The 110934-nt window shown below is 37.6% G+C and overlaps 1 protein-coding gene across 1 annotated transcript; it reads right to left on the reverse strand.

Moving 5' to 3' along the window:
* Positions 1-2727: 2727 nt before the first annotated feature.
* LONP2 (lon peptidase 2, peroxisomal) lies at positions 2728-109599 on the reverse strand. The gene is made up of 15 exons (XM_082710998.1): positions 109252-109599; positions 102131-102365; positions 98854-98985; positions 97554-97676; positions 92868-93031; positions 91223-91317; positions 77197-77455; positions 68903-69044; positions 50566-50716; positions 48307-48433; positions 44753-44886; positions 15577-15719; positions 6940-7147; positions 6328-6518; positions 2728-3147 (listed from the first exon to the last, which is right to left on the reverse strand). Exons 1-15 carry the CDS (start codon positions 109482-109484, stop codon positions 2926-2928), a joined length of 2559 nt encoding a protein of 852 aa, XP_082567124.1. The 5' UTR covers positions 109485-109599; the 3' UTR covers positions 2728-2925.
* Between the last annotated feature and the right edge of the window lie 1335 nt (positions 109600-110934).

Below are 110934 nucleotides of genomic sequence, written 5' to 3' on the forward strand. Positions count from 1 at the left end.
TGCCAACCCCTACCCCTGGAATTTGTTATAGGAAAGTTTGCCTCCTTTCAGTGGTTCTAATTGGAAAATAGGAAGTCAGCCTGCTCTACTCTCAACACTTGATTACCTCACAATGTGAATGGCACTCACCTTGTATAGGGAGATCCTGGTGGTAGACGTCCTAGTCACTGGTCCAAAGATGGGAATCCAAATCCTCTGCATTTCAAGCAGCCACTGTCAGAGATGGCACTGGAAATGAAACCTATTTGCATTCCCACTCTTATGAAGAGAATCTGTGCTATGAGCAAAATGCAAGTCTTGACCAATGTCAAGAGGAGGAAAGAGGGAAATCGTTCTGTTCTGCTCAGTACATACACTTTTTTGCCCGCTCCATCCCCATTAAAAAAAACAATCAGGTCTGTTTAGTAGCCTTTAAATACCACTCATATAACCAGGAGACCATTTTTGTAATCACAGATTTATAAACTGATGTTAAATATTTTATGATCAATCACTAAGATGCCATTTTTCACTATAATCAAAAACACTAAAGACCTCTGCCCCTGACACGGTTATCGGTAAGGTTCAAACAAAAGAGGCGGAGTCCAGTAAAAAACATGTATGTTTTAAGCAGACAATATAGGATTTCTTAATTACCAAGACACTTAAAACTTTATTTAGTTTTAATGCGTGAGTTTTTAAAGCTCATTGATAAAAGGCATGTGGAGTACTGGTTAAATACATCCCAAGGCTTCACCTCTAGTCCTACTTAACAATTTCTGAATTAACATTTTTAATAAAAAACCCAGCTGGCTCTGATACAAAGGGTGTTTGGAAACACTTGAAACAATGCTGGGAAAAGATACACCACCAGTTATTAGGGAAATGCAAATCAGAATCAAGAGCTGCTACTTAACTTACCATGAGGATGGCTATTACCAAAAAGGAAAAGTGGTGGCAGAGTGGAGAAAGTGGGGTCTTTGTGAATTGCTGGTGGGAATGGCTAATGGTACAGCAAACACTGTGGAGGACAAGTTTGGTGGTTCCTCACAAAGTTAAGCACAAACTCATCCTACGAACAGCAGCTCTGCTTCTGGGTATATGCCCAGAAGAACTGAGAAGCAGGGACAGGGACCATCGTACATGCATGTTTACAGAACTCTTCCCAACAGCCAAGAGGCGGAGACAACCCAGATCCCCTCAGGTGAACGGAGGAGGTGGGGCATGGCGCACACGTGGACACAGGATTCTGATGCATGTGGTCGGCATGGCTAAACCCTGACAACATGCTAAGCTGAGGTAGGTCACACACAAAAACTTACATGAAGCAGCTGGAACAGGCCAATGGGAAGAGACTGAACAGTTCCAGGGAGATGGGTAGAAGAAAGGGGAGTTCCTGTTCAGTGGTAACAGTTAAGAAAGCTTTGGAGAGAGAGGTGATGGTCATACACCATCGTGAATGTGAATTAATATCCCTGATTTATACAGTTAATACTGGCCAATAACGGTAAATTCTGCTCTCCTATGCACGTTCCCCCACACACCCAGGGCTCCCTGTGGGCTTCTTCAGAAAGGGCTGCCGGCCGAAGCCTGAGGGCACAGAAGATGCTGTTGCTCCCAGGCAGGCTGGAGTCCCACCTTTTAGTGCATTCTGTTGCTGTTTCTGGGTGTTCAAGGAGGCATTGCAATTCCGGTATGATTCGCTTGCTGAAAATGAACATCATCGTTTCTTTTCCTTCCCTGTAAAGATGACAGAAGTGATAAAATCGTAACAGAGAGAGTCAATGAAATGTTTTTAAATGTCCTGATGTTTGTTCTCCCACTGGCCATAGCAAGCCCCTTATCTGGAGCCCTAGATCGGGATTTGTAATTCCAAAACATGTTCATATTTTACTAGCAGGTATTTGGGTAACTTGTGGATCCCATGCTCATCCAAGACATTCCAAAGTATTTCTGCCTCTTCTAACATTTTGTAATAAAAGATTGTGTAGTATTATTTTACTGTCATGTTTCACTGTTACTCATCTTCAGTGACACTGACTTCAGTACTCCTGTTCCATTTTATAGGTAAGGAAAACTAAGTAAGCAGAAGAGCCCGACTTTGTAGTTCTCCAGAGCCTGGATTAAGTCAGTCAGAGGAGAAGAGAGCAGGGAGTCTACCGGATCTGGGGACTGGCACAGGCGGACAGGGAATAAAGGGGAAGTGACAGGAGTCCGGTAACCAAGCATGGGGACCATCCCAGGACAGACCGCTGTCTCTGAGGAGCAGACTTTTTTTTTAAGTTAATGTGTGCTGACGTGAGCCGCTCTGCCCGATACAAATCCTCACGTTCTGCTTGCTACTTCAGCATAAGCAGCAGCCCGTATTGGGGGTGTGCAGACCTCATCCCAGGTTTCACCTCACTTGAATACCTTATTTTCCACAAACACTAATGGTTGGTGTTATTTTCATCTTCATCCCGTGCCCCTGCTATATTACTGTTGTCAGGATCCAGTAACGTCTCCAGGTGACTCTGCTAAGGTAATGGTCTACCCCAAGGGTTCCTGACGCCGACCACATGTCAGAATCATCCAGAGGGCTGACTAAAGCAGATTTCCCGGCTCTCCTCGCAGTCTGCTTCAGGTGTGCTGGTGGGTCTTGAGAATTCACATTTCTAACAAGCTCACAGCTAATACTGATGCTTCTGTTCTGGGCACTGATGGGCACTACATCTATTGAGACAGTAATGATTCCACTGAAGACAGGAATTCAATTTTTATCAATTACTTTATTAAATTAGCATTTCTGTAATCGACACCAGCCACCACTTGAGTGAGATTTGTTACTGCTGTGATCATGTTCACAAATTAGGGACACTTTGCTTACCTCTACCGGCATGAACAAAAAACTTTTCAGTACCTTTTGGCACTTCATAACTTGAAATTCTGAAAAGCTGGGATTTGGGCCTACAATTTGCTATTTAAGAGACCAGGTCTGGTGTTGACAGTAAAGCCCCCATCAAAAGCTGCATTAAGAACTTCATCCAGGCAGCTTGCTGTGACAAAACTTAGATCCTGTCGTACATTGCCCGGGATTTCTTCAAGATCTTTTTCGTTCCTCTGAGGAATAATGACTCGCTTCAGTCCTGCTCTGTGTGCTGCCAGCACTTTGTCTTTAATCCCACCCACCTATAAGGAGAGAAGAAAGTTATTCAGATTTCTGGTCATCCTCAGACTGTGAAAGACTCCTAACTCAACTTTCTTTCACGGCTATTCTGAAACATCGAAATCTCCCATTCTGTTATAGCATGAGCTAGGAAAGCCACTAAAAAGGTTAATAAGCTGAATTCTTTATATTTGTGTTCTATTTAATCCTTTTAGTGGGGGAAAATTCTAAACTTTCTGTAGATATGAGCATCTCTTATGTCCATGATTCCTTTTTATACTGTCAGGTTAATATTTATATTCCATTCTGTAAGCAAAACAATCTTATCTATAGGTTGATTCTGGAAAATCACTACATTATTTTGACCACAAATGCCATTCCTACAGAGCTTAGTCATGTGCCAGAATTCTCTCCTTCTGTACAGGTTTAAAGCCATAACCTTTGTGCCACTTGATGAAGGAAAACATATCCCAAATGATATAGGTTCATATGGTGGTTTTAAAGTATGTCCACAAGGTCCCCTCACAAAAAGGGGAGCCTAATTCTCCCTTGAATGTGGGCCAGACTTAGTGACTCCTAAGAAACAGTGTGGGGGAAGTGATGCTGTATGACTTTCACACTTGACCCATAAAAAATGAGAGCTGCTGCTGCTGCAAGGTCTGTCTCTGGATCTCTTGCCCTGGAGGTAGCCAGCTGCCATACTTGAGATCACCCAACCACCTCTGGAGGAGCCCTTTGGTGAGGACCTGGGGAATCCTGCCAACAATGGCCTATTTGCTAGTCAGATGACTGAACAATCTTGGGAGCAGATCCCCAGCTCCAGTCAACCTACAGATGACTGGGACCAGGCCGGTGTCTGGACTGTATGATGGATCCTGAGGCAGATGAGCTCAGCTAAGCCTCTCCTGAATTCCTGACCCACAGAAAAAGAGAATAATAAATATTGTTTTGGGTGGTATGTTCTGAAGCAAGACTCTAAATGCAGCTCTCAGTCACACCCCTCAGAACATGTAAGCCCTGGAGACAGCCCCTCAGAGCGTCCAACCACCTGCAGCGACACTGGCTGTTCCAGGCGCTCCTACACAGCTGTCCTCTGTCAAGGCTCTAACATGTGCAGCTGAGGTACACTTTCAGAGACAAACTGACCCCTCACGTGTATGAAGATGCTGGTCTTTCACATGTGGTTGATGGTAAGGCTGTGCATACAAGATTGGATTTAAAATCCTTCTCCATCAGAGTTCTGAAGGTATTGTACATCTGGTGTCACTGATGAGACTTAAGACAGCTTTTTCCTCAGTCATCTGACCAGTCATAGGGATGAAATTTTCTTCTAGTTGGCATAGGCCCTTTCAATCTGAAGATAACTGTCAATTCGAGGAAATGTTCCATTATTTCTTTGACAATTTGTTCTTTTCCGTTTTCTCTGTTTGCTAGAATGCCTGATAGATGATCTGTTTGTTTGCTTTTTCTATTTTTTTTTCTAAGCAGTTCTCTATAATTTTAAAACATATGTTTTAAATCCAAGTTTTGTCCTCATTCTCTGTTCTTGAACTGTTCTCTCTGAACAGCCAGCTTTAGCAAATCTTTCCCTTAAACATCGTGGCTTTTCACCTGTCTCGTGGAATATTTTTAAAACTAGAGGCTTCCTCAAAGCTGCTGGAGCTCTCCCCTGTGGAGGTGGGAAAGCCTTTACCTGTGTGCTTATCTGCCCTGAAAGCAAGGGATCAAGAAGACCATTTACTCTACAGAGATTGCCATGAATCCCCTGGTTTTGTTTCCCATCTCTGTCCTGCTCTCCTGTTCTGTGCCTTGTGGCCCTGAGCCCATGCTTTTCCCAGATACCTTCTGGGAAGATCGTTTCTACCTCCAATTCTGTTTCTCCAGCCAGGAAACTATCTTCCAGAAGTTGACTGAATTCTCAGCAGCTGTCTCCCCACTTTTTTTTTTTTTTTTAAATTTTACTTATTTATTTGACATAGAGAGAGAGAGAGAGAGAGAGAGCACAAGTAGGCAGAGAGGCAGGCAGAGAGAGAAGAGGAAGCAGGCTCCCTGTTGAGCAGAGAGCTCGACTCGGGGCTGGATCCCAGGACCCTGAGATCATGACCTGAGCCGAAGGCAGAGGCTTAACCCACTGTCCACCCAGGTGCCCCTCCCCATTCATTTTTGAGTGTCTGTATTATTCCTTTCACTCTTTGCTTAGTCTACCATCTTGAACTAGGAAGCTGAACAGTTCATGTCAGTAAAGCATTTACATTTCCTTTTAATAGCACAGATAATATTAATCACTATTAACCACGGTATGGTGTCTTGAGATGTAGAGATTCCTGGTAAGGTGAAGAAAAGGGATCAGCCATTCCTTTCAAGTACACAACTACAAATGTATCATAATAGGATTTAGAACATGGTTAAATTCTTTACTGAATTTTAAAAATTGGGGAAATGAGAGCAGTTTTAGTGATCTTGACTCGTGATTCTATGATCTACTTTCACAATTACCTCATAAAATAAAGGTGTTCTCAGAATAAAGAACATTTCTTTCTTTTCTCACTTTGCTATAAACCCACCAAAATTCTGTTGTAGACTAGTACTGGTAATCAGTGACTTAAGGCTCAAATCTCTGTATTTTTTGTCAGTGTTTTTGTAAGTAGTTCAGAGTATGGAGGGGAGTCCCCAAACCCCATGTATATAGAACTTTTTATAAATTTAGCAATTAGACATGGTTGGTCTTCATTATAGTTTCCATTTTATACTTAATTTTTCCATAAATCTATCAACTACAGTAATCTAAGTTATCTACAGAAGGTTTCACAGGGACTTCAAAAGTTGAGAAGTTAGCCTAAAATTTAAAAAAAAAAATCAGCTGCTATCCTGTTTTACACAGACGTTAACTGGTTAACAATTTACTAACTGGAACAAAATCTCCACTCTTCACCTTAACGGCTGACATTTCTGATGACCAGACTGATCTTTCTTTCCCTCATAGGTCTTCTTTCTTAGTAGAAGGGAAAACATGGGGAAAATTGTCAGTTTTTCTTTTATTTGATCAATATTGAAAACTATAAATTAGTTACAAGTATAAAACTTTAATGTGTTTAAAACTAAGGCATATATATATATATATGTATATATATGGAAACTACTATTAATTTAGACTTAAAATTAAAAAAATTTAAAACCATATAAATCACTTTCTTCAGACTTACTGGAAGAACAAGACCTCTCAGTGTGATTTCTCCAGTCATGGCTACATCTGAACGCACCAGCCGCCCACTAAAAAGCGAGGCGAGACAGGTTACTATGGTAACTCCAGCAGATGGTCCATCTTTTGTGACAGCACCAGCTGGGAAGTGCAGATGGATGTCTGTGTTGTCAAGAAGATCAAAACTTCCAGAAGCTTAAAAAAGGAAATAAGGGTTTTAATGTAGAAAAATTAAACCTGTTTTCTTTTTGTCCTAAAAAAGAGAATCAAAATGATAAAAATGTTTTGGGTAAATGAATCCCTCAAAATATTAATGGGTGGTACAATTAGAGTGGGGTCTGGATGAACAGTTTGATTCCACTCTAAGCAGAACTGAAAACTTCAAAACCCCTGAAAATCGGTTTCTAGTTCAGGCACTAGCCACACATTCCTAACACGGGAACTAGAATTTCTATGAGCGTTCAGAATCAAAGGTTTGCTACTTTCCTAAAGCTGTAATTCTTCATTTAGAGCCCATCTTAATCGCTGACACAGAACTGGGAGATGGCTCCCAGAGCACGATCCCAAAACTCCTCCCCGCTGAACAGCTGCTCTTCGGCCGGCCAAGGCCACTCACCATTAGTCAGATGGTATTTCTTCGCATTGCTGCGGAGCCAGCTGATCGCAAGATGGGCAGACTCCTTCATGACATCCCCTAGCTGGCCGGTCAGAGTTAGCTGACCTTCGCCATCCATTCGGCTTGCTTCCACGAACATGATTTCCCCACCTAAGGGGGTCCAAGCCAAACCTATTGCCACTCCTGGTTGACTCAACCGCTCGGACACCTTGAGAGAAGAAAAATGATCAGTTCAGTCAACAAGAACCAAATTGCTTTCTGGCTGGCTTTCTGGCCCCACAATGTGCCGCCAGAGCCTATTTCTTCAGTTGAAGCTTCGATTCAAAGTATTTACTACCTCACATGATTTGGAGTCACCACTTACTATGTATGGCTTTCTGCCAGAAGAAAAACCAAACTTCCTGTTTGGCACTGATTTTTACCTTAAAATATGTGTGAATAACTTGGATTAAAGAGCCACATTTAGCTACACATGCCCTAATTTTCAAAGAACAAACCCAACTGTTTTATCTACTTAAATATTTTTATTAGGCTGCGTATTTACACACACTCCAGAACCTAACTTCATTTTAGGTAATCACGCATTTGTTTCAGAAAGCAGAGACCCTTTTCCAAACATACATTTCTTAAATGGCCAAGTGTGAGAAGGCATGTGTTAAAACCCCTAGATTTTACTTCTCTGCCACTTCATTTTCTATGTCACTGCTGTGGAAACACTATAAAACACGACCCTCACGATGCTCTGGCTCTTTTCCCGTGGGCTCGGAGGCCCACTGTGTGCCCCCACTTGCCGCTGTCAACCGAACGTGTCACTTGCCTGACACCGCCCTCCAGGTGAGGAGCCAGTTCATGCAAGTTAGGAAAACACATAAAAAGGAACAGTACAGTTGAAACACAATCACATTAACTTTCATTGTATCCTCTGAGCCTCCAAATTTCTTTTCCTATAGAAGCAGCTATCCAGGTCAGAGGAACTGAGCACAGTGTGTCAACCCATCACTAATCCAAGTATGAGACTTTTCCACCAGAGGTAACTTTCTCACGAAGGAGCAAAAGAACCAACAGTCTGAGTTTCTGGCTAAAGGGCTGTGTGGCTGATGCTTCTTCCTTTTCCATGAGGCTAAGATGGTGAAAATCCCGACTTTTAAAACACTCAAAAATCATGGGTGGCATCCACGAAAGCAAGTGGGCACTTATTTTTAGTGGTAAATCTACTAGCATGTTTTGGAAGTTTGTTTCATATTCAAAAAATTTAATTCTAATTAATTTCATCTAGTAAGTGAGAAGTCCCAGTCATGGTGTTCACAGTTGCTGGGTGTGTACTGGATCCTACCTCCTTGGCTTTGTCACTTGCCCTGTTTCCCTAGGTACTTGAGAAACAAAGATCAATATGCAGAAGATCAGTACTATTTAAGGAAAACAAAGACACTACTTGTTTGTTTCTAATAAAACAATCAATTTTCTATACCTTAATGACATATGCTTTGGGTGGGAATTTGCCAGGGGGTCCTGTTCCATATGGCTCTTTTCTAGAACTGAGTGAAATAATCCTAAAGAATTATCCTCAGTACACTGAATCATATGTAAATGTAACAGAAAAAGCCATTTGGCAGAATTCTGTTAGCTATAACAAGAATCATCCTTTTTTTTACAGCTGAATCCTCAAAACTCATTTGTCAGAATAATATCAAAAATGTCTCTCAAGAATCAGGAGTAAGGTGCTTGTTGACTGCTGTGTCGCTTCAAGAAACCAAGCCAGTTTTCCAACTCTCCATCTGCTGGGGAGGCTTGGTACTCTGGGTAGAGCTAAGTGGTACACTGTTCACTGAAACGATGGAGGGCAGAAGCATCCACGCCCGCCAGCACTTTATTCTGACTTGATGGCTAAGTGTTTTCATATTAACCTGAAGATGGGAAAATTGCAAATCCATGATTTAACATACAGGAGGGAGAACTGAGGGGCCTGATTACCAGCGACCCAAGAATCTCTGTGATTAAGGCTAACAGCTGTTACCTAAAAAGGTAAGGGATCTTTAATTCTTAGATTCTTAGACTTGGAAACATAGTGTTTTGTTTTGTTTTTTAAAGATTTTATTGATTTGGGAGAGAATGTGCTCCCATATGAGTGTGTGTAGGGGTGGGGAGGGCAGGCAGAGGGCACAAAGGGGAGGGACAAGCAGACTTCCTGCTGCACAGAGAGCCCAACATGGGGCTAGATCCCAGAACCCTGATCATGACCTGAGCCAAAGGCAGATACTTAACTTGACTGTGCCACCTAGGCATCCCATCATACTTTTTCTTTTTTTAGAGTTTCCTTTACATATAACACTCTAATAAGTTACATACACAAGCATTCATGGTAGCCGTTAAAGACAAGGCTGCAAAAACTGAAAGCCATGCATTTCTACTTTCTACTGAAAGGCATGCATTTCTCTTCCTTCTAACTTGCTTAAAAATGTATCTTTTGTTTAAAGGTTCTATGTTTCAGCTAGACCCAAAGGAGAAGTATTTTCTCCCATTTGGAAGGCTGCTTTAAATCATTTAGACTTTTTTGAGTTACAGGAACTAGTCTAGAATTGTAGAAAAGTAAGGCTGTTATCTCCCCCTCCCGCTGCCCAATCATTATAAAGTGAACTGTAGTAACAATGATTAACACTTGAAAATTTCCAGTTTTGGGGTGCTTGGGTGGCTCAGTCGGTTAACCATCTACCTTCAGTTCAGGTCAGGATCCCAGGACCCTGGGGTGGAGCCCCACATTGGGTTCCCTGCTCAGTGGGGAGCCTGCTTCGCCCTCTGCCTCTCTCCCTGGCTCGTGCTTCCTCTTGCTTATTCTCTCAAATAAATAAATAAAATATTAAAGAAAGGAAGGAAGGAAGGAAGGAAGGAAGGAAGGAAGGAAGAAAATGTCCAGTTTCAGAAAGGGTATATTCCTGACAATACAGACCACTGAAAACTGTCTACACACCAAGTTTTCTAGACTCTCAAAGGGCAATAAGTGAAGCTGTATGTATAATGCTTTGTGACGTAGAGCTAAACATACCAAGATGGTGGGGCCTATGAGCTAGCCATTAGGAACAGGCCAAAGAACTCATCTCATTCTGCTTCCTGTCTTCAAGCAGGAGAGTTTCATTCTTATCACTCAATTAAAAACCTCCATGAACTATCAATATCAATACACATAATACTTTCTCCATATTCCTTTATTTATCTACTTGAATATTTATGCTACTATGTAGGACCCTTCATTTCCAAGTGGAAATGTAAGCTTTAGTTTACATTTAGTTTAGGAGATGCCTTGTTCTTCTTTTTCAAACTAAGTAACCCAGTGGAATTATAGTTTCCTCGTACAGTTCATCTTCCGGCTCTCACAAATTTTGTGTTTGTCATCTCGCTTCTTCAGACTCCTCAGGGGAGTGCTCGTTTCCTGTTCTGTGTGCAGCTTCCAGCCATCTTAGCCCCTTCACACAGAACAATTTGTATCTCAGAGCACTCCTTAGAAAGGGATTCAACACAGTAATATCAAAACTGTGTTTATCAGTACTTTGCCGTCAGTTTCTAACTACACTACAGGTCTGCTGTATTAGCCAAGACAGGCCTTGGCTCGAAGCTGAGAATGCTTTCCCCGCTAGATGTCAAAGTGGAACACAAGCATCCTAACTCATTTGGTCATTCTATTTCCCACAGGGACAGCCTTGTACCTCAATTTCCTTATCTGCTAAATCTTGTTTAAAGAAATGGTTACTTTCTGCTGTAATAATTACATCAGTCATGGAAATCAATCGCATAAATATGCAGATTGAATGAGTGTTGAAAATATTTAATGAAAGACCTAATGAATAATAGAATCTCCTGGGGCGCCTCGGTGGTTCAGTTGGTTAAGCATCTACCTTCAGCTCAGGTCATGATCCCAGGGTCCTAGGATCAAGCTCCATGCTGGGCTCTCGGCTCAGCAGAGAGCCTGCTTCTCCCTCTCCCTGTTGCTCCCCCTGCTTGTGCTCTCTCTGTCAAACAAATAAATAAAATCTTGAAAAAAAAAACCCATGTCTTCTAAAGTCTAGTTCATTCTTAACAGTTCAATGGAGCTGCGCTGAAGGAGCATTTGTATACTAATCATTGCAACTTCCCACCGTTCATCCTCCTTGATTAACTGGAAGGAGCGGTAACTGACTGAAACAATACGTACGTTCAGCTCCGTGACCGTCCCAAGCCTCGGTCAATGCTCACAGGTTTAGTACCTTGTTATTTACTACCGTGGCCTCATGAGAGGGATCAAGGGTTTTATATCCATTCGACAGTGCTTTGCCGAGCATCCTGGGCTGGGTTCCATTATAGCTCACAGGGACATAAAAGCGAATACCTCTTGGGACTGACAGACTACTTAAGAACATTAGATAAAGGCACGATTCTACTCCAGCATGGGGAGACAGCAGGGTCTGTACCGAGTGCTTTCATCTACAGAGCCCTGAAGAGGCATGGATCCTGTCTGGGGAGCAGGGACAAGTGTCACAGAAGAGGCTGAGCAGAGTCTTAAAATATGAGTAAGAGTTGGCTGGGCAGAAAAGGTCCAGGAAGCCATTCTGAGATAGAGGGCAGCAGGTGCCAAGGACTACAGACACAAGTGGCCTTCTTTCCAGGGGCAAACAGGTACCGCACCGAATGTGCAATCTGAACCATCAGGTGGCCGCGGGACGCGCACAGGCTCATCAGCAGTGACGCTTACACTGTGAACTGGTTTCTTTTCATTCTCCTACCAGGCTGTCACGAGCAGTTATCCACCTGCCAACTTCTTTCAAGTCTTTGTACTAAGATCCTAAGCCTTGAGTTCATGACTATTCGATTTTTCTAGCTGTAAATTTATTTCCACAGCGTTTAGAAAAGAGCAGGTCACATCCCCTTCGCCTGGCAGGTGCTGGGGTCGACCACTGTCCTCTCTCAAAGCCATGTTAAAGAGCTGCAGTCTGGCCTGCCACTGCACCACAGAGAGCCAGCTGCTTTCAGCCCCTTTCAGTAGAGCCTTTTCTTGGCAAAATCAGTTCATGGTGGGGCACCGGGCCAAGCCGAGTGTGCAGTGTGGGTGCCGGATAACATGGGCACGTGTGGCCCAGCAGGTTTAAATGGAGCGGATGGGGGAATTTACCACCATAATTTCTGTGGGCATTTCACTAGTGTTTATACTCTGCCCATTTCCAGCACTTAATTTTATCTGTTTGAGAGGCAAGCACGCTGATGGAATCTCCTGGAATTCACCTTTGGATGCGTTTTATTCAAGATGCATTTATTTTTTATTTTTAAAAAGACATTTATTTATTTATTTGGGCAGAGAGTGAAAAAGTGCAAGTAGGGGAGAGGGGCAGAGAGGAAATGAGAGGGAAAAGCAGACTTCTCACTGAGCGTGGAGTCCAACACAGGGCTCAATCTCCCATTCCTGAGATCAGGACTTGAGCCGCAATCAGGAGTCAGCATGTAACGGACTGAGCCATCCAGGCGCCCCTATTCAAGATGCTTTTAAAAATATGCAGGTCTATCTTTTTCCCCTTAATATTACTATTTTTTAAGGGCAGTGACCTCTGGATAAGGACTTTTCATACACCACCACAGGAGGCCAATGCTAAGATGTTAATACAAAATGTGCATGGGATCAGGACTACTTAGAAAACAGGATCTCAGGTCTGGTGGGCCGAACAGCACACAGACTTCTGGGTCACAGGCCTATGTGTCCATGTCTCCTTTCCCGTGCCTCAGATGTTTCAAACTTAGTATGTTCACCATCCCACTCTTTCCCAACGCAGTAAATGGTACTGCCACATGAAAATCCTGTTGCTCCCTCCAGAAACGCAGAAGTTCCTAATCCTTTGTTCCCCGTATGTACACTGTCAGCAAGCCCAAGTCTACCTCTAAACAATGTCTCAGATGGCGCCGGGGCAGTGATTCCCCCCAATCTCAGTGCCACGGGCTTGTCTTCCTTACAGCAACCATCTCAACTTACAGTTATGGGCTAAAATTATCTTCTCTATGAAAGTGAGCATCATGAAGGGAGAGATCATACCTTGCCTGTTTACTACTGTGTTGGCCTGCAGATCCCTAATACGTATCTATTGAGTGAATGAAACTCTTTCTAGAAGAAATGACAGACCCTAGACTTTTACCTTTATGGACAATATAGGCATTTAAACCAAAAAAGGGGCCTTACAACCTCAATCACTTCAACACGTACTCCAACATTCCTAGTACAATTTCTCTCCAGACTTTTTTACCCAGGAGCACAGAAGAAGAGTGATGAAGGTTGGCCATGGAGCATTCTTTGTGAGAATGGAGTCCCAGGTGTGCCAGCGCTTTATCTGCCTCACATGAGAAACAGATTACAGCTGTGGAGTCAGTCAGGCTTGAACCATATCTCCATTCTGGCAAAAGCTGTGTCTTCTTGCAAGTTATTTAAATGTTCTAAGCCTGTTTCCTCATCTGTTCTTGTAAAGCTGCCATGACTGAAGATTCAAGGATGTGTCACTTGTTAGGGGGTCTTCCATGGTGCCTGATACCTAACAGATAACACACAAAAAGTGGCCAAGAATCCCAGGCCAACTTCTCCCATTCCAAAGAACAGAACTATGCTGGTAAGAGTACAAATATGAATCTGATGTGGAGCAGATGTCTTTTTTTTTTAAACTGCCATCCTTTAAGCCACTCTGTTTTTTGCAGGGAAGGGAAGGAATTAGCTTGGTTGAACAGGGTATTGGAGAAGAGGAGAAAGAATAGTGGACTTGCCATCACCTGGTCTGAGCCTGAATACTGGCTTCACTATTTGCACCTTGTATGAATTTGCAGGACTCATTTAATCTCTTCAAGCTTCTTCTTGGATATAAAATGGAAGACTCCAGCACAGTGATGGCCCTCAGGGACAGTCAGGCGATACCAAAATGTTTCTCAGAGATGCCAAAGCTCAGGTGAAGGTGATCAAGCAGCTCGGGGCCAATGGTTCATCAGACCACTGGAGATAGAGACCGAAACCCCAGGCTACAGGGTGAATTCTCTCAAGTGTGGAAAAGATGAACAAAATGTTCCAAACTCCCAAACATGTCTTGAGACCTTCTATTCTAAGATGTTATTTATAAAAGGCAAAAGGCTACTAGACTCTACCTTTCAGATTCATGTTGGCAAAAAGTGCTCAGATGCCCATAGGAAAATGAGTTTCTCCAATGATATCAAACAGAGCTGTTAAGCAGTGTTTACAAAATTCCTCGTTTCTCATTCTTTTGGTTCCTTTTTTGCCAAAGCTCTAAGAATGTCAACAACGCTTTCAAATCTAAAAGCGGCAGAAATGACTGGGAGAGAAGGGGTATATGCAACAGAAACATGCATCAGTCTTTGGTTGTTATCTGTTGCTCTAATTTGAATTCCCAAAGAACTGCTGGAACGTACTGTTCCAGAAAGCTTAGCAAAATAGCCCATTGGAAATGCAGGAGTCAGAACCTGTTTTTAGTTCTTCACTCTCAAAACCACTGCATTCTTACAGAACAGAAAAGCAAGTTTTGCTCACTTTCTCAAGCAAGGAAAAGTTTTGCCCCATTTCTTACAACACTTCAAAATTTAAATCCATGACATCTTAAGAATTCAAATCACCAATTTGTCTGATTCTACTGTTCAGGACCAGATTCACTGTTGGGAGTAAACAAGTTCTATTCTTGTAACAGAGTTTTGTAGAGAGGCTCATTAGCTTTAATGACCAGCTCAGAGTATAAACAGATAAACAAGATTGGTTTGGGACCATTTTTCCTCTCCACAATTTTAAAACTTGAGGAAAACCACATCTACTGGTAGTGATTTTGAATGTCAGAGGGAGAGATTATCTTCTGTATAATTTATCAGACTTACTCTTCTGAAAATCATTTTTTTCTTACACTGATAGGAGGGGATGGTAAAGCTTCTGAAGGAAGATGCTATGTTCAGTAGTGTAACAAAAATTTTTTCTAGTCACTGACCCTTGCTAGCTCATAGAAGAATCCTATGGAATGTATCAAAATGCCTCAGCAGACACAGACTCAATACCTTTTCCCATCCAGCTGCCTCAACTAAGTCCTGGGGCTTAGGCCTTTCTGACTGGACATTCTGTTGTGAGGGACGGGGAGAAAAAAGGAAATAGGGCTGCATGGCTTTAACCCAAGGAACTATTAGCAATGAAATGACAGATTTCCAAAGATGCAGTCTCTGTCTACAACAGGGCAGTCAGAAGTTAAAGCTAGGCTCACGTTTGCAGATTATTTTATACTTAGGTTGCTTTCTTGCCTCTGTCCCCCAAGACTCTGACAGCACACACAAAAAATCTGTAATTAGGAATTAATGGGAATATAGAATTTCTAAGGAGGAAAGTCAGAGACCCTGTTCTTAGAATGGAACTGGAGAACAAGAGAATAAGATCAGACTGAGTTTCCAGAAGAGGATGAGGCCAGGTTTCTGGCTCTCTGCAAAAGCCTTACTTACTATCACACTGGGCACTAAAATTCAATACCTTGCAGAAAACAAGTTTCCAATCTCCCGACAAAATTCAGCCTCCCAAACCACCCAGTTCTGACTCTCCTCCAATCTGTGAAGCAGCGATCAGAGTAAATTGGAGGCCATAAACAAAGAAATGAGAATAGTCACCTCCATTTCATACATCGGGGGCCCAAGGATGTCTTTCAGAGCATGGAAATCAATCAAAATCGGCATTTCAGGTGGCAGGGCTAAGTCCGGAGTATCGCTGATAGATTCAGGTTTTGCATCTTCTAAAATGTGTTCTCTGCAACCTAAGAGAGAAAAATGTGTTTAGAATTCTCAAAGATTGGCAGGTTTGAAAATTCCTTAGTAATATACATCAAACAGAAGCACAGAGGGCTTGAACAGATTAGTCACCTTTGTATGTTTATTCAGGCACAAAAATTTACCTTGTGATCTGTGGAACTCAGGAGAGATTCTATCTTTCAAGAGCCCCCAAAGGGTGATATAATGCACCATCTTGTTCATTTTTTCTTGTTTGTTGTCTCCCCCTCCCACTGCACATAAGCTCCAGCAAGACACGATCTTGCCTTATATTCTTAAGCTGTGAACAATGCCTGGCCCTGCTCAACCTATGAGGGCAGATACTGAAGGGTCACCTGAAATAGATTACCTTGTATAATTCTGTCAGAGCAATGGAACACAAAGCTTTCAACTCTCTTTCAGAGGGGTCCCATCAGGTGTCCCACTTCCTGACAGGCAGCAAGAACTTGGATACAACAGATACCCACATAAGCAATGCTTATATGGTTATCATTTTCCAATAAATAAGCATAACTGGCAGTGCCAGGGTAAAAGCATATGAAGCCTGGTCTGAGACCCCCTTTAATAATACACTATTTCCCTGACCTGCCTAAGAGCCCTGGCTGCTAACAACCTGTCAGAGCCTACACATAAGAGGTTTGAGCCTCCACATACAAGGAGAGGAGCTGGCTCACCTATCAGACCACCTTTCTGCTGGTCTCTGTACTTTCAGTTTGAGGAAAGAAAAATGTTACTTAGGCCTCGTAGCCAGAAACCTAAAATGAATAGAGGTTTAAAGTATATATGAAGTATTTGTCTCTATTCATCTTCATTCCTAGTTTTGCTTTTCTTTTAGCTTTGTCATAACTCTTCCAGTTCTTCTATCTCATGAGATGTTGTAAGATATCTTTATTACCTTTTTTAAAAAACATATATCCTTCTTTCTAGAAATGATTAATATATACCATATAATAATGAAAAACTTGCAATGTTTTATTTTTGGTACAATTCTCTCATGCTGGTATCTCAACAAGTTTTAAAAGAACTGTTTTTCACTAACTCCTTTCCTTCCAAAATGATTCCTGAACATGTTTTATAATATTAGGCCCTCATTTTAGACTCCAAAGATAACTGGAAACATCCGTGGGGGGGGTGTCCCTAAATGACCCCTGCCTAGAACAGCCTTGCTATGACCTTCTGGGTGAATGGCTCTCTTAGTCTCCTGGGCTCTGTGGGGCTCCTCTTCAAGACTGAGTCATGAAAGATATGTGATGGAAACCAGGCAAGAGCTCAGATTTTCTGCCACTTGCTGCCTGTCAGACTCTCTGCCCAGCATTGAATTTTGCACTATCTCTCCAGAGTTCCTGTGAGACTTAGAGAATTAAAGAGAAAACCCTTTGCGGATTGCAAAATGATGTTGTGCCTTACGTGTTAAGTCTTGAATTATAGGTCTTCTCACTGTCATTCCTTTGTAATGTCACTTCATCTTTCAAAGTCTGGATTCTAGGAAGTCTTCCCTGATCTTTCCAACTTCTAACAGCACTTACCTGCTTCTCTAAATCTAGCTCTCACTGGGTTACTTAGTAGCTTGTGGAAATGGGGGTTTTCTGCCTGCTGCCCTTTTTGCAGTCTATCTAAGCAGTAACAATGAGCAAAGGTGGAAAGGCACCCAAATGGCCAGGTTAGCTCCCTGTGGATCCCAAAGCAGAACAGAAAGCAGGTGTCATTGCTTCATTAAAATTAATGCACAGAAAAAAAAAAGTGCTACCTGTCTAAGGTTACTACCATACCCTGAAAATGAATGGCTCTGAAACTTCAGCTGATGCACAGAAGAGGCTGTGAGGCTCTCTGGCCTGGTGCCTTTGGATAGGCCTTTCTGAGATCTAATTACTGTTGCTAGCCTGGAATTCATGATCACAGGAGGAAGTCAGGCTGGATGGGTGAAAGCCAATCCACAATTATGTAACTAATGCTTCAGGACACCCAATCCCTTTCCAAGTGGAGTAGTGAACTCAGTGCTTTAAGCACTGAGGAAGTGGCAGTGGGGACAGCATTTTTCTTCTTCTTCTTTTTTTTTTTTTTTAAAGATTTTATTTATTTATTTGAGAGAGTGAAAGAACACAAGCAGGGGTAGTGGCAGACAGAAAGGGAGAGTGAGAAGCAGGGAGCCCAATGCAGAAGTGGGACTAGATCCCAGGACCCTGAGATCATGACATGAGCAGAATGCAAATGCTTCACCAGGGAGAGTTATTTCTAATGCAACTAGACCTCAAAAGATAAAAGATGGCCATTTCCATCAGGCTTTAGGCACAGCAACAGTGTTATAAAGAATTCAATCAACTCAGAACTAATCTGTGTTTTAAAATGTTCCATCATTACAACATGAGCCTAGAGAATGAAAAGCTCAAGCCAAAAAAAAATGGTGCCAGCTAATTGGGAAAGACAGGCTAGCACTGGATTTTAAGTACCATCCACAAGGACCTATATGTACTGCAAAGTGACAGTAAGGAAATAGAATTCAGAGAATTCACAGTTCGATTCCTCATTCAAACAAACAACCAGAACGACATCATTTCACAAAGATGCCACTGAAGGCATGAAACCTCAGCTATAGGTGAACCCTGTGTGTCCTATGCATGAGCTTTCAAGCCCTCAGCTCTAGTGCCACACTCCCCCCTCCGCTAGAGGGATCAGCACCCACAGAAGCCAGTGGCAGGGTCCCAAGGACTCACTACTGGCTCTGCCCCAGACTGTAGTCTTCAAGTGTAGCATTCAAGTAAGGTGGACTTTTCAAGGCGAGGCAAACAACAACAATAAAGCAAGTTCAACTTCTCCCAACATAACACAAGCTCTGTCCCGCAAATGCTTCTCTCTGGAACCACAGTCTTCCTCATCTGTGCCCTTTTCTTGGGCAGAAACAGTGGTTCTTCAGATGGCTAAAGGACACATGAAAAGGGCTGTTTCACCAAGTAGAAAAGTTGCTTACAGTAAGAGCAAGATACCATTTGCTGGTTACCAAATGAATCTCTAGCAAACTAGTTTAAGAAATGACAAAGATCACTGTTAAAGAAAGTGAAGAAATCTTCCCAAAGGCCGAGCTTATGGAAATATAAAGTGATTCAATCTTCCAGAAAATCCTCCCAAACAGTCAAACTCAGACCCAGTGGTCCTAGTCTGCAGGAATCTACCCTTAAGGACATAATCAGAAGTGCAGATGACTGTTGTGTAGGCAACAGTTCAGACAACAAAGCTACTTGCTGCAGACTGACTATAAGAGCAAAAATGAGACCCAATATAAACACTCAAGGTTAGGAACACAGTTAAATAACTGTGGTACAGCCATCAAAGAAAATACGATGCAGTCACTAAAATTGTTTCCCAAGTGTTTTTAAGTAATGTGAGAAAATTCTTGTGAAATGACATCAATTTGAGGAAAGAGGAGGGTATACACTTTCACATGGCATGATTTTTATTAATAATAACATAATAAAAATACACGTGAGAAATGAATGAAATAATATAGCCCAAAATGTTAAAGTTATTTCCTGAGTTATGAGATTAAGATTACATGGTGAAATAGTCAATGAGTAACAGTCTCCAATCCTGGCTCTGGCTTCCCAGTTGGCCCTGAAGAAAGTTACTTTACCCCTTTGTATCTGCTTTTCTAATCTGTGAAACCATAATAATTATAGTAACCTTCAGAGAGTCACTGGGAGGATTTAACAATGTTTAAAGCCAAAATATGTATAAATGGGAGGAAGTGAATTATAGAGTTGGAGAAATATTTCGCACAGACCTCTAAGACTCCCAGATCTTACTCCATAGCTCTTTTTGCTGAAGAAAACAAAGTACCCTCTGCAACCTAATTCCAGTCAGGGCCCCAGAGAGAGGGCTTCAACCACAATCACAGGACTGCTGGGAGCCACATAAATTTAACAATTCTAAGAAAAAAGAGAAAGATAACAAAATTCAAGATTCTTCCCTAGGTTATAATATACATTACTATTCAATGCACCCCAATTTCCTTTACAAATAATCTAGAAGCATAGTCTTAAAAGTAATAAAGTACTATTAAACAGAGTTTGAGGGGCACCTGGGTGGCTCAGTTGGTTAAGCGTCTGCCTTCGGCTCAGGTTATGATCCCAGGGTCCTTGGATTGAGACCCACATCTGGCTCCCTGCTCAGCGAAGATGCTGCTTCTTCTTCTCCCTCTGCCTACCATCCCCCTGCTTGTGCTCGCTCTTTGTCAAATAAATAAATAAAATCTTAAAAAAAACAACACCACAACAGAGGTTGAAAAGAAAGGCCACGGAAAAATAAAATGAGAAACTAGCTCAAATCTCACTCCACTTCAACTGTTTTTTCACTTCAAAGGTAACACTTGTCGAAAAGTGGGAGGGAGCTGAAGTTCTTTTTGGTGATGCACTCTGCTCAGAGAGGTCTCCCAGGTCTTCTTTCATCTGTGTTATCTGTCAGCCTGTGTAACAGAGCCGAATTCAGGATGCAGCCAGGATGGTCAGGGTAGAACCAAGGAGTTTCACAGAATGAAGGCAGCAGATAAGCAAGCAGCACCTGGGGCAGAAGCTACACTGCTCTCGCTATGCTCACTGGGCAGCCCCCAGGCAGCACAAGAACATGTGTGTGTGTGTGCTGCGGTGCCTTCCCTCAGGGGGCTAAGCCCGACTCTGGAGCTGATATCACCCGGGCCATTAGGAAAGGACTCTCTACAGCTAGGAACTCCTCATAAGAAAGGATTAGGCTTTCCAGAGCAGTGTCACACGATCAAGTGTTCTTTCCCACCCACTCTTTCTCTCTCAAAGGAGCATGACTTAAATGAATGCAGGCCCAAGAGCCCAAGAATCACTGTGGGAAGGAGGGAGAAAGGAAGATATTAAGAGAAAAGGTAAGGAGGTAGAAGAGAGGGGTATAATATCTCCGGAAACACCCAGGAACTTTGTGTTAAAGGAAAAAAAAGTTTCTTGCCTTTTGAATAAATCTCATGGAAAACAGCATCTCTTGGTAGGTGAGCCAACCAATGGAAAGCAGCAGAGGCCAGGAACACAAAAAAGGCTACTAACATCAACAATTACCCAGAATGCAGAGGAAATGAAAATCTACCAAACCACAGATGCCCTAGGTTATTATAATCATCTTTACTCCAGACAGAACATTTTAGTTGTCACTTACTATTCTCCATATTATGCTTAACCTCAAGTAGGCACTACACTCTCGAGTGCCAGCTTATGAGTTCAAAAGCTACACTCTGAGGCACAGCGATAATAGGATCACTTTCATCTTGATAATGGAAAAAGTGTTCATTTTTCACAAAGAGCTGGTTTCTAATGCTCTCGGGGTAGGGATAGAGGAGGGAAGGATGGAGGGTACCAGAATACTGTTAACTGCAGCCAGCAATTGCCAAGGCCCAAAACATAGGGTTAGTTCTCCAAAGAAATGAAAACTACCTGTTTCTGTCATATTAATACCGTGTCCCTGAAATAGCTCCCTGAGAATGTTTGGGTCTCAGGGCTGAGACCTGAGGCTTAGCAGAATTCAGGAAAAATCAGGAATTCAAGAAGGATAGGATAAAACCATGATATATAAAACTTTGAAAAGCCAGGAAGAAAGTCAAAGATCTGGCCCAACCCTCCATTTTTCACTCAATGAAACGGAGACCCAGAGAGGTTAAACCAATTGCCTTAAGTACACAGTAAATTACAGATAGTACCAGGATTAGTGGCTCCTGACCAAGGACACACTTTGTCCCAACTCTGCCTGTAGCTCAAGAGTTCCTCGACAAAACAAGGCAACTCAGTGGTAAATTTAAAGATTAGATTATTTTTTCCTAATTGAAAATAATCAATTGGTACTACAGACATAGATTCCCTTCTATGACTTTTGTCAAAACAACATCAATAACACCACAAAAACACAACAACCCCAAAATTGTGACAGACTTGGGGATGAGTGAAAACAGACAACTAGGTGTCCAGTGTATCCTTTTAGCTGGTCTGTGTCTTACTGCTTTTCAGCTATTTTTCAATTCTGTAAGCTGTAGAAACTGAGAGTAATGCAAATGATGCTCGTCTATAGAAATGAAAGTGAACTTTGTCTGAGAGAGGTGCAAATGACCCTCTCTCATTGTCTGATGAAGCTGGTTTTGCCAATGTCAGCATTCCTCATTGCCTACATACGGGTGTACTCCTGGATTCCCTGCTGAACCAACTGTAATATTTCACTGGTTGTCTCATTAACTAATGAATTAATCAAAATCTTTGACATATGGTCATTTTATACTTGTTTGATGGCAATGATTCTACAGTTAAGAAATTATTATCCTGAGGTGCCCAGGTAGCTCAGTCAGTTAAGCATTCAACTTGTGATTTGGGCTCAGGTCATGATCTCACTTACTGTGAGATGGAGATTTGTGCTGGGGGGGTGTGGTCCACAGTCAGCAGGGAGTCTACTTGAGATTCTCTTCTCCCTTTACCCCTCCCCCTGCTCATGTTCTCTCTCTAGAATATTAAAAAAAAAGAAATTATTATCCTTTAACACTGTACAAAAACACTTTTTTCTAAGCAGTGACAGAGATGCCCAACAGTCAACTCTTAACCACTATGAGTAGCTGAGATAGATATATATATATACATATATATATATATATTTCAAAAAATATTTTTAAAGGTTTTATTTATTTGTCAGAGAGACAGAGTACACGCATAAGCAGGGGGATTGGCAGGCAGAGGGAGAAGCAGGCTCCCTGCTGAGCAACAAACCCAATGCAGGACTCGATCACCGGACCCTGGGATCATGACCTGAGTCAAAGGCAGATGCTTAAACCAACAAAGCCACGCAGGCATCCGCTAATATGTTTAGATTAAGAAGATCTTAGGGCCTCAGACACACACACAGATACATCAACTTGCTTTAGGTACAAAAATATGAAACTTCCTGGGGCTCCTGAGAGGCTCAGTGGGTTAAGCCTCTGCCTTCGGCTCAGGTCATGATCTCAGAGTCCTGGGATCGAGCCCCATGTCAGGCTTTCTGCTCAGCAGGGAGCCTGCTTCCTCCTCTCTCTCTGCCTGCCTCTCTGCCTACTTGGGGTCTCTGTCTGTCAAATAAATAAATAAAATCTTTTAAAAAAATATGAAACTTCCCACTTTTATTATTACTTCCTTTGGGTAGATCCTCAGAAATATCCAGTAGAAGTACAACTGACCCACCTCACTTCCAAGAGGTCTTGGCATCAGAGAACTTGGGTTTGTGGTCCAGCTCTTTCCACCTGTAAGCTCTGTGACTTCGGGAAATTTCCTTATTTTTTTAAAAAGTGTTTTTATTATGGTAAAATATGTATCACATAATATGGGTCATTTTAACGATCTGCGAGTACACAATTCAGTGGAATTAAATACATTTGCAACACTGATATAACCACCACCATCCATACCCAAAACTTTTCCATTATCTCAGCATAAACTTGGCAGCCATTAAATACTAACTGCCCATCCTCCTCTCCCCTCTGTTCTACTTTTCCGTCGATATGAATGTACCTATTCTAGGTAGCTCACATTACATTGAGCCATATAATATTTGTCCTTCTGTGTCAGGCTTATTTCACTTGGCACGATGTTTTCTAGGTCTAGCCATTCTGCAGCAGCTATCAGATTTTCACTCCTTTCTATGGCTGAATAATGGCATGTGTTTACCACAGCTTGTTTATCCACTCTTCATGGCCACCTGAGTTGATTCCATCTTCTGGCTCTTGTTAAGAATGCTGTCATGAACACTGGTTATCTGTCTGGGTTCCTGCTTTCCACTCTTGGATATATACCTGAAGTCAAATTGCTGGGTTATATGGTGGTTCTCTGTGTAACTTTCTGAAGTACTGATGAATGGGTTTCCACAGGAGGTGCACCATTTTATGTTCCCATCAGTTTCTCCACATCTGTACTGCTTTTTATTTTCCATTTTTTAAATTACAGATATGAAGTAGTATCTCACTGTGGTTCTCATGTTAGGCATCTTTCTGTGTGCTTAGTAGCCAGTTGTCTGTCTTCTTTGAAATGTCTATTCATGTCCTTTATTCATTTTTGAGTTGGGTTGCTTCTGCTGGTTAAGTTGTAGAGTTCATTATATATTTCTGGATATCAATCCCTAATCAGATAAATGATTTGCATGTATTTTCTTCCATTCTGTCAGGTTTTTTCTTTCTTAATAGTGTCTTCTGATGCACCATGCTCTAACCAACTGAGCTAACCGACTACTGCACAAGAGTTTTTAATTTTGATGAAGTCCAATTAATTTCTTCTTCTGTTGCCTGTGCTTTTGGTGTCATACGCATAACATCATTGCCAAATCTAATGCTGTAAGGATTTCCCCCAATGTTTTATTTTTAAGCTCTTAAATTTTAGGTCACTGATCAAAGTTCAGTTAATTCCTGGGACACCTGGGTGCTCAGTGGGTTGGGCCTCTGCCTTCGGCTTAGGTCATGATCTCAGGGTCCTGGGATCAAGCCCCACATCGGGCTCTCTGCTCAGCGGGGACCTTGTTTCCCCTTCTCTCTCTGCTGCCTCTCTGCCTGCTTGTGATTCTCTCTGTGTCAAATAAATAAAATATTAAAAAAAAAAGTTTAGTTAATTCCTGTATTTATTTTAATTTTGTATTTATGTATTTAATTTTGTAAGGGCCCAACTTCATTCTTTTGCATGTGGATATCCAGTCTTTCCAGCACCATTTTTTAAAGGCTTTCCTTTCCTTACTGAATGGCATCCCTAATAAAAATTAATTGACCATATATGCGAGCCTTTAATTCTGTGCTCTCTATTCTATTCACTGGTCTATATATCTGTTCTTATGTAAGTACCATGCTGTCTTAATTAATGTAGCTTTATAAAAGATTCAAAGTTAGGAGGTATGAATCCTCCACTTTGTTCTTTTTCTTTTTCTTTTTTTTTTTAAGATTTTATTATTTGTTTGACACAGACAGAGAAGTCACAAGTAGGCAGAGCAGCAGGCAGAGATAGAGGGGGAAGCAGGCCCCCTGCTAAGCAGGGAGCCTGATTTGGGGCTCAATCCCAGGAACCTGAGATCATGACCCGAGCTGAAGGCAGAGGCTTAACCCACTGAGCCACCCAGGTGCCCTCACTTTGTTCTTTTTCAAGACTGTTCTGGGTATCTGGGGCCCACTTTAATTCCACATGAATTTGAAGATCAACTTATCCATATCTCTGAAAGAGACTATGGAACTTTCAGAAGAGACTGCATTAAAATTGTAGATCTTGAAAAGTGAAGCAAGACGGCAGAAGAGTAGGAAACTGAAATAGCATTAGGTCCTGGGACTTCAGCTAGATAGTTATCAAATCATTCTGAAGACCTACCAAATCAAATGAAGATAGAAGAGAGGACAGCAATTCTAGAACAGAAAATCAACCACTTTGGGGAGAGTAGGACGTTTGGAGAATGTCTGAAGCAACGGAAAATAAACCGCAGGAAGAGGGGCTGGCTCCTGGCAAGCAGTGGAGCAGCAAAGCATAAAAACAGAACTTTTAGAAGTCTGCTCCACCGAGGGATGTCACTTCCGAGGCTAAGTGGGGGTGGAGCCCTTGTAGGGAGAGTATGGTCTCAGGACCTGTAGGGTCACAGAAAGACTGGGGGTGTCTGAGTGTGGCAGAGCTTCCAGGTATTGGAGCAGGGAAGCTGGCTGTAGAGATGGAGCCGAGGTGGGGGCTCTCAGCTCAGGCTTACTTTAAACCATGATCCAAGGCACAGTCAGGCCACTACTCTTCAAGCAGGGACCCCCACAAGTGGCAGATCCAAATAGACTCCCTCCTTCCTCCTCCAGGAAGAGCGGCATCGAATCCGCACGGGATCCCAGAATTTGCTGGGTTTGGAGACTCCAAACAGGGCAATGCGCCAGAGACAGAAATGCTCAGTCACAGGCTGGGTGAGCACAGAGCCTGGCCCGAGACCAGGGAGATGGAAGGGATTGACTGCTTTTCTCTGAGGGCACACTGAAGAGTGAGGGTCCGAGTTCTTGGCTCCTCCGGGCTGGAGATTGGGAGGCCATCATCGTCATTCCCATCCTCCAAAGCTCTATGGAAAGTGTTCAGGGGACAAAAACTACTGAGAGCGAACCGGATCAGATTACTTAGTCTGGCCCCTGGCAAGGGTGGTGCAATTCCACTTCCGGCAAAGACATGTTCAAATCACTGCAACAGACCCCTCCCCAGAAGATCAGCAAGAACATCCAACCAAGACCAAGTTCACCCACCAACAAGAACTGCAGAACTCCAGAGCTATGGGGAAGCAACAAATAGAATTCATGGCTTTTTTCCCATGATCCTTCAGTCTTGCAAAGTTATATTTTTTTAATTTTATTTTTTTCTTATTCTATTTTTTTAACTTTTCCTCTTTCCTCTTCTAACATTTTTGAACTATTTTATCTTACTAATATCTTTTTTTAAAAACTCTGTTTAAGTTTTCATTGTTATAGTCATAGTTTATCCCTTCATTGTATTTAACCTTATTTTTTGTATACATACAGGGTTTTTTTCTTTAAAATTTTGGGATATAATTTCTTTTCTTTCTTTTTTTTTTTAAAAGATTTTATTTATTTATTTGATAGAGATCACAAGTAGGCAGAGAGGCAGGCAGAGAGAGAGGAGGAAGCAGGCTCCCCGCTGTGCAGAAAGCCCAATGTGGGGCTTGATCCCAGGACTCTGAGATCATGATCTGAGCCGAAGGCAGAGGCTTTAACCCACTGAGCCACTTAGGCGCCCCTATAATTTCTTCTAATAGATCAAAATATATCCTAACTCTAGCTCCAGCCTGATCACATTCTCTCCTCTTTTCTTTTCATTTTCCAACAAACTTATCAATTCCTTTTTTAGAATCTTTTTAAATTTTCATCTTTACAGTCATATTCTATCCCTTCATTGTGTTGCCCTTATTTTTTTGTGTATATATATATATATATATATACATATACATATATATGTATATATATATATATGGTTTTCTTTCATTAAAATTTTGGGAGGTAGTTTCTTCTAAGAGTCCAGAATACACTGAAAATCAAATGGGTGGCCCTGTTCTAGTCACAGTCTAATATATATACATACATACATACATACATATATATATTCCCCCCCCTTTTCTTCTCCTCCCAATTTTGGTCTTTTTTGATTTGGTTAGTGATTTGGTTAGTTTCTGGGGTCTTTGCTACCCTTTTAGTATTTTACTGTCTCATTCATATAGTCTTATTTGGATAAAATGACAATGTAGAAAAACTCACTACAAAAAAGGAACAAAAGGCCATACTGATGGCTAGGGTCCTAATCAATAAGGACATTGGTAATATGTCAGAATTAGAGTTCAGAATTATGATTACCAAGGTGCTAGCTGGGCTTGAAAAAGGCATGGAAGATATTAGAGAATCCCTTTCTAGAGAAATAAAATCCCTTTCTGGAGAAATAAAAGAACTACAATCTAACCAAGTTGAAATTAAAAAGCTATTAATGAGATGCAATAAAAAATGGAGGCCCTTAGTGCTAGGATAAATGAGACAGAAGAAAGAATTAGTGATATAGAAGATCAAATGATGGAGAATAAAGCAGATGAGCAAAACAGAGACAAATAACTACTGGACCACGAGGGGAGAATTTGAGAGATAAGTGATACCAGAAGATGAAAAAGTATTAGAATAATTGGGATCCTAGAAGAAGAAGAAAGAGAGAGGGGGCAGAAGGTATATTGGAGCAAATTATAATAGAGAATCTCCCTAAAACAGCAAAGGGAACAAGCATCAAAATCAAAGAAGGCACAGAGAACCCCCCTCAAAATCAGTAAAAATAGGTCCACACCCCGTCATCTAATAGTAAAACTTAAAAGTCTTAGTGACAAAGAGAAAAGCTGAAAGCAGCTCAGGACAAGAAGTCTGTAACATACAATGGTAGAAATATTAGATTGACAGCAGACTTATCCACAGAGACCTTGCAGGCCAAAAAGAACTGGCATGATATATTCAGAGCACTAAATGAGAAAAATATGCAGCGAAGAATACTATATCAACCTAGGCTGTCATTAAAAATAGGAGAGAGAAAAAGCTTCCAGGACAAACAAAAACTAAGAATTTGCAAACACGAAACCAGTCCTAGAGGAAATATTGAAAGTGGTCATCTAAGCAAAGAGAGAGTCTAAAATTAACATGGAGCAGAAAGGAACAGAGAATATACAGTAATAGTCACCTTACAGGCACTAAATTAATATCTTTCAATAGTTACCCTGAATGTAAATGGCATAACTGCACCAATCAAAAAACACAGGGTATCAGAATGGATAAAAAAACAAGACCCATTGACATGCTATCTACAAGGAACTCATTTTATACCCAAAGACACCTCCAGATTTAAAATGAGGGGTGGAAAACAATTTACCATGCTAATGGACATCAAAAGAAAGCTGGAGTGGCAAATCTTATATCAGATAAATTAGATTTTCAGCCAAAGACTATAATAAGAGTTGGGGAACACTACATCATACTCAAGAAGATCTAACAATTTTAAATATCTATACCCCTAACATGGGAGCTGCAAATTATATAAACCAATTAATAACAAAAACAAAGAAACACATCGACAATAGTACAATAATAGTAGGGGACTTTAATACCCCCCTCACTGAAATGGACAGATCATCTAAGCAAAATATTAGCAAGGAAATAAAGGCTTTAAATGACACAATAGACCAGATGGACATCACAGATAAATTCAGAACATTCCATTCCATTCCATGTAGAGAAGAATATATATTCTTCTCTAGTGCACATGGAACATTCTCCAGAATAGATCACATCCTAGGTCATAAATCAGGTCTCAACCGGTTACCAAAAGATTGGGATCATTCCCTGCATATTTTCAGACCTAATGCTCTGAAGCTAGAACTCAACTGCAAGAGGAAAGTAGGAAATAACTCTAATACATGGAGGCTAAAGAGCATTCTACTAAAGAATGAATGGGTCAACCAGGAAATTAAAGAAGAATTGAAAAACTTCATGGAAACAAATGAGAATGAAAACATAACTGTTCAAAAACTTTGGGACACAGCAAAAGCAGTCTTGAGAGGAAAGTATATAGTAATACAAGCCTTTCTCAAGAAACAAGAAAGGTCTCAAGTACACAACCTAACCCTACACCTAAAGGAGCAAAGAACAGCAAAGAAAGCCTGAACCCAGCAGGAGAAGAGAAATCATAAAGATCAGAGCAGAAATCAATGAAACAGAAACCAAAGGAATAGCAAAACAGATCAACAAAACTAGGAGTTGGTTCTCTGAAAGACTTATTAATAAAATTGATAAACCCCTGGCCAGACTTATCAAAAAGAAAAGAAAAAGGACCCAAATTAATAAAATCATGAATGAAAGAGAAGAGACCACAACCAACACCAAAGAAATACAATTTTAAGAACATATTATGAGCAAGTTTATGCCAGCAAATTTGACAATCTGGAAGAAATGGATGCATTCCTAGAAACATAGGATCTACCAAAACTGAACCAGGAAGAAAAAGAAAACCTGAACAGACCCATAACCACTAAAGAGATTGAAGCAGTCATCAAAAGTCTCCCAACAAACAAGAGCCCAGGGCCATACAGCTTCCCAGGAAAATTCTACCAAACATTTAAAGAAGAAATAATACCCGTTTTCTGGAAACTGTTCCAAAAAGTAAAAATGGAAGGAAAACTTCCAAACTCTTTTTATAAGGCCAGCATTACCTTGATCTCAAAACCAGACGAAGACCCCCATCAAAAAGAATTACAGACCAATATCCTTGATGAACATGGATGCAAACATGCTCACCAAAATACTAGCTAATAGGATCCAACAGTACATTAAAAGGATTATTCACCATGACCAAGTGGGATTTATTCCTGGGCTGCAAGGCTGACTTAACATCCACAAATCAATCACTGTGATACAATACATTAATAAAAGAAAGAACAAGAACCACATAATACTCTCAATAGATGCAGAAAGAGCATCTGACAAAGTACAGCATACTTTCTTGATTAAAACTCTTCACAGTTTAGGTAGGGGTAGAGGGTACATACCTCAATACCATCAAAGCCATCTATGAAAAACCCACAGCGAATATCATTCTCAATAGGAAAAAAACTGAGAACTTCTCCCCTAAGGTCAGGAACATGGCAGGGATGTCCACTATCACCACTGCTATTCAACACAGTACTAGAAGTCCCAGCCTTGGCAATCAGACAACAAAAAGAAATAAAAGGCATCTGAATCAGCAAAAAAGGTGTCAAACTCTCACTTTCTGCAGATGATATTTTATATGGAAAACCCAAAAGAATCCACTCCAAAACAGCCAGAACTCATAGAGAAATTCAGTAAAGTGTCGGGATATAAAATCAATGCTCAGAAATCAGTTGCATTTCTATATATTTAACAGCAAGTCAGAAGAAAGAGAAATTAAGGAATCGACCCCATTTACAATCACATCCAAAACCATAAGATACCTAAGAATAAACATAACCAAAGAGGCAAAGAACCTGTACTTAGAAAACTATAAAGTACTCATGAAAGAAATTGAGGAAGGCACAAATGGAGAAACGTTCCATGCTCATGGATTGGAAGAACAAATATTGTGAAAATGTCTATGTTAACTAAAGCAATCTACACATTTAATAAAATCCCTATAAAAATACCATCAATATTTTTCAACAAAATGGAATAAATAATCCTAAAATTTCTAAGGAACCAGAAAAGACCCTGAATAGCCAGAGGAATGTTGAAAAAGAAAGCCAAAGTTGGTGGCATCACAAATCCAGACTTCAAGCTCTTATTACAAAGCTGTAATCACTAAGACAGTATGGTACTGGTACAAAAACAGACACATAGATCAATGGAACAGAACAGAGAGCCCAGAAATGGACCCTCAACTCTGTGGTTAACTAATCTTTGACAAAGCAGGAAAGAATGTCCAGTGGAAAAAAGATAGTCTCTTCAACAAAAGGTGTTGGGAAATTGGACAGCCACATGCAGAAAAATGAAACTGGGCCATTTCCTTACACAACACACAAAAATATATTCCAAATGGATGAAAGACCTCAGTGTGAGAAAGGAATCCATCTAAATCCTTGAGGAGAACACAGGCAGAAACCTCTTTGACCTCAGGTGCAGCAACTTCTTCCTAGAAATATCGCCAAACACGAGGGAAGCAAGGGCAAAAATGAACTATTGGGACTTCATCAAGATCAAAAGCTTCTGCACAGCAAAGGAGATAGTCAACAAAACCAAAAGATAAGGGAAAGAATGGGAGAAGATATTTGCAAATGACATATCAGATAAAGGGCTAGTACCCAAAATCTATAAAGAACTTATCAAACTCAACACCCAAGAAACAAATAATCCAGTCAAGAAATGGGCGGAAGACATGAACAGACACTTCTGCAAAGAAGACATCCAAATGGCCAACACACACATGAAAAAGTGCTCAGTATCACTCTGAATCAGGGAAATACAAATCAAAACCACAGTGAGATACCCTCACACCAGTCAGAATGGCTAAAATTAACAAGTCAGGAAATGACAGATGTTGGCGATGATGTGGAGAAAGGGGAACCCTTCTACAATGTTGGTGGGAATGCAAGCTGGGGCAGCCACTCTGGAAAACAGCATGGAGGTTCCTCAAAAAGTTGAAAACAGAGCTACCCTATGACCCAGGAATCACACTGCTGGGTATTTACCCTAAAGATATAAATCACAATAGCCAAATAGCCAAACTATGGAAGGAACCTAGATGTCCAACAACAGATGAATGGATAAAGAAGATGTGAGATAGATAGATAGATATAGATATCTATATCTATCTATATATATATATATCAGAATACTACACAGCCATCAAAAGAAATGAAATCTTGCCATTTGCAATGATGTGAATGGAAATAGAGGATATCATGCTGAGCAAAATAAGTTAGTCAGAGAAAGACAATTATATGATCTCTCTGATATGAGGAATTTGGGAGGCAGGGTGGGGGATTGTGGGGGATAGGGAAGGAAAAATGAAACAAGATGGGATTGGGAGGGAGACAAACCATAAACGACTCTTAATCTCACAAAACCGAGGACTGCTTGCAGTGGGTGGTCGGGATAGGGTGGTTGGGTTATGGACACTGGGGAGGGTAAGGGCTGTGGTGAGTGCTGTGAAATGTGTAAGCCTGATGATTTACAGACCTGTACCCCTGGGGCAAATAATACATTATATGTTAATAAAAATAATTAAAAAAAATAAAATTGTAGATCTTAACAATGTTAAGTCTTCCTACCCATGAACATAAGATATCCTTCCCTTTACTTAGGTCTTCTAAAATATTTCCAGCAATGTTTGGTGGTCTTTCACCTCCTTAATGAGATTTATTTGTAAGTATTTTAGAATTGCTTTTTCTTTTTCTTTTTTCTCATCATGATAAGTGTAATTTTTAATACCCATCCACCCACCCGCCTTCCCTCCAACAGCCATCAGTTTGGTTCTCTACAGTTAAGAGTCTGTTTCTTGGTTTGTCTCTCTCTGTTTTTTTTCCCCTTTGCTTGTTTTGTTTCTTAAATTCCACATAGGTGTGAAATCATACGGTATTTTGTCTTTCTCTGATAGACTCCTTTTGTTTAGCATTACATTCTCTAGCTCTATCTATCTTGTTGTAAATGGCAAGATTTCACTCTTTTTTGTGGCTGAATAATATCCCATCACATACATACATATCTTTATATATATCTTCTTTATCAAATCATCTTCTTGATCCAATCATCAGTTGGTGAACACTTGGGCTGCTTCCATAGTTTGGCTACTGTAAATAATGCTGCAAAAACACCAGGGTGGTACCCCTTTGAGTTCATGTTTTTGTATTCTTTGGGTAAATACCCAGTAGTGCAATTACTATTTTAATTTTTTGATGACATGTCATAGTGCTTTCCACAGTGCGCCAGTTTGCATTCCCATGAGTAGTTCCTTTTTCTCCAGATCCTCGCCAACGCTTGTTGTTTCTTAAGTTTTTGATTTTGGCCATTCTGACAGGTGTGCGGTGACAGCTCACTATAGCTTTGATTTGCATTTGCTATCGTATATGGAATTTCAGATTGTTCATTTCCCTTATTGTCTTAAAACTTGCACTTCCTCATCTGAAATGAGAGAAAGAGTATCTACACTTCGAACAGTTGTTATAGGGACAATGAACATAGGGTATATAGGAATAATGAAAGCACAGTGTAGACACTAAGTTTAGATTTCCTTAAATCTCAAAGTTTAGATTTCCTAGTCTGCCTAGGTTAGAATTTTGACGATGACATTTATTAGCTGTGAACCCTGTAAACCCTGCCTAAAACAAGTATGCTGGCACCATTTTTCCAATTGCATTTGCTCACTTTGTCTCTGTGCCACATTTTGGTCATTCTCACAACATTTCAAACTTTTTCATCATTATTACATGGTGATCTGTAATCAGTGATTTTTTAAAATATATATATTTTTTTTAATTAATTTTTTATTTTCAGCATAACAGTATTCATTATTTTTGCACCATACCCAGTGCTCCATGCTTTTTGATGTTACTACTGTGATTGTTTTGAAGTACCATGAACTAGGCCCATGTAAGACGGTGAATTTAATCAATAAATGTTGTATGTGTTCTCACTGCTGTACCAACTGGCCATTCCCATCTGTCTCCCTCTCCTTGAGCCTCCGTATTCCCAGAGACTCAGCAATACTGAAATTAGGTGAGTCAATAACTCTACAATGGCCCCTAAGTGTTTAAGTGAAAGGAAGAGTCACATATCTCTCACTTTAAAGTCAAAAGGTAAAAATAATTAAGCTTAGTGAGGGAGGCATGTCTAAAGCCAAGGCAGGCTGAAAGCTGGGCCTCTTGGCCAGCCTAGTTGTAAATGCCAAGAACTGTTCCTAAAGGAAATTTAAAGTGCTACTCCAGTGAACACATGAATGATAAGAAAGTTAAACAGCCTTATAGCTGATATGCAAAAGGTTCGAGTAGTCTGGAGAGAAGATCAAACCAGCCACACATTCCCTTAAGCCAAAGCCAAAGCCCAAACCAGAACAAGGCCTCGCCTCTCTTCAATTCTGTGAAGGCTGAGAGAAGTGAGGAAGCTGCAGAAGAAAAGTCTGAAGCTAGCAGAGCTTGGTTCATGAAGTTTAAGAAAAGAAGCTGTCTCTGTAAGGTAAGAGTGCAAAGTAAAGCAGCAAGTGCTGATGGAGAAGCTGCAGCAAGTGATTTAGAAGATCTAGTTAAGAGAATTAAATGAAGGTGGTTACAGTACACAACAGATTTTCAAGTAGAGAGAGACAGCCTTCTATTTGAAGGAGATGCCATGTAGGATTTTCACAGCTAGAGAAGAAAAATCCATGCCTTCATAACTTCAAAAGACATATGACTCTCTTATTAGGGGCTAATGCAGTTGGTGACTTAAAATTGAAGCCAATGCTCAGTTACCATTCCAAAAATCCCAGGGACCTTAAGAATTATACTCAATCTACTCTACCAGTGCTCTACAAATGGAACTACAATGCCTGCATGGCAGCACATCTGTTTACAACATACTTTACTGAATATTTTAAGCCTTTTGTTAAGACCCACTGCTCAGAAAAAAGATCCCTATCAAAATATTACGGCTCACTGATAATACACCTGGTCATCAAAGAGCTCTGATGGAAATGTACAAGATCAATGTTGTTTTCAAGCTTGCTGACTCCAATTTTGGAAGAAGTTCTACTGTGGGTAAATGCTACCAACCAGCATCTCATGCTGCTTATGAAAGGAACACTGTGGCAAACTTTGTTACTGTTTTTAAGGATGTGCCTTCATGACTTTCAGCTGAACTTTGAGAAACATGATCAGTCAGCAGCCATCAACACCAAGGCAAGATCTTCCACCAGCAAGAAGACTGATTTGCTGAAAGCTGACAACGGATAACATTTTTAGCACTAAAATATTTTTTAAATTAAGGAATATACTTTTTTTTTAGACATAATGCTACTGCACACTTAACAGACTACAGGACAGTGTATATATAACTTTTATAGGTACTGGGAAACCACAAAATTCATTTGATTCACTTTACTGTGGTGGTTTGTACCTAAACCCTCAGTATCTCCAAGGTAGGCCTGTATCCATTTTCTTCACTATTTGTCAATCAATCTTTACATCACTTCCACAGTTATGTATCACTATGGGTCTGCATCACAAACTAAGCAAACTCCTAACTTCTAAGAATTGCATTCAAGATCCACTACAATATATGCCAAATTACCTTTCTAATCATAGCTCCCACTATTCTGGAACACGTTTTAGGCTGAAGAAGTGAATAGTACCCATACCATAACTCAACCAACATTTATGGAGCAAACTGTTGGGTAAGAAACTGGATCTGAAGTTTCTTATCTGTAGAATAAGAATCAAACTAGATGAAGTCGAGTCTTGCCATACCGACTCATCACGGTGCCTTAAGCAACATAGTCAGGCAGTTATGCCTGCTGGAATCAATCTTTGTAACATCTCTGGACAAATGACAAATCACCAAAACAATCATTATTTTGATTTGTCAAAAGATTAGTCGTCTTAATATGCTGATTTTGTAAGGTAAACATAAATATTTTAAAAAATTAATTATGTAATAATATTATTACTGAATGATTAAAAATCTTTTTAATCGGTGAATCCAATTACACTGGGCTCCTGAATGAAACACACAGATTTATTTGAATTGTTATTTGTGTGCATGCATGTAGGAGGTGTGTTACTAGGTATCTTATTAACAGCTAGTTGGCAGAGGGGTCATCCATGAACCAATAAAGGGGGATAGTGTTTATGTCTCATCTCTTTAGTGTGGGTTCATACACATGGATCTAGACTGCATTCAGACATGAAGAAAAATATTTGCATGGCTGCAGTTATTAAAACAATTTTCTTTTTAAACTGAGTCTACTTTAAAAAGTGAGATGAGATGTTGAGATTATAAGCAGCTCTGTCATTTCTTACAAGACAGTACAAGCATGTGCCTCAGGCTAAACTGACCATGGATACAATGCTTCTGAGAGCTTTCTCTTGGGAAGGCAGAAAGGGGAAAACAAAGTATCTTAAAAACAAATCAGAAAAACCTGAATATTTCCAACTCTATAATTCGTGCTGTCAGTTTCAGGTTAATCTTTTCCAGAAAAGCATGCTCCTAGCCAAAGGAAGTGTGCTGCTAAGTGCGACTGAGATTCAAGTTACTGACCAGGGCTGCCAAGGCATTTGTGCCTGCATATTTTCAATCCCCCCCCCCCCGCTTTTTTTTTAAAGGAACTAGCTCTAATGGAGAAATCTGTGGTTCAAATGCCCAGAAAACCCTCACGCTAGCAATAAAATCTTTTAGGCGCCTTTTGCCAATAGTTAATTCATTATTTTGTGGGTGAATTTTAACATTACCAAATATTTGTTTTTTCAAATTTACCTACTAAATATTTCTACATAGTAACTATTAAGATACAGATGGAAATTACAATTTTAAAACATTTCTCAATTTTAGTAGTAGATATCTACTCATGAAAATAAAGAATACTAAAATAGAATACCTGGAAAATATGTTTTTCATCTATTTATCCATTCTAATTAATTCTGAGATGTAAGCAAATGACATCTTGTCTCAATTTGCTAAAAGCAATTTTAAAATGCTACAGTATCTATAGTAAGTAAAATGACCAATTCAGTGCCTCACAGCACTTTAAACACAAGCACACTTGAAATATCACACATCTAAAAAGTATTTTATATATCAACTTCACCCAGTGGAGTATATGTATTTGTCAGAGAAGTCTTCTTTCTTCTGCCTCCCAGGATTTACTCTAGAACCAGGCATACAGTAAATGCTAGCTGATTCACTGACTGAATGAGTTAAAATTACAAAGGGTACGGGACACAGGGTCTTTGTACAAGACAAAGGAGCATGGACCACTGTGTCTAAGCAGGTTTTGCGCACTAACACATCTCATTTCCTGTATTAGAGATTCAGAAAACAGTCCTGGGAAACTTTTCGGATTATCAGTTAAAATGCAGAGACTATTTGTAAGATTAAAAGTAAGTAATGTTTTAATATCTTGTAACTTAAAAGGCTGGTTTTACTCATATATGACAGTAACACTCAAAGGCCATGACATCTTCCTATATGATTCATTAAATGAAACAATGGCTTTTTAATTCTTTGACAATATTTGATTTTCCTATCCCAAAATAGGGTTTAAATAACAAATGTTTGGCTCCTGTCATACGTAAGTAGGGTTTTTTCCTTCACTGCCACTTCCTTCTGGTCTATGTAGACAAACAAATCTTTCTTAAACCAGGCTAATATTGATGAGGGAACTATGAATAAACTAGTGTAAATGTCAGAAAAGAATATTTAGTATATCTTCAAGATATTGGTGGTATATACCAACATGATATTTTCATTTCAGCATTAAAGCACCACTTCATTTTAGATGTTTGTACATAACATACTGCCTAATAGGCCTCCAAATGCAAAGTATTTGCCACAGAAAGTCTTAATCTCTAGACTTTTGGGTGGGGGGTAATCTTGGTTTGTAAAATCCAATTAGCTGTAATAGAATCCTACAAACCCCACAGCTTTAGAAACCAGCAAATCAGGTGTCTTACAAATAAAACTCTCTCTTTAGTCCATACTCTACAATGATTAACCTTAGTTCCTTTGACTATTGGAAAATTCTATTTGTCCTGAGCCACTAATACAATCAAAGGAAAGATAAGCATGAACAGGTAAAGCAAGACTTTAAATATTGAAAATGCGAAACGAAATTAAAACTTCTAAGCCTTGTCTGTGTGACCTAGATGTTTGATAAGAACTCAGCTCAAGTATGATGCATGGATATTCAACAGCACAAACTTCAATGCTGAGTTAGAAAAAGCCTTCTTACAAAGTTCCTTAGATTGTGATGGCTGTTGAATTGCCATATCCTTTTAGATTGGTAAATTCTATAAGAATAAGTAGAAATTTTCAAAGTTGTGGTGCTTAAAAGGTTAGGAAAATGTAGGCCAATTTATTTGTTTATTTTAAAGATTTTATTTATTTGACACATAGAGACAGACAGCCAGTGCACAAGCAGGCAGAGCAGCAGAGGCAGAGGGAGAAGCAGAGTTCCCACTGAGCAAGCAGCCCAATGCAGGGCTTGATCCCAGGATCCTAGAATCAGGACCCGAGCTGAAGGCAGACACTTAACCCACTAAGCCACCCAAGTGCTCCAATGTATGCCAATTTAAATCCAGCTTCCATGAATACTAAAGTTGGGACTCCTCACATAGTGTTCAAAGACCTCTTAACCACCAGACATAGGCTCCTCTTCAGAAACTAAAAATCTGACTTCTCGGTATTATAACAATCTAAAATAAACAGCCAAAGCATCTGGTATGTGGTTTTCGGGTTCAGAGGCACACAACCAAATTACTCTCTCTTTTTTGTTCTAACGCTAGCTAGAAAGGAAGATAAGGGATTCTGATTCAAGCATTTGAGGACGTTTACATGCAATTGAAACCAAGTAATAGGAAACTACTCCATTATCTCTGCCTCACTAAAGAGCCAACAAAGTTTTTATGTTCCTAAAGAAAACAAATAAGACACAACAAAATCCACATTAAATGCTGACAAATGAAGGTTGTTTCAATGGTTGCTAGAACTATTCATTTGCTTATGGGTCTTACTAAGCTTTTCTCCCCTGAAGGCCCACCCAACAGAATAATGTAGCTACTCTTAACTATTTCCACAGCACAGAAATTTCCACTCTCTATTAACAACCAAACCACAGGCTGACTTCTTAATTAGAGTTCTAAGGAACTCTAAACAAACTATTTCAACTCTCAGAAATGAGGGTTGTATTAATAGAGATGAGATGTATAAAAGTCTTCTTTAAGTGAGAAAAAGACTCTGTGAGAGCCATCTTCAAGATTACCCCCGATAATCCCCACCTTCTAGAATTCACATGCCTGTGTAGTGCCATCTCTCATGGTACCAGGGTTTGTCTGTGCAACCAACAGAATGGGGGAAGAGTGATGATTAGAACAGACTATAGCTTCTGTCTTAGACTCTGTTTTTCCCTTTTCATGTATCTTACTCTAGGCGGTGCGGGGCAGGGAGGGGGCGGGGACAGAAGCCAGTGGCCATGTTGTGAGCCTGTGTAGTGAGAGACTGAAGACCAGGCCAAAAGTCAACAAGGAACTGAAGTCAGCTAACCACCATGCAACTGACCTTGGAAGATCTTCCCTGAGTTGAGCCTGCAGTTGGCAGACTGCTTGACTATAACCTCAAGGGAGGTCTTGAGCCAGAACGCCCCAGCTAAGTTTAAGCTGCTCCTCAATTCCTGACCCACAGACACTGTAAGATGATAAATGTTTGTAAAATGCTTTAATCTACTAAATTTGGGGGGTAATTCATTATATAGCCTTAGATAACTAATGTAAAATACAAAAGATAAAGACAGTTCTGCAACAAGTAGAAGACTGCTCCAAGAAGTCAAACATAAAAGAATTTAGCAAAAAGTTATGTGAAGCTTCAAGGTCACTTCCTAATAGCATTATATACAGTATTCTTCATTAATAGAAGAAATGCATTCATGACAGTTGACAAGAGAATGGGTATGACTGAGATTGACAAAAGACTGATTAAAAAAAAAAACAACTAAAAGGTTCAAAACACTTGATTCTCCTGCAGGAATAGCTTCCTGTTTTGGTTACAAAGGAGGCACACTTAAAATAACTATCATAAAGGACATGTAAGGCCTGAGAAATCAATGGCAGGAAGCCACAACAAAGAACCCTGAAGGTGGCCTGACGAAAGAGGATTCCTCCCGGAAATGGATCCAAGAAAGGCTAAGAGAAGTGCTAGCCTCGGAAATGAGTGGGATGTAAAGTGACAAAAGCACAAGCAAGGAGTAGGCATCCAAACCCCTTAGCACACAGTTCTTCCCACGGCACCTGACCCCTAACAGGACTAAGCCGACTTAGTGGCCGTGGCAGGAAACCTTTCCTCCCCAGGTCAGTAGTGCGGTGCACTGGGAGAATTAAAGTTAATGAATGAGGAGAACCGGTGCTATAAAATTCAAATATTTTATCTTGGTGCATTTTTAACTGTAAAGTTGTCTAAAAGGGACAAACCAAAAAAATTAAGGATACTGTATCCACCTTCTTCCACTTAATATTAGGTTGATTTTACTGCCATATATAAGGCAAACATATCAGAGAAACAATACATGTCAAAATGCAACCCAGTCAAACTGAGATCCAGACCAAAGTACAGAAATTGCCAGAGTTAGATCTGTGGTCTAGCCAGCATTTTTTGGTCAGCAGGGTCCCCAGGGAATCTATCATGCGAGGACAGGCATGTTTTTACTGACATCAAATCCTACTGCCTATGACTCAAACCACCCAACCACTCAGCTTTTGTTTCTGACTTAGAGCTTCTATTTTCCTAGAGACTGGGAGACAGATAGCCAAGTTTATAAATATGTATCTGTTAATGGAATCAAACAGGCAAGGCATACTGTTTATTGAGGAATGCTGTGAAGGGATATGAACTTAATGGAGGCAAACTAGCCAGCTACTGAGAATCCTGTACAAATGAGATTTTATCATAGTCGATTAGGTGAGTAGTGGTGGCCCAAGGGCACAAAACAAAGGCTTATACAGGCTGGTAATTTCTTCACAGGTTTTATTTTCTGGCTACTTTGGTTATCATGACTATTTCTATTCAACCTCTTCTTGGAGGTCCTAACTAATGCATTAGGGAAGACATGAAATAAAAGGAAAAATGACTGCAAAAGAAGGATAGAATCTGACATTATTTGCATTTGTGATGACTGATGGTGTACACAGAATATCCAAAAGAATCTACACTCAGAATTAACGAGTCAATTTGGCAAGTTTGTTGGATATGGGTTAATACAGTATCCCCATAGAGTTAACAACAATAACAAAATCAGAAAATAAAAAAATTAAACATATCATTTACAGTAATATACATTCACAAAGATCACATAACTAGGAATATATTTAAAGAAAAAGTATGCAAAAGCTCATCACTGAAACTATTAAAACGTTTACTAAGACTTAAATAAATGAAGCTGGTCAAAAATAAGGATATATGATAATATCAAATTGTCAATTCTCCCCAAACTGATGAACAGGTTCAATGCAGAGTCAAAGTATCAGGAGATTTTATTTACTTACTTACTTAGTAGTGGAAACTGACAAGCTGTTTCTAAAATTTAAATGGCTATTTGAAGGCCTACAATAGTCAAGGCAATCTTGAAGAACGAGCTGCAGGACACATTAAACTCGCTATCCAGACTGTCTTGGACAGTCGTTCTTGAAACTACGTATGACGCCACCACTTGAAATTTCATCCCAATTTCAGAGAACCAATTCATTTTTCCTATAAGTAAGTACCTGTGATCTTCATACCATAAACACTTAAACAGTACTGCTTTAAGTGATTTTTAAAAGCTAATTTATAATGGAACCTTACCTACCTCAGGAATAACCATTAAATCTGTGTTAACTCTTTCTTTTTCTAGCTAACTTTTCGATCCTTTCCATGAAATAAGAAATTAACAGCTTGAGGTTAAGTTTAATGTAGTTTCTCTAATAAAAACTGTATTTTTCAAAAACAGTAGACTGCTCCATATTCTGAAAAACTATAAAAATTGGTTACGACATAAATCCTTTCGTGAAGATAATTTTTGAGGAGAAAATCTTACTAGATGTTAAATGGACACATATAATACAGAAGTACTTCAACAAATGGACATTTGCCTCTTTACAGAGAGACATCCAAAGACACAAAATTAAATAAATCAGACATTTGTTTATGTAGCTAAAGGCAGGCAAAAGGGAGTATAAAATTTTAGCCACGTGTACTTTTTTTAAATCTCCCAATCCAACTAATATCCCAGAAAGGAAAAGGGCAATTCAAAATACACTAGTAAACATGAAGAAAACATAAGGAGCACTGCTTTTAGGAAGTAATCCCATACTTTATGGGTAAGTGACCAAAAACCGTAAATATTCCTCCCCTAACATGGATCAACTATAAATCTCAGTAGGCTTTTAAAAGTCCATTATTATTTGTTCTGTTTTAACTGCCAGTTCAGACCCCACAAATACAAAGACAACTGTTCACAGACCAGTGTTTCTGGGCCTACTCCAGAAAGTATGTTCGATACACTGGAGGTTTCTGCCTGTTTTGAAGCTTGTGGCCTAAAATTACTTTTCTTCCTGGCAGTAACTAAATCCAGCAATATTTTCAACATTAAAAATAACTCCCTCACTACATTCCTTGAAATTTCTAAAACAACTATTCTATTTTATACTCTAATTTTAAATAATTCATTTCTTAATGAAAAACTTTCAGTTATTAAGCCATTTGAACTTTGTGGCATAAAAACTGCTATTGACCCTTTTGCAGGAATTTTCCTTTTGGATTGGTTGAACTGATAAACACTAATTTCAAGACACCTTATAATTATCTTACTAAAGTCTGGAGGAGGGTCATTTATAGTAAACTCAAGGGCATCTTACAATATTAGAAGTAGCTTAGAGTCCACAGGCTCTCATGAGATCCACAACCAAAATCACCATCAAGAGACAAGTATTTATTCTAATATTTATTTATCGTGGATACCTAGGTAATTATCTTAGTTACTCAAATCTTCATGGGTATGTCATCATTTGGGATTTGTTCTGTGGATCATGGATTAAGAAAAAATAATCAGGGGAGCCTGGCTGGCTCAGTCAGAAGAACATGCAACTCTTGATCTTGGGATCCTGAGTTCAAGCCTCACACTGGGTGTAGAGAGTACTTAAATAAATAAAAACTTCAAGTAAATAAACAAACAAACAAACAAACAAATAGATATTGCCATGAAAAACTGCATGTTTCCACATAGCTCACAAGTTGCTGAACGAGTTCTTGAGTATTTCAGGGTTATCTTTAAATAACTAATATGATCACAGATATTATTGGAAATATGCTAATAGACATATGTATAAACATTAAGCATTGCATAACTATGGGAAGTTTCCTTTGGCATCAAATCCCTCTGAATATATGGTATAAATCCCCAAATATACCATCTCAATCCTAAACTCAATTTTCTCAAAATAAGCTAACTAGATAAACTCATTTCATTGTCTGCCTAGAACAAAAAATCCAGGCGCTTCAACCCGCAGCACAAAGCGAGTATTCTAAGAATAAAAAAGGGGAAATTCAGGAGGATCTAGGCCTTATATTTAGAAAGAGAAAAAGAAGAAAAATACTTCAGTTCTCCACTGTCACTGTCAGCTATACCAGTGATTCTATTCTTTACAGGCTATCATTCACCTAGGGAACTTTTTAAAAATTCAGATTTTTAAAAATGATATGTGTTTATCTTTAAACTTCCTCTCCAAATCCTATAAAATGACAATTGAGAAATTTAAAAAGTATAAACCCTTAAGAATAAAAAGAGTAAGAAAAAAGACAATAGTTAATATGAGATGCTGACAATATTGTGGAAAACAGAAAGTGGGTGGATAGGAAGTAACAGACATTTAGGCTAGAGAAAGAAGAAACCTTAATGTTATCCATAAAATGCTACGAAGGCTCAGGAATTTGAAGCACCCTGAAAATATCAATGAGGAATGGTACTAAATAGAAAAATGTTAAAGTCTGTGTTAGAAACAATTAGCGCTTAAGATCCCTACCCCTACTCCGTCGGTATAGGAAGGACAACATCCTTCTCCAGCTTAACAGCAGACAGGAAGCTTACTCCCTGGAGAAAATGAACCATGAAGGTTCTTGGCACAGTGGGAGGGGGTAAAGCATCATACTGGAAACAGGAGGATTTTTTGAAAGTCCACACTTTTAATGATAAAGTGTTAAATGCACTGTGCTTGACAACAGAAGGAAAAACAGGGAAGATGTTTACCTCTATTCCACTAAGTATATCACAAATTATGGTTCTTCAACTGCATTCATCAAACTGTTCTAGAAAGAGCTATGGAAATGGTAGAATATCTAATAAACCTCCTTACTATTAGAAAATTTCAATTCCCCACTACTCAAATCATGTTTGTTAAAGCAAGTTTTGGCAAGTTGTGTAGCAGCATGGTATGATAAACAGAGACCCCTTACGGGTCTAGGGCAAGAAGTTAAAACATTCTAACTGGGTACCAGTGGAAATGGTCACATTTGATTAATTTTAGGAATAGAAATCTTCCCTTTCTTTCCCTATCACCCCCTACACAATTTTTTTTTTAAAGATTTTTATTGATTTGACAGACAGAGATCACAAGTAGGCAGAGAGACAGGCAGTGAGAGAGGGAGAAGCAGGCTTCCTGCTGAGCAGAGAGCCCGATGCGGGGCTCGATTTCAGGAACCTGGGATCATGACCCGAGCCAAAGGCAGAGGCTTTAACCCACTGAGCCACCCAGGCGCCCCACCCCCTCCACAATTATTTAATAAAAAATAATTTAATTTTAATTGTATACCATCAAAGAAAATGTGTGAGAAAAATCATGACATATAAAGCTCTTCCAGAGTACAAAGATCTACCCTTGCAATATTTGGACAGCGTGGATTTTTAAATTGGTGTAATAACTTTCTATGCTATAAATACTGAAAGACTTTGTAACAGTCTGGATCAGAAAGAAAAAATGGAACACCAGAACCCATATGTAAAGCACACCATCATAAATCTGGAGAAATGTGATACCTTTAAAGCATTAATATGGAGTATCATTCCAGCTGAAACTCTGTACTATTGTAAAAGAGAATCCTCTTGATAAAATACATCAGTGTTATTACTTACTTGTTGCATGGATCTACTGGTGTAGTAGTATGTACTACTGCTCCAAGGCCAAGCCAACACCATCTCTCCATGTTGAACTTTTTTATGCCTCTGACTCCTACCACCGAGCCCAAGAGCCCCAGATCAACATCACAGACCTTCTCCCTCAGCCACATCAGAATGGTCCAACTTGGCTTCTTTATGTTGTCCTTCTGCTACCTTCACAGCAACAGCTCGGCAAATGGCCCCAAACTTCCTGTCCAGAGAGCGAACCCCTGCCTCTCTGGTATACCTGTCATCAAAGGAAAATATTTTATTTTTGGCTAAACATCACCTGTAAAAACAGAAATAATATGATTAACATTTGTACTAAAGAAACAGTGTACATCTAAAAGTTCATTACATTTTCTTAAGTACTAACTTCCTCATATTTTAAAATTCCTCATTAAAGTACTATTATTTCTTTCTTTTTCCTGTTTTTTTAAAAAAAATACTATTATTTCTTAAATATTCAGATGTATTTTCAGCTATAACTTTCCCCTTTATAGGGATTTTTATCTTCAACTATTATCCTGTATTAAAAAAAAAAAATCTTTGGTTCTTCAATGTAAATCTGGCAGCACATAAGACATCATTTACTTGATGATATGTGTAAGAGCTTTCTTAAGTAAAATTTATCAAATTAAGAAAATTCTACATGAACTTATTATACTTGAAATATTGCTGAAAGAATCAGAAAAATAAAATTTTCCCATCTAAAGCAAAAATTAACCTTAGATATCTAGTTTTTAGTGGGAACTGTGCTAGTCACCCCTATTCAGTGTATTTTCTTAGAGACTTCTAAAGAAGGAAAATATGCTGATACATGCATAGTGAATTTGTGAAGAAGATTCTGAATGTGGTTAGAAATGTCTAAATGTCTTAAAAAAAAGTTATGTTAGACTCTATAAATCCTATATGCCACTTCATAAACCATTATGTAACACAACCATTCTTGGCCACCCAGCTTTGGATGGATCTGAATGGGAAGCATCAGGTAGAGAATATAGGTTTATCTGAAAAACTGGACTTAATTAGGCAGTCAGACACCTATTCTAGATTTTAGGGAATCAGATTTCAAAAGTTCTGAGAAAAGACAAAAACTTCGCAAAAACCCTCTAAAGTAAAACTCATTTCAATCAAAGGGATTTGAGGAGGCAAGCGTAAAGTCCATTATTACACAACTGCATATAATTTCAGTAAGGAAGAAAACAGAGAGGCTTGTTAAAAATAAACAAACCAACATGTAAAAAAAAAAAAAAAACCCCAATGTAACTTTCAAGACAACTTGCTGATGAGCTCAAATTAAGGGTCTGGACAAAAGATGAAAGAACAGGGATTGAAGAAGCTTACAGGGGAATGACATGAACATGCAGAAATGGTACCAGGATGTTCAGAATAAACTTTCAGAAATAATGACATCCACAACAACACAAATGAGATACTGTTTTTTTTCTTTTTTTTCTTTCTTTTAAGGTACCCAGAAATTAATGCAGACAGTATAAGATTAACAGCTGACTGAAAGAAACTAGACACAACAACCCCTATTCAGTATTTTTAAACCCAAAGAGTCACCAGTATTCTACAAGAAGTGGCTGATGTTTTCCTATGACATGAGCATGAAGACGCTCTATATGCCAATTTCCAGAGGACCTAAAACTAATGATAATCAAGATAAAAAAAAAATCCATTTGTTGCAGGTAGCTGAGACAAACAACAATATACACATAACTGCAAACTTCTCCATTTGGGTTTTGTAAAATTCAACCCTACCCTAAGAGTACAGAATGAGACAGACCAAATTTAGCAGAAATTCATATGAAAAACAACTAAAGATGTTTGGTAACTATAAGTTCAATAGGCAAGAGAATAACCTAAAACAGTTAAGAGTCTTGAGATATAGTCATAAAATAATATAATCCAAATAGGAAAGCAAGTGGTCTTACACCATGAACTGCTCAGGCTACATGTGAAATACTGAGTTCCACTCCAGATATTTCATTTTAAAGGGGACACCGGTTTCACAGGCAGCATTCAGAAGATAACTAATCAGAAAGGTGAGGTGTTGAGAGTGGGTCAAGAGGAATGGTAAAGAGAACAGGAATGTTCGGCTTGAAAAAGAGAACATTCATGGGAAGTGGACCTGACATTTTTTTTAATGCCAGAAGAGCTGTACAAGGGAGGAATTTACCCTTAGATTCTAGGTGCTCGTAGAGGGCAGAACTAGAAAATTACAGCAGTGAGTCCTCTAGCACAGGCAGAACTCAAGTAGGCTAGTTACATAGGGAGGGTGTGGGACTAGATGAGATCTAAACCCCTTCCCCTCCTCCTGAACATTATAGGTCCAGGACTATGACACACAAAAAGATGAAAAACACATCAAAAGATGAAGAACTATATCCTAATCTTGGTAACTCACTAAACAGCCAAACTGCTTAGAGTAGCAAATACCTGTGCTGTTTTCAAAAATATTAAAACTTCTCAGGGACATTTCCTAATGTCCATAGCGTTTAGTATTTGATATGTTTTGAGCTAACACACATATAAAAAAGGGACAGTTCTCCAAGCAACTGGGAAATATAAATAATGATTACTTTTCGAAGTCATTATTATTTTGATCCAGATATTTTTGTTCTCTCACTCATATTTTATAGATGGGGAAACTATCAAAAAGGTTAAGTGACTTGTTGAAAGTTACCCAAAGGCATCAGGGGTGTTATCTGGAATAATATTATTGTTGGAAGACTTCAGCATATAAATCACCTAATTCATTTCTCCTGGCATTATCCACACAATGAATCACAAGTTAAGAAAAGGAACTCCCAGGTCAGATCTGGTCTTACTGTTTTGTGTATAAATTGAAATAGACTTCCAAATAGACTTCCATAAGAAGGCTGGCTTAGATCAAAAAGCAGTCTGACTGGCCAAATCAAAGTCAAAGTTCAAAATAGAAAGATACTTTGCTTCTCCTGAAAAACAGCAGTTACTGTGAGAGGACCACGTGATGAGTGTTTGGCAGCCTGACACAATTTGCCAGATGATGCAATGGAGCTGTAACGCTGAGCCAGGAAAACTGTAAGAGGCTGTTACAGATATAAATTCTCAACAGGGTGTATTTTCCATTCAAACATGCAATGTATAAATCAGACAAAGCAATACTCTACTTAGATTTTACATACTGCTTGCCACTGGCTTAAGCACTTGGTAGCTAAGAAAGTACCCTTTCAATCCTTCTGGTGTTAATTCCAAAGATGAAAATTTTAAGGATGTTTAAAATCTCTCAAGGGGAAGAAAAGAAAATCTGAAGAACCTAAAACAGGTGTTTCAAAGTAGCAATGCAATTCTTGAAAGAATGTCACTTTTAAGATCCTGGGGTATATAAGGTATCTCAATATTTTCCTTGTTTTTGATTCTTAAATTTATCTGATGAATCCCTTACACTGCTCTTGTGAAAAAGCTGAAATTGTGGCTTAGCTAAAGTCCTCAGCTATGAAGATACTCTAAGTACTTTCCCTATAAACTTCTGCCTAAAATGGAGCCCCGAGTACATCAAGTTATGGGAATGTTTGCTGGGAATCAAAAGGAGAGAAAGAAATGGATGCTGTGAGTTGCCAGCAAAACTGTCTCCTTTTTAGACTCAAACATTACTGAGGCCTCAGGATGGCTGACTAACCTGGTGATGATGTCAAGAGTAGTAACCTGTGGGATCTGAATCTGCTGAGGAGTCAACCCATGCTGTTCCAGTTGCTTTGGGATCAAGTGCCTGTGGGCAATCTCGATCTTCTCCTCTTGTGTATACCCTAGGAAAAAAGTGATCTTATGCTGTAATTATTCACACAGCTTCCACAGTGCTATGTTTTTTTTTAAATGAATCAAATGCAGATTTAATGTATCTTGGATTTATAATGAATTTAAGTGTTAACTTCCAATAAGATTATAATTAGAATAAAGAAATTCAAGCTCCAGTTAGTAACTGTTAAAATTTCCAACTTTGTCCACAAACAAAAAGAGCATTTACTAATAAGCACAGGTTTGAAAGTCTCTTGATTAAATAATGTATTTCTCAAGGAAGAGGAAAACTCTCATCAAATCTCTAAGATAATTATCTCCTTAACTTAAATGTGAAATTTTATTATTTAACATGCAAATAACTTATCTCTTATCTTTAGCACAATTTGATACATAACTGAAACAACTGACAACAACAACAAGGGATTGAGGTAAAGTCAGTGGTGGGTTCCAAGGCAAGAGCTGCAAAGGAGCTATTTTCAGAACCCTGGCTATAAATTTAAGCAACAAAACAGAAACTAAGACATCCCCATAGAAGTTTTTCCCCTATACATACTGGAATTATATATATAATTTATATAGTTAAAAGACTTTATGTTCTTATTTAAGAGCCTCAAAAGAATAGATTTACTTTGTCTTTAAATCCTGTAAGAAAAAAGGTCCCTAATTAATTGTCCCCTTCTCATTTAACAAACAAACAAACAAACAAACAAAAAGATGAACTGATAAGACAGCTCATTTGAGTAGAAAAAGGAAATTAAACATGCCCAAACAGTAGAAGACGGGATAATCAAACCTGCAAGGAAGATACTGGATCATATGTATACCTATGCAACAGCTGTCCTGGTTATTTCACTTCATGTCAGTTTATCTTATGGATTCTCTGTCTTAATTGGGAGATTCCAGGCAACTGGGTCTCTTTATTTATTTTAGTCTTTTTTTTCTTTTATTTTAAAGATTTTATTTATTTGACAGAGACAGAGAGAGAAAGTGCACACAACCAGGAGGGGATCCCTGGGATCATGACCTGGGCTGAAGGCAGATGCTTAACTGACTAAGCCACCCAGTTGCCCCTATTTTAGTCTTATTCATATGCAAAAAGCAATTTTTTACTCCACCATATTTTAAAAATAAGTATTGGAACTTGCAAGGCTCACAGATAACTAAGAAATGCAATTATCATTCGCTTGGTAGTAAAAATTTATTTCAAATTAATATGAAATACATACTTAGATTATTCTTAGAATCAAAATATATTTTGATTCTTCTCTATTTTCATTTTAACAAATACCCACTTATGTTTCATCTCTTCTAGGGAAAAGTAATTCTAAGTAATTCTAAGCAATGAAAAGAAAGTGAAAACACTGGGGTTTTTTAGTGTTTGTAATTACAGGACTCTACCTTACAACCTACAGTGAAAGAGAAGACACAGTAAAAAGAAAAAAGGCGGAACTACCTGACAAAAAATTAAAAAGAAGAGGAATTTAAAAGCATCCTGCACTTTTATGTAAAAGTGAGACCAAATGTAATAAAATTCAGCAACTCTTTAGGACCCAACTCTTAACGAGAATAAATGATTACACTTTCTCAGTAAAGTAAAAACTGCAAAACTGAAAAAACTGCAAAACACACATGAAATGCACATGATGTATTAGCAGCGTTGATATTTCTGTTCAATATAGTTAGAGAAACATGGGGATACCACTTACAAACTGCAAAATCTTATACATAAGCTAAATTGACCATGTAAAGATCTATTTTTGGTTTTTAGACACTCATTTGGAAAATAAAAATTTTTAAGTTTAGAAATTATTTCAAAGAGGAATGTGTTATTTTCTAAGACACTGGAAAACATTTTTTAATGCTAAGAATTTTTTAATGCTAAGTTGTCTGAAATTGTTATGCAAGCTTTATTCTTGATGTCTTACAGAACATACAATAATCTTATATGTCATCATTAAAACAAAGTTTTGTTGTTCCAGACTTTGAATTTACATAAAAGCTATTTTATACTATACTTAGAACTTTGAAGATCATACACTGGCAAATCAACTTTTACTCAAAACTCCACAGCACAACTTAAAGGGTTTTACTCAGGAAGGCAAAAGCTATCACGTAACGATTTTATTTATGAATCAGGTACCTGGAACCTGAATGATTTCCATTCTGTCCAACAAGGCAGGTGGAATAGTTGCAGTGGTGTTGGCAGTAGCTATAAAAAGAACTTGGGAAAGGTCAAAGGCCACATTTAGATAATGATCTGTGAAGTTATGGTTTTGTTCGGGATCCAACACCTGTGAGGGAACAATAAACATTTAAACAAATTCAGTTATTCCAACAGAAAGCTAAAACACACATGAAATGCACATGATGTATTAGCAGCGTTGATATTTCTGTTCGATACAGTTAGAGAAACAGGGGGATACCACTAAAACCTGAGCACCATTCTTTATATTACTCACATTCTACATACTTAAAAAAAAGTGTTCGATGTCAAAATTTTTGAACATACATAAAAGTACAAAGAAGCAAAAATTATCCCTTCAAGTTCTGTTCTTAAATCTATTCACTAATGACTGACTGTGTAGTCATAAATAATTAACCAATCCTACAGAAACAGTTTCCCTCTTGGTAACACATCTTCTCTTAACTGCTTTGGGAACATAAAGAAAATGTGTAGAGTATTTTGATTCTTAGGTAAGACATAAAATAATTAGTAAAACTTCTCAAACATTATCAGTAAGTCTGGCTATGAAGTTTTTAACTGAAAGGAGAATTCCAAACAAAAGTAAACTAGTAAAAATTACTATGCTACTATATCCTGATATAACACAAGGAGAAATTTACTTTTAAAAAAATGCATTAGAACAAAACTTTTGTTTTTAATGAGCAAAATATCTGTATCTCTTAAAAATTTTTTAATTGGGAAATTATAATAATTTATCAATTAGATTCTTAAAACGTTGAATAACTAGGTATGAAAGAATATATCTTCTTTAGGTTATTGCTCAAATGCTCCAACTCACAGGCACTCACTGTGGAGAAATCTACATAGGACTCAGCGCCTTCTGCATGTTCTAAACCTTTAACATATTATCACTTTCATTTACACTAGATTAGTATAAATATAAACAGGGTTGATATACATATTCAAAAAGGAAGTAAATGGACTAAAATACTTACCAGTGACAATTTTACCACCAGCTTTTCCTCACTTCTGATTCCCTTTCTAAGCTTTACTTATTGTTAAACGTATCTACAATTTAGTCTTAATTCAAAGCCCTTTACAGAGAATCTTGAATTTGGTGAACACTATTACAGGAAACTCAGTGTTTATCTAGAATACAATTCCCAGAAAGTTCTACTATTTATATTTTCACAAGACTTAATAATGTTTATAAAAAATATAATATATAATATTAAAAAAGGTACTTTTGAGATATCAAAAACCATACTAATTATGTCCAGTACAGCACTGGTTAAGAGTAATCTTACTGTCTACCAATTATCTGAAAACCATTAATCAATGTGTTTGGAAAATAGGGCAATCTTAGTTAAATCCATTATCTAGTTGAATAAAAACCTGTTCTTTAATGGCTTTAATTAAATCTAACACATGTTGGATAAGTCTTAGAACTGGCTGTGAGACCTGTCCAAGTGAAGTCATTTTTTTCTCTTAAAATTAAAAGACAGTGGGGTTTAGAGAAAGTTGGGAAATTAATAAATGAATGATTCTGAACTATGAATGAGGTCTTTTAAAAAAATGCATTACAAAACCTCTGGGTTATAAGAAAAGAAAACCAGTGATGCCCAATTTGCTTGCCTCTGTCTTTTACTTAGGAAAACACAAAAGAGTATGTAGAGTTTAAAAAACATCAGAAACACTGATCAATTGCTTCTTGGCCTTTTAGCTAGAATCAAGTGCAGAAACACTGATCAATAGCCAGATAAAAAGAATTTCTAGTAATCCATATTCAGATGACACATTAAGGTAAACTGGTGAGTCCTTGGAGAGATAAAAATCACAGTAAGAATTCCTTCCCTTAAAGATTTTATTTATTTATTTTAGAGAAAGAGAGCGTGCACACAGTGCTTTGGGGTAGGGGGAGCAGCATGGGAGAGGGAAGAGCAGACCACCTGCTAGGCCAGGAGCCCGACATGGGGCTCAATCCCAGGACTCCAAGATCATGACCTGTGCCGAAGGCAGATACTCAACCAACGAAGCTATCCAGATGCCCCACAGTGAGAATTTTATAGCCATCAAACCTCTGCTTTTCCCCTGAACTTCTGTGGACCAATTCAACCACATATAGGAGCTGTTTTCAAGAACAGCTACAACTGTTTTTTCTCTCTCCTCATTCAAAAGCTTTTCTACATCCATCCTAAGGTTATAATTCCTACCTACACAGTCTGACAGGAAATGGAAATAGCCATGATGGGACACTTTATTCTTAGGATCATGAAATCAGAGGTGGGATGAACTATGGGGAGGGGTGTATGCTGAAAATTGTTCTTCAATAATAATTTCTGTCAAGAGAACTACAGATGTTTGTAGGCAATCCAGCACTACACTCCACTTATCAGAGATGACTAGGTAACTAACTATCATCTTTAGGTATGATGATGTGGTTATATTTTTTAAAAATCTGTTATCTTTTAGAGATAAATATTAAGTATTTATGAAATGATATAATGTCTGAAATTTGATTTAGAATAATGGGAAGGAACAGATGAAATAAGAATGGCCATGAGATGGTAACTGTTAAGGATGAATGATGAGTTTACATAGTTCATTACACTATTTTCTCTACCTTTATTATGGTTAAAATTTCCCAGAACAGAAAGTAAAAAATAAATAAAGTAAAATAACTAAAATTAAGTCTGAAAGTCATACATAATTAATACTATAGAAATTAAGTATTTAGATAAGGACAAATTTGAAAAAAAAAATGTCCAGAACATTGGAGAAAAGGCAGTAAAGCTATATAGGGGATAGATACATAAAAAATAAAGATATCTAATCTATAGCTAATTGACATAACTACAGAAAAGGTTTCAACAAATGTAAAATACAGTATAATTAAAGAAATAACCAAGAATATATTCTGGAAAATCTAGCACTTTGGACTGAAAAGACTTATTAAACTCTTCCGTGCAATAATGAATGACTGACTGACTATTATTGGAACAGAATTTTCAGGTGCCTGGGTGGCACAGTCGGTTAAGGGTCTGCCTTTGGCTAAGGTCATCATCCCAGGATCCTGGGTTGGTTCCTACATAGGGCTCCCTGCTCAGCAGGGAGTTTGTTCATCCTTCTCCCTCTGCCCTTCCCCTCTGCTCAGGATCTGTCACGTCTCTCTTTCAAATAAAATCCTTAAAAAAAAAAAAAAAGAAATACAGAATTTTCAATCAAAATTATGACTAGTTTAAAATATCTTTAAAATCCTTAAAACGCAGAATATATGTAATACACATAAGACATGAAGCATAACAGATGAACACCAATGAACCCACTATCCAATTGGGTGGACGTTTTACTTTGTGTTTAGGCCATACGTCGTGAAAGTGGAACATTTAAAATCATCAACCATAGTGCCAGCAGACAATTGTTTAACATTGCAGCTACCTCAGGGAGTGATACCAGTTGGGGCTAACAAGTGGCTGATCAGAAAATCTAAAAGGGAAAAACTGGGGAATAAGATAATCATGGGAGCCTTTAAAAAAACTCCAAAAATACCCTGAAGAAGCCCAGATATTTGGACTTCTTACACAGAGATTTAAAATCAGGTATTGTGCATATGTTCAAAAAACTAATGCAACAGTATGGATGAATCTTGAAGACATTATGCAAAGCAAAATAAACCAGCTGCAAAGAGACAATTCTCTATGATTCCACTTAATAAGGTATACAGATTACTCAAAGTTACAGAAACAGAAAGAATGGTAGCGGCTAGTGGCTTAGTGAGAAATGTGGAATTGCTGTTTAATGAGTACTGAGTTTTGTTTTTTCAAGATGATAAAGTTCTAGAGATTGGGTGCACAAGTAATGTGAATATACCTAACACTACTGAACTGTTCATTTAAAAATGGTGAAGATGGCACTGTGTATTTTGCTGGAACTAAAAAGCACAAATCAGGTCTCAACCGGTAACAGAAGACTGCAATCACTCCCTGCATATTTTTCAGACCACAAAGCTTTGAAACTCGAACTCAATCACAAGAGGAAAGTTGGAAAGAATGCAAACACTTCAAGGCTAAAGAGCATCCTACCAAAGAATGAATGGGTCGACCAGAAAATTAAAGAAGAACTGAAAAGAATTCATGGAAACAAATGAAAATGAAAACACAACTGTTCAAAAACTTTGGGAAAGAGCAAAAGTGGTCTTGAGAGGAAAGTATATAGTGATACAAGCCTTTCTCAAGAAACAAGAAAGGTCTCAAGTACACAACCTAACCCTATACCTAAAGGAGCTGGAGACAGAACAGCAAAGAAAGCTTAAACCTAGCAGAAGAAGAGAAATCATAAAGATCAGAGCAGAAATCAATGAAACAGAAACCAAAGGAATAGCAGAACAGATCAACAAAACTAGGAGTTGGTTCTTTGAAAGACTTATTAATAAAATTGATAAACCCCTGGCCAGATTTATCAACAAAAAAAGAAAAAGGACCCAAATTAATAAAATCATGAATGAAAGAGAAGAGACCACAACCAACACCAAAGAAATACAAGCAATTAAAAGAACACATTATGAGCAAGTATACGCCAGCAAATTTGACAATCTGGAAGAAGTGGATGCATTCCTAGAGACATAGACTCTACCAAAACTGAACCAGGAAGAAACAGAAAACCTGAACAGACCCATAACCACTAAAGAGATTGAAAATCTCACAACAAACAAGAGCCCAGGAACAGACAGCTTCCCAGGGGAATTCTACCAAACATTTAAAAAAGAATTCATACCTATTCTTCAGAAACTGTTCCAAAAAGTAAAAATGGAAGGAAAACTTCCAAACTCATTTTACGAGGCCAGCATTACCTTAATCCCAAAACCAGACAAAGACCTCCATCAAAAAGGAGGATTACAGACCAATGTCCTTGATGAACACAGATGCAAACATGCTCACCAAAATACTAGCCAATGGGATTCAACAGTACATTAAAAGGATTATTCACCACAACCAAGTGGGATTTATTCCTGGGCTGCAAGGCTGGCTCAACATCCACAAATCAATCAGTGTGATGCAAAACCTTAATAAAAGAAAGAACAAGAACCATATGATACTCTCAATAGATGCAGAAAAAACATCTGACAAAGTACAGCATACTTTCTTGATTAAAACTCTTCACAGTGTAGGAGTAGAGGGTACATACCTCAATACCATCAAAGCCATCTAAGAAAAACCAACAGTGAATATCATTCTCAATGGGGAAAGCCTGAGAGCTTTTCCCCTAAGGTCAGGAACACAGCAGAGATGTCCACTATTACCACTACTATTCAACACAGTACTAGAAGTCCCAGCCTTGGCAATTGGACAACAACAAAAGGCCTCTGAATCAGCAAAGAATAAGTCAAACTGTCACTTTCTGCAGATGATATGATATTTTGTATGGAAAACCTAAGAGACTCTACTCCAAAACAGCCAGAACTCATAGAGGAATTCAGTAAAGTGTCAGGATATAAAATCAATGCTCAGAAATCAGTTGCATTTCTATATATTAACAGCAAGACAGAAGAAAGAGAAATTAAGGAGCTGGTCCTATTTACAACTGCATCCAAAACCATAAGATACCTAGGAATAAATCTAACCAAAGAGGCAAAGAATCTGTATTCAGAGAAGTATAGAATACTCATGAAAGAAATTGAGTAAGACATAAAGAAATGGAAAAACGTTCCATGCTCATGGATTGGAAGAATAAATACTGTGAAAATGTCTATGCTACCTAGAGCAAACTACACATTTAATGCAATGCCTATCAAAATACCATTAACATTTTTCAAATAAATGGAACAAATAATACTAAAATTTTTAAGGAACCAGAAAAGACCCCGAATAGCCAGAGGAATGCTGAAAAAGAAAACCAAAGTCGGTGGCATCACAATGCTGAACTTAACGTTCTACTACAAAGATGTAATCATCAAGACAGTATGGTACTTGCACAAAAATAGACATATAGATCAATGGAACAAAACAGAGAGCCCAGAAATGGACCCTCAACTCTATGGTCAACTACACTTCAACAAAGCAGGGAAGAATGTCTAGTGGAAAAAAGACAGTCTCTTCAACAAATGGTGTTGGGAAAACTGGACAGCCACATGCAGAAGAATGAAACTGGACCATTTCCTGACACCACACACAAAAACAGACTCAAAATAGATGAAAGACCTCAGTGTGAGACAGGAATCCATCAAAATCCTTGAGGAGAATATAGGCCTCTTCAACCTCAGCTGCAGCAACTTCTTAGAAACATCGCCAAAGGCAAGCGAAGTAGAGCAAAATGAAGTACTGGGACTTCATCAAGATAAAAAAGCTTTTGCACAGTAAGGGAAACAGTCAACAAAACCAAAAGACAAGGGAAAGAATGGGAGAAGATATTTGCAAATGACATATCATATAAAGGGCTAGTATCCAAAATCTGTAAAGAACTTACCAAACTCAACACCCAAAGAACAAATAATCCAGTCAAGAAATGGGCATAAGACATGAACAGGCATTTCTGCAAAGACAACATCCAAATGGCCAGCGGACACATGAAAAAGTACATAACATCACTAGGCATTAGGGAAATACAAATCAAAACCACGATGAGATACCACCTCACACCAGTCAGAATGGCTAAAATTAACAAGTCAGGAAATGACAGATATCAGCGAGGACGTAGAGAAAGGGGAACCCTTCTACACTGTTGGTGGGAATGCAAACTGGTGCAGCCATTCTGGAAAACAGTATGGAGTTCCTCAAAAAGTTGAAAATGAGCTACCCTATGACCCAGCAAATGGATTTGGGGTATTTACCCCAAAAATATAAATTTAGTGACTGGAAGGGGCACATGCATCCCAATGTTTTTGGCAGCAATGTTCACAATAGCAAAACTATGGAAAGTGCCTAGATGTCCATCAACAGATGAATGGATAAAGAATATATGGTATTTATGTACAATGGAATAATAGGCAGCCATCAAAAAAATGAAATCTTGCCATTAGCAATGATGTGGATGGAACTAGAAGGTATTATGCTAAGTGAAATAAGTCCATCAGAGAAAGACAACTATCATATGATCTCACTGATACGAAGTATTTGAGAAACAAGACAGAGGATTAAAGGTGAAGGGAGGGAAAAATGAAACAAGATGAAAGCAGAGAGGGAGACAAACCATAAGATACTCAATCTCAGGAAACAAACTGAGGGTTACTGGAGTGGAGGGGGCTGGGAGGGATAGGGTGGCTGGGTGACAGGACACTGGGGGAGGGTGTGTGCTATGGTGAGTGATGTGAACTGTGTAAGACTGATGAACCATAGACTTCTACCCCTGAAACAAATAATACATTATATGTTAATTAAAAAATTTAAAAAGAAAAACAACTTGGTTCTTTGAAGAGTTCAATAAAACAAAATTGACAAACATTTAGCCACACTGACTAAGGAAAGCAGGAAGGGCATACAAATTGCTAAAATCAGGAGTGACTCAGGCAACATTACTATCAACTCTATAGAAATAATAAATACATGAGTATACTATGAACAACTGTATGCAAAGAAATGCAGTAACCTAAATGAAATGGAAAAATTCCTAGAAAGATTCAAACTATTGAAAGTAATTTCTATCAAGAAGTAATAGAAAATCTGAACAGATCTTGCCATTTCTATTCAACATCATACTGGAGGTGCTAGCCAGGGCAAGTAGGGAAAAAAGAAAAAAGTATCCAAGTGTTAAAACTGGAAAGAAGTAAACATATCTCTATTTGGATATTACGTGATCTTGTACATGGGAAAGACTAAGGAATCCACTAAAAAAACTAATAAACAAGTTCTGAAAGTTTACAGGATATAAGACCAATATACAAAAAGCAATTTTATTTCTTTATACAAGCTATGAACAATTCAAAAAAGAAATGAAAAAAAAAATCACAACAATTTCCAGTAGTATAAAAAAGAATAAAACATTTAAGAATAAGTTAGCAAAAGGACTGTAAGACTTATATATTCAAAAACCACTTTAAAAAACAAAACAGAGGAGCATAGGGGAAATGAGGGAAAAATAAAACAAGATGAAATCAGGGAGGGAAACTAACCATAAAAGACTCTCAATCACAGGAAACAAACTGGGGGTTGCTGGAGGGGGGGGGTGGGAGGATGGGCTAACTGGGTGAGGAGGGCACATGATGTAATGAGCAATGGGTGTTAAATACAACTGATGAATCACTGAATTCTACTTCTGAAATTAGTAATACCCTATATGTTAATTCACTGAATTCAAACAAAAAATAAAATGAAAAAAACACCACAAAACATTGTTGAAATAAATTAATGAAGACCTAAATAAACAGAAAGGCTCCTATGTTCATGGATAGGAAGAATTACTATTATAACTATAGCAATAGTCCTTAAAATGATCCTTAAAAAGAGATTCAAAATAATCCCTACCCAAATCCTGCTTGCCTTTTTTGGCAGAAAGTGACAAGCTGATTCTAAAATTCATATAAAAATAGGAAGGTCCCAGAATGGCTAACAATTTTGAAAAAGAATAATCAATCTGGAGGATTCAGACTTCCTGATTTCAAAACCTTCTACAAAGCTAAAAATTACAGGGTACTGGTGTTAGGTCAGAAATACAGATCAATGAAACGGAGCTGGGAATCCAGAAATAAACCCCTGCATTTACAGTCAATTGAATTTTCAACAGTGGTGACAATACCATTCCATATAATAAGAAAAGTCTTTAATAAGTGGTACATGGGACAACTAGATATCCACAAGCAAAAGAAAGAAGTTGTAGCTCTGTATCTTATACCTCATATAAACATTAGGTCAAAATAAACTGCAGACCTAAATATAAGAACTAAACTGTAAAACTCTTAGAAGAAAATGTAAAAATAAATTCTCATGACCTTGATGGTTTCTTAGATATAATACCTAAATTACAAGTGATACAAGAAAAATGCAGATAAATTAGACTTTATCAAAATTAAAAATTTTTGTGCTTTAAAGAACACCATCAAAAAAGTGAAAAGAAAGTGTACAAAACTGATGCAAATATTTGCAAATCATGTACATGAGAAGGAACTTGTATCGAGAATATGTAAAGAACTTAACAAAAAAAAGACAAATAACCCAGTTAAAGATGGGCAAAGGATTTGAAAATATAGTTCTATACAGAAGATATACAGATGGTCAATAAACACATGAAAAGATGCTCAATGTTATTAGTAATTAGTGAAGTAATCAAAACCACAAGAAAGTATGGCTTTGCACCTACTAAAACAAAAGGATGGCCAAAATAAAAACAAGAGATAGTAACAAGTGTTGATATGGATGTAGAGAAATTACAACTCTCTTACACTGTTAGTGAAATACTAAAATGGTGTAGCCACTTTGGAAAATAGTTTGTTAAGTTTCTCAAAATGTTAAATACAGAATTTCCATATGGTCCAGAAAATCTACTCCTGGAGAACTGAAAACACAAGAGAACTGAAAACCTATGCCTATGCACGAACTTGTAGATGAAGGATTGTAGAAGCATTATACATAATAACCAAAGGTGGGAACAACCCAGACGTCCATCAGCTGCTGAATATGTAACAAATGTGCCACACAAATACAAGTGGTTAATAAAAGGGAAAGCAGAGGGAGGGAAAGTAAGAAATTAGTGGTTGCCAGGTGCTTGTGGGAGGGGGGATGGTTATTAATGGGTTTTAATTAATGGGTGAATGAACGATGAATATATTAAAAAAAACCACAGAACTGTATACTTCTTTAAAGGGGTGAATCTTATGGTATGTGAATTATGTCTCAATAAATATGTTATTAAAAAAACAAAGGTGGCCAACACATTTATAAAAGAGAGTACAAAAACAAGGTGATACTACTGCATACCTATTAATATAGACAAAATCCAAAACACCGCATACACAAAATGTTGGTGAGGGTGTGAAGCAACAGAAACTGTCATTCACTGCTGGTGGGAATGCAAATGGTGTAGCCACTCTGGAAGACAGTTTGATAGTTTCTTACAAAATTAAACATGCTCTTGTGGTCCAGCAACTGTACTCCCTGGTATTTACTCAAATGAGCTGAAAACTTATGTCCACACAAACACCTGCACAAAAATGTTTATAGTGGCTTTATTCATAATCGACAAAACCTAGAATTAACTAAGCTGTCCTTCAATACATAAATGGATAAATAAACCATGGCACATCTGTACAATGGAATGTTATTCAGTGATAAGAAATGAACTACTAAGCCACACACACACACAATAGGAAAAATCTTAAATGCATATTACTAAGTCAAAAAACTACAGCCTGTAGAATTCCAACTACATAACATTCTGGAAAAGGCAAAACTATGGAGACAGTAAAAGAGCAGTGATTGCTGGGGGTTTGGGATTTTTAGGGCAATGAAACTATTCTATATCATCCTGTAATAGTAGATACATATCATTATACATTTATCAAAACCCACAGAATGTACAACACAAAGTGAACCTGATATAAGCTATGAACTCCAGTTTAAACAACATATTACTACTGGTTCATTAACTGTGACAAATGTACCACACTAAGGCAACATGTTAATTAAAGGGAAAACTGGGGGAAGGAGGGTAAGAAGTTGCATGGACTCTTGGTACTTTTCACTCAATTGTGCTGTAAACCTAAAACTGCTAAAAATAAGAAGCAGGGTGAAGGGTGGCGGGTAGGGAAGGCTGTTAATTTAAAAAAAGTTGAAAATGGGTTTTGGTAAAGAGAATGTAAAATCAAAAGTTGAAAATGGTTTTGATAAAGAGAATGTAAAAAAATGAAATCACTTAAAGTAACCAGGTAGTGAGATGACGATGTGGTAGATTACTGTGCATTACTTCATTTTGATTTAATAAAGGGAGGGAAAATATATCCTATTTCATGTATGATATTATCAGAGAAATTGAGATGTGTGATTTTTAACTTATAAGTATCACAAGTAGTATAAAACACAGGATATATGCCTTTTGACCTAACAAAGTATCCACACAGTTAATGACACAATTCAAAGGAACTAACTAGGACTCCTCGAAAAGGGGGACAGAAAAGTAGCTAAACAGTAAGATGACAAAAGGCCCAACACAAGTTAGACAAAAATTCAAAAAAGCCTACTGAATATTAAAGACTTCCAGGTGGTATCAAAAAGTAATCTAAAAGTTGATTATATAAAATACTAATACAACACCTACCTTTTCACCAAGCCATCCACTCCTATTTATCAAAGAAAAACAGAAGTACAGGTCCATACAAGACTTGTACATGAGTATTCACAGTAGCTTTATTTGTAATAGCCAAACACTTGAAAAATCCAAATGTTGAGCAAAATGTTAATTGATACTCTACTTGTTTTTCTCTTGTTGTTTTCAGTTTTCTCTTTTATCTTTTAGGATTTTTATTACCTTATCTACCTAAGGCTTTCTCTGTGCTTATCCTACATGGGAATTCACTGTGCTCCACAAATGTGTAGATTTATGTTTTTCATCAAAATTTGGTAAGTTTTCATCCATTATTCCCTCAAAAATTTTTTCTGCTCCTACCTCCCTGTCCTTTTCAATTACACACAGATTGTTTTGCTTACATTTCCCTATTAATTTTAGTCATTTTGTTTTTCTGTTCTTCAGACTGCATAATCTCTATCAACTGATCTTCATATTCGCCGATTTTTCCATCAGTTCTAATTTGCCGAAGCCCTATAGTGAATTTTTTGTTTCACAACTGAAGCTTCTGTTTAATACCTTGATTAAAATTATGGTTTCAGGGCGCCTGGGTGGCTCAGTGGGTTAAGCCGCTGCCTTCGGCTCAGGTCATGATCTCAGGGTCCTGGGATCGAGTCCCGCATCGGGCTCTCTGCTCAGCAGGGAGCCTGCTTCCTCCTCTCTCTGCCTGCCTCTCTGCCTACTTGTAATCTCTCTGTGTCAAATAAATAAATAAATCTTTAAAAAAAATAAAAAAAATAAAAAATAAATAAAATTATGGTTTCATGTTTTACACACATATCAAAATTAATCAAACTGTAAATTTTAAATATACCCACTTTCTATATGTAATTATACCTCACTACTTTTAAAAAGTAAATAAAATATATTTAAACTATAATTTTTAAATAGAATCTGCTGTTTTGATTTAATTGGTAGCAATCAGTTTACATCTCACTTTGAATGCCTATTTTTACTTGTAACTTAAATTGCCCAAAGCTTATCATACATTTTGTAGAACAAAGTTTTTCACTTATGTCTGGCAAAAGAGAATCACCAGTATAAAAGAGAGTCCTCTAAATTTTATAAATATTGCCTATTTTTCATATAAAAATAAGAAAATATAATCTATTAAATACTGATAATTATTCCCTCAAATGAACAGGATATTTTGTAAAGTGCTCGTTCCTGAACACCTGGGATATTAAGACTAAACCTAACTCACCATTAGTTCCTAATTTATTAGTCAAATAACTATTTCTCAACAATTTACTGTCTCTACTTCTCTCACTTGTTTTTTTCTTTCCTTTTCTTTTTTAACTACTGAATCTAGTGGTGGGTGCTCGTCAAGACATACAGCCAGGATTTGGGTCACAGGTTTGTCTAATGGTCCCCTCACAGAGCATCCCTGAGGATGGCAAGAGAGAAAAAGAAAGTCATGAAGATTATCTAGTCACAAGTTCATAACAATAATTCCCCCAGCCCACTCCAAAATTAATTTTCATGTAAATTTAGCCACACAATCTAATCACTACCAAACTCTAATAATGGGAGTGCTAAACAAAGTAGAAATGAGAAACAGCAATTTTGATTGACAATATAGATAGCTAAGGGCTGGAGGCCAGTGGATGGTCAGGTGGCAGCTTGTGCATGGGTGTGCTAGGAAGAAGTAGGTAGGTAACAGGGAAAGAAGACAAAATATGGGAACAGGGTATAGAAAGAAAAGTGGTAACAAGACATAAAGACATTTTTGTATGACTTGCAAGTATGTCTTGGGCACTGGTGACAGGGTTTGCTAGCATTGAAAAGCAATGATTAGAGGTCCTACTTTCCCTTAATGTAGCTTAGTTTGATCATTCAATTGCAGTATTCCTCTTAATTAGAGATAGTAGAGAAGAAATGAAAGGGGACAATGTGTCCTCACTATACCTCTCTCTTAAGATTAGTATTTAAGGCATTTTTTTACTCTGCTGGTTCTTAGAATTTATATCGAAAATACAGACTATGAGGAGATAAAAAATTAAGGTAATATCCAGAACCTTAAATTTTTCATTAATAAAAGGACAGAGCTGGATTAGATGATTCCCAAATCCCTCTCCTTTGACATTCTTTGACAATAGTTGTAGAGCTTAGATTAGATACTATATCTATTGTATCCAAGTGGTAAATACACACAACTGGATCTAATTACTAAAAGGACGTAATTCTAATTAAATAAGAACTTCAGTTAAAGAGAGTTTACTATGTCTAGATTAGTGACTTTTCTATTTTGGGGACACCATATTATTCGGAACTGTAAATACTGCTTATATAGGAAATTGGTAAAGTATGCATTTTGCTAGCCCATTCACACAAACATGTATTTCAGAAATGCTCTTATGTTTTTAACAAAGTCTGAATCCTACATCAATTATAAATATGACTGCATCTACCTGATAAGAATTCTGTAATTTTCTTAAGTTTAATAATTATATAAAAACACTTTCCTTGTATCTGACATTTTACTTTCAACAACAGACTTAGTCAAGTTCTACTGTCTATCAACATTTCTTTTATCAATCAGCTGAATCTGTTTTTATATCCTTCCAATAAATTTTCAAAAGAGGCTCTCTAAATTTGAGTAAATAGTCCTTTGTTGAGAATAGTAACTGGAAATAGGCATCTCCTTCGTGAATAAATATGAAGGTAAGGAGAATCTATAGACAGAACAAGTATATTCTTTAGTTTACTTTGAGGAACCACTCTATACTTACTATTACATTCTTTATATCTAATATATTGTTCTAATATAAATCAGCTATAAAATAATCTTACATAAGTGATTTTATAAATGATATCTAAAATCCTTACATTAAAAAGTAGGCTTTCATTTATTCTTTTCCTCATATCAGGGAGATCATATGATAGTTGTCTTTCTCCGATTGACTTATTTCGCTAAGCATGATACCCTCTAGTTCCATCCACGTTGTCGCAAATGGCAAGATTTCATTTCTTTTGATGGCTGCATAGTATTCCATTGTGTATATATATACCACATCTTCTTTATCCATTCATCTGTTGATGGACATCTAGGTTCTTTCCATGGGAGGGGGGTTGAGAGAAGTGGGGTGGGGTTATGGACATTGGGGTACTCTTGGATATTCCAGACTCTCTATGATATTCTACTTTAAATATAAGGTGTTGAGTAATTTTTTCTTTTTTTCATTTAGGTGGGTCTAAAAAGTGACAGAAACAGCAAGTTGTTTTCAAAAAGGACACAGAAGAAATGTCAGTGGATATTAAATTAAAATAACATCTATAGAGTATCTACAGTTTACAGAGCACTTTTACATAAATATCATTTAATTGTTTCAACAACCCATGAGGTATTAGAGATTTTTTACCAAGGACTGGGGCAGGTGGGAGGGAGAAGCAAGTCAGGTATCAAGATACTCTGTATATGTATTTTGCTTTACTCTCTAGAACCCTAGTCTATAAGGAACTGATGCTACTTACAGCTAAACTACAGTGGTATGTGGCCCTAGGTAGCATTTACTTTAAGGCATCATTTTGAGGCTTTAATACTTTTATTTGGAATATTAATAAGTCAATTGCCAAAAAAAAAGTGAATGCCAACTTCTATCAGACAAGAAAATATCCCTATGCCAGCTGCTTGTTATCAGAGATCAACTCAATTCAACAAATGTTACTGAATCACTACATAGCACTAGGAGAAGACCTAAAATATACTGTGTAACAAACAGAGGAATTAGTCATCTCCTACCACTTGTCAAGTTGTCTCTGGTAGATTTGTTTCAGTATGTTGCTGAAACTGTATGTTTCTCTTCTCTTTCTGTATGTATTATTCTTTTGAGAATAATCCCTGATACTTCAGTTTCTCAACATACTGTTGAGAAGTATCAGGGATTATTCTCAAATTCTTTTCAACAGGGTAACTATAACTGCCTAATGAGAGAATCTGTCACATCATCTGAAAAATGCCCCAATGTAAATTAAACTGAAAGTCTAAAGTTTTCATTTACAAAACCACTAAACTCTTCAATAATGTTCACTATTTTATTGTTCGTAGTACTGACGAGTAAACCAGTTACTGAGTCAGAACTGTCTTACAATAAAAACAGGCACAACCAAATGAAACTCTAATCTCCAAGTTCTGTGGCTTTTAAGTATGGCAACTATACTTTTTATTGTCCAAACAGGACCCACTTCTGAGGCTAAAAGACAGCACAATTGATAATTAGGCATAAAATGGGATTGTCCCAGGCAAACCAAAATGTGTAGTCTCCCTGCTTACAAACACATGTCCTAGGGTCATTCTGTTCTAAGATTACAAAAACAGAAAAGGAAAGAGGAAGTCAGAGAGAACTCAAAGCAAGGAAATAAACAAGAAAAAAAAAACTTTCACAAAGCAAGTTTTCCCTTAATTTCCTTTAATTTTAACAAATCACTCTGAATATTAATATTTCATTTAAGCCACAGTAAGAGTTGGGGGGGGCAGAGGTAGTAAAATGAGGGCTGATTAAAGGAAGTTTATGAAGCCATCAGGTCCCAGATCCCTTCCCCCATCCCAGGAAAATACTGGAGGCTTATTTTCCTAAGAACATAAAATAAAATAGTCATTCCCTGCCCAAGTGACCCTCAGCACAGTTGAGTATGTACTCTACTGAAAACAACTGTTCAGGTGGATGCATACATCTGGGATGCTGAATGCAATTGACAGGGCACTTCCTCCCCTTCTCCCCACTTGCTTAGTTCCCAGGAAGGTGGCAGCCCATCCTTCCTTCTAAAGGCAAGGGACTTAAGGAGTCCTCTCTGAGAAATTTGACAAGCCTCAAAAGACCTGAAGTTACTGATGTAAGAGAGGTTCCTCAAATAGCCCAGCCAACCATGCCATTGAAACTCAGTCAATAAACCCTCTTCCTGATGCACAGAGCTGCCAATTAGCATTTCTGTTCCTCACCATTAAATACGAACAAACAAAAATTACCAGATATCTAACAGACCACTTTAATATAAAAGAGAAAAAATATATAACAAATAGATTAAAGCAGCTTAAAGAAAAGGAAAAAATACCTATTAGTATCTTTCTCATAAAAACGACATATTACATTTATGTAACGAGCAAGATAGCATAAAAAGAATAAGCAGTTCCTGGGACGCCTGGGTGGCTCAGTTGATTAAGCGGCTGCCTTCGGCTCGGGTCATGATCCCAGCGTCCTGGGATCGAGTCCCGCATCGGGCTCCTTGCTCAGCAGGGAGCCTGCTTCTCCCTCTGCCTCTGCCTGCCTCTCTGTCTGCCTGTGCTTGCTCACTCTCTCTCCCTCTATCACTGGCAAATAAATAAATAAAAAATCTTAAAAAAAAAAAAAAGAATAAGCAGTTCCTTTTATGAAAGAGAAATTAAGAGAAATTAAGTTCTTTGAAAAAATAAACTCACAGGGGATTAATAGAGCTAAGGAAGCCTTCATAAAAACCATAGTAAAAGAAAAAAAAAGATAAGAAAGTTAAAGATCTCACATCCAATAGGAGTTCCCAAAAAATGAAGAAAAAAAAATCATCATTAAAATTCAAGAAAATCCAGAGAAGATTTTGAGTTTTCAAAGAATAAAAAAGGTCACAGAAGAGAGGACCTCAAGGCCTCAATCTAATCAACAATATCACGGGAAACTGGAAAACAATGGAGCAATGTCTTCAATGTCTTCAGTTTGAACATTAATATTTTACGTAAACCACAGTAAGTGTTGCGGGGGCAGAGGTAGTAAAATGAAGACTGGTGAAAGTAGGTATATGAAGGAAAATTATGTCCAAACAGAATGCAAATTACCAATCAAGTACCAGGGAAACATAAAGACATTTTCAGATATGCAAACACTAAACCACCCATGCAAGCTTTCTCAGGAAGCTACTGGCAGATCAATACCAGGAAAATAAGAGAATGAGAATGAGAAAGACATGGAATGCAGGAAACAGGAAATTTAACATGGTGGGAGGTGAAGAGAGATCCTAGCAAGACAGCTAGGCACCAGATGTGGAGAACTAACTCAGGCTGGAGGTGTGAAGGAGATCAAGCTGATGAATACAAGTTTTTTATCTTTTTTTAAGATTTTATTTATTTGAGAGAGGGTGTACACATGGGAGCAGGGGGGAGGGGCAGAGGGAAGAGAGAGAAACTCAAGCAGACTCTGCACTGAGCATGGAGCCTGATGCAGGGCTTGATTTCATCCCTCTGACATCAAGACCTGAGCTGCAATCAAGAGCTGGACACTTAAACAACTGTGTCATCCTGGTGCCCCACAGTGTCTACATGTCTTGAAAGAAGACTTACACAACTACTGGAAGTAAGCAGAAGAAACAAGGCAACTATTAGCTCTATAAAGATTTTTTTTAATTTTTACAAAACAAAAGGAGGACAGGAAAAGAAAAGTGATTATGGTTTATCACATGGCTCAGCCGTGAAAAGCACTTACATACTTAAAATAATTTAGGTATTTGACAATGACTTAACAAAATCAGGATATAATTTAGACTGGGAGACTGGGGGTATAAAAAAACAACATAGTGGGGGTGGAGGGAAGAAAGCAAGTAAAATCCTCATCTCTTATAGAGAAGAATCAACAGATGATGCCAGAAATTGTATAATCAAGAAGCAGCAATATACTCATGTTATTCTGAGGACAGCTAAAAGTTAAAGAGCTTAACATGTAGAAGCAGACATGGGGGACCCCAGGGAGAAGAAGACTTGCTTCCTGTTTTTTTGTAATAACCTTATAGAACTACTGTTGTCTAAACAAAAAGCATGTATAAAATTTAAAGTATTTGATAAAAACAAAAAAAGAAAAAAGAAATGAGGGTATTATTGGAGAAAGAAAAGAAGAAATCTCTAAGACATTTTAACTTAAATATTAATTTGCTTCAGGTTTTAGTCTGTATCATACTTTTTCCCATGATTAAACCCACACCAATATATATGCTACTGACTACAATAATTTGCTCCCATCCATACTCTTCAGGTGTGTTCAAAGACAGGGAAGTTTCTAAATCTTACCTCAAGCAGAGCTGCTGCAGGATCACCTTGCAGACTTTTTCCTAGTTTGTCAACCTCATCTAACAGGAACACTGGATTGTTAACTCCAACAGTCTTCAAGCCATTGATTATACGACCAGGCATACTGCCTACATAGGTGCGCCTACAGAAAGCAAGCAAGCAAGTTATCAAGAAGATGTCAGGGGGCAAGAGTGGTATCACTTAGAAATCAATATTTAGGATTGGGAAAAAGTCATTTAGTTATCACAATAATATAGCAAAGAGGTACCATATATTTAAAAAGCTCTATGATACAACCAAGAGTTACCAGATCCAATTTTTATTTTCTATTTAATTTTAGCTGTAAGTTTCCCATAATATTTAAACAATATAGTTTTTGCCGTTTAGTGAAATCGTGAAACATTATACTTAAATAATTATAACTCTTACTTCTCAGGATTCCAAATATCCAAAGAACCCTAATAAATCTTGTTTATTTAATTCTCATGCTTTTCACAGTTTCTCAGAGTACCCTCCCTACTCCCCCCAAAACAAGCACTTTTTTACACACTGAAATGGTTGTCCCAGGGCAAGTTAAAACATCATCATCATCATTTCCTTTATGAAGGAAATCAGAATTGTTTCAAAGGGCCATTCAAAATGCACACTCCCTTCCCCCCCAAAAACCCAAATTCTTTTATTTATTTATTTAAAGATCTTATTTATTTGACAGAAAGAGACATAGCAAGAGGGAACATAAGCAGGGGGGTGAGAGAGGGAGAAGCAGGTTTCCCACAGAGCAGGGAGCCTGATGTGGGACTTGGCTCAGGATCAAAACCTGAGCCAAAGGCAGACGCTCAATGACTGAGTCACCCAGGCACCCCCAAATTATTTTATTTTAGAGGCAATAGATATTTATTACTTATAGTAAGATCTGGGGTCAAAAGTATATATATCAAAATTCCATTAATTCTGGCCTTTTGAATAAAACTGTGTTCATCCCACATGTATTAACTAGTATAACCAAGTTCAGCCAGATATTTTGTTGTGCATTAAAATGAGGCTCCTTTATCATCATATCTGAACAAGAATTATCTACATAATTATAACAGATCTAGAGGGTGGCATAAATAAAAACAAATGTGTTTGTCAAACTGAGAAGTGACACTTTTTTTAAACAAAGCCAGCAAAACTTTAAGCAGTAATTTACTAATTTTAATTACAACCTTATTGCCTAAGCCATGTGTAAAGCAGATGCTGTTTGTGAAAAGACATAAAAGCCTGTCTGCCTACAAGAAACTGATCAAATGGGGTGTTACAGCAACAGCTTTCTTAGGATAGGCACAAAGCCTATCCAAGAGCAGGCCTCAGTTTCACCACATGACTGTGTAAAGTAGGACAGAGTAAATAGAGCGACCTTTGAAAAGACAAGAAAGCCTTACAAATATCGTGGGAATGCCTTACATCCAGAGAGGGTGACCAAGGCACTGAAACCAAATACAATAAACACTGTGCTATTACAATAAGGCGTCAGCACATTCAAGATTTCAGAATGGAATACAAGAAGGATGAGACTCAAAATTAATAAAAGTCTCTCAAATTATTTTTCTAGAGAACATACAGTATTTCTGTGAGTAAGTAGGGAAGGGAAATTAAAAACAAAACGAAACACTGCAAAGCCTCTAAGGGTCATTTCTTACTGCATCAACTTCTCTCTTTTCCTTACTGTTTATGACAGGTAGATTTCAAAAACAGGTAATGATAATTCTAGACCTAAAGTCATGGAGAGGAAAATAATATTTTAGGCAGATCTCCTTTCTAAAGAAGCAAAAATCTAGATCCTAGTCTAATTCCTCTAAACCTTTCATTGCTTCCCGGAGCTTAGTGAATAAATCCAAACTCCTGTGAATTCAAAGCTCTTCACAAAGCAGTCTGCATGCCCCACCCCCGCCCCGCAGCCTTCCAAACCTGCTGTCCCCTAAGCTCTTGCCTTATCTAAATCACAATCCTATTATGCCCCTTGTGCTTTTTTAACCTCTGTTAATATGGTACCTTCCTGCCCTTAATACTTTCCCTGCCTATGTAGATCCAGAAATTCTAAACTTCTCCTGACCAACTCTCACAATGTGATCTTCCCCAAAATGCAATGTCTATAGCATTTACAGGCCCTGCAATTCATCTGATGCAGTTACAACTTAGTTTTTATTTATGGGTACCAAGTATATAGCCTTTTCTAAAGAGCCAGTGAGCACACTGATGATAGAGAGTGAGTCTTATTACACAGTAGATCCTGGATACAGAACGGTCAGACCGTTCTCCAAACAAAGGCTTGTTTTCCCAATTTATTTAAGGACAACAGATCAACCATGCCAGCACCCAAAGTATTTTTCTTTCACCATTGTGAAGGACAAACAAGCCTTTGAATACTGCTTTGAACAAACTACTTGACCTAAGTCTCAGTTAGTTTCCCTATCTGTAAAATGGACGTAATGAGAGCGTATTCAGCCTCATGAAATATATAATTATAATAAATAGGTAAAGGACACAGTATAGTGCCTGGCACAAAGTAAGCTTTCAAAAGATGTTCACCGATGTTAATGTCTTTCCAGAGCACCAAGCACACTCAATGCCCTGAGTGTTCTTCAATCACAGGTGACATTCCCCAAATGTGTACCACTAGTCTAGAGGTCAAAGAAGAGAACCATTAAATAGAGCCAAAAGCTGTGGAAAATATCTATAATGTGCTATCTTGGCCAGGAGGTATGGTAACAGGTAATCCACTGACTGAAGAAACAGAATAAATCTTTGGAATAGGAATCAGATGGTTAAAAATGTAGTAATACACAAAATAAAAATGTTCTCTTTCAATATCACCCAAAATAACCACTTTTAAAAAGTAAATTAGCATATCAAAATATCCTCCTGAGAAACTACATAGGTAGAAAATTAATGAAATTAATACTCTTACAAACTACAACTTTTTTGAGGGCAAAAAAATTTTTCCATGTCCTTTTATCATGTCCTTCCTCATAATATAACATCTAGAAACCAGCACAGCACAATACAGGGCTGTCTTCAAAGAATGTATTTCTTCAATTACTTACTATTTAGTCCATATACATGATTACCTAGAAGTTTTTCTTAAAACTGAAGTACACAAGTTAATTTAAAAACTATATGAATTTCTATTTTTCTTGTACAGGTACTGGTACAGGCAGTTCATAAGTTTATCAGGACTATTCAACTAGTATATGACATAAACAAAACTGTAAGTGTCTACATGGCTCAAAATGTTAAGTTACAAGATCACCATTTTTCATTTTCCAAAATATAGTCTGGTTTATGCTTCAAAAAACAACCACAGACAATTACAATATCATGTATTTACATCTCCATGGTGACTGACGACTTTATTACTCTGTGTCTGGGTATCTTCAAATCCAATGTAAGCCAAAAGGCTGGTCAGCCTGTCACTGTCACTGACATCTAAGTATCAGGAACAATTATGTATTTACTCATCTCTCTCCCAATGTTTAAAGAAGGGAGGAAAACGGGCATTTCACCATCACCTTTTCATGCCTGCTCAATTAAGGAGCTTTCATGGGATACAGTGCAAACTACTGAAGCGATACTTAGGAAGAATCTGTAATATAAAAATGTATGTTATAAGGTTAAGTGGAAAGAGGATTACAGTTGCTTAAAGAAAAGGGTAAAAGGTGCCCAGTGAAAAGTCTGGCAGGAAATAAAATGTTAATAGTGATTATCTTTGTGTATGGTAGAAAACATGAGAATTTTTTTTTCCTTTTTAAAAAAACTTCCAAATTTAAAAAAAAAAAAAAAAATTCCAAATTTTCTACCACGGGTGTATACATCTCTCTTCAACTGGGAAAAGTAATAAGCCTTAAAAGAGATCCTAATGATCTCAAAAGAAAAACAGTCTTTTTTTTTTTTTTTTTTTTTTTTATTTATTTGACAGAGAGAGATCACAAGTGGGCAGAGAGGCAGGCAGAGAGAGAGAGGAAGGGAAGCAGGCCCCCTGCTGAGCAGAGAACCCGATGCGGGACTCGATCCCAGGACCCCGAGATCATGACCTGAGCTGAAGGCAGCGGCTTAACCCACTGAGCCACCCAGGCGCCCGAAAAACAGTCTTTAAGGAACTAAAAATAGTCCTTAATATGGCATGCCTAAACAAATCAAATTGTTATTCTTATAGCAGTCATTCCTAAATCTTTTTATGTACTCATTTGCACAGATGCACTCATTTAAAGGACCATAAGACCTCCAAAATATAAATATGTTTTAATCTTACTTGAATTCACAAAGCACTCAGAGAGAACTTACCATGTCTGGCACTCTGCTGTGAACATGGAATGATACAAAGGACAGTAAGACAAGCTAAAAACCCTACTCTACAGAGTTCATACTTTCCCCATATTTATAGTTTATCTCTATAGTAATGTACTATGAATGCCAGAGGCCTATATTATTTAATCATCAAAAGAAAACAATGGACAATAACTGGTCAGTTTAGAGAAGAGTAAGATCATAACTGACTACACATATGTTAATGGAGAAAGCCTTGAACTGGGGCCTAAAAATGAAACTAAACTTTAAAGAGGCAAAGAAGAGCGATATGCAAATACAGGTTATAAGGAGGATAGTGAGTAAACTATAACATGTCTGGCATACTATGCTAAAAATATATTAAAAGCTTGCTACTTTGCTTATTTTCCCTTTGTGGAAACTAATAATGAAACAGCTAATTTATTTAAAACATCACCATTTCAGGTTCATGAAGATGTATCATGGAAAGCAAAAGTTCATTTTTCTTCTCACCTTGTTTGAGCCAAAGATTCCTTACAATGGTACCATTTTATTATCTGAACAAAGAGCTGGCAAATCACTTCCAAAGGGTTACTATCAACAATAACTTGAGATATATCATAGCAATAAGTACATTTCACTAGGAAACAACTAATGAAAAACTATTACACAAACATGATTTCAAAAACCGTAGGAACAGAACTGTGGCTTTTATGAAAGTGAACAGAAAAACCCCAGTGGAGGCAAACCCAAATGAGAAACGTTGAGAAGACTGTAAAGCTGTACTAGTTAATATGGAGCATGGACTCTCCTTCCTTTAAGCCATTCAAAACAAAAACAATGAGCCAATGTAAAGTCAGATTATGATTTTCCAAGTTTAAGATTTAAATGTAAACCAAATCTTTCTTTTGCTTCCCCACCTCCCATTTCATTATCATTGGACTCTAAAACATACATATTTGTTTTTAAAATCAATTCCTAAGGGTGCCTGGGTGGGTCAGTGGGTTAAAGCCTCTGCCTTCGGCTCAGGTCACAATCCCAGGGTCCTAGGATCAAGCCCTGCATCAGGCTCTCTGCTCAGCAGGGAGCCTGCTTCGTCCTCTCTCTCTGCCTGCCTCTCTGCCTACTTGTGATTTCTCTCTGTCAAATAAATAAAATATTTTTTAAAAAAATTAAATTAAATTAAAACCAATTCCTAATATCACCTTTCTTCATATAAACAGGTATTTCTAGCAAAAGGCTGGAGTTCTAAGCATGGGAAAATAGGAAAAGTGAGTGACAAAATCAAGAGAATAAGCAAGGAAGATAATATAAAGCAGCTCTGTTTTTCCCTGGCTATTTTAAGACTGCAGAACAGTGGTGCCTACTCAGAGGCTGAGGAAAAACAAAACTTTGCATGAACTCTAATTGTGAGCATGTGACCAGTACTTAAATGCCAAGACCTGGGTGTTTCCAAAATGCTTCAATTGTCACATGGAACCACTTGTTCTCACACACTCCACCCCATGATTGTGCTATAAGCTACTGTTCTTCCTCCCCTTCGATTTACCTCCAACTCACAAGCTCTGACATAAGTCCATACTCTGTTCTCAACCACTGCTCTCCTGAATGGCCACACCCCACTCTCTACCAGCTTCCAAACAGGTTTTCAAATAAAAATTTTCTCCAGGCTTTGATGCTTTGGGAGGACTGGTGGGCAGGAAGCCCCCAGTTGTACGAGGGCAGGCTGCTGTAGTGTTTAATGAAACACCTAGAGCAGTGACAGTGAGGGAGTACTTCTCAGCAGGCACAGAATGATTCAGACTAATCCATACACCCTTTATTTGGCAACAACCACAGCCTCTATGCATGTCACACATTCCTAAAAAGCTTATATTTACACAAATTTTTTAGGCAAATACACAGCCTCATTTTACAAGACTCACAACAGATTCCATTTTCTTAATGACACTCACACATGTGGAAGAATATTCACTTGAACAGATTTTATGTCTAACAGTGTAAGTAAAAACTTAAAACAAAGCTCTGCTTGAAACCAACAATGTTCTTAAGTGGTGAGGATTATGATATTACATATTGCCCACCAAGAGTCATCACAAAAATACATTTTTCCACAATTCTGTCACATAAATTAAATAATAATGCTAAGAACAGGATTTTTAGGTACTATTTAAAAATCAGATTAAATTCATTGAAGCTTTTAAAATGTAAACTTGCTTTCCTGAGAATTTAAAATTAATAATTAAAGCTAATTTTTATCAAATGCTTATTATTATGTGTCAGGCACTGAATAAGTGCTTTCCAATCCTTACTGAATAAGCAATAAACAATGTGGCAAGAAAAAGGACAGATTACCTACATGTCATGTGCTCATGATATAAATTTCATGACAATAATTCCACAAATTCCCTAACTTCCATCAAACACTTACACAATTATGCTACAGATATCAAAAGAAAGAAGTGAACTAAAACAACTGTGAATGCATGAATCAAGTCACTTGAATGGGAAACATCTCCCAAAAGCTCTTGAGCTAAAATAAAAAAGATTCAGGCTCTAGATCCGGTTTCTCCCAGATTGGTATGAGGTGCCAATTTCTTTATAAAAGCAAAGGACAGCCTCTAGTGGCACATATGAGAATAAGCAGGTCTAGGTGACAAAAAGAGTTAGAAATTGCCAGAATGACCCAGATCAATTCCCCAACCTAATCTGCAGCCCTCATTGTTTATTTATTGAAATCTTGGAATGATTTTTCTTTAATGCATAAGAATTGTAAATAAGCAAATAAAAGAGAAAAAGGAACATTTTTCATGGAAAAGTTTCTGAAAAGGTTTTCTGCCTAAGGCCAATGATCTAATGAATAAAACAAATGGAAAACAAAATGTTATAAAAGCATCCCATTCTCCCCCCAACACACACAATCTAAGTTTAATCCATATTCACCAAACTCTAAATATGCATTTAAATTAGCCAACTTAAATTGGCAGTTGGTCACTGCCAGTACCTGCATGATTTTCAAAGCCTCTATGTGTAATTTAGATTGCTTTAACAACTTTAAGACTGAGGGTATGACCCTGAAGAGAGAAGTTTTATCTTCAGTCTAACTACTTCCTACTGGAAGTTAAGCAGTTTCTTAAAAAAAATTTTTTTTTAAAGCTGAGATATCACTGACATTAGTTTCAGGTTTACAACATCATATTCTTTAATAAGCATCCATGATTTCTACATTTTAAAGTGTTCTTTAATATACACATTATAGGTATATTTTCTCACAACTTGCAACTGCTATGAAACCCTTAAACCTCAAAAGAGAAAGTTCATGCTTTCCCAAAGCATCTTCCAATCTGAACAAAAGAGATCAGAGAGAACAAAACCATGAACATAACATGCAAATCTGATTCTAATAATGTTGGATTAATCAAAGACTCAGTTCTCACAGTTCAATGTGTTTTTATAGAAAGGGTGTCAAAATTGCAAGGATAGCTCTTAGTAACTATCTTTTCTCCTTATTACTTATATCTGTATGGAAAACCAGCCTTCTAAAAGAAAGTTAAACTGCAAACACGTTTGTTATCAAAGATTTCTTCCCTTCTCTGACCTGCCCCAGCTGTGTTTTACTTATTTTTTAAACTCTAAGAGTTAGGGGTCATTAATTATGAAACGTTACTGGGCCAAAATGAATGTAAAGACTCTGTAACATCTAACCATAACTGATTTATAACTACATTCAAATGAAATTTCAGGAAGGCTGACTAGTTATCCATTGTCAGACAAATAACAAGGTTAGTTTGGATGCACCATTACAGTTGAGGCTCTATGCCAGCTAAAAACATCCTATAGATGTACTATAAATAAATACTATGAGTGTCCTTTTGATTCAAGGTATCGCAAATAGCCCTTTGAGAAAAAGATATACATTATGCTTTGGCTTCTGAAGGGCTTTAGTCAATTAAAATGGAGAATCAGAGACTAAACTGAGAGAAAGAGTCTACCTGTGTCCTCGAATGTCAGACTGATCACACACTCCTCCAAGTGCAATCCTGTGGAACTCCCGACCAAGAGTTTTGGCCACTGATCTTCCCACACTTGTTTTACCAACTCCGGGAGGGCCAACAAAGCAAAGAATGGGGCCCTTTAGGTTGTTCTTCAGCTGTCTGACAGCCAGGTATTCCAGCACTCTCTTCTTCAGTTTTTCCATAGCATAATGATCATTATCCAGAAGAATCCGGGCAGCTCGAATATCCAGACGGTCTGTCAAATAATCCCAGAAGCACACAGAATTTTTAAATGGAAGAACTGCTTTTGAAGCTGACAAGAGTCAAAAAATACATTTTAGGGAGAAAAAAAAAAAAAGGTAACAAGACGAGAACAAAAGTGGATCTTTCTAAATGAGTCTTCAGGGAAACCTGGACCTGGATTTTTTGCTTAATAAGATTTAGTATCAACAGAAATAGTAAGTACTACATACACAATTAAAAACTCAAGGAGCGCGCGTGAGTGGCTCAGTCAGTTAAGCATCTGCCTTCAGCTCAGACTGAATTCCGCAACAGGCACCCAGCTTAGAGGAGCCCCTGCTTTTCCCCCTGCCTGGGTCCTCATGCTCTCACGCATGCTCTCTCTTTCTCAAAAATAAATCTTTAAAAAAAAAAACCCAAAAAACAAAGAAAAACCCCTCAAGTTTATATTCCTATCATTTCATTTTCTTGGTATACTTTCCTTCCATGGAGACATAATTTCTACATATTCCATTTGTGCTGGCATTTGTTTATCCTTTTCTGAAGTATTTTTCATCTTATTACAGAAGTAATATATGCTCATTTCAAAAAACCCAGTGACACCAATACAAAGGAGAAAACTGTCACCCATAATCCCATGTGCTCAAGAAAGCATCCCTACCTTTACTTTGGTGTGTACTATGGTAGGTTTTATATATGTGTGTGCATACACATGCCCTATACCTATTTTTCAAAATGAGATTATATGATATCTTCAAATTTTGTAAAATGTTTTTTTCACTTTGCATATTATGGATGCCTTTAAGGGTCAAATGTATTTTCTAGTAATATTTTAATGGCTATATAATATTCCATTATTTAATCATCCATACTCATTTAAATAATTCCCTACTGCTGAACATTTAGGTTATCTATAAATCTTTATAGTTATAAAGCATGCTTTACCATGCATCCTTATAACTAAATCCCTACCTATATCCAAAACCACTTTCTTTAATCTATAGGGAGAGGTGCTGGGTCAAAAAAAAATACATAAGATGTATAAAGAACTATCTACGTTCTATCAATTAAAGTCTCACCAGTAAAGTATGAGTTAGGCTTTAGTTCTATAGCCAAGGTTTCATCAGGTCTACTGATGTGCTTTACTACTTAAAATACTTGTAGATTAAACCATTAAATACCCATGGTCACCGGCAAGAATTCATCAGCTGAGTGACATCTGGGGGATGATACCTGGCCACATGATAGTACTGATAGAGAGAGGAGAAACTGGGAAGAAGGAAAACACACACAAGCCAACTCTTTCAGTTATTTGGAATCTGCTCTGCATTCTTCCTACAGAGAAGGAAAAAAAATAACCTTAAATGGTAGTTTGGTTCCCAAGCTAGTCTGAAAAAACCTGGCTAAGCAGTAATATATGTAATTTAATTATAGCACTGTTGCTTTTAGTTCTGGCTAAGTGATTTGGAAAGGGAAGAACAAAACTTCTCCCCCCTTCTTTGGCTTCAAACCCTAATTAATAAATACACGAACAAATGAAAGATAGGAAGTTTCCCAACTGTTTTATAATGCAAACCCAGACTCTAAAACCTACCACAACAAACACAAAAGAAAACTTCAGCCCAGTCCCATTCTGTATATTAAAATTCTACTAAATCAAATCTATTCAGAGTAATCTTCTAAGGCCTAGTGGGATTTATTTTAGTTATGCAAAGATGGTTTAGTATTAGGTTACTGATGTATTTACTACATCACCATGTCCAAGAAGCAAAACTCTCCATCAGAATGTCATTTTGTACCTAAAAGCCACTTGTTATAATGAAATATCCACCCCTAATTAACATTCAGTAAACTAAGAATAGAATTCCATGTAATTTAGTAAAAACTGAAAACACTCTGAAGGAATTTCTTCTAAGAAATATGTCAAGTAAAGACAATTTTAAAAAGTGTCTCGAACATTTGAGGAAAGATAACTTCCATACTACATAAAGAATTGTTTTGTGTCTTTTTCTATACTGGATACAATTTTTTCTGATTATTCTTTTCAATGATTCAAAATGCATGCTTCCTAGTTCAAGTAATATATGTAGTTGCATGTAAAAAATACAAAATGAAATGAGTATTAGCTTCTTGAGTTTTTAGTTGTGTAGTACTATTTCTGTTTATACTAAATCTTTTTTACAACTAGAAGACTGAAATGGTATCTACTGGCCCTTTCCATTCAAGATGGGAAAATCAGCAAACTCATTTCTCCAAATCTTTCCTTTCTGCTTTTGGTGACCTCTACTGTTAAGCTTCTCTCTCAACAATCATGAAAAACATCTTCATGGTTTTGTAACCACACTCATAATAATTACTTAGATCTAATTCTATATAGGAATGGCGCAGAAGTTCAACATGCCTCCCTGTATATCACAATTTACCCATTTTCAGTTCTCTGCTGGAATACTAAACAATGAAAAGTATGTTCATGTGGGGCAGGTACACGAATGTTATGCATCTCTAATGCTGACACACACCCAGCAGAGACTGAGTTTCTAGTGTGTGGGTGGTCTCCTTATATAGTTTTGAAAACAGTAACAGCTTTGTCCTGTTTTTGTACTTTTTGTTTATTGAAGTAAAGAACAGGAGTCAGCACTTTTGCATTCAATTAAATGTTTCCCTCCAAAATCTGTACAATTATACTGTATAAGCCTGGTAAAAATTCCTGATTAGTAATTAAGTTCACTTTTTAAATAGAACAAGTGGAGGAGGGAGGAAGCTGAGAGCAACTTACAAGGCTACCGATGGCAAATAATCAAATCTGCAATGTTAATATTCTCAGGCCATTACACTATATATTCTATATGCACCCTGCATTTAGTTAGAATAAATCCTGAAGCAAAGAAAAATGTTACTGAGATAATACCAAAATTTCAAAATAAGGCCCCTGGGATTACCAAGTTATCTAGATACTCTCAGCACAATATACAAGTCCTACTGTCAAGAGAAAGTAACGGGTTTTGAAAATTGTCACAACTCTATCAACAACAACAAAGTAACTATCAAACATATACTATCAGGGAAGCTTGGCAGGTGAAACAAAAGCAGAGCAGTTAAATAACACATACAAAGTTTAAATATAACTTTCTTGTCCAGGTCCAAACTAACAGAGCAGAGCCCTCTCCCAATCTCACAGAACAGGACCACTTCACTTAAAAAGTAGGCATTGGAGAGTAATAAGTTAACAGAAGACTACTAGAACTAAAATGGACTTCCCAACAGCCCAGTGAGATCAGGACCAACAGCTGATCACAAACTGAGTCAGATGACATGAAGAGAGACTAAGTCAACGGGAACACACGTTCTCCTCCATTCGTTTCACTACGGAATTTCCAAAAAGGATTTTGATAAAAGAATTAAATCAAGAAATTCAGCTTCAGTTTGTTTGGTAAAATAACTCAACTAGAAGGGAATGTGGTCATGCAAACATGAAATAAACTAAGAAATAAATTTACCAGCATAGTAACATTAACAGCTCTATAAACAGTAGCTAAAAACCTGGAAACAAACCATATACCCATCAACAGGTAAATGGATAAACAAATTACTAATCTATGTGCAACATGGACAAACCTCTAATTATGCTGAAAAAAAAAATCGGAAAAAAAGGAGTACATACTACATCATTCCCTTTTATAACATCTTTGAAAATATGAACTAATCTAAAGAGGTTGGGGATTCGGAGGGAAACATGGGAGGTAGGGATTACAGAGATGCATGAGAAAATTTAGGAAGGGATGGTTATGTTTGCTACCTTAATTAAGGTAATGGTATTACAGATACACATGTTAAAACTCATCAAAGTATATGTACAGTTTACTGTTTATCAATTATACCAAAATAAAGCTGGAAAATAAAGCAAATAAAGCAAAAAAAAAAATTATTGCTTCTGAACAACTGCTTCTATAGTTCATCAGTGCAACCTAATTTAATCTAATGAAGACTTGCAGATTCTCAGAATTTAAGAGAAAACAAAATGTGAATTAGCCTTTTAATTTTATACACAAACATTCAAACAGGGAGAAAAACTTAAAAACAAACTAAAATCTAGAGGGATGAATGCAAATTTATAGAGCATCATTGAAGAATAATTAGCATAACTTAGAATGTACCTGCTTTCCACAATAAGAGCCTAAGAACTATTAAGAGGAATAAAATCTAAGGGTTGTCAAAACAAAAGGAAGATGATCAGGCCAATTTCATCTTAGTACTACCTAGCCGTGTACATTAAAAATGTGTTAAGATGACCCTGGGACGCCTGGGTGGCTCACTCAATTAAGGGTCTGACTCCTGATTTTGGTTCAGGTCATGATCTGAGGGCTGTGGGATTCAGTCCCACATCGGGCCCTGTGCTCAACAGGGAGTCTGCTTAGGATTCTCTCACTCTCCCTCTGCCTCTCCCCCTGCCTGTGCATGCATGCATGCTCTCCCAAATAAACAAATAAATTTTTAAAATGTGTTAGGTGATCCTTTCCAAAAAAAAAAAAAAAAAACCTAATTAAAAAGGAGTTATTTTGAGGAAGGAGGCAACATGGTGGAAGAGTACAGGATCTCATTTCAACTGGTCTCTTGAATTCAGCTGGACCCCTATCAAATCATTCTGAACACCCGTGAATTCAACCTGGGATGTAAGAAAAGAGTTGCGGAATTCTACAAATAGAAAAGCAACCAATTTTTGCAAGGTAGGCAGTGCAGAGAAGTGAATATGAAGGGATATATCTGAAGATAAATGGTGTGGGGATGGAGGAACCGTAAGCAGGCTACTGGAAAGTGATATTGCCCCAGAGTGCAAAATTGGAACTTCTAGAAGTTTGCTCCCATCAGGAACATTCCTGCCTGAAAGGTGCTCAGGTGGCGAAGCGGAGAAGAATCCTAGGTGGGACAGTGTGGTCTCAGGATCCCTGGGGCCACAGAAAGAAAGGGGGTGCCTGAGCCAGCAGAGTTTCCAAGCACTGGAGTGGGGAAACTGGCTACAGTCAACAAGCCTGGGAGTACACTCTCAGCTTGGTTTGCCATAAACCACAAACCATGGGCACAAGTGGGTAGCCAATCTCCAACTGAGGCCCACAGCAACCCTCTTCCCTTCCCCAGAAGGATCAATGCAGTTGTACACTGCAGGAGTCTGCAGAGTGTGGCATACACAAAAAAGCAGACTGCTTTTCCCTGAGGGTTTCCTGAAGAGAGGGGGCTGTGATCTTTTAGCTCTGGGGCTGGAAATTAGGGTACCACCATTTTTATTTTCATCCTCTAAAGTGGTACAGAAAGCCTTCAGGGAGCAAAAGCCACATGGAGCAACCCGAAGTAGCTTACACTGAGCCCAGCCCTCTGGCAAAGGGTGGTATAGCACCCCTAGGGAAAAACACCTGAGAAATCAGTGCAGCAGACACCCCCCACCCCCACCCAGAAGACCAGCTGGAACATCAGGCGAATACCAAGTTTATAGAGCACAGAGAATTGCAAAAAGCCAGGGGAAAACAGTACATAGAATTCAAGGTTTTTTTTCTCATGATTCTTTTATCTTTCAATTTAAATTTTTTCTTTTCTTTTCTCTTTTTCCTTTTCAACTAGTTTCTTATTTTAATCAACTCTTTGTTTTTAAGACTTTTTTAACTTTCATTTTTACATTTATAAAATTTTATAGATATAGTCTTAATTTTCAGCTTCCTTTCACTAAATTCAATTTTATTTTTGTGTATATAAAAGTTTTGCTTTCTTTATAATTTTGGCATTAGTGTCTTCTAACAAACAGACCAAAATACACCTAGGACGAAGTGGATCACCCTATTTTGTCCACCTGGGAGATTATGTTCTTTCTTTTTTCCCTTTTCTTTTTTTTTTTTCCTTTCTGTTTTGGTTTCTGACTTATTCAGCTTTGTCTAGTGTGTATTTTGCTTGGGTCATGGTTTATATTTTTGATATGTTCTCTTGTCCATGCATTCTTCTCTGGGCAAAATGATTAGAAGGAGGAATTCATAACAAAAGAACCAGAGATAATACTCTGTGCCACACACCTAATCAATATGGATATAAGTAAAAAGTTGGAGATGGAATTCAGGATAATTATAAAGTTACGAGCTGAGCTTGAAGAAAGCATAAAAGACACTAGAGAATCTCTTCATGCAAAAATAAAATCTAATAGGCTGAAATTAAAGATGCTTTAACTAATATGCAGACTAAAATGGATGCTCTAACGTGTGGTAAATAAGGCAGAAGACAGAGTGATAGAGGAAGACAAAATGATGGAAAAAGGAAGGAATTTGATAAAAAGAGAGAAAGAGAGCTAATGGACTATGAGGGGAGGCTCTGAGAAATCAAGTGGTATCATAAAGCTAAACAATATTGGCATTACTGGTGTCCCAGAGGAAGAAGAAAGAGAGAGGGCCAGAAGGTATATCTGAGTGAGTCATGGCTGAAAATTTCCCTATTCTGGAGAAGGAAAAAGGCATTCAAGTCCAGGAGATACAGAGAACCACCCTCAAAATTTGATAAAAATAGATCAACACCCCAACATATAATAGTGATGCTTGTAAATTTCACAGATAAAGAGAAAAGTGAAAGCAGCTCGAGACAAGAACTCCTTAACCTACAAGGGTAGGAACATTTGACTGGCAGCAGACCTATACACAGAGTCCTGGCAGGCCACAAAGGGCTGGCACTAAATGAGAAAAACATCCAGCCAAGAATACTATATCCAGCAAGGCTGTGATTCATAATGGAAGGAGATATAAAGAGCTTCCAGGGCAAACAGAAACTGAAAGAATATGTGACCACCAAGCCAGCCCTGCAAGGAATATTAAGGGGGATTCTGTAAAGCAAAGACAGACTCCAAGAGTAACATAAACTAGAAAGAAACAGAGACAATCTACAGAAACAGGGACTCTACAGGCAAGACAATGACACTAAATTCATATCTTTCAATAGTTAACTCTGAATGTAAATGGGCTAAATGCTCCAATCAAAAGACACAGGGCATCAAACTGGATAAAAAAGTAGGCATCAATATGCTGCTGTCTGCAAGAGACTATTTTAGACACAAAGATGCTTCCAGATTGAAATTGAGGGTGTGGGAAACCATTTCCTAGACTAATGGACTTCAAAAGAAAGCTGGGGTAGCAATCCTCGTATCAGACAAATTAGATTTTAAACTAGAGATTGTATTAAGAGATGAAGAGGGACACTATATCATACTTAAAGGGTCTACCCAAAAAGAAGATTTAACAGTTATAAATATTTATGCACCTAACTTTGGAGCAGCCTGTTATATCAACCATTAATAACCAAATTAAAGAAATACACAAATAATACAATAATAGGAGGAACTTCAACACCCTACTCAAAGCAATGGAGAGATTATCTAAGCAGAAGATTAACAAGGAAACAAGGGCTTTGAATGAAATACTGAATCAAATGGACTTCACAGATACATACAGAGCATTCTATTCTAAAGCAACATGTGCACATGGAGCTTTCTCCAGAACGGATCATGTCCTGCATCACAAATCAGGTTTCAACCAATACCAAAAGACTGGGATTATTCCCTGTATTGTCAGACCACAATGCTTTAAAACTAGAACTCAAACACCAGAGGAAATTTAAGAAAGAATGCAAACACTTGGAAGTTAAAGAGCATGCTACTAAGGAATGAATGGGTCAGCCAGGAAATTAAAGAATTTAAAAACCTCAGTGAAACTAATGAAAATGAAAACAGAGTTGTTCAAAACCTTTGGGATATAGAGGATATATTCCCCCAAGAGGGAAGCATGTAGCAGTACAAGCCTCTCTCAAGAAACAAAGTCTCAAATATACAAGCTAACCTTATACCTAAAGGAGCTCGAGAAAGAACAGCAAATAAAGCCTAAACCAAACAGAAGAGGAGAAACAGTACAGATTAAGGAAACAGAAACCAGAAAACAGTAGAACAGATAAACAAAACTAGAAGCTGATTCTCTGAAAGAATTAATAAGATCGATAAACCCCCTAGAGAAACTTAACAAAAAAAAGAGAGAGAGGGAGAGATAGAGAGAAAGGACCCAAATTAATAAAACCATGAACGAAAAGAGGAGAGATCACAACCAACACCAAGGAAATACAATTTTAAAAACACACTATGAGCAACTAATGCCAACAAATTAGGCAATCTGGAAGAAATGGATGCATTCCTAGAAACGTATAAACTAGCAAAACCAGACCAGGAAGAAACAGAAAATCTGAACAGACCATAGCCAGCAAGGAAACTGAAGCAGTAATCAAAAATGTACCTAATCTTAACCCTAACACAAGATTTCAGGGCCGGATGGCTTCCCAGGGGAATTGTACCAAACATTTAAAGAAGAACTAATACCTATTCTTCTGAAACTGTTTCCAATAACAGAAATGAAAGCAAACTTCTAAACTCGTTCTATGGGGCTAGCATTACCTTGTTCCCAAAACCAGACAAGGACCCCACCAAAAAGGAGAATTAGGCCAATATCCCTGATGAAAACGGATGCCAAAATTCTCTCCAAAATACTAGCCAATAGGGCCCAACAGTACATTAAAAGGATTATTCGCCACGACCAAGTGGGATTTATTCCTGGGCTGCAAGTGTGGTTCAATATTAGCTAATCAATAAGTGTAATATATCACATTAATAAAAGGAAGGACCAGAACCATATGATCCTCTCAACAGATACAGAAAAAGCATCTAATAAATACAGCATCTTTCCTGATTAAAACTCTTCACAGTGTAGGGATAGAGGGGACATACCTCAGAATCATAAAAGCCATATAAGAAAAGTCCACAGAAAATATAATTTCCAACATGGAAAACCTGAGAGCCTTTCCCCTAAATTTCCCCAAGGAACATAACAGGAATGCCCACTCTCACATCTCACTGTTGTTCAACATAGTACCAGAAATCCTAGCATCAGTAATGAGACAAGAAAAAGAAATAAAAGGCATTCAAATTAGCAAAGAAGTCAAACTCTCACTCTTCTCAGACATACTTTCTGTGGAAAACCCAAAAGACTCCACCCCCCAAATTGCTAAAACTCACACAGGAATTCAGCAATGTGGTAGGATATAAAATCAATGCACAGAAATCAGTTTTATTTCTACCCACTAATGAGAAAGAAGACAGAGAAATTAAGGAACCACTCCCATTTACAATTATATCAAAAACCATAAAATAGAGGCGCCTGGGTGGCTCAGTGGGTTAAGGCCTCTGCCTTCAGCTCAGGTCATGATCCTAGGGTCCGGGGATCGAGGCCCGCATCGGACTCTGTGCTCAGCAGGGAGCCTGCTTCCTCCTCTCTCTGCCTGCCTCTCTGCCTACTTGTGATCTTTGTCTGTCAAATAAATAAATAAAATCTTTAAAAAACAAAAACAAAAACAAAAAAACCATAAGATACCTAGGAATAAATCCAACCAAAGAGGTAAAGGATCTGTATTCAGAAAACTACAGAACACTCATGTAAAAATTTGAGGAAGATGAAAAGAAATGGAAAAACATTCCATGCTCATGGACTGGAAGAATAAATATTGTTAAAGTATCTATGCTATGCTACCCAGAGCAATGTACACATTCAATGCAATCCCTATCAAAATGCCATCAAAATTTTTCACAGAAAAGACCTGGAATAGCCAAAGGAATACTGAAAAAGAAAGCCAAAGTTGGTGGCATCACAATTCCGGACTTCAAGCTCTATTACAAAGCTGTCATCATCAAGACAGCATGGTACTGGCACAAAAACAGACACATAGATCAATGGAACAGAATAGAGAGCCCAGAAATAGACCCTCAAATCTATGGTCAACTAATCTTTGACAAAGCAGGAAAGAATGTCCAATGGAAAAAAGACAGCCTCTTCAATAAATGGTGTTGGAAAAATTGGACAGCCACATGCAGAAAAATGAAACTGGACCATTTCCTTACACCACACATGAAAACAGACTCAAAATGGATAAAGGACCTCAATGTGAGAAAGGAATCCATCAAAATCCTTGAGGAGAACACAGGCAGCAACCTCTTCGACCTCAACTGCAGCAACATCTTCCTAGGAACATCGCCAAAGGCAAGGGAAGCAAGGACAAAAATGAACTATTGGGATTTCATCAAGATCAAAAGCTTTTGCACAGCAAAGGAAACAGTTAACAAAACCATAAGACAACTGACAGAATGGGAGAAGATATTTGCAAACGAAATATCAGATAAAGGGCTAGTGTCCAAAATCTATAAAAAACTTAGCAAACTCAACACCCAAAGAACAAATAATCTAATCAAGAAATGGGCAGAAGACATGAATAGACATTTCTGCAAAGAAAACATGACTCTTAATCTCACAAAACAAACTGAGGGTTGCTGGGGGGAGGGGGTTGAGGGGGTGGGGTTATGGACATTGGGGAGGTTATGTGCTATGGTGAGTACTGTGAAGTGTGTAAACCTGGCGATTCACAGACCTGTACCCCTGGGGATAAAAATACATTATATGTTTATAAAAAATAAAAAATTTAAAGAAAAAATTTTTTTCACAGAGCTGGAACAAATAATCCTAAAATTTGTATGGAACTAGAAAAGACCCCAAATAGCCAGAGGAATGTTGAAAAAGAAAACCAAAGCCGGTGGCATCACAATGTCGGACTTTAAGCTCTATTACAAAGCTGTAATCATCAAGATAGTATGGTACTGGCATAAAAACAGACACACAGATCAGTGGAACAGAATAGAAAGCCTAGAAATGAACCCTCAAGTCTATGGTCAACTAATCTTCAACAAAGCAGTAAAGAAGATCCAATGGAAAAAGAAGAGTCTCTTCAATAAATGGTGCTGGGAAAAATTGGACAGCCACATGTAGAAGAATGAAATTGGACCATTTTCTTACAGCATATACAAAGATAAACTCAAAATGGACAAACGACCTAAATGTGAGACAGGAATCCATCAAAATCCTCGAGGACAACAGAGATAGCAACCTCTGCAACCTTGGCTGCAGCAACTTCTTGCTAGACAAGTCTCCAAAGGCAAGGGAAACAAAAGCAAAAATGAACTATTGGGACTTCATCAAGATAAAAAAGCTTCTGCACAGCAAAAGAAACAGTCAACAAAACAAAAAACAAAAAGGCAACCTATAGAATGGGAGAAGATATTTGCAAGTGAAGTATCATATAAAGGGCCAGGATCCAAGATCTACAAAGAACTTATCAAACTCAACATCCAAAAAAAACAAATAATCCAGTCAAGAAATGGGTGACATGAAAAGACATTTCTCCAAAGAAGACATCCAAACAGCCAGCAAACATATGAAAAAGTGCTCATATCACTCAATATCAGGGAAATACAAATCAAAACCACAAACAGATACCACCTCACACCAGTCAGAATGGCTAAAATTAACAAGACAGGAAACAACAAATGTTGGCAAGGATGTGGAGAAAGGGGAACCTTCTTATACTGTGGGTGGGAATGCAACCTGGTGCAGCCACTCTGGAAAACAGCATGGAGATTTCTCAAGAAGTTAAAAATAGAGCTACCCTAAGACCCAGCAATTGCACTACTAGATATTTCCCCAAATATATAAATATATTGACCTAAAGGGGTACCTGTACCCCAATGTTTATAGCAGTAATGTCCATAATAGCCCAACTGTGGAAAGAGCTGACATGTCCATCAACAGATGAATGGATAAGGAAGACGTGGTATGTCTGTATATATCATACATACACACACAGGAACACTATTCAGCCATCAGAAAGGATGAATACGTACCATTTACATTGACATGGATAGAACTGGAGGGTATTATGCTGAGCGAAATAAGTCAACCAGAGAAAGAAAATTACCTTATGGTTTCACTCATATGTGGAATATAAGAAACAGCATAAAGGATCATAAGGGAAGGGAGGAAAAACTGAATAGGAAGTCATCGGAGAGGCAGACAAACCATGAGAGACTCCCTCAACTATAGGAAACAAACTAAGGGTTGCTAAAGGGGAGGTGGTTGGGAGAATGAGATAATTGGGTGATGGGCATTAAGGAAGGAACGTGATATAAGCCCTGGGTATTATACACAACTGATGACTTACTGAACACTACATCTGAAACTAATGATATTATATTGGCTAACTGAATCTAAATAAAATACAAATCTAAATAAAAACAAAAGAAAAAACAGAAGATAACAAAGAGCATATAGCAAACAGCATTTCTAAACCACACTATCCTCTAATATACACCTGATAAATGGTCATCTAAAACTGTGATTTGGAAAAAAAGAAAATTTAATGCTGCTGCTTTAGGATAGAAAGTGTCAAGAAAAAATGTAGCATATACATTAGAAGCAGAAAAGATTAATATATTCAATTTAGTGTTCAATGTAAAGAAACTGGGAGGAGGAAGAAACGATCAAACTAGATTGAAGTTAATGCATTAGGCTGTTCCTCCTGAGATTCTTGTTGAAAAAAGTTTGTAGCATATGAGATCACATATGTAATGTTGCCTTTAAGGTAAAATTAAGTGTTTATGGATTAAAAATGGCAAAGTCCAACTGCAGTGCTCCTTTAGTTCCCCACCCCCCCAAAAAGGTTCTTGCAATTAATTGTATTTTCAGAATACCTTATCATTATTATAAATAATATCTTACTTAATAATAATAACTTTTATTATAAAAATAGTATATTAAGTAAGATTTATTTATTGTTTTATTACTTTATTATTTATTTTATTATTTTCTTAGTTTTATTACATTCAGTGACTATATGGTCATTTTCCATGGAATTTAGAGCTTGCTAAATCACATAAGGGCTTGACAAGATTTATATTTAATCTGGATTATGTATTCTCTTAAAAATAAATTTGACGTATAACACTGTTTAAGAAAAAAAAAAGAGGAGCTATTTTAACCTTAACATTGTCCCACCATAGTTAATTTAACAAGAACGTGCTTCATTTCTAGGAGGCAAAAACAATTTTTTTTAGTTCTCAGTACTGGAGGGGATGGTCCTCTCTGTAGATTGATAGGAAAGTATTTTTTAATATTAAAAATTCAACATCTGGAATCTGGTTTGTATGGCACATCTTATGTGGGACATAAATGTGTGCTTTAGAGGAAACATTAAAAAAAAAATCTCTAGCACTTTCTTAAATGTAGGGATTTTACTAGCCAGGATAATGTATTTTGAAATTTTCAAAAGTCAACCATATGGATACTCCAATGCCAGCAGCAGTTCAGGCAATCAGTCTACTGCTGAACTCAGTAAACCCTGTGTGTAATACCAACCTGTAATACTAGCCTGTCCAATAACAGAAACAAGTGCAAATAAATGGTTCTAAGAATTATGAGAGTCATCCCAAGAGAAAAGAGCAAATCCATAGGAAAGAGAAAAGTTTTACTGAAGGACAGAAGTTTAAACTCACTGGATAGGCTTTTGTATGAGAAAAACAAACTTCGAAATGGTACAACTGCTCCATTTACATATAACTATTTCTTTAAATATTAATGTTCATCATCGACTGAATACTGGTATTAGGAAACACATCAACAATTACAGAAAATCCTATTTTCTCCAAAATCAGGCAAAAGGCGCTTTCATGAGCACCTTCTTTTCCTGTTTGGTCCTAAGACCTAGATGATACAAGTTCAACATCTTAATAATTTATGTTAGAACTATAGTAACAGTAAAATAACAAGTGGTGAGTATTTCAACAGAATCATGAGCTTTCTGAGTAACATTCAGACTGTAAAAAGGCGTTATTTTGTTGGCTTACCAGTTGTACTTTTGTTCCAAGGAAGTTCCACCATAAGTTCTAAATAATTTCTAGTCAGAGCATATTCTGGCATTGACTGAGGCATTTTTTTGAGTCTGTAGGGAAAGAATACATAGCAAAAATGTTCCACAACATAGAAGAATTCCCTAAAAACACAAAAATCCAGCATCTGCCTTTCTTGTGTCAGATATACTATGCATATTTGATTTTAAAAATCTGGAAATGTTTTTAAAAATCTGGTTATTTTGTTTTGTAATGTACTTATGGAAAAAAAATTAAACAGATACCTGCAAACTGGGGCGGGGGGGTGGGTAACAGAGGTGAGGGATAAAACACTGTATCTAATTCTATCCTTGAAATATGACCTTACCAGTATCAGTACCTCACAGTGGGAGTCTCAAGTCACATTTATCCATTGATATACCTATCACAGTAAGATTTAAGTGCTTAACCATGCATAAGACAATAATTATATATTTTTTGTATCAGAGATGAAATCAGCTCATCAAAGCAAGCTTATATCAGATATTTAATTAAAAATGCAACTCCCATAATAAATGCAGTGTTTAACAGGGTTCTGCCCACAACAGATGTTCTACATTAATTAATGCCAGCAGTATAAAGTATTCCTGAACTGTAACTCACATCCTTAACTGTGAGCCTGAGAAAGTCAAGTATTTAGTTACTGAGCATTCACTTAGGTTCATATAATTCATTAATAAAAGAAAATGCAACATAGTTATAATGTGTCAAGTACAGAAAGAAAATACTGGTTTTCTATTTAACCCTGAGATTATCCATATACCCTATGCTGTCATAAGTTTTCTGTGTACTTTACCTTATACAAAGAGAAACTGACAGTCCCTGCCCTCTAGAGTTTACAATCTTTTTTTTCTTTTCTTTTTTTTTTAAATAAAGATTATTTATTTATTTATCAGAGAGAGAGAGAGAGAGGGAGAGAGAGCAAGCACAGGCAGACAGATGGCAGGCAGAGGCAGAGGGAGAAGCAGGCTCCCAGCCCAGCAAGGAGCCCGATGTGGGACTCGATCCCAGGATGCTGGGATCATGACCCGAGCCGAAGGCAGCTGCTTAACCAACTGAGCCACCCAGGCGTCCCCAATCTTTTTTTTCTAAAGAAGAAAAAAGTGACACGTGAAGAACATGATAAAGAACAAACACTGTGTCTAAACAAAGCACAACCTATTCATTGAGACAATAAAAAGGCAGTTAACAAGGTGATCATGTTTGACAGTACACTATAGGTGGAAGAACTGCACCACTTATACAAAGCAACTGAGAAAAAGAGTTGGGACATTGGTGTTAATTCAGCAGTATTAAGAGCGTTTTAAAATCAGATTCTGGTTGAGGCATGAAGAGGGATAATCTGAAGATTCCACACAGATCACACTATAATCTGAGAATTTGGAAAGCCATGAAAGGTAAAAATTGACATTGGAAAGATAAAATGAATAGAATGGTCTATACCTACATTAACCATAAGGAGAAAGGTTAAAGAATATAAAACAACGCTTTCAGTTTGAGATCCAAAGAAGACTCCAGTTTCCATGAGTAATGAATTTTCTAACATTAATATGCAAAATGAAAATACCAACGAGTGAATAGTTTCTTTTCAGCGTCAATTTACCTTTTTATCTCTTTAACACAGACCTTATGGGCCTGCTCTGGCATACTGGATGTTCGTATTTTTCTCTCTAGCATGACAATGTCATCATTGTCTTCATCCTCATCATCATCTTCTAAGGCTCCTGGGATGTGTGTAATCCTCCTAATAGGACGTATTGCTATAACCTAAAACAGAAAGTAGAAGAGTAAAACGGTGTGTCAAGATAAATTGGAAATGAGGTACCTAGTAACATACAAGGTTATAACTGGTGCTGAATAACACTTTCATAGAGTCTACATCTTTAGGAACTAAGTTCATAATGATAACTAAGAGGCACAAACACATATAGAAGCACCAGAATTCCAAAAGTGGATCAACATAAAGTGGACATTACTTTACTACATGCTTATACTACAAAATGAGAAAAAAATTCAACAACTGGCTCTAAAAATAATGAAAACATCTAGGACTATCTTTCTTTGAGCTACTACGGCAGTCACTACTTTCTTTATTATATTAATATTTAGTAATTACCAACAAGAAATTCCACTTCCCCTCCCACATTATAAAATTTCTAACATCTCTAATGTTTCTACCATTGACTCTATTCTCATTTATCCCCCCCACACAGAGAAGTCTTCGTCCTTTCAAAATATTTCATCTTACATAGGTCCCTTTCCGTTAACTACACACTCTTTACTTCCCTTTTTCTGATGTTCTGCTTTTCCATCAAGTGGCTTTGACCACCACTTCCCTTTCCTTCTTAAGTACTTAAATAATCTGTATTTCATACTTTGACTTTTGTCTCCATTATGATGAAATTGCTCTCTGAAACTCAACAACCATCCTCTTTGCCAACTCAAATGGCTTTGTGTTCTCTTTCTCCACAACTTCTCTATCATATTTTAAAACTTCCAAAGTGCTCTTTTGAAATTCTCAACTCAACAATATCATGAATCAACACCAGCCATCACTGAAGCAAAATGACAGGTACTTCATTTAAAAGCATGGCTATTTATTTTTTTAAACTATTATTGTTATCTATTTAATACATTCAAATATAAAAAGTTAAAGACATAATGCAGTAAATAAAAAAGCAATTTTATAGTAACAGAAATAGTGAATCTATACCTTTATCTACATAACTCACTGGCAGAAAAAATAAATAGTCTTAAGTATGAAAAACTGAAACAAAAAAATTTTCAAATGAGAGTTTTAAAAAAGGACATCAATTATTTCATTATTGAGACATAAGTAATTTTTTATACAATCTTTTTCTTCCAGCTACTAAAGAGTGCTTTTCAATTCTTAAGGCAGAGAAAGTTTTAGGCCTAACTCCAAATATTATCCTCTGATTCCTACATTTTCGTAACTATTGCCTGTTTGATCATTTTCTGAAATGATTTTGAACATCTTTCCATTTAAGCAGTGGGAGTATTTTGTTGATAACAGCTGGCAGTTTTCTGTGCCTCCCAACACAGAGTGTGCCTTGCTTTGTCTTTCTGCACAAAATGTATAACTAAATTAATGATCTGATCTCAAATGAGAAGTAATTCTCATTTCTGCTGTTTGAAACAGAATCATGTCCTGAAACAGAAACACCAGACAGGCTACTCCTGCCTCTCTCATTCTCCTCCACCCTGCTTTGATGCTCCTTCCTTAGTCCCACTGGTGAGGAATCCTTCACCTTGCTCTTCTCTTTCTACAATGTATTCTCTTTGATGAAGGAACACTTCTATGTTGATGTTCATCAAATCTCTAACATGATTCTGAACCTTCCACTTACTTTCTAATAGCCTTCAGAGGCCTGTCATTTCAACTCTTGCCAAAATCAAAAGTATGTTCCTGATCTTAGCTCTGCCCACACATAACAAGAGTAAAATTGATAGCTCAAGGGAGACTTCAGACAGACCCCATAGAAATGTAATATATGATAATGAAGGTATAACAAATCAATGGGGAAGTGAAGAATTACTTGTAAGTGCTGAGTTAAATAAAAAGCTATTTGGGACAAAATACAACTGCTATCTTCACTTTAGGGCAAAATAAATTACATATGGATTAAAGAGTTAAATACTTTTCAAAAGTCAGCTAAAGGTAAACTGAAAGTGCCTATTTACCAAATCACTGGAGGATACAGGACTCTAAGCTTAGAAGACAGAAAAGGATGAGCAGAATTGGAGTAAATGAAAATAAAAATTTTTTTAAGTTAAAAACAAAAAAGTCAGCTAAATTATGGCACAGCATAATGCTACAGTCCTTTTAGGAAACAATTTTGTAGTATGTTCTTAATATTACATTAAAAAATGAAAAAAAGAACATTTCAATAAATGCAGAAAAAGTGTTTGTCAAAATACAACATCCACTCATGATAAAAAGCTTCAAGAAAGTAGGTTTAGAAGAACCATACCTCAACATAATCAAGTCCATATATGAAAAACCCACAGCTAACATCATCCTCAATGGGGAAAAACGGAGTTTCTCCTCTTGGGTCAAGAATAAGACAAGGATGTTTACTCTTACCACTTTTATTCAACATAGTACTGGAAGTCCTAGCCACAACAGACACAAAAAGAAATAAAAGGCATCCAAACTGGCGAGGAAGAAGTAAAATTTTCATTATCTGCAGATGAAACCATACTACATTCTACATATAGAAAACTTCAACGACTCCACCAAAAGACAGCTAGAACTGATAAATGATAAAGAATTCAATAAAGTCACAAGATACAAAACCAATGTACAAAAATCTGTTCCATTTCTACACACCAATAATGAAGCAGCAGAAAGAGAAATTAAGAATCAGCAGGAGGAGAAATTAAGGAGTCAATTCCACTTACTACCATACCAAAAACCATTAAGGTACCTAGGAATAAATTTAACCAAAGACTTGAAAGACCTGTACTCTGAAAACTATAAAACACCAATGAAAGGAACTGAAGATGACACAAAAAACCAGAAAGACATTCCATTCTTATCGATTGGAAGAACAAATGTTAATAAAATATCTATACCACCTGGGGCACCTGGGTGGCTCAGTGGGTTAAGCCTCTGCCTCTGCCTTTGGCTCAGGTCATGATCTCTGGGTCCTGGGATCGAGCACCGCATCCAGCTCTCTGCTAGGCAGAGGGCCTGCTTCCCCCTCTCTTTCTGTCTGCCTATTTGCCTACTTGTGATCTCTCTCTATCTAATAAATAAATAAAATCTTAAAAAAATATATTTATACCACCCAAAGCAATGTACACATTTAATGCAATTCCTATCAAAATACCAATAGCATTTTTTTTCACTGAGAATAGACTGTCAACAGACACATGAAAAGGTGCTCAACTTCACTGATTGTCAGGGAAATGCAAATCAAAACTATAATGAGGTATCACCTCATGCCCATTAGAAAGGCTAAAATCAAAAACTCAAGAAACAACAAGTATTGGTGAGGATGTGGAGAAAAAGGATTATTGGCACTATTGGTGGGAATGCAACTGGTACAGCCACTGTAGAAAACAGTATGGAGGTTGTGCAGAAAGTTAAAAATAGAACTATCATATGATCTAACAATTACACTACTAGGTATTTGCCCAAAGAATACAAGAATACTAATTCAAAGGGATACGTGCATCCTGGTATTTATAGCAGCATTATTTACAACAGCCAATTATGAAAGCAGCCCAAGTGTCCACTGATTGATGAATGGATAAAAAAATTGTGGTATAAATAAATATACATGCGTGTGCGTGCACGCGTGCACACACACACACACACACACACACACACTGGAATATTACTCAGCTACCAAAAAAAAAAAAAAAATCTTGCCACTGGCAATGACACAGATGGAGCTAGAGAAAATAATGGTAAGTGAAATAAGTCAGCCAGAAAAAGACAATACTATGTCATTTCACTCATATGTGGAATTTAGGAAACAAAATCACCGAGGAAAGGGGAGAAAAAAAAGAAAGGCAAACCAAGAAAACAGGCTCTTAACTACAGAGAACAAACTGATGGTTACAGGGGCAGGGGGAGGGGGTTGAATAAAATAGGCGATAGGGATTTAGAAGTAGAAGCACCTGTTGTGATGAACACTGGGTGATGAGTGGAAGCATTGAATACCTTAAAGTATCATATACCTGAAACTAATATTACACTGTATGTTAACTAAATGAAATTTAAATTAAAACTTTTAAAAAGGGAAACATGAGATATACAGTAAAAAGGAAACATGAGGTATTCAATTAGATAGTGTATATCTAATTGATATACACTATCTAACTGAATAATTGAATAACTATTGTTATTGAGTTACTTAATAATTGAAGTAATTGAATAACTTCAATTATTTGAAAAGACATTCATCACAGTTTTTAATTTTTAAAATACAGAAAACATTGGAAACAACACAAAATGTATGGCAAAGAGAAACTGCTTAGTAAATTATCCCTTTTAATGATGAACCAAAAATTACCAAGAACAAAAAATGAGAAAATATTACAATGTTTTTTAAAAGAGAAAGACCCAGACATGGAAAAGGACTAGAAAAACATACCAAATTCAAAATTTTATCAATAATTTGAGTGATAAGAGACAATGAAGTTTTTGCTTTGTTCCTTTCTTTATTCTGTTTTTTTTTTTTTACTTCAAAAAAACTGAATCTCATATCACATAAAAACAACTGGAAACATAAAGAAGTAGACTGAAAGAAATATTTACCCGCTTATCATCATCTTGCTTGTGTTTTCTGGTTTTCTGAAGCAATTTCAGGCCTTCAATTTGTCTGACGAGAAGCGGTATGGTCATCTTGAACCGTTCCTCTAGACTCACAGCATCTAAAATCTAAGGGAACATGAGTCAGTCAGTAGAATCAACCTGAAACACATGCTCCCAAAACAAGGTAGTCAGAGTCAGGACTTAAATTGTTAAGTAAAAAAGACAACTATCAATAGTCACAGCTACATTACGGCCAATACAACCAGATTAATTATATGAAATCACCAGAATCCTAAAAAAGAAAAAAAGCATCTTGAGCTTTCATTCAAAAATGAAGCCATGTGTATTGTTCCAACAGCAAGAACAAAACACACATTTAATGTCAACTCTATCTGTGAATTATTCTCTTAAAACCCAGAATATGCCTACATATTAGGCCTAAAAAATTTCTAGGTTCAAAATATTAAATTCTTACATTCATCAAAGAACAGGAGCACTTTTAAACAACCACCACTACTGATTGGAGTAACTAACCCTCCATTCTTTCAAATGTCCCTGCTGATGCCCACAGCCAGCTTACCCTCTGGTACTCCTGCACTCTTGTACTCCTACCAGCTGAGCTGCACTCAGATTGTGTTTACAGAGTAAGCTGTTTATACACCTTCCTGTTAGATGCACTCGCTATTGTAATTTGTTAGAATTCCTACATAATTGTAATAAAAGTATTAAACTGATAAAGGTTTCAATGAAAACTAATTTACATGTTCTATGAAGATTCAATAAAGCAGACTGCATAAACACTATAAAAATTAGTATGTAAGAAAACATATAGTTTTGAGAAAAAACATGCAAATCTAGGATTCTACAGTTTTCAGTGTCTTTACAACTCACTTCACTTTCAAGAACTAGAAACTGAAAATCATAGATAATGCATCATAGGTATGCTTTATGTAAGAAACATCATGAAGAATTCTAATAAAGCAGGACATACACAAAAGTCCACAGCGCCACGTGTTTAAACAATGGACAAAACATATTTATTTTTTGAGTTAAATATTATTTTTTAAATAATTGTCCGCTTTAACTTTCCATAAATTGACAAACTACTAATACTGATAATGTGAATAAAAGAGCTGCCTGAGCAAACAAAAATGTAAAGCAATTACTTTTAATAGTCAATTTCAGTGCAAGAGCATTTTAACTACATTTATGCATCTCGAGTATCTCTTACTGAAGGTCAAAATTTATTATTTTGCATAAAAACTAACAAAACAACTCTGCATTTCAGAAGGGAATACAGTACCTGAAGCTTCTCTTTGTTGCTTGTTCGGATAATTGAAGTCAGAATATCTGGTAAAGCTTCCCTTGGAAGGCTATCTAAAAGGCGTCTCAATTTAGCAACTGCAGGGACAGACATATCTAACATTTCAACCAACTACAAGAAAAAAGAAGTCTTTTTAATGAAATCTGGCATTATTTGTAAATTCAAAAGACAGACTGCTATATAGGCTTAATGTTTGGGCCTCAGAGTCTTTATTTCTGAAAGATCACTGATTACCACAGCCCAGGCATTTTACATGCCGCAGAGGAAAAGAGATGAACATTCAAAATATCAATCAGAACTAAAGCAAAAACAGCTCAAATGTGGATAATATGAATGTTTAAAAGGCTCTGTAAATTTATTTTATTTTGGAAAAAATTAAAATTCATGGAAAAGTTGCAATAGTATAATAAAGTCCTATTCTTTTCCCCCTAAATTCACCAATTATTAACATTCTGCCACATTTGCTTTTTCTAAACATGCATGCACACACACACCCACAGTTATTGCTGAACATTTCAGAGTAAGTGGCAGACATCCTGACCCTTGTTCTTAAGAACAAAGGTATTCTCTTACATAATCACAGTGAAATTACCAAATTCTGGAAATTTAATAGAGTCGATGATATTATGTTAACCAATGAATAGTTGAAAAACAGTGTTTTAGTAGAACAATGGATTAATGGGAATCTGAGCACTGACTGTGAATGTTTTTTATACAAACAACATCCAGGGTATATCCTGGAGTTAGGATACATTAAGTTAAAAGCAAGCTTTCAGTAACTATAATAACCACTGGGGTTGTTGACAGTTCTCCTTTTCTTTTGGACACATGGCAGGACTGCTCTTTCTCACCTCCTCTGAATACAAATAGGGCCATGAGCCTTGCCCGGATACATGAAACATGAGAAGTAACAGTTTCTTCGGGGCAGAAGCATTAAAGACCATTTAGCCTTACCGTATTTCCTTTGCTAGCCTCAGCAATAACAAATACATGTTTTGAGATGAATCTCTAATCCTCTTAAGTCCCTAAGTGACTCTAACAGGTAGATCAGCACACTCTCTAGTTTTACATACAAAGCATGAATAAGAAATACACTTTTGCTATAAAGTATGCTGAGATTCTGGAGTACTTACAATAGCAAAGCTTAGCCTATACTGACTAATTCACAAATGATGTGCCTCATTTAGTCACTCTAAAAAGATTTCTGATGCCAGTACTAATCCAGCCGCTCTGAAGGCACTGTAATTTAGGAATCTATCCATTGCCTGCCTAGAGTCAAGGGAATGAAAGAAAGCACAGTCATGATGAAGCCATTCAGGTGGGAGAAGTAGATAATAAAATTTAAAGACTCTTTCTCCTAAGAATTCATCCTAAGAAAATAAAACAGTTAAAACTTGTTCTCCAAGCACTTACTGAGCACAAACTAATTGACAGACAACAACATACTGCTCGGTAGCGAGTGGTGAAAGCAGGGATGAATTCAAGTTCAGTAGAAGAAACAGACCTACAAGGTAAATTTCAATATGTGGTAAGTATTATATTAAAAAGGGTGCTTAAACGACTGTGGGAGTGCAGGAAAAGGAGCACTAACAGCCCACAGGAGTTGGGAAAGCAAAAATCTGAAAACTGAGAGAAGGAAGACCACTCCCATCAGAGAAAACAGAAGGGACAAAATCACTGGGATATGAAACAACAAGATGTGAAGCTGATGGACAGCGTGACTAAAACAATGGGTATAAGTGGAATTTAACAGATTTGGGAAGGGCCTTAATATTGTCCTAAGAAAGTTTAACTTTATCCTATCACCATTAAAGTCTTTTACTCAGGAAAGAGGAAGGCCCAGAACTTCTTTAGAAAGGCTCAGTGAACAGGATGAATCAGAGAAAAGAAACCAGAAAGAGATTGGTTAGGAAGCTATTGAAGAAGTCTATTGATGAAGGCTATGCAAGGAAATACAGAAGGAAATGACAGAAAGTATTAACTGGAAACAACCTCAATGTCTAAAAAGAGGAAAGATAAAAATTCTGATAGCCCAACTCAATGAAATTTATTAAGATACTTAATATAAAAAGTAGACATGGATAGGAAAACAAAATATAAGACTGAATTGGACTGATACCAGAAGACAAGCCAAAAGTTAAAATAATGCATGATAGAAGTGAAATTATGGTGACGTTTCTCTCTAAAGATTCCTTTCATGTCACTATAATTCTTCACATGTTTAAAATTTCTCTTTTGATTCAAAGTGGGGAGAAGTAAAAAGCAAAGTGCAATCTCTATGGAGCTGTGTCCAACAGAAGAACAAAGACCCAGGAGTATTACCCAGGAAAAAAAGAAAATTCTGATTCTCCCTCTATCTCCTTCTTCAATGGCATATAATCACTTATTCCAGTTCTCAACATGAAGTTTCTTTGTTCAAGTAGGTCCTTCCTTTTAGTCCCCACAGAAGCTACAGCTCTGAGTTCTCTATTTCCCTATTGTTTATGACCCCAGAAGTGTGTTGCTGCAAATGCCACATCAGGTACAGATACAAAGGGTGTGAACACTTGCCTTACACGTTTCAACAATTGAGACCTTTAGAACTGCCTGATCCTCACAGATCTAATTATAGTCACTGGACTGCATCAACAGAAAGTAGAAGACTCGATTTTACAATATATTTTGATAAAGTTTCAAACAAAATGGGGTGAGGGGAAAAGATTTCTAGTCAATCTAGAGTTAAAAAAAAAAACCTTAAACCTAGAATTAAAAAGTCAAATATTTATGCATGCCTCATATGTGCTTCTTTCCCAGCATTCTAGGCTTTAATCAAGGCTTTAACCATCTTTGAAATCAGTCTACTGTAGACCTAGCCCTCCACATTTACTGCCATTGTCAGTGTGACCTTGACTTCTGAACCAACATAACTTATGTAATTTGCTACCTAGATAACTCTTGTGACATATGACTTTTGTTCAATATTTTAGTTTTTAACACTATTTAGGTTTAATAACTATCTGGTTTGGAGACACTGGAAGCTATAAGGTAAGTTTTAAAAGACTCCTTGGAAAAACTTTAGAAAGAGTTGGCTCATTTTTCCTAGAATGTCGTAGGTACACTCTTAGACAAAAGCAAAGTGAAACCAATATATTATATTACTAAGTCATTTAAACATACGCTGCCCTAACACTTCACACTCAACAGATTCATCATATCTTAGGGCAGGAAAAGAACCGGAGAAAATGGGGTTTTAAGGTAAAAAATAAAAGCAACTCACTTGTACTGCATATTTGTAAAACTGTTCTGATAGTTCTCCTAGTTCCTCCCTAGTTTTACAGGTGTTGGGAAATTCCTCAAGCCGGTCCAACTGTTCCACTTCAGCAACAGGATATGGCTTCTCTTTTAAGACCTGTACAATCTGGAAACGGCACAGGCCTGTAATCAGCAAAGTATAGTGAGGCTTGGGCCAGTTACTGCCTACAACCTGAACCGCCAGGGCAGCCGTCCCAATCCTGAAAAACACACAAAACACCAGTGTTACAAATGTTCAGTGTGGTAGGACAGAAACTTGCCTCAAAAGGTATTGCCTTTTCTTTTTTTCTTTTTTTAAAGATTTTATTTATTTATTTGACAGAGAGAGAGATCACAAATAGGCAGAGAGACAGACAGAGAGAGAGATGAGGAGAAGCAGGTTCCCTCCTGAGCAGAGAGCCCAACGCAGGACTCGATCCCAGGCCCCTGGGATCATGACCTGAGCTGAAGGCAGAGGCTTAACCCACTGAGCCACCCAGGCGCCCGGTATTGCCTTTTCTAAGAAATTATTTTAAAAACGACATCTAAAGTGGAAATGAATTATTTCTCTAATTTAGCAACTAGTAACGGTCTGTGAAGTCACTACCATCAGCAAGGGGGCAAAGCAGACCATATCATTCTAATTATCATCTCCTTTGAGATTAGGTAGAAATCCCTAAAAATAAAAACATAAAAGTACTTGACAATTACATAGCTTAAATTCATTTTGCTAGGAATGAGGTAATATTATACTAGAACAAATATTAGTGTTTTAAACAGATGGATATATAAACAGTATAACGTTAAACCAATCTAAGAAATCTCTGTTTTCCAGTTTTATCTCTGGTAACCAGTTTTGCTACCAACATCAAGCCCGGTTTTTCACACCATCAGTCCCTGAAACTTCTACGTATCTGCCTTCTCACAAACTGTCATCAAATCTGATAATTAGTATCTATGCCTATGAATATGAAATATCTAAATATGGGGACTAAATATTAGAGGCCACACACTGAAGGTATATACTTTGTTCTGTCCTAAGTAGTAAAGGCTCCACCTAATACTAAGTATAAAAGTTCTACTTTATTTCAGTCTTAGCGCCTTACCAGAACCTACAATTCTGACCAAGTTACATATAAACTTAATTCACAGAAAGGAAGTCCCATCCAAACTAAGCTAAAATAATACAAAATGGAAAGAGCCATTTTCAGAAAACACACCCAGACCCCAAACTAAAATTCTATCTTCTCCCTTCAGCCACAGGAAGGCCTGTGATTTCAGAGAAGAAACTAGAATTAAGGTAACTAGAACTCTCAATACCCTCGGGAAATGGTAATCCTGGAAAATCAAACTCGCCCTTCTCAAACATATAATTCTGTATGTTTTACATTTGAATACAGAATTTGAATATGTCAGGGAATTTTCTTACTTCTATATGCAGTCAATTCACAACTACTTCCTTATAGTAATTCTGTAGATTATGCGGAAGCTTTGGCTCCCCTCTGCCATTCAGTTAATTTTGAAGTATGTCCATCTCTCCTTACCACCTTTTCTGTCCTATCACTTGTACAGGGGATAAAAACTGATTTAAACAATAACTAAAACCAAAGAATCAGGAAGATAATTTGGTGGTGGTGGGGAAACATGATATACTTTAAAAACTGAAATGATTTGATAATTACCTATTATTTTAAGGTATTTCTGTTGTGGCTGTTTTTCTTCAGTCATTAATGGTAGTAGGCTATATCTCCCACTTCCTGTAAACCAACTCAGATTGCCTGAGAAAGTTAGCAATAGCTGAACTGATCCAAGACCAAGACTACAATTCCCCTCAGATGATGCCATCAATGCTTGCACAATGCAGATCTGTCTACAGGCAACATCAACAGATGACAAACTGGATCCCTGGCCTAAGGGGTTTGCAAACTGGAACCACAGAGAAACCAGAGAGAGATATGAGGCAACTCCAAACCTCCAGATTAGGAGATAAATTTAATTATTTGAACCACGTCATTCATGAAAGGTAAAACTAAAAATGAGTTTTCTTACAAAGCAAGTAAAACAGTGTGTTAACTATGAAAGGAAGATGTTCCATATCAAAAAGAAATTAAGTTGGATTTATATTATGCCTCTCCTTCTAATGAAATAAAATATATAAAGGTTTTACATTTGTTAATTGGGTCTAACCTTAAATCACTTACAGCTGACTAGAATGTAACATTTTTAAAGAAAAACAAGATCTGTGAAATGACTGATAACTACAGAGTATCTGGCAAAAGACATTTCGGGTGAAAAGCTCTGTGAAGAAGCACCATGTTTAAATGTGATTTTAGACAAGTTCTATTGTATTTTGGGCTCTAGGTTATACACATAAACACAGATAGTTAAGTAAACAAAATATACATTAATTTAATACTTTCCTACTAACTATGATACATAACGGGCTTCATATCAAGTTAGTCATCTTTCTAAATATTCCAGTTTTTCTATTAATATTTGCTTTATTAGCCTTATGCATGACCATAAGGCAACATTCTGATTTTGCAACAGACCCAAATGTATACAACAAATGAGTGGTGTTCTTTCCCTTTAGGTAGTAGTTCTGTAAATCTACACCTTAGTTATTGTGGTATTTTACAGTTTGAAGAATTTTTGGAACTTCTAACTGGGATCTATTTTCAGAGTTATAAAATACTGTTTTAATCCAAACAAAGTCTGATTACAATGGGTTGATTAATGTACTTTGGAAACTGACTTAGATAATAGAAGAGTTCCAAAAATATTTGAGAACCATCAACTGTAGTTGTGGGAAAATCTAAAAGCAGCACTACTATAAAAGGCAGCTTTCGAAGATGAGGATATTGTATAAATATCCAAACTGGCCTATCTATGACAACCACTTGCTTTTTTTTTTTTTTTTTTTTTTAACTTTAAAGCTCTCCATCTTTCCTGGAATCCTCAATCTTCAAAATCTTTTTCTATAATGACATCGTTCAGTTCTGCCCATACTGAAAGACTATGGGGCCTTCTCACTTCTCCCTCCTTCACCATTTGTGAAACTTACTTTTAAAACTACCTATTTGGGGGCACCTGGGTGGCTCAGTAGGTTAAAGCCTCTCCCTTCGGCTCAGGTCATGATCCCAAGGACCTGGGATCGAGTCCTGCATCGGGCTCTCTGCTCAGCAGGGAGCCTGCTTCCACCTCTCTCTCTGTCTGCCTCTCTGCCTACTTCTACTGCCTCTCTGTGATCTCTGCCTGTCAAATAAATAAATAAATAAAATCTTAAAAAAAAAAAACAAAACTATCTATTTGGGGATAATACCTCTAACATATAGGTTTATTGCTCTGTAGCCTACAAAAGGCTTTCATAAGTATTATCTCATTATGTACTACCTTTCAGTCCTGTGAGGAAGGTAACATCATTTCCTTATTATAAATTAGTGGCTGAGATTCAAAAAGGGTAAACAGGTTAGTTTTCCCTGATTACAAAGATACTGCATAGGCAGGCAAAAAAGACCTGTATTAAGTTTCAGGATATATTTTACTTTTATCACCACAATGGACAATATCAATTTGTGCCTATAAAAAATATAAACAAAGACTTATTCACATAGCTTCTAAATAGTTGAGATACTAGAAAGCACTGCTATCATTTAATATCAACTGTTCACATCTTATTACACTTAACAAAGAGAAGCATTTCTACCAAAACTCTAGAATCAAGTTACACATCTTTGGGAAAGAACAAATGAAACATCTTTTTAGCATTCTCTTGTATCACCCTACTTATCTTCTTAAAATATTTATGTTTTTTGGCAAAACTCATCATCATAATTAATTATGATTTAGAAACAAGGAGCTTATTAGGATTGCCCCAAGGTCTACAACAGATGAGGCTTCTGTTGCTTTAGGATTTTTGGTTTTCACTCCTTTACTAATACTTCATTTCTGGGGGTGCCTGGCTGGCTCAGTCAACAGAGCATGCAACTCTTAATCTTGGGGTGGCGAGTTCAAGCCTCACGATGGGGACAGAGATTACTTAAAAAATTTTTTTCAATTAAAACTTCATTTCTGAATTTAAGATTGCCACTTGCAGACACTTTCCTAAAAAGAATAAATGCAGACTTAGGAAAATCTATAGAGCTATCCATTACATACTTGCTAACATAAATTTTAAAATGTTAGTACTATCAGGTAATATTTCTGAATGCCTAAGAATGCTCAAAGATAAAAATAGGAGTAATGCCTGGACAAAAACTTAACCCAAATTATGAAACTGTACATCTGCTATCTACAAAGCATTCATTTCTTGTCAGACAAATGCCAGTGAAACTAATTTGGGATCTTGGAGGAAGAAGCCAGAAAGAGAGGGGCTAAGAAATCAGCACTATGTGGAAATGAAGCCATGTATCCTGAAGAACACAAGGCTGGAAGACGACTGGATGACCATCTTGAAATGCATGAAAGGACAGTGTATACGTAGTACTAAATTATTCTCCATCTTCACTAAGAAAATAATGAGTCACTCAAGTCTAGGTAAACAGGGTGCCCTCAGGTAGCATTAAGAGCCAAGTTCTACGCTGCAGGGATAATCCAAAGCTCCTCCTTTAAAAAGGCTCCTGTGTCAGGTAACATGCCTGCACACTAACTAACATGCAGAAGGGAGTGTGCCGTTCGAAACACTAAAGCAAGCTGTTCAGGGAAGTCAACATCTGGCTTTGCTATTTTGTGCGACAAGGAACACAGTGGAATAAATGACTTCTGCTGCTCTTCAAGACTGAGGCATTGTCACCTGGATGGTCTAAAGGAAACAAAAGACAGGAGTAGAGCCCCTGGCCTTCCCTTTGGGTACCACCACCATCTGGAAAAGCAGGTAACTGAGGAAGGGCAGATTTATGTATCGAAACAGAGTAATGGTATGGTTATGGGTAACTCAATATTTGCATTATCAAAGCTTTTTAAATTTTTAAAAGAGTGTTTAAAGGTCATATTAGAGAAAAAAGACATCTGAAGCTAGTACTAAGGAATGTAGTACAATTCTACACAGACTTTTCAAGTAGCAGACAATATTTCTAGAATAACCAGATGGTCTGGTGGATCCTTCTGATAGAATTCTATGAAGAATTGCCAATATATGTTTTCTAACTTAAATGAATAATTTTAACCTTGCTATTAATTTAAAACAAAAGCAGTGATATGAACATCACGGATCAGAATATTAACAATTGCTTCCAAGCATGAGAATTCAGTTACAGATGTGTTGGAGGGATTTACATAAAAGAAATTAAAAAGCATCCAAACTCTTGCCAGGATATACTAACAAAATGACTAAAATATGACTAAATCTCCTTTCGAAATTCCCAGTGTACCCATGGGTAATAACCAACATATGCACAGAACGAAAACAAAAAAATCTAACCATGAACACTCTTGCCTCAACCAGCAATCAAATGCCTGGGCACAGAGAGCAAAAAATTGTGGCATAAGTAGAGGCGTAAGGAGTGGGGTCATTATGTTGGGAAACCAGAATTCAATACAGTTTATCAGAGTTCATGGAAACTTGGAAAGTATCCAATTCCATGCAAGCAATAACCAAAGCAGATCAGTTGGAAGTCAAAATGTTTCCCATGCCTGAGCAATGCAAGGTTTTTACAATGTGGATTAATGAGATAGTATTACTGGTTTTTTTGTTTGTTTGTTTTAGGAAGGGAAGGGAGAGATACCAGTTTCCCTTCTGAATTTGAAGACAGTCATAGACTCTCCTTTTAGAAATGCATATAGTCATGAAATTTGGGGTAAGAATAGGGCATTCGAAATCATTCAGTCAGGAATCCCTAACTTTAAAAAAGGGTACCTGGAGGTAAACAATTGCTCTAAACTGAAAGCATCTCAGGAAGAGTTCAGGATAGGAGGCACAGGCTAGGGAGGTGAGTCTAAAAAAAAATGATAACATTTGTTGAGCATATACTGTATCCCAGCACTGCCAATAGAATTACAATGTAAACCACATATGTAATTTTAGTAGCCATACTGGAAAAGCAAAAAGTAAAATAGTAGTATTTCATTTAACCCTGAACAGCCAAAGTACTACCAGTCCAACTCCTAATCTATGTAAAATTTATTAATTAACCAGCAAAACATTTTACATACTAAATTTTCAATTTCTAGTGTGTGCTGTATACTTACAGCACGTTTGGGCTGACTAATTGCACTAATTTATCTAGGACTAACAGTGTTTCCTGGGAAACAGGACTTCTACAGCTACAACTACTTCAATTCTGGGGAAAACCCGGCAGTTGGTCACTCTAGCAACTCAGTTTGGACCGGGCACATGTGACTAGTGGCTACACTACTAGACTACGATCAAGCACAAAGATTATTTCACTTAATTAATTAACACTTAATTAACATACCCAAGAAATGGTTACTGTTAGGTTCCAATAGGCACAGGGTGTCTCACCCAAAGACACACAACTAGGGCCATCGTGTAGGGCAATCTAGTGGTAAGCTTGCGGTGTAAGAAATGTTAACATACGAGAGAAAGAGCAGCTAGGAGGAGATGAGAAAATTCCAGAAAGGGAATACGTGAGCAGGAAGGGAGGGTAAAAGTGAAGGGGCAGGCAGGGAGTTTGGAAGACAGGCACCCCAAAATTAATGCAAAGGGTAGTGCGGATTAGGACGGCACAGGAAAAAGAGAAAACGTGTGGAATAGCAAGTGTCTCACTTAAGAGGGCAGAAAGCTGGAGGAGGGGCAGAAAAGAAAACAAAGAGGAGGCGCCTGGAAAATTCAGAAACTGGGCCAGGAGTCTGAAGACCTGGGGCGGGGGCGGGGGCGGGGGGGTGGTGGTGGTGGTAAGAACTTAAATCAAAGGAACAGCGCCAGCTAACTGCGGAATTTTCACTACTTCACGAGTTATGCCCTTTAACAGTCACGAGACAGACATCTGTCGCCCCCATTTCACACAGGAGGTAGCTGAAGAGGCAGAACTGAGCCACGAAGGCCACCCCTCGAGCCTCAACGCCCCGAGGCCGGGCCTGGCCTGGGCCGGGGTCCGGAGAGGAGGCCGCGCCGCCTGCCGCCGCCGCCGCGGGGGCCGTCCGGCCTACCTGTGCAGCGGCGGCAGGTCCTGCGCGTCGCTGGCCGGGTCGGGCGTATTGGGGATCACCCCCAGGATGGTACTCTGCAGCGAAGTGCCCTTAAGCAGGCGGCTCCGCACCAGCTGCAGGTTGCGGGCCGAGTCTACGCTGGTGCGTATGGTGGAGCCGGGCAGGAGCACGCCCTCGTTGGTGAGCAGCAGCGGGAGGCGTCTGGGGATCTGGATGGGGCTCACGGACGACATGGTGACAGCTGTTCGCGCTGGGGAACCGTCAAACACAGCAGCAGCCACAGCTCTGCGCGACCTCTAGAGCCCCGACTAAAGCTCCCAGCCACTGGCGGCCGGCGCGCTAGCGCTTCCGGCTCCGCTCTACGGCCCGCCCCCGGGCTCAAACTCCGCAGCTTCGCGCTGCCCCCTTCCGGAGCCGCCCCGCAGAGCGCGTGCATTAAGTGGAGGAGAACAGGAGCACTTCAGCACGAGCGCCCTTTCACCCTCCGCGAGGTCTGCCTTCCCATTTTCTCCTGAGGCTCAGCCGCAGGACTATGTCCTGGAGAGAGGACCATGTTTAAATTTTAATCTACTTGAAATGTTTTTACCTTTCATTCGAACTGATTTTAGATTTACAAAAATATTGCAAAAAGGAGTTCCCACAGTTCAATGTTAAAAACCAGAAATTAACATCCCTGTTATCTAACTATAGACCTTGCACAGATTTTGCCAGTTTTCTCACTAATGTCCTTTTTTTTCTGGCCCAGGATCCTACTTTATATTTAGTTGTGATGCCTCCTAAATCATATACATATATATATATATATCTATATATATAGATAGATAGATAGATGTAGTTTTAAAGAACATTGGCCCGTTATTTTGTAGAATGTCCCTTAATTTGGGTTTATCTGAAGTTTTCTTGGGATGAACATTATAACATTATACATTTTTGGCAGAAAGACTATACAGAAAAGATGTGGCCTTCTTCCTGATACATGATGGTTGAAATTTATTATTAATGATGATTTTGCCCTTGATTACTTGGTAAAGGAGGTATTTGCTGGATTTCCCTACTGTAAGCTGGTATATTTCTTTTTATAAGTAATACATATATTCTAGGGAGTTAATACTACATTTATTACTGGAATTCTGTAAGAAAAAGCTGCACATTTCCCTCATTTATTTACTTAATTTTTTTACTTTATTAAGGGTCCGCGGATTTTTTTATGGGTTTTAACGCAATAATATGTATTTTATCACTTGAAATGTTTTAGATTTGGCCATTAATGCTTGTTGACATTGAGACTTGACTTGGGTTTGGCTATAGGTTGAAGATGGAAAATTTTCCCCATAAAGTCCAGCAACGCTTTCGGAATCCAAGAAGGAGTTGAGAGTCCATTCAAATTAACAAACAGTCATTAAGAGACTGCTAAGTACAAGGCTCCGGGCTAATTGTGAAGGGGTAAAGAGTATAACATAAGACAAGCTCCTACCCTTGCATATCTTTTGGCCAGGGGGATAGCCCTGTAGACCGTTGAGTCTCTTACAGGGCAGGTGGAACTGTGCGCTTCTGTGTATGCTGCAGTTAAGGGAGAGGAGAAGGCAGGTATATAAGGCAGTGGTGGAAATAGAGATGCAGGAACTCGAATGCTCCTGCTGAAGGCTCTTTCTCTGACATTATCCCACCACTCACTAAGCAATA

The sequence above is a fragment of the Mustela nivalis genome (assembly GCF_964662115.1).
Source record: "Mustela nivalis genome assembly, chromosome: 18".
NCBI classification, from domain to species: domain Eukaryota; kingdom Metazoa; phylum Chordata; class Mammalia; order Carnivora; family Mustelidae; genus Mustela; species Mustela nivalis.

Excerpts from the sequence above, each read along its gene's own strand:
- LONP2 (XM_082710998.1), bottom strand. The coding sequence starts at position 109,484 with ATGTCGTCCGTGAGCCCCATCCAGATCCCCAGACGCCTCCCGCTGCTG. Across the intron at positions 69,045-77,196 it reads TCTGACATTCGAGGACACAG|GCGCACCTATGTAGGCAGTA; the intron begins GTAGACTCTTTC and ends TGCTTTCTGTAG. Across the intron at positions 44,887-48,306 it reads ACTCTTGACATCATCACCAG|GTATACCAGAGAGGCAGGGG; the intron begins GTTAGTCAGCCA and ends CTTTGATGACAG.